The sequence below is a fragment of the Squalius cephalus genome, assembly GCF_949319135.1.
Source record: "Squalius cephalus genome assembly, chromosome: 5".
Classification (NCBI taxonomy): Eukaryota; Metazoa; Chordata; class Actinopteri; order Cypriniformes; family Leuciscidae; genus Squalius; species Squalius cephalus.
In genome coordinates, this window is record NC_137126.1 from 47,905,355 (window position 1) to 48,049,533 (window position 144,179).

General features: G+C 38.5%; 7 protein-coding genes and 2 long non-coding RNA genes across 11 annotated transcripts in view; 5 read left to right on the forward strand and 4 right to left on the reverse strand.

Moving 5' to 3' along the window:
* The first annotated feature begins 1,220 nt into the window (after positions 1-1,220).
* On the forward strand, positions 1,221-18,120 carry LOC307159166 (cytosolic phospholipase A2 gamma-like). Its single transcript, XM_079872378.1, has 15 exons — positions 1,221-1,309; positions 2,439-2,464; positions 2,701-2,812; positions 7,690-7,832; positions 7,916-8,117; positions 9,610-9,721; positions 9,802-9,942; positions 10,167-10,232; positions 10,337-10,381; positions 11,002-11,238; positions 14,809-14,925; positions 17,217-17,294; positions 17,366-17,520; positions 17,625-17,790; positions 17,876-18,120. The coding sequence occupies exons 2-15, from the start codon at positions 2,439-2,441 to the stop codon at positions 18,040-18,042; spliced, it is 1,767 nt and encodes a 588-aa protein (XP_079728504.1). The 5' UTR covers positions 1,221-1,309; the 3' UTR covers positions 18,043-18,120.
* Positions 18,121-22,654: 4,534 nt separating this feature from the next.
* Positions 22,655-38,854, forward strand: LOC307158885 (cytosolic phospholipase A2 gamma-like). The gene is made up of 15 exons (XM_079871860.1): positions 22,655-22,749; positions 25,137-25,162; positions 25,325-25,436; positions 26,990-27,132; positions 27,220-27,421; positions 30,097-30,199; positions 30,278-30,418; positions 30,643-30,708; positions 30,799-30,843; positions 31,533-31,661; positions 32,873-32,977; positions 36,246-36,323; positions 37,640-37,821; positions 37,924-38,089; positions 38,171-38,854. Exons 2-15 carry the CDS (start codon positions 25,137-25,139, stop codon positions 38,335-38,337), a joined length of 1,665 nt encoding a protein of 554 aa, XP_079727986.1. The 5' UTR covers positions 22,655-22,749; the 3' UTR covers positions 38,338-38,854.
* Positions 38,855-39,367: 513 nt separating this feature from the next.
* rplp0 (ribosomal protein, large, P0) lies at positions 39,368-46,994 on the reverse strand. Its single transcript, XM_079871875.1, has 8 exons — positions 46,818-46,994; positions 46,042-46,152; positions 45,646-45,821; positions 43,883-43,970; positions 43,654-43,800; positions 41,945-42,130; positions 41,557-41,697; positions 39,368-39,581 (listed from the first exon to the last, which is right to left on the reverse strand). Exons 2-8 carry the CDS (start codon positions 46,093-46,095, stop codon positions 39,423-39,425), a joined length of 951 nt encoding a protein of 316 aa, XP_079728001.1. The 5' UTR covers positions 46,096-46,152; positions 46,818-46,994; the 3' UTR covers positions 39,368-39,422.
* Positions 46,995-47,260: 266 nt separating this feature from the next.
* On the forward strand, positions 47,261-66,662 carry dhx33 (DEAH (Asp-Glu-Ala-His) box polypeptide 33). Its single transcript, XM_079871848.1, has 12 exons — positions 47,261-47,633; positions 49,122-49,282; positions 51,424-51,651; positions 53,094-53,264; positions 54,080-54,265; positions 54,352-54,463; positions 58,138-58,297; positions 59,645-59,733; positions 60,563-60,690; positions 62,513-62,716; positions 64,231-64,317; positions 64,855-66,662. The coding sequence occupies exons 1-12, from the start codon at positions 47,426-47,428 to the stop codon at positions 65,161-65,163; spliced, it is 2,043 nt and encodes a 680-aa protein (XP_079727974.1). The 5' UTR covers positions 47,261-47,425; the 3' UTR covers positions 65,164-66,662.
* Positions 66,663-69,870: 3,208 nt separating this feature from the next.
* Positions 69,871-72,531, reverse strand: LOC307159587. Of its 2 annotated transcripts, none has more exons than XR_013821410.1 (3): positions 71,436-72,531; positions 70,801-70,895; positions 69,871-70,336 (listed from the first exon to the last, which is right to left on the reverse strand). It is a non-coding gene; the product is annotated as an uncharacterized lncRNA (long non-coding RNA). The 2 variants fall into 2 exon arrangements; XR_013821411.1 differs by lacking the exon at positions 69,871-70,336 and adding an exon at positions 70,534-70,625 and having other exon boundaries at positions 71,436-71,605.
* A 3,666-nt stretch (positions 72,532-76,197) lies between these two features.
* On the forward strand, positions 76,198-90,139 carry LOC307159167 (uncharacterized protein; the record flags this gene model as incomplete). The annotated part of the gene is made up of 7 exons (XM_079872379.1): positions 76,198-76,663; positions 83,375-83,590; positions 83,690-83,986; positions 88,112-88,474; positions 89,135-89,629; positions 89,927-90,027; positions 90,125-90,139. The coding sequence occupies 7 exons, from the start codon at positions 76,198-76,200 to the stop codon at positions 90,137-90,139; spliced, it is 1,953 nt and encodes a 650-aa protein (XP_079728505.1).
* Positions 90,140-98,295: 8,156 nt separating this feature from the next.
* LOC307158905 lies at positions 98,296-99,460 on the reverse strand. Its single transcript, XR_013821290.1, has 2 exons — positions 99,113-99,460; positions 98,296-98,631 (listed from the first exon to the last, which is right to left on the reverse strand). It is a non-coding gene; the product is annotated as an uncharacterized lncRNA (long non-coding RNA).
* Positions 99,461-102,045: 2,585 nt separating this feature from the next.
* Positions 102,046-123,260, forward strand: vkorc1l1 (vitamin K epoxide reductase complex, subunit 1-like 1). 2 transcript variants are annotated; one of them, XM_079872839.1, is made up of 5 exons: positions 102,046-102,313; positions 108,602-108,711; positions 118,949-119,346; positions 119,411-123,123; positions 123,165-123,260. In XM_079872839.1, exons 1-3 carry the CDS (start codon positions 102,123-102,125, stop codon positions 119,173-119,175), a joined length of 528 nt encoding a protein of 175 aa, XP_079728965.1. In that variant the 5' UTR covers positions 102,046-102,122; the 3' UTR covers positions 119,176-119,346; positions 119,411-123,123; positions 123,165-123,260. The 2 variants fall into 2 exon arrangements, with proteins under 2 accessions (XP_079728965.1, XP_079728966.1); XM_079872840.1 differs by having other exon boundaries at positions 118,949-119,342.
* Positions 123,261-130,738: 7,478 nt separating this feature from the next.
* Positions 130,739-144,179, reverse strand: part of gusb (glucuronidase, beta) — a 19,529-nt gene continuing 6,088 nt past the window's right edge. Inside the window, exons 6-12 of the mRNA XM_079871851.1 lie at positions 142,923-143,066; positions 141,332-141,510; positions 140,209-140,355; positions 135,888-135,972; positions 134,871-135,047; positions 133,119-133,254; positions 130,739-131,122 (exon numbers count right to left, since the gene is read on the reverse strand). Coding sequence (XP_079727977.1) covers positions 130,974-131,122; positions 133,119-133,254; positions 134,871-135,047; positions 135,888-135,972; positions 140,209-140,355; positions 141,332-141,510; positions 142,923-143,066 — 1,017 coding nt within the window. The 3' untranslated portion in view covers positions 130,739-130,973. The remainder of the gene's footprint in view (positions 131,123-133,118; positions 133,255-134,870; positions 135,048-135,887; positions 135,973-140,208; positions 140,356-141,331; positions 141,511-142,922; positions 143,067-144,179) is intronic.

Here is a 144,179-nt window from a genome sequence, read left to right on the forward strand (position 1 = left end):
CCGGTCAAACACCCTCTTCATCTCCTCCGAGAGTGCCGCGAACGAGTCACAACAGGATCGATGGTTCTCCCACACCGCCGTCCCCCATAGCGCCGCACGCCCGGACAGCAGTGTAAGCACGAAGGCCACCTTCGAATCTTCAGTGCAAAATGTCTGGGGTTGGAGAGCAAAAAACATAGAGCACTTGGTCAAGAAAGCTCTCCAATAACTTGGCTCACCAGAATAACTCTCCGGCGTCGGCAGACGCGGCTCATGTTGACGGACGGGTGCGGGCGGTGCAGGGGGGATCGGCGGTGGGTTGGGCGCAATGGGCTGTGTCAGTTGTTGAATCTGTTGTGTGAGCCCGGACACCTGCGCTACCAATGCCTGCACCGCTCTTCCAGTTGCGGCGAGATTCTCCTCCTGCCGCTCCATACGGGCTGTGTTGTGTGCAAAGTAATCTGTGACTTCAGATCCGCTTTCTGCCCCCTGCATGGTCAGATTGTTCTGTAACGAATGGATAGAGGGGACAATAGCAAGTAAAACAGATCTTTATTAGAATGTATAGCACCAGTCTCAGAGTGAATAGGGAAGCAGACAAAGTTCTCAGTAGTGTTGGAGAATCGCAGATGCAGTTCACAAGAGAGGTGTGTAGATCACAAGATCCTTCTCAGTGCGATGGTAATCTCCGATGATGATGATGATGACAAGGCAGTGCAGGCTTGCGTGGACAACTCGATCCGATGGTCAGACGTGAAGTGATGAACCCAGTGTTGGTGAAGAGTGAAGACATAAACTGCAACGGCGAACTTCCAGACGAAGACAAGGCAGGAAACACAAGGAGCCGAAGAAACAGGAACACAACAGGCAACATCCACAAAACAACAATCTGACAAACACAAGACGCATGAGGTGAGTATAAATAGGCAGTGGTAATGCACAACACCTGTCGCTGATAACCCCGGAGGATAATCAGCGACCACGCCCACACACACACATTCATTCACAAATACACACACACAGCGCAAGGGAGCGTCAATGAATTCCTCAACCGTGACACTTATATAAACATGTTCAATCAGATCAACCTGTCGTCTGCCACCAAAAAAAAATTAAAGGTGAGGCTGCATAACTGCAAGGAAATGTTGCATTTTCCTGGCCCCTGTGAATGATTGTATAATTTATCATTCATAACCTCACCCTTATGATTATGTCTGGACTTGCAGTGTATTTTCAGAGCCATATAAAGAGCATCTTCTGTCCGCTTGTCAAGATAACAGCAGCTGTGTTGATACGGTATCGTTGGTGAAGACTCGGATTTACAGGAATAGTAAGTATATATTTTAAAGCTTAAATTAAATAATGCCTTTTCAACGATAGAAAGGCAATTAAAAGGTTTCATGGCATTATAAATTACATGTGATAATTGTAGTATGAATGAATCCAGCGTTTATAATCTGCTCTTAAACCATTTCAAACATGCTCAATAGCACACTATCAAAACTGCATATACAATCATGGTTAAAAATGATTTGAGGTATTCCTATTTCAGTGGTAAAGTTTTCAATTTTTTATGCATCACAATTTGTATAATGTTAAATATACTATAAATAATTTTATATTATACATTATATATTAAGTTGAGAGGACTTATACAGCCAAATTGACTGTACGTAAAAATTTAAGGCAGCGACTTTTTTTTACAGTTCTGCTATTCTGATCCATACATTTTATTTATTTATTTATTTATTTATCTGACTCTATTAGAGTAAAAACTATGAGGATTTAAGTTACTACTTTTTGTTGATTGCGTTGAAAGAAAAGAAGCGATAACTGTGTTTAAAAAATGAAGTGACTTCATACTTTACAGTGTTTTACTGTACTAGAAGATGCAAGGATGGGATGTGCTGGAGGAGACTTTACAAAGTGCTTGACTCATGCATTGTCAATACAAAATCTTGACCAAAAATTGATGCACCTCTTGATGGAAATAAATGTTACTCCAGCATATCCCAAAGACTTTTAATGAATTTAAGGTCTGGACTCAGAGGAGCCAATTCATGTGTGAGAATGATTCTTCATACTCCTCCCAACCATTCTTTCACAATCTGAGCCGGATTAATCTTGGCTTTGTCACCCTGGAATAAGGCCATGATGTTCTTCCTACATGGTTGTTTAAGAAATGAAAAGCTACACACTCCATCAGTTAGGGTTAGAATAGCTGTTGCCAAACATATAACATGCTAAAAACATAATAATCACTGCAAAATATGATCCAATCATAGACTCTTAAGCATTTGCCTTTTTAAATCCAAACAGCAACCTTTTTTTTTTTGGCCGGGCAGTGTGTGTGTGTGTGTGTGTGTGTGTGTGTGTGTGTGTGTGTGTGTGTGTGTGTATATATATATATATATCAAATAACAGAAACTGACTTGCATGTGGACTCTATTGTTTTACAGATGAGTGCATCCAAACCCCTGGAAAGGTATGTAATCCTGCTCAGATTCATGGAAGCATTCAAATAAGTTTTGTACTAACACAAATTACTTACGAAATAATTACTTGTACAAAGTCTACAACAAACTGGACAACTATGAGAATAACGGTTTAAAATAAATACAGACTTAAATGCATTCTCTCATAAATGCATGAAATCTAGAATATTCAATATCTAAATATATCAAATAAGTTCAGCACTGTTCTGTCTGTCTGTTGCTGCAGTGGTAAGGTGCGAATCGAACCGTCTCTGAATAAGAACGAGGAGGAGTTTGTAGCCAGAAGGAGAAACTCGGTTCAACAAAGCCTGAAGAAGCTTCAGATAAAGTGCAGTAAGGTAAAGCTTCTTATTGTATACTTCATATATCTGAGATGATCTGTGAATGCTGCATCAATTTCACTTTCTTGAACTATGCCATTCAAGTCAATGTTAATAGCATTGATTAAAAGTACAAAGTGACGTTAGTTCATCATCACTTTCGCACTCAGATAACAATGAAACGTACTAAGTTCTCTTACGAGAGGTTCTCTCGTATTGCGTAAGTAGCTTACGCTGCGGGAAAGTAATCTTTTCTCGAGATATGAAGCCAAAAAATTATCCTTTAATTTTTCATAATCTTGTCAACGCAGTGCAGCAGCAAGCAGACCTAGAGCGGGCATTCTAGCGCGCTCATTGGCTGCCCTGCGGCAACTGCAGCAGCCTATAGCTGAGCCCTTGGCGTGACGTCACGTCAAATGAGCACGCTTGGCGCGCTACACGCGTCACAGCCCGTCAGAAGGGGTGTGGCTTAGCGTATATAGGCAAAGCTCAGCGGCTGCTTCACTGATTTCTGTCTCTTCAGCGAAGCTCTCCGCATCGCTGGACTCTGAGTAAGCCGCCGCCATCGAATCAAGCGACTTGCACGGCGAGGATAAGCCTGAGGAAGCCGGCCGTCTTCGCCGCCTTCAGCCATCCCTGCCTGCTTTGCTATCCGGCGATTATATCCTTTTACTGCTCTGTATTTATGTGTTTGTGTGCTCGCACCGCGACACACTTTGTCTAAAAGAGCGCGAGGCGTTTGTTGCAAAATGCCTTGCAATTCCTGTGGCTCGTCCAGAGCCCCGCTCAGCGACAGGGACCGCCATGTGATCTGCGCTCTCTGCCTGGGTCGTGACCACGCAGCCCTCGCCCTGCGGGCTCGACTCACCACGTTCGACGCTCCCGCTGTCTCTCCGTCCGCTTCCACCGGGCCGCGTAAGATGAAACGCCGCTCCCAGAGGCCACCGGAGCCGGATGCAGCAGCTAAGCGCTCGCCGGAGCCCCTCCCGCGGCTCCAGCTACTCCCCCCCCCCCGGTCCCTGGCGAAAGGAGAGAAGAGTGTTTAGCCCCACCCAGGTCGGACTAACCTCCATTTCTCACATATTTCTCAGTCCCCTCCTAAGCTCAGGCGACTGGAAATACATATATTGCAGTAAACGAGTCTGTTTTTATACACGCACGCCTGCAAACAAACGCTGACGCAAAACATGACGCTCGCCCCTTCCCGCGCTCTCCCCCTCTGTTCGAGCCGCGCAAACGGCGCCGCTCACAAGGGATGTCAGAAGTGGACGGTCACGGGCTAGCTTCCTTTACGTTATAAGAAAGCTACCCCGCGTCTCGTTCGCGCGCGTCACTCAAGGAGAAAAGAGTGTCTAGTCCCGCGAGACCGGACCCACCTCCATTTCTCACACATTTCTCAGTCCCCTCCTAAGCTCAGGCGACTGGAAATGTCAATATTGCAGTAAACAAGCCTGTTTTAATGCACGCACGCCTGCAAACAAACGATGTCACAGCACATGATGACATCTTCCCGCTCTCTCTCCCTTTGTTCGAATGGTATCACACGGGAGTGACGAGGGGAGTTGTCTCGCACCGGAAAGTGGTCTCGACAGACGCTTCTAACCGAGGTTGGGGAGCGCTCTTCGAAGGCAGACCGGTCTATGGCCTCTGGTCAGACCAGGAGAGTCTCCTTCACATAAACTGTCTAGAGATGCTCGCGGTCGAGAACGCGCTCAAGCACTTCCTCCCATACCTACAAGGTCACCATGTTCTAGTCCGCACAGACAATATATCAGTAGTGGCCTATGTGAACCGCCAGGGCGGTGTCAGATCCAAAATGCTCTGCACCCTGGCAGAACACCTCCTCGTGTGGGCTCAGCACTCACTGCGCTCGCTGAGAGCCGCGCATGTGCCTGGTCACCTGAACGAGTGCCCGGACAGACTGTCCAGGGACAATGTTTCCCCTGGGGAGTGGTCTTTGCATCCCCAAACAGTCCAGTTACTGTGGCGCCGTTTCGGCAAAGCGAAAGTCGACCTCCTTGCGTCAAAAGACAACGCTCACTGCCCAAAGTTCTTTTCGAAGAACGAGGATGCGCTGGCCCAAACCTGGCCCAGCGGCCCGCTATATGCTTTTCCCCCGGTCTCTCTGCTGCCACAAGTCATCGAGAGAATCAGGGAAGTGCGCCACACAGTGCTCCTCATAGCCCCGTACTGGGAGAACCAGACGTGGTTCCCGGAACTAATACGGCTGGCAGACACAGCCCCCTGGCCGATACCGGCGAGAAGAGACCTTCTCTCTCAAGCCCGCGGCTCGATCTGGCATCCTCATCCAGAGCGCTGGTCTCTGCATGCATGGAGACTCAACGGATACCCGTTGACCTGCCAAGAGGGGTTGTGAACACGATCACACAGTCTAGAGCCCCCTCCACGAGACGGCTCTACACGTCTAAATGGTCTGTGTTTAATGAATGGTGCACTGCCAAAGGGCTGGATCCACAAGCATGTGGGGTACCGCAGGTGTTTTGTTTCCTTCAAGAGCTGCTGGACACGGGCAGGTCCCCTTTCAAAGTATATGTTGCGGCCATCTCAGCTTTCGCCGATTCGGCGCTGGGTCGCGCATTAGGAAGGAACGAGTTCGTCATCCGCTTCCTTAGAGGAGCTAGGAGGATGAACCCCCCGCGACCCCCCTTCGGTTCCTATTTGGGATCCTTCCTTGGTCCTAGAGGCCATGAAAGCGCATCCCTTTGAACCCATGGAAACTGTGGATATGAAATACCTGTCTCTAAACCGTTTATCTGATAGCGCTGTCTTCAGTCAAACGTGTGGGAGATCTTCACGCGTTATCTGTTAACGCCGCGTGCCTCGAGTTCGGACCTAATGACTCGAAAGTTATTCTCAAACCAAGGCACGGTTATGTCCCCAAAGTATTGGGCACTCCCTTCAGAGCACAGGTCATTTCTCTCTCAGCCCTGCCGACAACCAGCAGCGAGGTCGATGGTAATCTCCTCTGCCCTGTTAGAGCGCTGAGAATTTACATCACTCGCTCCGCCGCTGTCAGGCGCTCCGAGCAGTTTTTCGTTTCGTTTGGTGGGCCCACCAAAGGTCTTGCCGCCTCGAAGCACAGCCTGTCCAGATGGATAGTGGACGCTTTCGCAGCTGCTTATGCGTCTAAAAACCTGCAATGCCCACTGGGCATCAGAGCTCACTCCACTAGAGGCATTGCCTCGTCGTGGGCTTGGTCCAGCGGAATTTCCATTCATGACATTTGTGCGGCGGGCTGGGCCTCCCCCTCTACATTTGTTAGGTTTTACAACCTGGAAGTTCCCGCCTTGCAGGCGAAAGTTTTATCAGTCTAAGTCACGCGTAGACCGGCCCACTATCTGTGCGCGAGCTACTGCTGCTTGATTTAGCTCTCCTGGTTGAGCTGCACTATACAGGGATTTGTCAGCTCAGACCGGCCGTGCCGCTCTGAGCGCCCTAATGTGTGCTTATGTACTGCGCTAGCCATTCTATTGGCCGCCCGGCTCCCACTCATCGTGTTCCCCGGGCTTTCCCTGGGACTCATTCAGTGGATGCTGGGCGCGCACGGCGTTGACAAGGGAGTTCCCGCAGCGTAAGCTACTTACGCAATACGAGAGAACCTCTCGTAAGAGAACGTATCAGTTACCTAACGTAACCTCTGTTCTCTCTAGAAGAGGGAACGAGTATTGCGTAACCCGCCGTGCTCGCGCCACGAGCTCACTCGCTTCAGCGACAGAAACCAGTGAAGCAGCCGCTGAGCTTTGCCTATATACGCTAAGCCACACCCCTTCTGACGGGCTGTGACGTGTGTAGCGCGGCAAGCGTGCTCAATGGACGTGACGTCACGCCAAGGGCTCAGCTATAGGCTGCTGCAGTTGCCGCAGGGCAGCCAATGAGCGCGCTAGAATGCCCGCTCTAGGTCTGCTTGCTGCTGCACTGCGTTGACAAGATTATGAAAAATTAAAGGATATTTTTTGGCTTCATATCTCGAGAAAAGATGACTTTCCCCCAGCGTAAGCTACTTACACAATACTCGTTCCCTCTTCTAGAGAGAACAGAGGTTACGTTAGGTAACCGATACGTTTTAAACTACACTTCAATGCTACGTCAACAAATTCCTGACCATTACAAATTTTCTATTACTACAGTAAAACACTGTAAAGTATGATGAAAACCCCTTTTTAAAAATGTTCAATTTACTTCATTTTTTTAAACAGTTATCACTTCTTTTCTTTCAACACAATCAATAAAAAGTAGTGCATATCATGTGATTGCAAAACACTTTTTGTTATTCTGGTTAAAACGCTCTTCACATCCTGATAGCAATCAATAATAAAAGTGTTGTAAATATTTTAAAAAGTACATATATCTTCTGTGGAAGTCTCAGGACCAAAATATGTTTGGTCTACACTTTTCACAACTCTCAGCAAAAAAATATATGTTCTAAGAAAGTTGTGCTAACGTTCCCATTAAGTTATGAAAACATTATTTCTGAATGTTCTCTGATTGTCTAAAACGTCCATTTAAAAAAAAAAAAAGATGTTTCAAAACCATTTTATATCGGTTATGCAAACGTTAAGGAAACAAATTTTGCAAACATTATTGAAACGTTACTTTTGAAAGTTCTCGGTAACATTTAAAAATGTAAGATGAACGTCCACTTAAACATTTTAGAGAAAAAAAAACACTCCACGAATGATGTATGAATATATATTTGTATGCTAACGTTTTAAGAGCATTACTAAAGATTAGATAACACTGAATGAACATTCTATTAAAGTTACTTGAAGAATGTTTGTTCAGAACTTTAAGAGAACCTTCCCAGAATGTTACCTAAAGTTCTTTACATTGAAAATAAGGTGGATATAATGCTTTGAGTTGTGTGTGTGTTTCAGGATGAAGTGCCAAACATTGCATTACTGGGTTCTGGAGGAGGAGAAAGAGCCATGGTGGGTTTGCTGGGATCCCTGGTTCAGCTCCAGAAAATCAGTCTTCTGGACTGTGTCCTTTATCTGAGCGGAGTCTCTGGATCCACCTGGTATGAATCCTGAGAAACAACAAACAAATACACACAGATGGGTTTAATGTCAAAAATGACAGCAGTATGTTGTTCTTCTGAAGGTGTATGGCCTCCTTATATCAGGAGCCAGACTGGTCCACCAAACTAGAGGCTGTGAAAGACAAGATCATCCAGAGACTCAGCGGTCCTGGAGTCAGCTGGGGAGATTCATTAGCCAAACTGAAGAAATATTACTATAGGAAAGACTTCTTCAGCATGACTGACATCTGGGCAGTGATGGTCATTCCGGCATATGTGAAAGAGGTTTGTAAATAGCCAATTCATGACCAGGGACAGATATAGCAATGTTTTATAGTTTGGCATGAGGACTATGAGGAGTGACAAAACCAAAGCAAGCAATAATGCATAGTTCTTGTGAACTTATGGCCTGACATAGACAATTTGTGTCCACTCTCACGTAATTTGCTGAAGGCACCTTTAGTCACGCCAGAAAGGCCAGTAAAGTGCCCTGCCCCTCTCCCGAATACAGAAAATAGTGATCAGTTCTAGATGTGATCACTGCTAGAGCATTGAGCACTATATCCTTGCTGCAAACGTACCAGGCTAGGGGGAGCTGAATGAGGTCATGTGATGGCCAGTTAGGTGATGGCTTAACGTCATCTTTGGTTGACCCTGACGAACCTGCCCGTGGGGGATCGGAATGCTTTCCTTGGTGCGCTGATCTTCCCAGCCAGTTTGTTTGGTGAGGGTTTTGATGCATTTCAGGCGCAGTTTGAAGACTCTAAGAAACAAGCGAAATCTCTGAGGGGTTCAGTGCCGAGGAAGCTTAGCAGACCAGAGCAGTCGGCTGCACAACCAACGGTTTAGGCTGTCAGCCAAGAGACCGACCCCAGCAACAGCGTTGAGGCCCTGTGCTTGGAGAGCTAGCCAACACACACACAGCCTAAACAGCAGGCATGGTCAGGATAGAAGGGCCCGTCCCTGGCTACAGGGTAATATTTCTCTGCAGGAAAGAATAGGCAGTCGGATCCCTAGACCGCAGAAGGGAGTGCAATGTCGGTCCAGAAGCAGCCGTGTTCTTCTCTCGGCACAGAAAAGACCTTGCAAGATAGCGCGTTCAGTTTTGAGTTTATTGTCAATAAAGAAATTTTGTGATCAGCATACAATGCCTCATGTGTTGATTTGTCAAAACAAGTAAAATGCATTAGAACCACTAACCTCACATTCGGGCCATGTGCCGACAGAGGAGGAAAATGCAGAGATAGAAATATCCAGCAGTGTTCGTAAAAGGACGCGGGGTTTCCACAGGTGATGCCGGGGATCATCGCTGCCTGACTAGAGCGGTGGCACGCATGCATACTAATACTGTGGGTTATTTGCACGACTTAGTGGGGCTATCAGCTGCAGTTCCTCTCGCGCCCTTTCCATTGAGTAATTGCGACTTCAGTGAAGAGGAGAGGTCCCCAGTGTTGAGGGAGGAAATCCACAAGTGGGGGCTTGTGCCCTATCCTGGATTTGAAACTGAAAAGTCAGAAAACAAATCTCCAAAAATGCACTTCAAAGTCCGTTTCATTCTCATGAAGTCAAACAGTCATATTTCTTTGTCTCAAGCATGAATGAAATGGTGATGAAATTTACTCAACATTTTCTCAGTAAACTTCTCTTTATAAAGTCTCTCACTGCAGAAATGTAAAGATACTTGAGGCTCCATTTGTTCTGCAGATCTTTATAAAGAGATCTTTATTGCTGAGAAAATTAAGCTTTATAACTTGAACTTGAAATGTGTTCTCTATAGATCAACGAACAAACTCTCACAGAGCAGTGGGACCAGCAGGGTAAAGACGGTAAAGACCCGTTTCCCATCTACACAGTGATCGACAAGCAAAGCAAACAGCGCAATAACGCAGGTCTGTGTTTGTGTGAAAGAAAGAGACAGAGAGTTGATGTGTTTGTGTCAGCTGTTATATGGACGTGTTTCTGTCTGCAGACCCCTGGTTCGAGATCACTCCACATGAAGCAGGTTATTCTCTCACTGGAGCGTTTGTGGACGCCTCCAACTTTGGCAGTCAGTTTCACAAAGGCTCTAAGAAAAATAAGCAGGATGAATTTGACATGCTGTACCTGCAAGGTAACAAACTCTGTTAAAGGGGAGTTTAATATTTGTAATATCAGCCTATATTCTACACTGTACGTCATTGACCTAATTCTCAATCTGTGTGATCAGGCCTGCATTACAAGCGTATTGCGTTAAAGTATGTGGTATTTATGTTATATGTTAGGGTGTTATAGTACCTGTGTCCATTGTTATATTGTAAACTTGAAATCTTTACTGATATTGTGTGTTTTCTGCAGCTCTATGCGGCAGCGCTTTAGCTGATGAAGACGAGATTAAGAAACTCCTCTGGCAAAAGATAAAAGGTGCAGTTGCAATTATTCTGAGGACTGAATTCTGCTTAAATTTAAATGGTTAAAATCCTTACCATCCATTTGATTTTTGTTTGTTTGTTTGATTTGTTTTTCAGATTTCTTTCAAAAAAAGGAAAAAGTACTTGAGGAAATGAGGAAAGGTAAAGGCTTTATTTACTTGAATGTTTAACAGCCCTGATTTGAAGTTTTTAAAGACTCTTATGCTCACGAAAGCTGCTTTTATTTGATCAAAAATACAGCAAAAACAGTAATATTGTAAAATATTATTACAATTAAAAACAACTGTTTTCTGTGTGAATATATATTGTAAAATGTAATTTATACCTGTGATCAAAGCTGAATTTTCAGCATCATTACTCCAGTCTTCAGTGTCACATGATCCTTCAGAAATCATTCTAATATGATGATTTGCTGCTCAAGAAACATTTATGATTATTATCAATGTTAAAAACAGCTGAGCTGGTTTATATTTTTATATAATCTTTTCTTTGATGAATAGAAAGTTCAAAAGAACAGCATAGAAATATGTATGTCATGTAAGATTTTTTTTTTATCTTACTTACCCCAAACTTCTGAAGAGCATCATGGTTTCCACAAAAATATTAAGCAGCACAACTGTTTTCAACATTGATAATAATAATCAGAAATGTTTCTTGAGCATCAAATCATCATATTAGAGTGATTTCTGAAGGATCATGTGACACTGAAGACTGGAGTAATGATGCTGAAAAGGTAATTAGGTCTGTATAATTATATATAGAACAGGACAAGAGGAGACAGGAAGAATTGAGAAGAGAGAAGGAAACAGGTTCGGGAAAAGAGGCGGGATTCAAACTCGGGCCTCCAGAAGCGTTACTACACCATTTATCAGAGCGAAGTCAACCAGATCCAAACTCTCCAGCTATAGACGAATGTTACCAGATGCTCATGAAAACCGTGGACATGAATCTCTCTGTTTCGACTGCTCTAGATGAACCCATCAGAACAACACTGAACGGTAACAAGAAACCATTGAATGGTCTGTATGTCCAACACGATCTCATGAAAGAAAAACGAATTTTATTTCTCGTGCCATTTATATGCTAAAAATAGTTTTTGCGTGCAAATGGTACGAGAAATAAAATTTGTGCTATAGATATGTTCACGTCTTCATTAAATACACCACGTGACGCGACAACATATTGTCGGCTTTTATGTGCTATAAGTCATCACAGCGAGAACCTGCTGTCAAGGCCCGTTCACACCAAGGACGATCACTATAACGATAAAGATATAAGCTAGTTCTAAATATCGTTCTAAATGTAAAATAATAGCAGAGTCCACACCACAACTATAACGATAAGTAAAGGAGAAGAATCACTTTCTGAATTCAACTGATGATTAATAAAAACATCGACAGCCAATCAGAATTCATTCTGCTTTAAAGAGCTCGACAAAACTGCAGCACGCGCTTGAAGAATTAGGATAGTTCATCCAAAATTATATATATTTTTTGTCATTAATTACTCACCCTTATGTCGTTCCAAACCTGTAATACTTTCGTTCATCTTCAGAACACAAATGAAGATATTTTTGATTAAATCCGAGAGCTTTCCATTGACAGCTACGCAACATTAGGCTGCACTTTCAAGCCCTAGAAAGGTAGTAAAGACATCATTAAAGTAATCCATGTGACTCCAGTGGTTTAACCTCTATATTAAGTTACACTAGTGCAGCCATTCCCAAACTGTGGTCCGCGGACCACTAGTGGTCCGTGAGGGTACTGCAGGTGGTCCGTGGAAAGGCAAAATAAAATATAAAATAATATTTTTTCTACCTTCATTTTACCAGGAAATTCCCATTTAAAAAAAAAAAGAAAAGTAAAAAGAATATGTAGGCCTATATTGATATAACATTTTAATTAAATTGTCAAGTTATTGTGTGATTACTAAAATAGCCTAGTGGTGTTCGGCCGTGACATTCAAGTCCAGTGCCGTTAGAACCACAACATGGATCGGTGGATAGCAACAGGTACTCTGAAGAGAAAAGGGCAGAGGCAAATATTATCTCATTATCACATCACACGCATAGCCTTTAATGGTGCGTTCACACCGGACGAAATTTCGCTTCAAACTTTTGTTTTGACTCGCGAATTGATACAAAGTGGTCAAGCGTATCACTAGACGCGGTGTCGTGCCGAATTTTGACTCCTGCCAAATTATTACCCCCCTAGTATTGGTAGGTTTAGGATTAGTTGTGGGGGAGGGGTTAGAATTAGGGGTGGGGTTAGGATTAGGCAATCAGGTACTGACTTCAACGAGGGGGGTAATAATTTGGCAGGAGTCAAAATTCGGCACAACAGCGGCAGGCGCGAATTTGACATAATCCCTTTTTGAATTTGACGCGCTATTCGCGTCCGGTGTGTGAACGCACAGTTAGGCATAGGCAGTTTATATGAAACGAAATGTTTATAAATGGAATGAATAAGGCCTGTTATTATTTTAATTTCCAGTTAGTTTCTTGATCTCGCGTTTCTGAAATGTTTTGCAGATGTGCTGTTAAGTGGACAAACTTTTTGAGGACTTGTAAAACTCTGAAGATTAATAATCCCCTAAAATCGCCAAAGGTTTTGAAATGTTGACTATATTCCAGTGTTCTTATTACTGTATAGATTTCATACTAAATTGCTATGGAAATAAGCCTGTTGTTCAAATGAACCTGATTATGCCCTTGGGCGCTTGAGTAGCCTAAATAAATAAATTAAATATGTGGCAGCCGTTGTGTGCAGTAAACTTTCCTTTAACAAGCCTGTTGTTCTGATGTGATGACCAATGATAGCTTTATAGCTAGTAAGCCTATTTAGAGGTGCAGATTAATTCAGGTAGGACTGTGTGTAGACGACATAGGCTATTTTATTATGTGTATTATGAGGTGGTCCGCGAAAATTCTTGATTACAAATAGTGGTCCACACACTCAAAAAGTTTGAGAACCCCTGCACTAGTGCCTTGTTTACATAAAAAAAACACAATTTAGCACTTTATTTTCATAATATTAATCTCCAACGTGCGTTCACACATCACTGTCTGCTGTCAGGTCAACACAGCATGCATTTCTGGGGCTTGAAAGTGAAAGTTGTGTAGCCGTCAACGGAGGGACAGAAATCTCTCAGATTTCATCAAAAAGATCTACATTTGTGTTCTGAAGATGAAAAAAAGTCTTACGGGTTTGGAACAACATTTTTGTGTGAACTATCCCTTTAATAAACAGAACGATATTGTGCGTTGGTGCGGACAATGTGAACGCTAAAATAGTTATCGTCCTTGGTGTGAATGGGCCTTTATTGACAGATTTGAGAAGAAAACTTTTTTTTATATGAAATACTGTATAAAATACAAAAGGCCCTATTTCACATATCTGCATTTACCCATTTGGGTAACACTTTATAATAACTGCACGCTATTAATCATTAGTTAAGCATTAGTAAACAGTTAATTCGTCATTTATAAAGCATTAATAGACATTAATAAGCAGTTTATAAATACAGTTATAAATGCTTTGTTCTTGATTTATAAGCCTATCTATAATGTGTTTAATAATTGTATTTTCATACTTTATTAATGATCAATTTATCATTTCTAAATGAAGTATTGCATTATTTACTAACCGGTTATTTAGGAGTTGTCAGTGGTTCATAAGATCACTTAGAAAGTGTAAGTAAATGATTAATAAACTGTTTAAATACATATTATTATTCAGACATATAGTAATAGTTACTTAGTGTGTTAATAAATGCTTTATTAACATGTATTTCTACTGTAATTCAGGGTTAATTCAGGTAGTTATAATGCATTTAGTAGCGGTCAGTTAACTATTTTTGTGAGCTCATCTAAAGTAAGGACTAGTTATGCCTTGTATAAAGCATTTATAAAGGAGATTTAAAGGCTGTTAATATTTATATGTTCTGTATCACTGTGTTGTGTTTGTTTCTTTTTTCTATTTAGAAGATAAATGAGATTCTCTTTTATAAATGCTTTGCAAGGCATAACTAGTCTTCACTTTAGATGAGCTCACAAATATAGTTAACTGACCACTACTTCGTAAATAATGCTATACTTAATTTAGAAATTATAAATTGATCATTAATAAAGTATGAAAATACAATTATTAAACACATTATAGATATGCTTATAAATCAAGAATAAAGCATTTATAACTGTATTTATAAACGGCTCATTAATGTCTATTAATGCTTTATAAATGATGAATTAACTGTTTAGTAATGCTTAACTAATGATTAATAGCGTGCTGTTATTATAAAGTGTTACCAAAATGGGTTATTATTAGTCGCTTTGGATAAAAGCATCTGTTAATGATTAAATGTAGTTTTAAAATGTAATTTTTGTATTACAGTCTATTTTTGATTTTTTGGCAAAATTTATAAAAACAATTATGAAAATCAAACCATGTAACAGAAAGAAAAAAAACACTTTTGGCTAAAAATGATTTAATTATAAGTAAATTATTATTGTAAATACACAAACTACAATAAGAAGAACTCAATAACATACGTGTCCCGTCTTTCTACAGAGCTCTCTGGAGGAAGACTGAAAGCTGCTGATAAAAAAGCAGAAAAACTGAATGTGAAGCTTCACACCATGGATGTATGCAAAGATTTGAGTGAACGGATTAATATCTGGCCATTTGGTAGGTTAAACTGTTTCTAATATCATCCCTTCATTCTCCACACCACTTTTCTAGAGTCGTGAGGATGCTGATGTACACTTTAAGATTTATGTGTTTGAATTTCATATAAAATGTCCATCCATTGTTTTAACATAAACGAATAAACGTAATGTGATGCATATTTGTCAGTCATACATAAATAAAAACAGGTCAGATTTCTGCACTCAAAAAAAGTCATGGCCTAGTTTATTATTAACGATTTGATTTGATTTAAATCATAATATAAATCATATTTTAATTTATATAAATTATATTTTCAAAAAGCCTTTATTCAACTAGCTTTAGAATCAGCATAAGTTCTATGGACAGTCAAAGCATGGCTAGCTGTGGAAAAAGCGATATTCAATTAGTTCTAATGTATGAGATTTATCAATATTTATACTACAGGGCCGTTGAATGCTTGTATCTGATTGGTTGATGAACGTTCTAAGGTGTGCATTATTTTCAGGGAAACGCACGGCTAAAGTAGTTCCAGGCAGGTCTTGACCGCATTACAGTTCCATATCACTTCGCGTAGTTAACGGTAATAACGGAAAATAGGATACAATTCATAACAAGAAAAAAACATTTAGCCCCATGCGCTCGATCTGCAATTTTCAATGTCTAGCTTCACAATCAATGGAAACATGCAGTTTAATTTGAATAAATAAAGTATATAGTCCTATCTATAATCAATAGAAAATTAAACTGAATATAGGCTAAATAAATGGATAGTCCTGCAGCACGGATTATTATTGCAGATAATATAACAAATAAATAATTATTGATAGGCCTGCTTGTTAAAAGGGATTTGTGTTTCATTTATTTAGTTTGTCATCTGTCAATGATAGAGAAAAAAAAAATGAATTCGAATTAATTAAAAGGAATTGAATTAATAAATAAATAATAATATTGACGCACATGCTTTTCGGTCTCATTGCAACATCGCTCTCTCTAATAACTGCATTAATAACTGGGGACACACTTTAAGGCCGGTTATGAATGTAATTTGATACGTATGACTGATCATGCCCAAACGCGTGTTCAGCGCGTTCAATCTGTGTTCAAAGTCAGTGTTTAAAATCTGCTGCGATGAAAACAGTCAGAGAATGTGTCAGCTAGTCGTGTGCCCCAGCATTAGTCTGCTATCAGTGGCTCAAACCTCCGTTACTAACTCTAAAATGACGTTTTGGAATTAGCAACGGAGGCATTGGATTAGATGCGTAAGAAATTAGTCCTACATACAAGAGCGTTTTAATGACAAAAACTTTACAAACGTCTTGAAATACATAATCTGAACAATGTTTCGAGGTGTGGTAACTGTAGTATAAGCGGAATAATTGACTTCAGGCCGTTGAATTATTAGAAAAATAATGCACACCCGAGGTGAACGGCCACTCCGCTTCGCGTCGTGACCGCATTACCACCTCGGGTGTGCATTATTTTTCTAATAATTCAACGGCCTGTCGTCAATTATTCCTTACATAAACCTGGTTATTGTGAATTAAAAAACACACGTTAACAGTATTATAGAAATCTGAACCATTTCAATTATGTATGATGGAAAAATATGCATCACATGAAGTTTATTAGTAAGTGTTAAAACTGTGTAATTCAAATGGATTGATATTTTATAGCCTATGCAATTCAAATACATTTAGGCCTAATTTTTTGTTGTTGTTAGTAAGTTAGTTAGTTAGTTTCCACTGTTATCTGATAGCAATCGTTAATTACGTCAGCATTGCCAAACTTTTGTAACGTTATTTTAAAACGATTGATTTCAACAAGTCAAAACAACAGCTACATAAATACTTACTCATAATAGGCCTACATATTTTTCAGATATCCGCGTTTCTTTCATTATTGGGGGAGTTCAGTTTTGATGCCGTTACTCGTAAGTGACTTTAGCAGAATTTCCCAGTAGCACCTCAATGCAGTACACAAGATCCAGGGGGCGGAGTTGGATCTTATAGAAGGGGTGGAGATTGGTAGGTTTAGGTATATGATCTGTATCCGACTCCTCCCCCCGGATTTCGTGTTCTGCAGTGAGGACCATCTCGAATTTCGCACTAAAGATTCTTCCGCGCAGGAGCCGAAGCACAACTCACGAAAACGATCAAAACAATGTTCCTCCGCAAGTAACTTGTAGTTTTATGCGTCAACCGCTAGAGGGCGTTTAGTTTAAATCTAGTTTAGCTTTAAGAACTATTTACTGAGCCTTAGAACTGAAGAACTGAAGAAAATTAATTTTGATGAGTGTATTTGTTTTACAGATGCTTGGATGAGCATTATTAAATGTATGGATCTGTGGGTCTGGGGCAGGAATTATAACTTCCTCCATAACATGACAGGTAAGAAGCAAGAACAGACCTGCTGACTGGAAATTCCCTGTGAATAATATAATAATGCTGTGATCCCTCAGGTGAAGCAGTGCACTCCACTCTTCTGGAAAGTGAGACGAGAGACTTAATAGACGCTGGACTGTTGCTCAACTCACCCTATTTCTCAGTGCTGAGAAAAGAGAGAAACATTGACCTCATCATTTCCCTGGATTTCAGTGGTGGGGATCCTTTCATGGTATTATACGTGTATTTAATTCTCTACAGCTTCACTCATATGTTTCAGAATCTGGAAAATGTTAGTAATTAAATAAGAGCACTTGTGATGCTTTTCCTCTGCAGACAGTGAAGGACGCTGCCAAGACGTGCAGGGAACGAAACATCCCTTTCCCTGAGGTCAACATTCCCAATGGACACTCAGATAAACCGAAGGACTTCTATGTGTTCAAAGGCCAAAACGCTCCAACCGTGATACACATCCCTCTCTTTAATGTGGTCAACTGTGGAGGCAAGTTAAAATCTTACAATATCCTGAATAAAATGTAATATAATATCAACTGTGTTCTGATTTAAGTGTGTTATTGTTCCAGCAGATAAAATTGAGGCCTGGAGGAACAAATATGGCACGTTTCAAGGATCTTACAGCGCTGAGATGATCACTGATCTAATGGAGGTCGCTGGAAAAAACATCTTGAACAACAGAGAGAAACTGGTGAAAGAGATTCGTGCGATCATTGGGCAAAAAAGATCCAGGCACTAACGTGAACACATTTAACACTACGACTAAAATCTGATAAGTGATTTTACAATAAATGTTTCATTTCTTTTTCTGTCATAGGGGCCATTTAAACAGTGGTGTAAAATACTTGAGTAATTTTACTTGATTACTGTACTTAAGTATTATTTTTGGGGATTTTTACTTTACTTGAGTACAATTAAAAATCAATACTTTTACTTTTACTTAATTACATTTTTTAAGAAAAAAAAGTGCTTTTTACTCCTTACAATTTTATTTATAGTCAAAAAGTACTTCTTTTTTGGAGATCACTTCATTCTATTTTCCCTTGCTATTACCAAACCAATTGAATTGCGCTGATGCCCAGTTTAATTTAAATGTTATTTATTCTGCCAATGAGATTCGTTTTCACATTCCATGAAATTGTTCAGACATGTTCATTGGTCCTTTGGAAGTGACGTCATGTCCAAGGCCGCATTAATGCACGGGCTTACCTGGGCTGAAGCCCAGGGGCCTCCCGTGTTCAGGTTCATGATGAGCTGAAAAGGTCATATTGTTTTGTAACTTGTCAAGTTTTCTGTCAATCACTCTAATCGCACGTTACATGTCTGCTGATTGAGTTACCCACGTGGCCCCATAATCCCTGTTCACACAACCAGCGATTTTGTCACTGTATGTCGCTAGTCTCTGTACTGTGAAGTCGCTTGTGGGCGTTGGTAGTGCTGTCGCTCTAATGTTATTGGTAGACTGCTCGTCTGGCCACATCTATACAAAACACCATCACAAGTGATATATACAACTATATCATTTTAATTTGACTAGGAATTAGGCTCAAAAGAAACAGTATGCTGTTGGGAGAGTGTTTTTATATTACCACACAGCAGTGTTCAGTGGATTAAATCATTTACTAGATTAACGATCGATCAATCTACAAATCAAACTCACTCATACTGTCATAAATTACTAAAACGTCATCCGAATTTGACAAATAATAAATTTTCTTGTCCCTAATAGTCAACATAATGCAGGGGAAACTGTAAAATGAACTGCAGCAGTGCTAAACTTGCATCATAAAACTACAACACTCGAACTATAAATGTATGAATTAAACTCACTGTCGACAGTTTCTTTTCCATGCATCATTTTATTATATCCATGTCTGTGGTTAGTTACAGTCAAATCATATAAAACAGTGAAATCGCCCTCGAACTCTTCTGTCTTGCCTGCACTCGAGACGGTGACGTGAGCTGAGCTCCACTGAAAGGCTTCTTTCCTATTGGTTGTCGCTCGCGAAAATCACTTCTCATTGGCATAAACTTGAAATTCTCAACTGTGATGTAGATTACCTAGATAATATTACACTTTTTTAAAATGAGACTCTATAAATCGAGGGGATGGGGGGCCTACAAAACCTCTCAGCCCCGGGTAGGGGTGTGACGGTTAGTATATAACCGTGAGACTGACTGATATTTGACAGCAAAAAGTCAGCAATCCCCAGAATCTTTTTGTGCTAGTTTCCCCTATGTGTCAGGATACACCATGCAAAATTTTAGGGTTATATGACCATGTATGTAGCTGCAGTACCGTAATATTCACAATTACATCATTCCGCCAAAAGCTTTTCCCAAAAAGGGTGTTTTTTGGCCCCTAAGACCAAACGGGGCCGAGTTGGGGGTGGTCATTATCAACTTGTGATGGCCCAAGGTATAAGATAATAGGAAATAATAGTGAAAAAAAGGTAGCAAAAAACATCCTGAGGAATGGACCTGGCTCCCGACCTAAATCAATCAGCGGATGGCGGGCGGGTGCGGCTTTGAAATATAGTCAAAAAACGTTGGTGCGGATGATGAGTTTTGTGATGCGGTTGCGGATGAAATAATACCCCATCCGCGTGTCTCTATTGATAACAACATTGAACACTACACAAATATTAATTTTATTCAAACTAAGTTGTCCTATAACAGACGAACGTCGCCAACTCTGAAGGAATCACTCACATGACCTGGGCACTTGTAATGACACATCAAGGATGTTAAGAGGCTAAAAGCAGGTTTAAAACTTGCCCCATTGAAGTCAACAGGGTGCAAATTTTAAAAAGAGGATAACACGGTGTAGGCAACACCGATTTTTGTCGTTGTTCTCTGTATTGACAGCACTCCAAATTTACAAAAAAATGAGCTCAATGTTAAAATTGACCGGAGTTCTCCTTTAAGGCAGCTCTGGTCATGTCGCATCTATTACCACAATGCACAGCACCTTGACCTGGAAATTAGAGAAATTATAACCGTCAATCAGTGGAAGAAAATGGAGGAAGAACGTGATTCAGCTGCGAACACAGTCCAAAATCAGCCACAGGATCAAGAGCACCCGTGGCTGTACCGTAGCGAATTCTTTTCTTTTAGTGGTAAACGCATGTTTAGTGGATTGTTTAAAGCATATTGCATACTGCAGATAGTAGTCTTATAGTTTGATAATTAAATACAATTAAATACAAACAGTTCTAAAGCAGGATAAAACTTTGTATGTGGTTCATTCACTTCATGTTTTTAGAGATTAAAAGCTTAAACAAGAATATCTAGTTTTCATTCTTGCTGTTACTTTTACTCATTTAATACTCAAGTACAATTTTAATGTGGTACTTGTTTACTTTTACTCAAGTACGATTCTGGCCAGATACTTGTACTTTCACTTGAGTAACATTTTTGAGTAGCCTACTTTTTACACCTCTGCATTTAAATGACACTATTTTTAAACAGAAAACTTTTTATGTGTTTTGGCCGTTCGTTTACACAACGACGGTGTTTTGAGGGCCTGAAGGCGCCAACTTTTGAAAACGATGTCGTTATAGTCTTTACGTAAACTACAAAAGCGTGAATTTGTGAAACAGTGACATGTGCATGCGTATTATGTTCAGTCTTTAGGCGCGTAGTGTTTCTTTACAGTGACATCGCCATCTACTGGCCTGGCGTGAATAATAGCGTTTTTAGTTGTTTTCGCGGATCCGAGTGAACAGGGCGAACAGGTGAACAGTTTGACAACGTTGTCTTCTTTACAGCGAAAAACGCAAAAGAAAAAAAAAAAATCAGTTTTTAGTACATTGAGTACCTTGAATCAACGTCCTTGATCATCACTTATGATAAATCAGCATTTTTACTTTTTCCATCAAAATGTGATTTGTGTGGCATTAGAAGAGCATCAAATGTTAGTTATGTTTCCTTTTTAAAATGTTTCTGCTTTTTCTTCATGTTTGACCTTTTTTTTTAAGCAATAAATGGCTGATCATCAACAGTAAAATCAGTGGACTGAATTATTACTTATTAAAATATTGTATTACTTTGCTTCTGTTTTTTTTAATGAATGAACTGTTCTTTAAAATAATTGATTTTATCCTAAAAATGCTGATTATAAGTGATTTCTCCCCCAAAGCCATTAAAAAAAATGCTTAACGTGACAATGTGTAAAGATGATATTAAAAGAAGGTTATTATTGATATGCATACACATTATTGATATTCATATTCAAATTTATACACTTTGCATTAAAGCAAGCACTGCAGATTAGCCTAGCATATGAAAGCAATGCGCAAAATTTCATGTTAAGCGCTTTATTTGTATATCTGCCATCTCCTCATTTAGTAGGCTATCCCAGATAATGTTAATGTTTGTTAAAGAATCAATTATAAATGAAATTGCATTATTATTACATCCATATTTATTACATCCATATGCAATAAATGTTAAAAGTTCTTCATGGAACCATCGATGCCAATAAAGAACCTTTTTGTTTAAGAGTGTCAACGTGACTTAATATATTAAGACAGTGATGATATGAAAAGATCAAATTCATACACCTTAATGATAATGCATGAAGGCAAGCAGATGAGCCCAGTATATGAAGGCAATGCGCTAAATTTAACGTTAAGCGCTTTATTTATAATGGTTTTCCATGGGAAAAGGCTTAGCGTGAAACTTTGAACGTTGCCTTGGTGTTCTGGGTTTATCTGCTTGCCTTTACAAACATGTTTCAGTAAGTTCTACTGAATTTGGTTTCTTTAAAATCATGGTCAATGCATTAAGCGGCATTTTCTTTATAATGGTTTTCTATAGGAAACTCTTATATTCTATATATATTATACTCTAGGCATATGTGCTTGCCTGTATATATGCATAATCATACTGAATTATATGTATGAATTTCCTTCTAGAATATCTAGAATTCTGTAAAATAAGAAAAAGCATTGCCACCCCATCTGCTAACTCAGCATTTGGTAGGCTATCCCAGTGTAAAAAAGATTTTAATTAAAAGATAATGTTAATGTTTGTTAAAGAAACAATCATAAATTAAATAAATATCGCAACATTATTAATTTAAAATATGCAAGCATCCTTATGCAATAATTTTTCACATGTTTTACTGGTAATGTGTCTGAAGACTTTCCCCTTTTCTCAGTAAAAAGAGCCTTATATAAACATGTTCAATCAGATCAACCTGTCGTCTGCCACAAAAAATTAAATTAAAGGTGAGGCTGCATAATTGCAAGGAAATGTTGCATTTTCCTGGTCCCTGTGAATGATTGTGTAATTTATCATTCATAACCTCACCCTTATGATTATGTCTGGACTTGCAGTGTATTTTCAGAGCCATATAAAGAGTATCTTCTGTCCGCATGTCAAGATAACAGCAGCTGTGTTGATACGGTATTGTTGGTGAAGACTCAGATTTACAGGAATAGTAAGTATATATTTTTAAAGCTTTAGGTAAATAAAGTATTTTCAGCAATAGCAAGGCAGTTAAAAGGTTTCATGGCATTATAAATTACATGTGACAATCATAGTATGAACGAATCCAGCATTTTTCAGCCATTTGCTTTAAACCCCAATTTAAACAGTCAATAGCAGTGACCGGCACACTATCAAAACTGCATGAATATACAATCATGGTGAAAAATGATTTAGGTGATTTTGTTTCAGTGACAAGTTTTCTATACATCAAAATCTGTGTAATTTTATTTAAATATACTATAAATAATTGTACATTTGGAACACACTTTTTTAAAATCCCTTTAATATAATTTAAGTTGAAAGGACTTATACAGCCAAGTTGATCGTACTTAAATTTATGGCAGCAACTTTTTTTTTCAGTGTGCTGCTATTTTGATCCATATATTTTATTTATTTATCTGACTCTATTTGAGTAAAAACTATAAGGATGCAAGTAATCAGCTGTTTTATGGCCATCTAATATTTTATTTTAAAGTGACCTTAATTATAGTTGAATCTTTGTGTTTATCATGTTATTTAAATATTCAATTGTTTATCTTTTGACACATACTTTATTCATATTTTCCTTAGACGATAGGTTTCTAGTTACTATGACACTATATTTCTCTCCATTTATTTCTATGCCGATTTGCTATTTGTATGTGTATTGATACTTTGCACGTGACGTCAGTTGTACTGGCTGGCGGGCAAGAACGTCATTCTCTAGCAACGAAAACCAGTAAACTAATCAAGGATCTTGCCAGGACGTTGCCAGTTTTAATATACAAAAGTTGGTGTTTTGAGGTGCACGCGACATGCCAGATAGTTGTTGTGCGATTGGATGCACTAACCGCGTTTGTTGCCCGCCAGATATCACGTGACTGCAAAGTATCAATATTTACATACTCACCGGCCACTTTATTAGGTACAAGTTGCTAGTACCGGGTTGGACCCTTTTGCCTTCAGAACTGCCTTAATTATTCGTGGCACAGATTCAACAAGGTGCTGGAAACATTTCTCTGAGATTTTGGTCCATATTGTCATGATAGCATCACACAGTTGCTGTAGATTTGTCGGATCTGCATCCATGATGTGAATCTTCTGTTCCTCCACATCCCAAAGTTGCTCTACTAGATTGAGATCTGGTGACTAGAGGCCGGTTGAGTTTAGTGAACTCACTGTCATAAGATGATTTGAGCTTTGTGACGTGTGTTATCCTGCTGGAAGAATCCACCAGAAGATGATACGCTGTGGACATAAAGGGATGGACAGGGTCAGCAACAATACTAAGGTCAATACTATAACAGGGAAAACTGCAGTGTGTGGAAGCAAGATGGATTTATTGAAGTATCAGAAAACCCTAGGAGAAAACGTCATGCCGTCAGTGAGGAATCTGAAGCTTGGGCATCATTGGACCTTCCAACAGGACTATGATCCCAAGCATTCCTCAAATTCCACCAAGGCTTGGTTGCAGAAGAAGTCCTGGAAGATTGTACAGTGGCCATCACAGTCTCCTGACTTGAACCCCTTGGGATTTGAAGAAGGCGGTTGCAGCACGCAAACCCAAGAATATCACTGAACTGATGTCATTACTCATGAAGAACAGGCTCAGATTCCTCAGAAACGCTGCCAGAAGTTGTGTCCGGTTATACATCTCGTCTGCAGCAAGTCTGCAAAAGGGTCTTCTACTAAGTAGCCTACTAAAGATACTTGCCATGAAGGGGTTGAATAATTTTGAACTTCAGAAGTCATTAAAAGTTGCATTTTCAGTAGAAATTGGGGAAACCACATGAAACATTTGTTGTGTTGAGCTATTTCAATTACTTTTGTTTGATTTGTTCATTGCAAACAGTTGAAACTCTGTAAGTTTTGCCAATAAACCTGATTTGCAATGGGTGTTGAATAACTTCGTTAGCAACTGAACATACAGTACTGTGCAAAAGTCTTAGGCATGTTAATACCCAGTACTGTAGCTTTGCAGGAAGGTTTCTTCAAGCGTCTCGGAGACGTTCCCGCAGTTCTTCTGGATTTAGTCTGTCTCAGTTTCTTCTGTTTCTTCATGTAATCACAGACGGACTCGATGATGGTGAGATCAGATCATACCGGCTGTTGTCAGACTCCTTGTGCATACACAAATCTCACTGGATTATAACAATTAATGGAAAAAGAATGTTTGGAAATGTAAACTGATATTTCCTACTGACACACTACAGCAAAAGATATAAATAACTGACATAAAACCTTTTTTTTGGGGGGGGGGGGGGGGGGTATTAACATGCCTAGGACTTTTTTGCACAGTACTGTATATATAATTTCAAATAACAAAAACTGACTTGCATGTGGACTCTTGTTTTATAGATGAGTGCATCCAAACCCCAGGAAAGGTTTGTAATCCTGCTCAGATTCATGGAAGCATTAAAACAAGTGTAACAGTTATATAACTGTTCAAAATAAACTGCAGACTTAAATGCATTGAAATCTAGAATATTCAATATCAAAATATATCAAATAAGTTAAATTCAGGACTGTTCTGTCTGTCGCTGCAGTGGTAAGGTGCGAATCCAACCGTCTCTGAATAAGAACGAGGAGGAGTTTGTAGCCAGAAGGAGAAACTCGGTTCTACAAAGCCTGACGAAGCTTCAGATAGAGTGCAGTAAGGTAAAGCTTCTTATTGTATACTTCATATATCTGAGATGATCTGTGAATGGTGCCAATGAACATCAGATGTCACATCAATTTCACTTTCTTGAACTATGCCATTAATAGCAAGCAACCGTTGAAATAATGCTAAGTCAACATTGATGCATCATCATTAATAGCATTGATTAAAAGTACAAGGTGACGTTAGTTCATCATCACTTTCGCACACTCAGATAACGATGAAACGTATTAAGTTTTCAACTACACTTCAATGCTAAATATTAAAAAAATGCACATACTGTATATCTTCTGTGGAAGTCTCAGGACCAAAAGATATTTGGTCTACACTTTTTGTCACTCCCAGCAAACAAAAATATGTTCTAAGAATGTTTTGCTAACATTCCCATTAAGTTATAAAAAAGTTATTTCTGAATGTTCTCTGAACGTTTAAAATGTCCAGTTTTTTTAAATGTTTCATAAACATTTATCTTGGTTATGCGAAATACAGTAGTCAACATTTGAAGTGGATCAGAAAAGTTCATCAAAGTTGTCCTAAGACAAGACCGGGTATTGTTCAACATTCATGTATAACTTTGATGAAAGGTTTTGATCCACTTCAAATGTCGACTACTGTATTACATTTTGCCAACATTATTGAAAAGTTACTTTTGAATGTTTTCTGAAGATTGATTTAAAAAAGTTACACAAACGTCCAACCAAACATTTTAGAAAAAAGAACTCTCCATGAACGATGGATGGATATCATTTTGAGAGCATTTTTAAAGACCAGATAACATTGAATGAATGTTATATTAACGTTACTTGAAGAATGTTCGTTCAGAACTTTAAGAGAACTTTCCCAGAATGTTAACTAAAGTTCTTTACATTAAAGGTATAGCGGAGGATCTTTCCGAATTTTAGGTAAGAACCGCCCTCTCCACTTTTTGAAAAAATGCACATGCGCAACACACTACCTGCTCCCGAGAGGGAACGCCTATTAAACGTGTGCGAGGTTCTCCTCGTGCTCGCTCTGTTTACAAGTTGCTGTCGGCATCGCTCATACAAGATTACTTTCCAAAAGAAGATTTGCACTTTTTCTCCAAATAGCATGCCAAACTTTACCTGTCGAGTAGAAACTTCGCGACTGAGGCATCAGTGGGAAGCCCAACCTGTGTTTTCAGCGCACGCCATCGTGTGAAACAATCTCCCAAAAACACTCTGATCTTGTTTCTCTCTTCTGAGGCCTTTCTCTTTTTCTCATACAGTTCGTACAAACTTTTTCTCTTGCGACCCTCAGACATTTTCAAAGGACCCGGTGAAACGGCGAGCTTCAATGAATGGCTTAAACCGTAGCTCTAGCCCACCACACATAAACACCTGAAAGTGCGCATGCGCAGAAAGCGAAAACTAAGGGACGAGCACGTACGACGGCCTTACGTAAACATATCACCAGAATGATTGACACTTAGGTGGACCAATAGTTTACACTACCCACCCGGAAAAAGAAAATCCTCCGCTATACCTTTAAAAATAAGGTGGATATAATGCTTTGAGTTGTGTGTGTGTTTCAGGATGAAGTGCCAAACATTGCATTACTGGGTTCTGGAGGAGGACAAAGAGCCATGGTGGGTTTGCTGGGATCCCTGGTTCAGCTCCAGAAAACCAGTCTTCTGGACTGTGTCCTTTATCTGAGCGGAGTCTCTGGATCCACCTGGTATGAACCCTGAGAAACAACAAACAAATACACACACACAGATGGGTTGAATGTCATAAATGACAGCAGTATGTTGTTCTTCTGAAGGTGTATGGCCTCCTTATATCAGGAGCCAGACTGGTCCACCAAACTAGAAGCTGTGAAAGACAAGATCATCCAGAGACTCAGCGGTCCTGGAGTCAGCTGGGGAGATGCATTAGCCAAACTGAAGAAATATTACTATGGGAAAGACTTCTTTAGCTTGACTGACATCTGGGCAGTGATGGTCGTCACAACATTTGTGAAAGAGGTTTGTAACTATCCAATTCATGACCAGGGACAGATCTAGAAAATTATGTATAGTGTGGCATGAGGACTATGAGGAGCGAAAACTCCAAAGCAAGCAATAATGCAGTCTTTGTTGATTTATAGCCTGACAGACATTGAAGATGCAAAACATTTGCATAATCATCTTACTGCTTAAAAATAATTAATTAATAAATAACAAATAGACATTGTCTATTAAGCGCATCAACTGATTCTAAATTATCTCTGAGCTTAAGGCCAATTCACACCGCACAGAAACACGTTTGTTGGTTTTTTTTTTCCCAGGATCAGTTTGTTACCCTTGTCAGTGTCTGTTTGTTTTCACTTGACTTACCAGGGGTTTGTTTTCACCTGACTTAACATGTTTAAGTGTCTGTTGGGGCAGAGTTATTTTTCATAAAAATCTAACTAGTTTGTGAGCGTTTGTTTGTGCAGTGTGAATTGGTTTGTGACCACTACATCGAGAAGACAAGTTAAAGCATTAATATGTTAATAATATATAACACAAAATGAATACATATATAGCCTAGGTGTGAACATTAGCCTACATGATATGAATATTAAACCCATTGAAATAAGAATTGTGTGACTAATTAACAAATGTAGCCTACAATAAAAATAAAAATAATATTGTATGCCATATTAAGTCAAAATAAGTCAAATTTGTGCTTTTAACAATACACATACCACTTTAAAGCAGTGCATCTGTCGTTATTATCGAGTTTTTGATTAAACATTACAACACTGAACAAAATTAGAAGCGCAACACTTTTGTTTTTGCACTTTTGTTTTTGGTGTGCCTTAGGCTGGCCACAATAAAAGGCCACTCTAAAATGTGCAGTTTTATCACACAGCACAATGCCACAGATGTCGCAAGTTTTGAGGGAGCGTGCAATTGGCATGCTGACTGCAGGAATGTCCACCAGAGATGTTTCACATGAATTGAATGTTCATTTCTCAACCATAAGCCGTCTCCAAAGGCGTTTCAGAGAATTTGGCAGTACATCCAACCGGCCTCACAACCGCAGACCACGTGTAACCACACCAGCCCAGGACCTCCACATCCAGCATCTTCACCTCCAAGATCAGACAGCTGCTGCAACAGTCGGTTTGCAGAACCAAAGAATATCTGCACAAACTGTCAGAAACCGTCTCAGGGAAGCTCATCTGCATGCTCGTCGTCCTCATCGGGGTCTCGATCTGACTGTAGTTCGTCGTCGTAACTGACTTGAGTGGGTAAATGCTCACATTCGATGGCATCTGGCACTTTGGAGAGGTGTTCTCTTCACGGATGAATCCCGGTTTTCACTGTACAGGGCACATGGCAGACAGCGTGTATGGTGTTGTGTGGGTGAGCGGGTTACTGATGTCAACGTTGTGGATCGAGTGGCCCATGGTGGCGGTGGGGTTATGATATGGACAGGCGTATGTTATGGACAACGAACACAGGTGCATTTTATTGATGGCATTTTGAATGAGATCCTGAGGCCCATTGTTGTGCCATACATCACGACCATCACCTCATGCTGCAGCATGATAATGCACGGCCCCATGTTGCAAGGATCTGCTCTGGATCGGCGTATACGACAGCGTGTTGCTGGTCCTGCCAATATCCAGCAACTTCGCACAGCCATTGAAGAGGAGTGGACCAAAATTCCACAGGCCACAATCAACAACCTGATCAACTATGCGAAGGAGAAGTGTTGCACTGCGTGAGGCAAATGGTGGTCACACCAGATACTGACTGATACTGAAAGGAGAAGTGCTCACTAACACAGATTTAGACAGATTTGTGAGCAATATTTGAGAGAAATAGGCCTTTTGTGTACATAGAAAAAGTCTTAGATCTTTGAGTTCAGCTCATGAAAAATGGCGGCAAAAACAAAAGTGTTGCGTTTATAATTTTGTTCAGTGTAATAGATTCTTACCTTACTCTGCTATAATTTCCATGATCGGAATCTTCTTGATTTCACTACACGACGACACGAGAAAATGCTTACGGTACTCTACAAAGGTCAAAATAAACGAGGAGAAACGTTGTGAAAAATAATAGGCCAATACCACAATCACAAGAAAGATATGAGAGACGGCGTTAAACTACCTCATGTCTCAAAGGACAAAAAATTACAATAATAATGAACGTTAACAACTTACATGCAGAGCTCTTGTACCACCTGACTGCTGCAGATTCATTTCGCCATTGATAGTGTTGACATATAAACGCATAAATCCGAGTCTGAGGACGAACATTTTTTGGTCCTGAGACTTCCATAGAAGATATATGAACATGTTTTAATATTTAGACCACTTCTATTATTGATTGCTATCAGGATGTGAAGAGTTCCAACCAGTATAACAAAAAGTGTTTATAAAACAAATTGCCTACCCTTCATGTAATCATGAATTGGGCAATACACGTGTGTGTACAAGCTGTGTTTTTGGTTTTGGTTTCATAAGAGTGATTTGTTCGTAAATCAGGATAGACAGGTTACTGTGTGTTTCTGCCTCAATAAAAATAACCGATTCATGAGAGGATTATATCTGAAAATATAAATGACAGTCTAAAGCATTGTCATTTATATTCACTTTTAACCAACATCATAGAGATAAAACTGAAAACTGAAAAAAAAAAACTGGCAAAAACTGTGTTCTCTATAGATCGATGAACACACTCTCACAGAGCAATGGAACCAGCAGAGTAAAGACCCGCTTCCCATCTACACAGTGATCGACAAGCAAGGCAAACAGTTAAATGAAGCAGGTCTGTGTTTGTCTGAAAGAAAGACAGAGAGTTGATGTGTTTGTGTCAGCTGTTATATGGACGTGTTTCTGTCTGCAGACCCCTGGTTCGAGATCACTCCACATGAAGCAGGTTATTCTCTCACTGGAGCGTTTGTGGACGCCTCCAACTTTGGCAGTCAGTTTCACAAAGGCTCTAAGAAAAATAAGCAGGATGAATTTGACATGCTGTACCTGCAAGGTAACAAACTCTGTTAAAGGGGAGTTTAATATTTGTAATATCAGCCTATATTCTACACTGTACGTCATTGACCTAATACTCAATCTGTGTGATCAGGCCTGCATTACTAGCATATTGCATTAAACTATGTGGTATTTATGTTATATGTTAGGGTGTTATAGTATCTATGTCCATTGTTTTATTGTAAACTTTAAATCTTTACTGATATTGTGTGTTTTCTGCAGCTCTATGCGGCAGCGCTTTAGCTGATGAAGACGAGATTAAGAAACTCCTCTGGCAAAAGATAAAAGGTGCAGTTGCAATTATTCTGAGGACTGAATTCTGCTTCAATTTAAATGGTTTAAATCATTACCATCCATTTTTTTTCATTTGTTTTTCAGATTTATTTCAACCAAAGGAAAAAATAGTTGAGGAAATGAAGAAGGGTAAAGCATTTTTTAAGCTTTATTTACTTGAATGTTTAACAGTCACGATTTATTTTAGTTTTTTTTAGTTTTTAAAGACTCACGTTTTGACACGAAAGCTGCATTTATTTGATCAGAAATACAGCAAAAACAGTGATATTGTGTAATATTATTCAAATTTAAAATAGCTGTTTTGATTATATAGTCAAATGTAATGTATTCCTGTGATTCAATGCTGAATTTTCAGCATCATTACTCCAGTCTTCAGTGTCACATGATCCTTTTGAAATCATTCTAATATGATGATTTGATGCTCAAGAAACTTTTAGGATTATTATCAATGTTGAAAACAGCTGAGCTGCTTCGTATTTCTGTGGAAACCATGATACATTTAATTTTTTTAGGATTCTATGATGAATAGAAAGTTGAAAAGAACTGCAAATCTTTTAAATATTTGATTTAATGCATCTTTGCTGAATAAAAGTAAAAAAAAAAAAAAAAGTAATCTTAAACCAAACTTTTGAATAGTAGTATATTAGCCCATGGTTTCCACAAAAAATTGAAACAGCGCAGCTGTTTTTAACATTGATTATAATCATAAATGTTTCTTGAGCAACAAATCATCATATTAGAATGATTTCTGAAGGTTCATGTGACACTGAAGACTGGAGTAATGATGCTGAAAATGTAAATTTTATATATATATATAGAACCGCATGAGAGCAGTGAGGATGTATTGGCAGGACAGTGGAGTCAACCAGATCTAAACTCTACAGATACAGACCAATGTTACCAGGAGCTCATGGAAATAGTGGATATGAATCTCTCTGATTTGAATGGTAATGATTCTTCTGCTCTCAATGACCCCTTTAAATGGTCTGTATGTCCATCACAGTGAGAACCTGCTGCTAAAAAGATAGTTATTAGTTAGTTAAAGATAGTTACAATTATTCCAATATTTTCCCTCAAGCCATCCTAGGTTTAATTCAGCCAAACACAATCAGAGTTATATTAAAAAATATCCTGGCTCTTCCAAGCTTTATAATGGGAATGAATGGAGGATGAGATTTGGAAGCCCAAAAAAGTGCATCCATCCATCATAAAAGTAATCCATACGGCTCCAGGGGGTTAAAAAAGGCCTTCTGAAGCTAAGCGTTTCTGAATTAAAAAAATACATATTTATAACTTTATAAACTATAATCACTGGCTTCCGGTAACGGCCGTACGCGAGTCTAGTTCCGGCGGAAGAGTGACATCTGACCCGACGCATGACATTCACTCCCATTATAAAGCTTGGAAGAGCCAGGATATTTTTTAATATAACTTTGATTGTGTTTGGCTGAATGAAGAAAGTCATGTACACCGAGGATGACTTGAGGATGAGTAAATTATGGGATAATTTTCATTTTTGGGTGAACTATCCCTTTAAGTCCCGTTCAGGGACCAGGGACGATAACCATAACGATAAAGATACAGTTCCAAAAATCGTTCTAAATATAAAAGAACATCATAGTCCACACCACAACTATAATGACATGGAACAATATAATGGCATTGGAATCACTTTCAGAATGATTTTTTCCAGCAACGTTGACAGCCAATCAGAATCCATCCCACTTTAAAAAGAGCTCGAGCATTTAAAATGGCAGACAACAAAACTGCAGCATGAACGATATCGTCCGCTGGTGTGGACGCTCATAGATATGTCTATGTGAACGCTAAAATAGTTATCGTTATAGTTATCGTCCTTGGTGTGAACGGGCCTTTATTGACACAGATTTGAGAAGAAAACCTATGAAAACCAAAGAAATTGTAGTTTGTAAGTCATTTTGGATAAAAGCATCTGTTAATGATTAAATGTAAACATTAAATGTATTACAGTCTATTTTACGGCTTTTTGGCACAACTTAAAAACAATTATGAAAATCAAACCATGAAACATGCAAAAATATCAACCCAGTTTTAGCTAAAAATTTATTAATTATAAGTAAATTATGCTTGTAGATACAGAAAATACAAAAAGACAACATGCATGTCCCGTCTTTTACAGACTTCTATGGAGGAAGACCGAAAACTGCTGAAGAAAAACTGAATGTGAAGCGTCACACCATGGATGTAATCAAAAAATGGGAACGGATTAATATCTGGCCATTTAGTAGGTTAAACTGTTACTAATATCATCCTTCATTCTCCACACCACTTTTTTAGAGTCTTGAGAGTGCTGATCTACACTTTAAGATTTATGTGTTTGAATTTCATATAAAATCCATTGTTTTAACATAAACTAATAAACGTAATGTCATGCATATTTGTCAGTCATACATAAATAATACAGATCAGATTTCTGCACTCAAAAAAAAGGCATGGCCTAGTTTATTTTTAACGATTTAAATCATAACATAAATCATATTTTCAAAAACCTTGATTCAAATTGCTTAGAATCAGCATAAATATGTTCATTGTAAAAAACTATGAGATTTATCAATATATAAACCTGGTTATTGGGAATTAAAAAACACTTCAGCAATATTACAGAAATAAGAACTGTTTCACTTATGTATGCACTGCAGTATGTATTAAAGGGGGGGTGAAATGCTCATTTTCACTCAATCTCCTGTTAATCTTGAGTACCTATAGAGTAATATTGCATCCTTCATATCTCCAAAAAGTCTTTTGTTTTATTATATTAATCAAAGAAAGATAGGGTGTACCGAGTCTTTCCGGAAAAAACCGAGCGGCTGGGGGCGGGCCGTGTGGGCGAAGCTTAGCTGTGCTAACACACCGAGCTAGTGACAACACACAGAGACATTATTTGTTCAACAGTTACTCACCGTCCGGTTCCAACGCACGACCGCGAACTTTTATCATTGCGACTGCTCGATCCTTAAGCATTAGACGATCTGGGCTTTGTTTATAAAACAATCATCGTCGAAATGCAGGGAACAAACAGCTACACAACTCCGTTTATGCTCAGGAAAACAAACTCCATCCACGGGTTCCTTAACGCTGGGTTCTTTGGGAATCTGTGCAGGGTTGTCTTGCCCTGGCAACCAAAAACACACTTCTTTGGTGACATTGACTTCCCAAAAGCCGGGCAGGGCGCTTTGATGGCGAACTGCTTTCACTCTCTTGCTCTGGTCTACGAGTGCGCGCGCGGCCGCGATCTTACCGGAGAAGTGCCCTTAGGACCCATATAAGGAAATTCCGCCCTATCTTACGTAAGACAGAGCCATACTCGAAAAAAAACTTTCCGAAACTTGTGACAAACCGGAAGGAGTATTTTTGGAACAAAAATACTCCTTCAAACGTACAACTTAGTTTTTGAAACTTTGTCCATGTTTAGCATGGGAATCCAACTCTTTACCAGTGTAAAAAACTCAGTATGCATGAAATAGCATTTCACCCCCCCTTTAATGTATTTATGAATGATGAATAATTATGCATCACATTAAGTTTGTTAGTTTGTATTAAAACTGTGTAGATCAAATGGATGGAAATTATTATATGACATTCAAACACATTTAGGCCTAAATATTTTGTTGTCCAGTCCATCGGTGTGTCTAATATTCAAATAACTTTTTATTCTCTAGTTCTTTTGAAAACCAGTTGCATAGTTCTAATAAAATAAAATAAAGAACTAAATACTGGTCTGAAGATCCTGCAATGAAACTTGTAGTCAAGAAGTAAAGAAGTCTATACAGCTAACATTGCTCTTGATAAGAACTCAAAATGTAACTGTTTTTGTTCAAAATTAACAAAATTTAAATGATAAGCGACTAGCCTACATTACAAATCCGTCTTCCAAACCGTGTTTTTGCCTTACCTTAAATCACTAAGTCCCAATGTCCCCCTTAATGGCAGAGGCTATTTACACTATCTCCGCCATGGACGTCTGGTTGATCCAGGCAAAATTACGGAGGACACTGACAGCAGCAATATTGTAGAGTTAAAGGGGTGCTATAATGCCCTTTTCACAAGATGTAAAATAAGTCTCTGATGTCTCCAGAGTGTGTATGTGAAGTTTTAGCTCAAAATACCCCACAGATATTTTTATATAGCATGTTAAAATTGTCACTTTTTGAGGGTGAACAAAAACACACCGTTTTGTGTCTGTCCCTTTAAATGCAAATGAGCTGCTGCTCCCGGCACAGAGGGCGGAGCTTCAACAGCTTGTGTCCTTTTACCTCACACACACATGCACTGAAAATTTCAAAAACTTTTAGCCTTTTATGTTCAAACCGGAGTCAGACAATGATGGAGAGACTCAAGAAGAAGTGACAACATGTAGAAGCAACAGGACATTTCTGAATGGTTAGTTGATGAATTTATGTGTAGTTATCTTCTAGTCATTGATTAGCATATTCTGTCTTGATAATCTATAAATGGTGTTCATGGGGCGGGGTTTATGTAAATTCTAGGGTTGGTGATGTCACTAACCCGGGAGGAATGTGGTGTAGTCTCTACCAGCCGTTTGTTGTAGTCCTTAAAAAGCGATTTCTTTAAAAGCAAATATCTCCCTTTGCTTTGAACTTTGAGCGTTGTAACTTTGCAGATGTTGTTTATGCTCAAACATCAACATTACACACTAACGTACAGTAAGTTAGAAAAGTGAAATCATAATCAACCACCCCTTTAAGGCGCGTGGCAGAACATTTTGATGCAAATTGATCCGAATTCGAATCCGCCTTTTGCCCAATGTGCACAACTCCCTTTTCCCATCACATATCAGATTGGAAAGGCATTTATTTTCAATAAATAGGGGGGGGGGGGGGGGAGTGTTCAACGTGTGTTTATTAATAGTTTTTATCAGTTAGGTGTAGGTGTAGGAGGTCTTTATTGTCCCAATAAAGCAGCATCCATTTAATAATTTTAATAAATATAATCATTTAGACTATGTTATTATTGCATACCATTTAATGTAAAACAACACTGAGGTACAAATAGAAGGCTATATGCCACTATTTCTAAGTATAAATAGCCTCTAACTACTATTTACACTTATTGCAAAGAAAATACTGTTATTTTTAGTGTAAATAGAATTTCACTTAGTGTAAATAGCATATATTGCTATTTTGCCATTTATAGCCTATTGAGAGCTGTCGGGACGGATTTTGCGTGAAACTGCACTCTCTCGGCATTCTGTGCATGTTTAGGCTATGTCATATCCACAAATAGCTAAATGAAATAAGTTCAGGCTACTATAGGCAGTGACAAAGTAGGCTAATTCTTTCTTTAATGGGGAGTTGTTGTTACTTGTGATCAGATTGCACTGATCAGAATGTTCCTCCACAAGTAACTAGTTGTTTTATGCTTCAGCCGCTAGAGGGCCAAAAGTCACATACGGCTTTAAAAACTATTTACTAAGCCCAAGAGAACCAAAGAACTTTAGAAAATAAATTTTGAAGAGTGTATTTGTTTTACAGATGCTTTAAGGAGCATTATAGTATGCATCTTTAATTGGATCTGGGGCAGGAATTATAACTTCCTCCACAACATGACAGGTAAGAACAGACCTGCTAACTGTGATCGCTGTAATCAGAAGTGCAGTTTTTACAATGAAGGGCCAAAAATCAAACTTAATTGAGGTCCATGGGCCGAAAGTAAAAGTTGTATTTTATAAAAATTGTATATTAAATTTAATGTGGTTAAGGTGCTGTATGTAACTTTTCTACTAAAATGAATCCTTTTTTATTGCCTGTGTGTGAAGGGGTTGTAATCTCACATTAAAATGATCCACTTTGTGGGTTTTGCTATTACCTCTGAAAGCAAGTATTCTTATTTTTATGTGAAGGTGCCGGGTCGGATTTACCGCAAAATCCAGTGACGTGACCTGCATGCGCGCTCCCGAGCCTCTCGCCTCGTCTAGCCTACTGACTTTATACTCAACAGCGACGACACTGCAACTTATGACATGGACTTATGACTTATGCAACTTATGACATGTTTGATTACACTAAGAAACGACCTGCTCCCAGCACAACACAGACTCCAGCACAAACTCCACATATTGATAAAAAACAAAACAAGGTTTTTTCCGCTGAAGCTCGTAAGGCCAGACATGAATCGGACGAACTTCGGGTGAAAAAACACGGCTCAACATCGGCAGGGCATTTGAATCATAGAGAAACCTTATCTACAAACCTAGAATGTACATTTCCTGAAGAAAATGTGAAGTGGTGCTTGCAGGGGCAAAATTCGGCATGGTTGATAGGGGTCCATACTTATCATCATGGTAGAGCATGTAGTTCAACGTCAAGCTGATAAAAGTAGCCTATTATTGTAACGTTGCAGTGTGGGAGTTTACCTGAGTTTTCCAGCATGTTGTGTGATGCTTTCTCCGGTGTGTTGCGTCTCAGTCTGGAAGGTACCCACAGTGCTTGCTCATAAATTCGAGCACGCGCTTGTAAACTTATTGGTTGCAATCTGAAACATCACCGCTAGAGGCCGCTGAAACCTACATACAGCACCTTTAACCTTGGTTCCCCTGATTTATTTCATTATTTTAAAACATTAAGTTTTCATAGAGGTTCATTCTCATGTTACGCAACACGTTTGAGCTTCTGTAAGAGGTTTTCTCACGTGTCAAGCAGTTTCAGTTGAGCTTCTGTTTATGTTCGCTGGTCAATGTTCATATGTGAATAAAAGCCTGTTCATCATAAAGCGATCGAGTCTCCTCAGAAAATATTGACTAAACCGCTCAATTCATATGGATTACTTTTACGATTTATGACATTTTTGAAGCATCAAAATGGTAGGCTATAGATTGAACAGAAAGCTCTCAGATTTCATTAAAATGATCTTCATTTGTGTTTTGAAGATGAACGAAAGATTAACACAGGCTTAGAAAAAGCAGTGCCCGCCACTCTACTGAAAAGTGAAATGAGAGACTATATAGACGCTGGACTGTTGCTCAACTCACCCTACTTCTCAGTGCTGAGAAAAGAGAGAAACATTGACCTCATCATTTCCCTTGATTTCAGTGATGGGGATCCTTTCACGGTATTACGCGTATTTAATTCTCTACAGCTTCACTCATATGTTTCAGAATCTGGAAAATTATAGTTATTAAATAAGAGCTGTTGTGATGCTTTTCCTCTGCAGACAGTGAAGGACGCTGCCAAGACGTGCAGGGAACGAAACATCCCTTTCCCTGAGGTCAACATTCCCAGTGGACACTCAGAGAAACCGAAGGACTTCTATGTGTTCAAAGGCCAAAACGTTCCAACCGTGATCCACATCCCTCTCTTTAATGTGGTCAACTGTGGAGGCAAGTTATGATCTTACAATATCCTGAATAAAACTGAAATATCGACTGTGTTCTGATTTAAGTGTGTCAATGTTTCTTCAGGTGATATTGAGGCCTGGAAGAACAAATATGGCACGTTTCAAGGTGCTTACAGCGCTGAGATGATCACTGATCTAATGGAGGTCGCTGGAAAAAACATCACAAGCAATAAAGCAAAAGTGGTGGAAGAGATTCATGCGATCATTGGGCAAAAAAGATCCAAACACTAATGTGAATAAACTTAACACTACGACTAAAATCTGAATATAGATTAAAATGATCTGCATATCAGTCATTTTACAACAAAGTGTTAAATTTCTTATTCTGTCAGCATTATTTTTGTCTGAATGACATTTATTTCGGTTGAATATGTTCAAAATGTTTCTGCATGTTTTAATGTTTCTTCATGCATGCTGATTATAATAAAACAGTGTGGTCCTGGATGCTGATTGGTCAATTCAAAGTTTCATTCGCAAAGTTTTTTTTTTTCTTAGTGTAATTTCGCACAAATTCCTTACATGCCCTTAACAGTTAAATACACACACAAAAAAATTAATGAACAGCATAGTTTAAAGTTATCTATTGGATTTTAGTTTAGTAATCATTTTCAAAAATGTGTCTGATTCCTTAGAATCAGTATAAACATCATGAATTGAATCATGAACATGGTTTAAATGTATGTGAATGCAAATGTCAATTAGGTCAAATGTATGAGACTGATGTAATAAAAATAGATATGCAAACCTGGTTATTGTGCATTTAAATCTATACTGCTAATACTTAAAAGATACAAGAATGAGACTTATGTACAACTGACAAATTATGTTTGTCATATCGAATCCAAATGGATGTAAATTTATGAAATTACAATGCACAAATATTAAACACTAATAGGCCTAAATACAGCGTTCTTCTATTTTGAGATTAGAAACTACAGAAAGGAGTAAAGGAACAAACAGAAATTACATTAAAAATCCTGTGTAAATGGGGTAATATTTTGTATCGTTCAACTTCTTTCTGAGCCAAATTAAACAGATCCTGAAATGCTGGAACTATGAAAAATTAAGTTAAATGATATTTGTAATGTGCAACAGTATTGTGAACTATTCCTCAAGGACCTATTAATAAAGCTTCCTGTGCATTTAAAGACTAAAAGCTCTTTACAAATTTTTTTTTATTTAAAGGACTTTATCAATAGCAAGATTGTATTTCTACATAAAACCTGTGAACAACCCAACCCAAACACACAAGAGTCAAAACGGCTGTTTCCAGATGTTTTATTGGTGTTAAACTGACATGATGTTGATTCAGGAGTTTAATCGAAGAGGCCGAAGCCCATGTCCTCGTCAGACTCCTCGGACTCCTCCTTGGGCGCCTCCACTTTAGCAGCCGGAGCGGCGGCTTTCTCCACGGCAGCGGAAGCGGCAGGAGCTGCAACAGCGAAAGCGGTGGGATCAGCCAAGAAGGCCTTCACCTGCGAGAGAGAAACACACATTACAAGTCATCCCTTACGAGGAGTACTTGAACTCTAGAGCCTGATTTCTCAAATTCAAACCAAAATAGCCGACTTCCTGTTGGTTGGAGCAAATGACTGAATACATGATGCATCGATATCATGTGCGCATCCACGGTAGTAACACAGTATAGGGTTCGTAGTGGATCCGTATGGACCAGCACGGTGGACAACACAATGTTCCGTGCACATGTCCATATACGCACAAATTAAAGGTGAACTAAGTAACTTTTACCTTAACTGAACAGCTTCGGAGTCATTGGAATGGTTATATTACTTATTTCGGGTTGGATGGTGGTCGTTTCGCACCCCCCTGGTGCCCGTGAGCGGAAAATACGCACTTGCAACTTTGAGCCGGCGGGCCGCCGCGTCAGGAAGTCTCGCGTGATATCAGGTCTCGCGATGTAAACAATTGCTTTACGGCCAAAAGAAATCTGCTAAAATGCTGTCATTGCGCTCCCTCACGCTGTTTGAACCCGAATGAAGAAGACGTTTTAAAGATTGTCACATCTGCTTTGATGTCGTTGATCTATAGCCTCTGGTGTCTGAGAATCACCAACGAGTTTTTACAACAGGTGTTGTCAAATATCTATTCCGAAGCTGTTGGGGGAGCTCTATAGAGAAACCTGCGAGCAAAAAGCGAGAATACAGCGAAGAAATCCCGAAGTTACTGAGCCCCGCTTTAAGTAAAAATGCCCGTCTTGATTCGGTTAGGAGTTATAAACAGAAAATGGATGTTTCCGGCATTGGATGGTGCATTCGTCTTAAAGTGACAGCAGCCCAATATACCCCCAGCTGTTTGTGTCAAAGTTAATCAAACAAAAAGAGCTAAAGGGAAGCAGCCTGCAAAAACAGTAGTAATTAACTCAAAACCCCCTTTAAAACCCCAAATACTACATGCAGCGAATACAGAATGTCTGAAACCAAGCGTCCCTGTGAGCCGTGGGATGCAGACACTCAGGGATAGTAGGAAACATGTTGATTTGTGCAGGGGGAACGACAAACAGGCACTGACACAGCCGGTCCGTAACTTATCCTGCACACCCGTATTCATCAGTGCTGTATTAATCACGCTGCTCAAACCACTGTTCAAAATCTGCTTATTCACATCAATATTAAAGGTGATTTAATAGAGATTGCAGATTAGAAACAGCAACTTCTAGTGAATAAAATGTTTGTGACTAGATTTTATACAGACTTCAGAAACTCTGAAAACCTGGAGCCTCGTTTATAAAGACGTGCATAAGATGATCCGAAATGTGAATGTATGACAAAGCACTCCTAAAATGTCCCTATGAATGATTTATAAAATATTGGCATGTACAAAAAGGTTCCTGAATGCATCTCTTTATAAATTTGTGATTGATTTGTATTGCTTTGAATTTTATTTGACCTTATGCTGCAAGGTGACCTTGAGAAGTTGTTCAGACCTTGTAGAAGTTAATCAAACAAAAAGAGAAAGAGAAAACCACTTTTGTAGCTTTAACAAAGATAACCATATTAATTATGAATCAATTTATACAGCAAAGACTGTATACATTTGATTGAATGTCTGTAATAGTATAGTTAAATTTACCCGAACAACAAAGAACTGATTATTTCATCTTTGTTCTATCGTATTCGTTGATGCTTGTAATTTGTTTATTTTCTATGCAGATGCACTACCCTACAAAATCACCACAATCATCCTAGAAAGACTCATTCTTTACAAATAGAGCCATTCAAATCATCAGCTAAAATGTTTGTCGCAATATCAAATCGCAGAAAAACAATGTCAGTTTTTCCAATATCGTGCAGCCCTACTTCGGATCGTCCCGAAAAGACCCGACGCAGACAGACTCGGGACTGACGGATGGACAGAACGACACTGATCAGCCGTTCTGTAGCCTAGCCTGCAGGAGGAGCACATGTGTGGGAATCACAGCAGAAGTCGTACCTTCTCGGCCAAGGGGAAGGAGTAGTCAGTCTCCACAGCGACAGCCAGGACCCTCTTGTAAGCATTGATGATGGAGTGAGGGATGGAGGCGAGCGTGGGGTAGCCGATCTGCAGACACACACTGGCGATGTTCCTCACACCCTGAGAGGAAAACAGTGAACAGGTTATAGGCAGTGTTTTCCAAGCCTGAAGGTTAGGGGGCAACCGCAACCCTATTAAAATAATGTCTGAAACCAAGCGTCCCTGTGAGCCGTGGGATGCAGACACTCAGGGATAGTAGGAAACATGTTGATTTGTGCAGGGGGAACGACAAACAGGCACTGACACAGCCGGTCCGTAACTTATCCTGCATTTATACACTCAAACTACTACTATTAAGTGCACAAACCTCCAGGAACCTCTGGTGCAGAGCATCTTCAGTGATGTCCAGCACCTCTGGGCTGTAGACGCTGCCGTTATCATACACCTGCTGGATGATCAGCCCGTAAGAGAAGGGCGAGATGTTCAGCATGTTGAGCAGCGTGGCCTCGCTGGCGCCCACCTTGTCTCCAGGTTTGATCAGTTGAACGTCGCTCTGCAGGCGGAACAGGTCCGTTAGTTCATGTGCAGAATTAAGAGAAGGAAATCAGCCTAATATACCAGCTATAGTCTGTTAACGATAAACAAATGAATGAAAATAAAATAAACTCACTGATCTTGACTGAATAACTTTAAGGATTAACCAAATATTTAATGTGCACAAGACTATACAGTGTTATTTTACATTCAATTAATTTTTGTTGTTGTAGACTGTTAGTACATCTTCCTGAAAAACATGTTGATTTAATTTGCTTATTTATTCTGTTTTTGTCCATTTTGTTTGACTCGCAGATTAATTGAAAAGTTTAACATCATAGACTGACAGTTTATCATTTGCATGCAAGTCCTGGTGCTTTAATTGCAAGACGACAAACTTGCTGTGTAGTTGTGCACTGAACCATGTGAAGTTTGTGAACACCGAATTAACACAATGTTCCGTGCACATGTGCATTCACGCATAAATTAAGTAAAAATGCCCGTTTTGATTGAGTTTTGAGTTTCCTCGTAAACCCATTCGGTTAGGAGTTCTAAACAGAAAATGGATGTTTCTGGCATTGGATAGTGCATTCGTCTTAAAGTGACAACAGCTTAATATACCCCCAGCTGTTTGTGTCACCAAAGTTAATCAAAAAGAGCTAAAGGGAAGCAGCCTGCAAAAACACGAATAAATCAAACTAAGTTTCTTTAAAACTGAAGAAAATAAATGCAGTGAATGGAGAATGTCTGAAACCAAGCGTCCCTGTGAGCCGTGGGATGCGGACACTCAGGGATAGTAGGAAACATGTTGATTTGTGCAGGGGGAACGACAAACAGGCACTGACACAGCCGGTCCGTAACTTATCCTGCACACCCGTATTCATCAGTGCTGTATTAATCACGCTGCTCGAACGACTAAATATTTAAAATCTACTTATTCACATCAATATTTCAGGTGATTCATCACTAAATAGAGACTGCAGATTAGAACCAGCAATTTCTAGTGAATAAAATGTTTGTGACTAGTTTCTTTGTTCCCATTGCATTGCTGACAGTTTACTAGTCTTGTGTAATTGAGGACCTTTTCCTTATATTAGTCAAGCTAGTTTTGGCTGAAGTATCGATAATTGTGAAATTTCACTGATATTTAAAATTTCTCCCATCGTGAAATAAGACTGATCATGTCGCTCATCAACAATGGTGTTAAATGATCAATTAAAATATTGAACAAATAATCTGGAATATGATTTGCCATAATCAAGCAGCACTACCACACACACACCTAATTACAGGAAATTAAGTTAAATTATTTAAAATTAATGCTCAGAATATTTGGAAACATCATGCATTTATTGAACTTTTGTGTGGGGAAAAAAGGCTTTTTAATAGTAGATTTCTTGTGGATTTGCTTTAAATACACAAATAATGTGTATATATAAAATATACACAAAATATATAAGAGAACCACCATGTTAGTGCACTTACACAAGCAACTGGAAACTAGTTTAAAAAAAAAAAAGCTTATTAATAAATCATACTCACCAAGATTTCAATGGTTCCTCTGGAGATCTTGGTGGTGATTCCCAAAGCCTGGAAGAAGGAGGTCTTCTCAGGGCCGAGACCGGTGTTCTGCGCCGGGACGGTGACCTCACAGGGGGCGATGGCACCGGCACGGGCAGCGGCGGGCACCTAAGACCAGAGATCACGAGAGTTACACCAGAAGAGGCGCAGTCAAGCCCTGAACGCTCAGCCGCTCAACAGTCATACTCACTTTGTTTGCCAGCAGCAGATCCCTGACCTCAGGCAGATCCTCCTTAGTGAAGACGAAGCCGACATTCCCACGGATGTGGGGAAGCAGCCTGCAAAAACACAGGAGTTATTAATTAAAACCCCCTTTAAAACCCCAAAGATACATGCAGTGAATACAGAATGTCTGAGACCAAGCGTCCCTGTGAGCCGTGGGATGCAGACACTCAGGGATAGTAGGAAACATGTTGATTTGTGCAGGGGGAACGACAAACAGGCACTGACACAGCCGGTCCGTAACTTATCCTGCACACCCGTATTCATCAGTGCTGTATTAATCACGCTGCTCAAACGACTGATTAAAATCTGATTAAATTCACAGCAATATTAAAGGTGATTTATCATTAGAGATTGCAGATTATAAATAGCAATTTCTAGTGAATAAAATGTGACTATTTTACAGACTTCAGAAACTCTGAAAACCTGCAGCCTCATTTATAAAGACGTGCATAAGATGATCCAAAATGTGAACGTACGACAAAATGTTCCTATGAATGATTTATAAAATGTTGCATGTACAAAAGTGTTCCTGAATGAATCTCTTCATAAATGGCAGTTTGTTTAGAATAGCTTTTAGTGATATTGTTTGATTTGTATTGTTTTGATCTTGACCTTGAGTGCCTTGAAAAGCACCTATAAATAAAAGGTATTATTATTATTATTATTATTATTATTATTATTATTTGTTCATCTTATGGTTCAGACTCAACGGGCAAGGAAATCCAAGCACGCTCTCAGTACACATGGCTCGGTTTAATTCCTCAAAAGAACAGGAAAGCAAACCCCTTACAAGGTGCTATTAAAGGGAAAAACAAAACTTGATGCAAAGAAAAAAAAATAACTGCACTCTTAAACATTTATAACCAACATTTTGTGCCGAAACAATGGCAATAAATGTGCTTAAAGGCCTGTTCACACCGGGACGAATTTCGCGCGCGATATTTGCCGACGTTTAACGCCTCGTGACTAAGCAAAGGGCGCCAATGTGAGTGTGCACACCGACGCGAAAAACGCCACGCGTAAAAGCGTAATTTTTTAAAAACGCCTCGGGTTCGTTTTTTTGGTTTGACGCGCTGCGTCAAAAACTATCCAACCAATGAGATTGGCGCTTTTGCTCACGTGTCTGGAGCTTCTGAAGTTACAGTAAAACACAACTTGGGGGCGCTCAAACACAAAACAGTCTTGCCGAGCACACATACGTAACGGCGAAGAAGATATACACCAAGTAGCGTCTACACTGCCGGGAAGAAATAAGACGAGGAAGATGCAAGGCAAGATGAATGTAGAGCTGCTGGTTTCGTTGGTGTCGGAACATAAAGAACTATATGACAAACGCGACTAGAAAAATCTTGATAAAAGAAAAAAATCTGTTTTACATTAAGCGCCATCTAATGTCAGGGAATGAATTTGCATGTTCACTCGGCTCATCGTCAGCGAAAAACGCTGGCGAATAACACGTGCCGATATTCGTCCCGGTGTGTACGGCCCTTAAGAGTGTGTGCAGTTATTTTTTCTTTGCATCAGTTTGTTTAATCATCAGGAAAGGTCAGTTGGCTTGTGCATAACATTATAAAACTAAATTTGTTCCTCACTTTTGATGGAGGATAAAATCCATGGGATTTAGAGTCGAATCCTGTCCTACGGGTGTTTTATAAATAAGGCCCCACAACTTTAAAAGCCCTTAATTTTTCTACCGTGGATCATCCTTGTGCCCAGACTGACACGCACCTCTCCAGAGCCGGGTTGTTCTCCAGGTGGCCACGGATGGCCTTGCGCATCATGGTGTTTTTGCCCATGAGCACGACGGCCTTGCCCCGCAGGGACAGACGGATGGTCTGCATCTGCTTGGAGCCGACATTGTCTGCGCCCACGATGAAGCACTTCGGGAAGTCATCCAGCAGTTGCTGCACACATGGAGAAAGACCATCAGAAACGACTCAACCCGACGGGGGTCACGATTAAAACATGTCTGAGACCAAGCGTCCCTGTGAGCTGTGGGATGCAAACACTCAGGGATAGTAGGAAACAGTTTCATTTCAGCAGGGGGAACGACCAATCAGCACTGACACAGCTGATCTGTAGATGACCTGCTGTACTTCGTGCCATAAAGCACTGACAACTTACGATGATTTTCAGAAAATAGTTGGACTTCCACGTGGCCCTGTCTTCCCTGGGCATCTTTGCAGTGCTTCCAAGGATCGGTGAACAGCCGGTTTAAAGACAAGGTTGAAAAATCTGAGAAAAAGAGATTGAAAGACATTTAGACAACCTTGTTTTTGTATAAAGCTTAAGTGCTAAAATACAGCTGATTAAATCTCAAAACCAAATCAACCCAAAATCAAAGGTGTTCAACACTTAGAAGCATTAACCTTAAAACATTTTCACAACAATTAAAGCACTATTATTTGATTAATTGGCCTTAATTTACTATAAGAATGTCTGAAACCAAGCGTCCCTGTGAGCTGTGGGATGCAAACACTCAGGGATAGTAGGAAACAGTTTTATTTCAGCAGGGGGAACGACCAATCAGCACTGACACAGCTGATCTGTAGATGACCTGCTGTAACGTTACTTCATTTTGTGTGTGTATAATACATACACACACTAAATACATTATATATGCATATATATGTATTATCCACCTCTATAATCGAAACAAGAAACAATCTACAACGAGAAAATAAGTATAAAAACGCTTCACGTCTCATCTCACGTGGTGCAAAGGCCTAAGCTAACAGGCTAATGCTAACCTTTTCCTCAAACAATTATTATTATACACATATCGAGTAAGAATTACATCTCCTCACGATACTTAAAACAGTTATGATATATTTGCAACTCGTATAGTCACGGGTATGTTTAAAATTAGGAAAGCAGCAGAGGACCGCACTACACCTCACCTCACTGTAGGGACGCGTGAAAGAAAGAGACCGTTGCGGGAAGCGGAACAATATTAGTACCAGTCGGACATCCAATCAGAATGTCGCAGGAGAGCGTATCTGTGCGCTGATTGGTCAATACACATGTCTTTCACTCTGTAGCAGCGATGGGCGTTGTCCAAAGCCCATTTAAGTGAGCTATGAATAAAGAGATTACAGTTTAAAGAAAATAATTTGACATAAAGTCCAACTCGTTCAAACATAAAAAATATTTACCTATTTTTCCCCATTTAATTTTATTAGCCTATGTGTTGGAACTGAACAGCCTATAAAATGCGGCTTTTTTTTCTTCAAATAAAGTCATAAAGTATCTTATCTGAATCCTTAACCACATAAGGAGGCACATATCATGATAAAGAAAAATAAACATGAAAACAATTGTGAGAGATGCGCCATGAGGCGCAGCGACGTCATCAGTGCGCGCCTCCAGCAGAGCCACATGAACACACGGATGATGTAAACAACTGCAGCGCGAGACTCCTCTGTTGTCCGTCTTTCTTCTTTCTTTCTTTATCAGCCCTTCTCGGTGAGTGAGACGGATTCACAGTGCTGCGCGTCTCCTGCAGATCATGCCCCACGACCCCGACCCTCCTCCGGCGAAGAGATTTAAGCCGGGCTCTCCCTTCTTCCGCCTGGATAAGAAGCCCGGCATGCTGTTGCCCAGAGCGGGACACGCGCCCGTCAGCGTGGACGCGCAGCGGAGACAGTTGCCCATCTACCCGAGCAGAACACAAGTCATCAACCAACTCCGACAACTGCACAATGCTGTGTTCATCGGTAAGACTTCATATGGGTCTGTAAGCTGACAGTATTCTCAAAGTATAGCATGGTAATACCTTGGTACCGTGGTAACGCTATGCATGTTTTACGTGTGTTGTGACAATACACTACTTCTTGGACATTGGGCTGGTTATTTCAAATGGTGAATTTTCACAATTATCGATGCTTGCGCAAAAACTAATAGTAGGTTAAGCAATGTAAGGAAAAGGTCCTCAAAATTACACAAACACTCAGCAATACAATAGGAACAAAGACTAATTACAAACAAAATCGTCAAATAAATACAACAGAACAAATATACAATGTTTTTGTATATGTACCATTGTAATATCATGCATTTTGGATATTTACCAATGTAAAAGCATGCATTTTGGACATGCACCATGGTAATACCATGCATTTTGTACACGTACCATTGTAATATCATGCATTTTGTACACGTACCATTGTAATATCATGCATTTTGGATATTTACCAATTTAAAAGCATGCATTTTGGATATTTACCAATGTAAAAGCATGCATTTTGGACATGCACCATGGTAATACCATGCATTTTGGAGATGTACCATGGTAATACCATGCATTTTGTACACGTACCATTGTAATATCATGCATTTTGGATATTTACCAATGTAAAAGCATGCATTTTGGACATGCACCATGGTAATACCATGCATTTTGGACATGTACCATAGTAATACCATGCATTTTGTACACGTACCATTGTAATATCATGCATTTTGGATATTTACCAATTTAAAAGCATGCATTTTGGAGATGTACCATGGTAATACCATGCATTATACACATCTACCGTGGTATTACTATGAATTTTGTACATGTACCATGGTAATACCATGCATTATACAAGTACCATGGTAATACCATATATTATTTGACGTGTGTTGCATCAGCTGTAATTATTCTATCAAAGTACAATGGTATCACTAAAGTTCCACCACAATATATTTTGAAAGGGACATTTCCTATGAAGTTGCAGTTTATCGTAGCATTCTTAATGTTGAAAACCACATTTATTAACGTGTTCTGCAGGTTTTTCATATGAAACAAACTTTATCTGTACATAATGCACATGTTTATGAGATGAGGGACTTCTATTATTTCCATCTCCTGTAGCTTAAACAGTAGAGCAACACCATAGTCATGGGTTCGATTCTCAGGGAATGCGTGCAGCGTGAACAATAAAATAAGTTTAATTTTTATTTCATTTTTCATACATATTACAGTATAAAATGTAAACCTTCAATGCAGGGTATGTTGCTTTGGATAGAAGCATCTGCCAAATGCAGAAATGTAAACTTCCTAAACCTTACAGGAGCATTTTGGCATTTTTTTTTAGTCTCTTCATGAGTTTTTATTTACTAAAGACCACACTCAAGTTGCCATTTTTCTGTATTTGTGAGGATATTTTTTCCAAAATGTGATCCTCACTATTTTAGCACATGATGCTTTCCTGTTGCAGGAGAGACGGGCTCAGGTAAAACCACGCAGATACCGCAGTACCTGTATGAGGCGGGCATCGGGCGGCAGGGCGTCATCGCCATCACTCAACCCCGCCGGGTGGCTGCCATATCACTGGCTGGACGAGTGGCCGAGGAGAAGAGAGTTCAGCTGGGAAAACTGGTGCGTTAAGTAAAGCCCACGTTCTCTATTTGCATCATCCTAAATGAATATGATTGTCATTACACAATTTACTATTGAATAATGTCACTATTACACTGGTTTTAATAATTAAGATTTTTTTTTATTAAGTTCTGCTCACCAAGGCTGCTTTTTGATTAATGAAAAATACAGTAAAAACGGTAAAATTGTGAAATATTATTACAATTCAAATCAGCTGTTTTCTATGTGAATATATAGTAAAGCGAAATTTATTCCTGTGATCAAAGCTGAATTTTCAGCATTATTACTCCAGTCTTCAGTGTCACATGATCCTTCAGAAATCATAATTATTATTTCTGCTTAAAGGAGCATTTCACCCATGGGAACATTGATCTTTATTGAAAGTGGGTCATATATGTAGTCGAAATGTCAAATAAATTTTGAATTTGGTGCCTTCTTGACCGAGGAAAGAAAGAAAGTAACTTCAGGACGCATTTGTATGAAAGACAACAACTCCCACAATGCACCACATTGCACAGCTGCGCAAGCCACTCCCACTAATCCAGAACAGCATATGAATCACTCATCCGTCTATAAGGCTAGCTACCACCGGAGCTTGAAATTCATTTCACACAAAATGTCTAACGTTAGTTATTTGGCGAACTCATTAGTGAATTACTCCTCATATGTATTTCTTTCGAAGTGGTGAATTATTGCATGGTAACGTTACCGGGATGTTCAGTCAGATGCGGTGCGAAACTAGGATGGTTCACAACACAAACGTCCTTGTCCTCGTCTGATTCAGAGATTTCGTCCAGGAGAAATTGGCATCTTTTAAATTCTTTGCAGCAGACGGACTCTATCTCTGTGTTCGTAGTTGCATCTTACAGTCTATGAGTTGCATAGTGAGATCACCGGCGCCATCAGTCCGCCCCCAGCTCGAGCCAGTCCGGGCTTCTCGTCCGCGGCAGGCAGGTCTTCTGCCTCGGCTGCTCTTCGCTATGCGGCTCGTAAAGGTAGCCACAAACACCTGATTCAAGCATCAGACTTCCGAAATCCTCTTCTTCTACATCATATTGAGTAACGTTACCCTCCACTATTGTCATATCTTCACAGCTGGCTCCACAGTGCCTGTTAGCTTAGCTTCCAAACAAGATGGAGGATATTGCTTTTAGTTTCAGAAAGTGAAGTCCCACCCACTGATCTGTAATAGGCCTGTAGCGTGAGCGGGTCCCACCCCCTGGAATAATGAGGAGCTAGTGTTTGTAGTCTCTACACTTTTCAATGAAATGTGACTTCCTGCTTATTATGACGCAAAATGATGATTTTTACGTCATAATAAGCAGGAAGTAAAACACTTAAATCCTTATTTCTCCCATCTCAGGGAAAAATTTATGAAAAATCCACGTTTATTATAATATATGACTGGGTTTCTAACAATACAAAGCTTAATGCAAATGGGTGAAGTGTCCCTTTAAGAAACATTTTTGATTATCATCAATGTTGAAAACAGTTGTGCTGCTCCATATTTCTGTGGAAACCATGATACATTTTATTTTATAAAAAAGATGTATAATTTATTACTTTTATTCAAAAAGGATGCATTAAATTGATTAAAGTGATAGTAAAGACATTTATAATATTTAAAAGAATTATATGAAAATAAATGCTTTCTATTCATCAAAGAAACCCGGACAAAAAAATGTATCACAGTTTCCACAAAGATATAAACATATATATGTTACCTGAGCATCAAATCATCATATTAGAATGATTTCTGAAGGATCATGTGACACTGAAGACTGGAGTAATGATGCTGAACATTCAGCTTTGATCACAGGAATAAATTACATTTTAATATATTACAATTGATAAAACACAATTTTACAGTCCAAACCAGAACGCCAGTGTATGTTCTGTAAAGCTGCTTAAAGCTGAAGTGAACTTGTTTCAATTTTGATGAGTTTTACAGTTATTGAACACTGAACTAAATCAACACTGAACTGAATAACGGCACGGTTGTATTTCTAGAGCTGCTTTATTTGATGAAGCATGTGTTATTCTCCTGTTCATTACTGTAAAGCTGCTGTAGAAATAAAGGTGACTTGACTATTGGACGTTTGGTCACGATGCGTGTCCTCTTCATCACGGTTGTTCCTCAGGTCGGCTACACGGTGCGCTTTGAAGACGTCACGTCGTCGGAGACCAAGCTGAAGTTCATGACGGACGGGATGTTGTTGCGAGAGGCGATCGGGGATCCGCTATTACTGCGCTACACTGTGGTGATCCTGGACGAGGCTCACGAGCGCACCGTACACACGGATGTCCTGTTCGGCGTGGTGAAGGCCGCCCAGCGCAAACGCACAGAACAGAACAAAATACCTCTGAAGGTACGAGGCAATCGGACCGATTCTTAAAGGGATGGTTTGGAGTGAAATCAACCTAGGGTCCTTTGCACCATGACCTCGAGCCAAACACCCCCCAGAAGCCTTTTTCCCTTGGTTGAACATTATTAAAGTTAGAGCTTATCTAGAGATATCAGCCGGATGGTTTAGTGCAGGCGCTAATGGATCCAAGGCTGTATCTGGTAAATTACCCCACTAATAATGCCCAGAATGGCACCAAACTTCTACAGTAGTACAAATAGGTTCTGTACTTATAAAACGAGGCATTGGAAAGTTTGTAAGTACATCAGGAGTTTATTTAAATAACACTTGCCTGACGGCTCATGCTAGCGCTAACGCGGACGCCGACGTCACTTCCGTGATTTGGGAAAAGCCCGTAAAAGTCCTGTAAATCAGTGAAACGCTCACCCTATGAATGCAATGCGTTAAAAAAGTGTCACAATGAGATGACATTAACCTACTCTCCTTTCAACCGTCGAACATTAAAAGGAAATTTAAAAGTGTAAAAGCATCAACAAGGTATTTCAACAAACCAAAAAAAACCCAAAAGCGCGAGTCTTTCACGCACGGGTTAAATATCACTGTAGTCTGTTTAATGTAACTTATTTTGTCTTATGTAACTTATTTTGCCTTCATCAAAAATTTTCATTAACTTCAGCATTACGTGATACTATTTCAAAGTGATTTCCGTCATTTTGACTGATAATAAATTGCATTTACCTGTGAAAACAAACCTGGAAATAACGAGAGATTTTTCGTGCGTTCCAGTGAATTATTAATGGAATATATCGGAAATTAAATTCGGGAGAACAGACCACAGATGTGTAGTACATGTTGTCCTTTTTCATACTTTTACAGCAGATTGCATAGGGAAAAAAGAAAACAATCACAAGGAAAAGAAAGCAGCGACTGAAAAGAGCTCTTGCCATAGATATTGTTATAATATGTCACGTTAAAATACTAAGTATAATGTTATTCTTATGATCTCTGAAAATACATTATGAAGGAAAATTGACGGCACATCCAGTCAAACTGACGGATCAGCTTTATTTGTAGGGCAAACTTATGATTTGAAATGATTAGTTTCAGCCTTTTTGCATGGAAGTTCCCCAAACCGGAAGTGTAAGATCAGTAAGATCGTCAGGAATAAGGTTGATAAACACTTCTCAGACTTTCTAATTCCCGAAAACAAGCTAGACACAAATAGACTAGTTGCAACACTGATCCGACAAAACCAGACGAAGTGTGTGTTGCTGTCTGTCGATGTGGTGTGAATTGTCCTTAATTGTTTGTGTGTAGCATCTTTATTCAGCTTTACACTGCAGATATGCTGTTAGGTTGTGTGTTGACTCTCATACTCGGCTGAGAGAAAACCAGCTCTGTTGTTCTGCTGCGTCAGTGAATGGATGCTGTGTGTGTGTCTGCAGGTGTTTGTGATGTCCGCCACCATGGACGTGGATCTGTTCTCTCAGTACTTCAATAAATCACCCGTTCTGTATCTGGAGGGCCGACAGCATCCCATTCAGATCTACTACACCAAACAGCCTCAGTCCGACTATCTCCAGGCAGCGCTGGTCTCGATCTTTCAGATTCACCAGGTCAGTTCACACACACACACACACACACACACACACACACACACACACAAACAGATACAGAGAAATGGCAAATGTATGATTTGTCTCTTATCATCTTGTCCCTGAATTGTTTGCGTTCACAGCAGGTTTTTTAGCTTCTTCAAATGGTTAGTGAGTAAAATACTGTTCTGGATTCAAAAAAGGATATTTATTTTCTTGAAAAATTTTGCTTTTGTTTAAAATTAAAATAAAACAATACTTATTTTATACAAGACAAAAAAAAAAAAAAAAAAAAAAAATATATATATATATATATATTATTAATATTATTATTATTATTATTATTTATTTATTTATTTTACTTTAGAAAATGTTAAAACTGTATTTATTTTCTAAAAAACTAAGAATAAAATTAAGAAAAGAAAAAAAATCTATAAAAAGTATTTATTAAAAAAATATATACCTTTAAAAAAAACTACTTAAAATAGTAAAACTTTATTTTCTATAAAGAAACTACTTATTTAAAAAATGATCAAATATTTATTTCTTTACAAAATGTATACATATTTTCTTTACAAATTTGTTTTCTTTGTTTTCTTAACTTTACTTGTTTTCATTAACAAATAATACTTTTCTATGATAAAACAATATTTATTTTCTTAAGAAAACTATAATTATTATTTTTTTAAATAACACAATATTTATGTCTTTAAAGATTTTTATTCAAATTTTTATCTAAAGTATTTAAAACATTTTTTTTTTAAATGATAAACTACTTATTTCTTAAAAAAAGAACAAAATTTGTATGTCTTTTAATGTTACTTCTTTTCTTAAAGGAAGCTCCTCCGTCTCATGATATCCTGGTGTTCATGACGGGCCAGGAGGAGATTGAGGCGCTGGCGCGCACCTGTCGGGACATATCGAAACACCTTCCTGAGACCTGTGCACCAATGACAGTCGTCCCCCTGTACGCCTCGCTGCCGCCCACCCAACAGCTCCGGGTCTTTCAGCCCGCGCCAAAGGTCACGACCCCAAATGCCACAACACACCTGATGCTGAACCTGCACTTCCACTCACTCACACACACTCCTTTCTGTGACCGTTACAGGGATCCAGGAAAGTGATTCTCTCCACAAACATCGCCGAAACGTCCATCACCATCTCCGGCATCAAATACGTCATAGACACGGGGATGGTGAAGGCCAAGCGCTACAATCCAGGTGAAACTCTCAAGCCTCCTCTCTGAAGTCCTTGCACACTGAGTCTGAAATTTTCGCACGTTAAATAATAAATAAAATTCAGATCGATTTTCTGCATTTTCCGCATCCGTAGCAAGCATGAGAGAGGTGTTTTGACAATTCAGAGCCACTGAATAACGAATACGAAAAAACGCACATGAAAATTTCGGACTCAGTGTTTAAAAAAAGATTTATTTTCTCTAAAAAAAATGATTATGTTTTAAAAAATATATTTATTTCTTTAAAAAATATATACTTATTTTCTTTACAAATTATACCTGTTTTCATTAAAAAATAATATGTATTTTTTAAATGATAAAACAATATTTATTTTCTTAAGCAAACTATACTTGTTTCTTAATAAATAACACAATATTTATGTCTTTAAAAAATTATACTTATTTTTTTTTTAAAAACTAAACTAAACTTTTTTTTTTTTTAAATGATATGTCCCATGATATTTTCGTTCGTTTTGGTTCGTTCACCCAAAAATGAAGATTCTGTCAGTAATCATTCACTCTCATGTTGTTCAACCCCGTAAGACTCTCGTTCATCTTCAGAACACAGATGAAGATATTTCTGATTAAATCTGAGAGCTGGATCACTCCTCCATAGGCTTCTTTGTTATTGAAACTTGCTGGCCCAGAAAGTTAGTAAAGACATTGTTAAAATAGTCCAAGTGACTACAGTGACTCAACCTTAAGTTTATAAAGCGACGACAATACTTTTTGTAAGCAAAAAAACTAAAATAATGACTTTATTCAACTATTCATGTTCTTCTGTGTGTTTCTCTGAGTGAGTTCATGTAGTGTAAGGCCGCGTGTCCACCAAAGCGTTTTTAGCCAGCTGAAAACGCTAGACAGAGCTGGAAACGCCTAGCTGTGGGCGCTTGAGAGCGTTTTGGCAGCGCAGCGTTTTTTCAGTTGAGACCAAGCTAGGCACACGCCTTAAAAAGTGAAGCCAAAACGTCTCGATCGCCACCCGGTGACTGGTCCTAGTATAGGTCATAAGCCCCGCCTCGCCGTGTTATTCAATGGGACGCGAGACCAACTAAACAATTAAATTACACTTCAAATATCTTTTTCCAAAGGTGGTTTCTTTCATTTGCTGTCGTTTTCATCACGCTGATGTAAGTTCAAGTGTCTGTTTCAAAAATAAGTTGGTTTTTAGTTAGTTACGTGATGCGGTGGTGTAACGTCATGATTGACAGCTGTGATTGACAGGTTCTCCGAGCGAAGTAGTCAATGAAGCACCAACGGACATTTTTTTCGGGATCTTCGGAGGACTGAGGAGATTGTATTTACTTTATTTTAACAAGCCTCTTGTCGTACTGCAATCAATTTTCAAAAAAGTGTGCAGAATGCACTCTCCCGACGAGAGTGAGGGCGGAGCGTTGACTTCGCGGCTTTACTTCCTGCTCACGACTGCGCAGGTCTGGTCCCGAGATCGCTACTGCACAGACTCAAGTTCCAATATGTCAGCACCATATCGGGACGCTGGCGGCTTCAGTTCTCGTCAATGGAAGAGAGCGAAGGGGCGTCGTCCATCTTTTTTTACAGTCTATGGTTGAGACGCTTCGTTGCTATGATAGAGAATATCCGCAGTTTACTTGTAACTGAGTTCGCAGATAATTTGTTTCATACTAAAAATTCATTTTTCATCCATTTTGTTGTGTTAGCTCTGCTGGTTGATGTCGTTGTACTACAGAAAGAATGTTGTGACAGTTGGTCGGTGTGGTATTAGTCCCGCCCCTCCTTCGCTGTGATTGGACGGCTGGGTAAAAAGTGACAGTGATGAGCGCTGCGTTTTACCCAAAGTTGAAATTTCTTCAACTCTCGGCGACCTGTAAAAAAAAAACGGCGGGTGCTCAGCGATTCAGTGTGAAAAAAACGCTCAGCGCCTCGTTACGCTCATGCCGTTTTAAAAACGCGGCGCTCCCATTGAAAACAATTGAAAAAATACGTCAGCCGCGTGAAAAAATGCTTTGGTGGACACACAGCCGCAACATCAGAACGGAGGCTCACTATTGGCCGACTCTGGTCATGTGTGTGATGCTGGCCAATAGTGAGCCTCCGTTCTGACGTACAACCCAGAAGCGCTACACTGTTACACTACATGAATTCACTCAGAGACACACAGAAGAAAATTAAGAGTTATATAAAGTCGTTATTTTTGTTTGTTTTTGCTTACAAAAAGTATTCTCGCCGCTTGATAAACTTAAGGTTGAGCCACTGTACTATTGGACTATTTTAACGACATCTTTACTAACTTTTCTGTGCCGGCAAGTTTCAATAACAGAGAAGCCTATGGAGGAGTGAGACAGCTCTCAGATTTAATCAGAAATATCTTAATTTGTGTTCTGAAGATTAACGAAAGTCTTACGGGGTTGGAATAACATGAGGGAGAGTAATTACTGACAGAATCTTCATGTTTGGCTGAACGAACCCTTTAAAGGGGTATTCCACCCATTTGAACATTGTTTTTTATTTAAAGTGGGTCATATATGTAGTCGAAATGTAAAATAAATTTTGAATTTGGTGCCTTCGTGACCGAGGAAAGACAAAAAATAACTTCTGGACGCATTTGTATGAAAGACAACAACTCCCACAATGCACCACATTGCACAGCTCTGCAAGCCACTCCCACTAATCCAGAAAGCGCATATCTGCCTATAAGAGAAATCACTATTCCGTCTACAAGGCTAGCTACCACCAGAGCTTGAAATTCATTTCACATTCACACAAAATGTCTAGTTAGTTGTCGAACTCATTAGTGCATTACTCCTCGTTTGTATTTCTTTCGAAAAGGTGAATTATTGCATGGTACCTGGATGTTCAGTCAGAACATATGCGGTGCGAAACTAGGATAGTTCTCAACACAAACGTCCGTGTCCTCGTCTGATTCAGAGATTTCGTCCAGGAGAAATTGTCATCGTTGAAATTCTTTGCCGCAGACGGACTCTATCTCTGTGTTCGTAGCGGTTCGTAGCTGCATAGTGAGATCACCGGCGCCACCAGTCCGCCCTAACTCGAGCCAGTCCGGGCTCCTCGTCCGCGGCAGGCAGGTCTTCTGCCTCGGCTGCTCTTCGCTATAATGCGGCTTGTAAAGGTAGCCACAAACACCTGATTCAAGCATCAGACTTCCGAAATCCTCTTCTTCTATATCATATTGAGCACTCTCCTCCGCTATTGTCATAACTGTACATCTGTCTCCACAGCGCCTGTTAGCTTAGCTTCAAACAAGATGGAGGATATTGCTTTCAGTTTCAGAGAGTAAAGTCCCACCCACTGATCTGTAATAGGTCTGTAGCGTGAGCGGGTCCCGCCCCCTGGGAAAGATGAGGAACTAGTGCTTGTAGTCTCAACAGAAATCCCCCCCTCTTACACTTCCTCCTACAATGACGCAAAATGACAATTTTTGCGTCATTGTAGGAGGAAGTGTAAAAGGCAAATAACGGATTTCTCCCATCTCAGGGGAAAATGAGAGAGTGTTGCACGACCATTCAATAGTATGACTGGGTTTCTAACAATGCAAAGCTTAGTGCAAATGGGTGGAGTGTCCCTTTAAGTCCAAGGCTTTCCTGTTGAGGAGTGATGCTGATGTCCTGGTGTTTGTGTGATCAGATGTTAAATGAAACATTAACTGTGCTGAATCAGAGAGTGGTCTGGAGGTGCTGGCGGTGCAGCGAGTGTCTAAAGCCCAGGCGTGGCAGCGGGCCGGTCGAGCCGGGAGAGAAGAGGCCGGGTCGTGTTACCGTCTCTACACTGAAGACGAGTTCGACAACCTCGCCAACATGACCGTGCCTGAGATACAGAGGTACAGCGCCCTGGCATCACGTGCTGATTCCTAAAGCTGGAGTTGTGTTGTGGTGATAAACAGACATTATCTGACAGTATTTATTGCCGTTTACACAGGACATGTTCTTGCATTTCATTCGCAAATTTCTTTTTTGAAAAAAGGTTGAAGCCTTTGGGTACTGAGCTGCATTTCCCTGTTGGTCAGAATCAATGATGCTTATTTTTCTAAAAACTTTTTTTTTATTTTTTTTATTATTATACTTATTTTCTTAGAACAATTTTCCTTCTTTTTTTAAAAAAAACGTATTTTCTTTGAAGATGCTTATTTTCTGAAATAATACTTATTTTCCTAAAAACCAAAAAACTAATTTTTTTTTTAAAATTATACTTATTTTCTTAGAAAAATTTACTTTTCTTTTAAAAAAACGTATTTTCTTTGAAGATGCTTATTTTCTGAAATAATACTTATTTTCCTAAAAACTAAAAACTTTTGTTTTTAAATTTTTTACTTATTTTTTTTTAACAATTTACTTGTTTTCTTTTTTTTAAATGCTTATTTTCTTTGAAGATGCTTATTTTCTGAAATAATACTTATTTTCCCAAAAAATCTATACGTTTACTTTTTAAATGATACTTTTTATTTAGAAAAAAAAAACTTATTTTCATTCAAAATAATTATTTATTTAAAAATTATACTTTTTTCTTAGAAAAAAATATTATTTTCTTTAAAGAAGATCCTTAATTTCTTAAATGTAACTCATTTAGATTAAAATACTACACTTATTGTTTTTTAAATAAAATTTACTTATTTTCTTTAAAAAAATACTTATTTTCTTTGAAGATGCTTATTTTCTGAAATACTTATTTTCCTAAAAACAAAAACTTTTATTTTAAATTATACTTATTTTCTTAGAACAATTTACTTATTTTCTTTTAAAAAATACTTATTTTCTCTGAAGATGCTTATTTTCTGAAATGATACTTATTTTCCTAAAAACTAAAAACTTTTTTTTTTACATTTTTTACTTTGAAAAATGTACTTATTTTCTTTTTTTAAAATGCTTATTTTCTGAAATAATACTTATTATCCAAAAAAAATCTATACGTTTACTTTAGTTTATGCAATACTGTTTTTAAGGTTCAAGAACGCCGCGTCCGGTGTGAATGTAGCTGCATGCTAAAACAAGCTGTACTTTCATATATTCTGCCTGTGTTCAGTAATGATTATTAATGACTCTGTAGTGTTCAGTAATGATTATTAATGACTCTGTAGTGTTCAGTAATGATTATTAATGACTCTGTAGTGTTCAGTAATGATTATTAATGACTCTGTAGTGTTCAGTAATGATTATTAATGACTCTGCAGGTGTAATCTGGCCAGTGTGGTTCTGCAGCTGCTCGCTCTGGGAGTTCCTGATGTGCTCAACTTTGACTTCATGTCTAAACCGTCACCTGGTATGAACCCTCCAACATATTATACCAGACACTGCAATAATGATTTTCTTTATCTTGTTTCCGGAAGAAATATCGAAACATTCTTGAATCAAGATACATTTACTTGAGAAGTAAAATTACTTCAGATATTAAGTCTTGTTTTCTGAAACATTGATCAGAATGAAGTGAGTTTGAGTTTAAAATAGGAAAAAGAAAATCTGCCAAATGAAGTAAAAACAAATAATAATCTTGTTTTCCATTTGAATTAAGATTATTTTTCTGACCCCGCTGGCAGATATTTGTTCTTGTTTTAAGCATAAACTCACTTCATTTTGATCAGTGCCTTACAAAACAAGACTTAATATCTCAAGTCATTTGCTTCTCAAGTAAACATCTTATTCTTAATGTAATGTCATGTATTGGGAAAACAAAACAAAAATAAATTTTAAGTTAATATTTCAATAATTTATCAAAACATTCAAATGTTTATAGTTCTCTGATTATGACTTTCAGGTAAACAAATAAAATATTTAATTTTTTAGTAATTGCTTGATTTTAGATTTGTTTTATTTACAATTATTTATATTAATTTTACTTTTTTAAGCTTTTCCTCAACTCACAAACCCTAATTTGCTGTAATATATGACCTTCACCAGGTTGTTGCTATTATAAAAACCGCAACAACAAAAAAAAAAACGACACAAATGTTCAAAAAGTAATAGTTATGTTCACTAATGACGATGATAATCACTATAAAAAAAAAATTTCAATGGTTGCTTCAATAATACAGTCAGCTTTCATGTGCAGTTGTTTATGTTAAAGATATGTTCCCTGTGCATGGTGTGTGCAGAGTCGATGCGGACGGCTGTGGATCAGCTCAGTATCCTCGGGGCCGTCGAGAGGAAAGATGACCAGGTGTCATTAACGCCTCTGGGCAAGAAAATGGCCTGTTTCCCTCTAGAGCCTCGCTTCTCCAAAGTAAGAAATACTCATTTGCTTGTTGTTAGATAATGCAATGTGATTTGTTGTTTTTTTGTGCAAAAAAATCGAAACATTGAGAAAATCTCCTTTAAAGTTGTTCATTTATGTTGGCGATTGTGCTGCATTCACTCACATAAATACATGTTTTATATATTTACGGTAGGAAATTTACTAAATATCTTCATGGAACATGATCTTTACTTAATATCCTAATGATTTTTGGCATAAAAGAAAAATCTATAATTTTGACCCATACAATGTATTGTTGGTTATTGCCACAAATATACCCGTGCGACTCGTGACTGGTTTTGTGATCCAGGGTCACATTAGTATTTTAATGCATTATCAAATCAATTTTTTTAAACTATAGACAAAAAAACAAAAAAGAGACTCAGATTCCAGATTTTCTAATAGTTGTATCTCAGCCGACAAACCAAACATCAATAGAAAGCTTATTTATTCATATTTATGATGTATAAATCTCAATTTCAAAACATTGACCCATGTGACTATTATTTATTTATTTATTTTTTGTCTATATAGTTTTAAATATTTTTTTATTTGATTTGATAATGCATTAAAATACAAATGGCTTCACTTGAAATTGAAAGATGCTTTATGTAGAATTAAGAAATCCTTCTTATTATTGACACCAGTGGCTGTTAAGTGAAACTGCAGCATCACTTAATGCTCGTTCTCGCACTCGTGCTCACGTAACACACAAGAGACTGAACGTGATTCAAGACCCCGATACTCTCACGGCCAAGTTTATTTTCATTCTTCGCTTAAAAGTAAAAAGCAGTTGGAAATACCTTTGCAGTGATTTACTGTTAACGATTTACTGTTACTGTTTACTGCTCATTGTTAGTTCATACATTACCTAATGTTAACTAATTAACCTTATTGTAAAGTGTTACCAGAATTCTTACATTTTTTAACACTTTTATGTAACCGAGTTTGCATTTATCTGCATTTATTTTTTATGCATGTATTTAATTTTATGCATGTATTAAGTTTATTATTCTATTGAACCGTGGCGGGTAACGCTGTCAAATCACGAGCCAATTTGGCGTGTTACATATTATGTTTACTCACTTTGCTGGGAAGTTAGTGTAAGACAAATCTGCACAGATTTAGCACAAACACTCATGAGTCATCATGATATATTAAATACAGCGTATTGCACAGAGTCTGCTCATATCTGGCTTACTTGAACACACACGTCACTGCGCAACAAATAATGGTGTGCTTGTTCACTTGTATTGAAGCAATAGTGAAGATTAAAAAGCATTTGGTCAACAGAAAATACATTGCTATTTTCCAACATCCTACATGTTCTTTGTCCTGTATTGATCTGTCCACCTAAACACATTTTTGTTAAAAAAAAGAGGAGGATGAAAGAGGAAGGGAGGAGATGCTGGATGGATTTTGTTTGAATAAGAAATGAATGTATGAAATCCAAATTTTAATATCTAGGACAGTGTAACATCCATCCATCCATCCATCCATCCATCCATCCATCCATCCATCCATCCATCCATCCATCCATCCATCCATCCATCCATCCATCCATCCATCCATCCATCCATCCATCCATCCATCCATCCATCCATCCATCCATCCATCCATCCATCCATCCATCCATCCATCCATCCATCCATCCATCCATCCATCCATCCATCCATCCATCCTCTTTTTTTGGCTAGTAGAAGTTCTGAATTGCCGGTAACTTAAAGATGTAGCCGCCAAATTGGCCGGTGATTGAAAAAGTTGCTTTGAAACCCTGGAGATAATTCTCTGTTGTCCTCCATGTGCACAGACTCTCCTGATCTCGCCTGAGTTCTGCTGCACTGAGGAGGTCCTGACCATCATCTCGCTCCTCTCCGTCGACTCGGTCCTCTACAACCCCCCCGCTCGCAGAGACGACGTCCTCGCCGCACGCAAGAAGTTCATCTCCAGCGAGGGTGATCACATGACGCTCCTCAACATCTACAGGGCCTTTAGGAAAGTCAGCGGTAACAAGGTACAGACATGAAAGTCCCAAAAGTCACTTTCTGACCAATCATTTCACTTAGTAATGTCCTCAGGATCTGTTTCCTTCATACTAATGATACCCACGTCACGATTCGATACATATCATAATACTGAACTCACGATACGATATTATTGCGACACTCCAAGACATATGATAAAAGAAAAAAGAACTGTTAATTAAAATGCTAAATTTGGTTTTACTTTGTGTGTGTAAATGAATATATGGAAGCTTGTTTCCGCCACAGAGTGAAAAATAAAAAAGGTAATTGCGACTTTTTAATCTCACAATTCTGACTTTTTATCTCAGAATTACGTGATATAAAGTCGCAATTGCGTGTTATAAAGTCAGAATTATGAGATATAAACTCGCAATAGCGAGAAATATACTTGAAATTCGGACTTTTTTTCTCAGAATTGAATGTTAAATCTCGCAATTCTGACTTTATAATATGCAATTGGGAGATATAAAGTCAGAATTGCATGATATAAAGTCGCAATTGCGTGTTATAAAGTCAGAATTGTGAGACATAAACTATTCTGAGGTATAAAAAAAAGTCCGTCTTTTTTTTCCTTAGAATTGGACGTTATATCTCACAATTGTGAGTTTATATCTCACAATTCTGAGAAAAGATGTCAGAATTGCGAGATATAAACTCGCAATTATGTGTTATAAAGTCAGAATTGCGTGATATAAAGTCACAATCGTAAGAAAAAAAGTCAGAATTCTGACTTTATAACACGCAATTGCGACTTTATTTCACGGAATTCTGACTATATCTCGCAATTCTGAGATTAAAAAGTCGCAATTATCTTTTAAAATGTTTTATTTTGTGGCGGAAACCATAGTCTTGGACTTGGTGCTGAAACCCAAAGCACAGGACAATAGAGACACCAGAATAACAATATTCATGATTCTGAAGCTGAAAACTGAGTTATTTTAGACGAATATGCTTGATCTCTGTCACTGACTAGATATATTTAAAAACAATTACTGGTAACATCAGACATTTGGCATTATCAGGACCCACAAATATTCCCCCACTGCATTATTACACATTATATTCAACATTATATATATATATAGTAGTTTAATGTAGTACTGACACTAGAACTCTGAAAACTTGCATTTTTTTCCTCACACAGTAATTTTTATTTTGGGTGAACTATACACAATATACATTGTTGCATGTTTGTATTGCGATAAATTGTGATACAATATATTGTTGCACCCCTACTTAAAACAGATATACTTTATACACGTCATTTGATAGAACAAAAACACAATGCATTAAGAGCCAATGTTTAGGGTATAAAGTTTACTCAAAGGTTATATAAATGTATAAACGGGATAATATTTGTAAATTTAGGTGTTATTATGTCTTGAATTTGTATTGATCTTAATAAAGTGCACTGCATTTGAGTTAGCATGTGAATGTCCATGATGCTCTGTCTCTGCGTCAGGAAATGTCTTGATGTTGTGTTTATGCTCATGCTTCACTACAGGAGTGGTGTCGAGAGAACTTCGTGAACAGCAGGAACATGGGGCTGGTGCTGGAGGTTCGCTCGCAGCTGAGAGACATCTGCATCAAGGTAGATCTATCGTTCTATCTATCTTGTTCTATCTATCTATCTATCTATCTATCTTGTTCTATCTATCTATCTTGTTCTATCTATCTATCGTTTTATCTATCTATCTGTCTATCTATCTAGTTCTATCTATCTATCTATCTCGTTTTATCTATCTATATGTCTATCTATCTATCTATCTAACTATCTATCTATCTATCTAGTTCTATCTATATATCTCATTCTATCTATCTATCTATTTCGTTTTATCTATCTATCTATCTATCTATCTATCTATCTATCTATCTATCTAGTTCTATCTCGTTCTATCTATCTATCTATCTTGTTCTATCTGTATATCTATCTATCTATCTATCTGTCTATCTATCTATCTATCTATCTATCTATCTATCTATCTATCTATCTATCTACCTGTCTCGTTCTCTCTCTCTCTCTCTCTCTCTCTCTCTCTCTCTCTCTCTCTCTCTCTCTCTCTCTCTCTCTCTCTCTCTCTCAGATGTGTGTCCATGGAATAAGTCCCTGTGATCTTCTGTTCTCCAGTTGAACATGAAGCTGGAATCGTCTCTCTCAGACCTGGCTAACGTGCGGCGCTGCCTAGCTCACGGTTTGTTCATGAACGCTGCAGAACTGCACCTGGACGGCAGCTACGTGGCTCTCGACACCCATCAGACGGTGTCCATCCATCCCTCATCGGTCCTGTTCCAGGCCAAACCGGCCTACGTGGTGTTCAACGAGCTCCTGCACACGTCTCGCTGCTACATGCGGGATCTGTGCCTGGTGGATGCTGATTGGCTGCATGAAGCCGCGCCCGAGTATTTCCGCCGCAAGCTGCGCGCAACAAAGAGTTAGCGTCCGCTAAACGTCCAGTTCGTTGTTCCTGAACACTGCATGGTAGGAAGAACACAGAGAAGAGTTTTTTTCACAATATGCATTTTGTCGACACGTCAACTCTAGTGCCGTTGCAGTACATGAACTGTTTGGATGCTACGCTTATTTCTGGGATTTGAACTGCTATGCTGATATGCAACTGCTATGCTGATAGGCAGTTTTTTCCAAAGAGTTTGATTAATCGAGTGCTTTGTTAACTGGAGTTTTTCTAGAAGTGAATGAATGAGTCCTTTATACTTGCTCTAAAGACATCTAAAGATGTCATGCCTGTTTCTACAGTTCTTTTACAAACTGCTGAAGAGCTCTGATTGTATGAAATTCAGGTTTGCTTCATCTGGAATGTTTGCATGTGTCTTTTGTCCTCACTCGTTAGTCAAGGTCACACAACTTGATTTTAGATCGATAAGGGGTTATTTAAAGGTTTTAAAAAGAGAGACTAAAAAGCATATTTGGGAATGAAGCTGAAAATCGATTGAAGATTCACATTCTGATCTTCCGTGTCATATTTCACCTCAAAATTCAGAAGTGATAAAAAAAAATTATATTTTGCAAAAGGCTGGGTTATTATAGTTAACTAAAATTAAAACCATAAAAAAATGATTACTTGAAATAAAATGAACGTTAACTAAAATAAAATAAATATCTAATTTCATCTTGGCTAGTTGTCAAAGAAATATTTCTCATTTTTATTTAGTTTACCTTGATGTACTTATAAAAATATATAAAAAATATATAGTCATATTTTGAAAACAAACAAAAACACAACAAAATTACTAAAACATTAACTGAAATTAAAATGGAAACATGAAAATGCTAACATAATTAATTCAAAATATTAAAAGCTATAATAGCAGCTAAAAAAGGATTGTTATGATTTGTCATATTGTGACATTATTACCATGACAATTAAACAATTTTCCTCCAGATTCTGATTTTTTTTAAAGCAATAAAGTGCTTTATCGGGGTGTGTGTGTGTGTGTGTGTATATTGTCATTAAAATAATCTTAAACTGGTACAAAATAAATAAATAAAATAAATAAATAAATATATATATATATATATATATATATATATATAGATAGATAGATATTCTGACTGTACTCAATTGAGGTTTTTGTTAGGTAGAATTGAATGCACAAGTCACTGAATATTTGAATTCACATAAACCCTGAAATATAAGTTCCGGTGCCAATTTTAGAACCAGTTCTGGATGAAATGGAATTCTGGATCGGATCAATTTGGAAATTGGTGATAGAAAAACATTAGCTGATTATCATTATATTACCCATATTAATGTAATGCATGCCACTTTGTAATATGGGGAATAAAAGGCATATCACATGCCATCAATTTAACAAATACTTCATTGTTTGCTTCACTTTGCAACTCAAATCGAACCCACGTGTATTGTTAGATAAATGTATATGACCATGTATGTATGCTGTGCATGAAATCAGATGGATAAAATGTGATCACTCAGGTTTTTATGGCACACACGATGTACCAGTGCACATGATTAGTATTAGTATACAAGAATTTTTCTTCAGACTTTCACTTACAGCATGGGCAGAGAAAGCTTCCGAACTTTTGTTTGTGAATGCAACGGATTTCCACAATCTTAATAATAAAAAAAAGGTTAAGTCAAAAGGAATGTTTTATCTCATCTCATCTTTATTGAATTCTCATCAAGATGAATGAAAATGTAAATGTTTACTCTTTTGCATGTGTATCTTTAATTAGATGCTCTGACAAAATGTTGGGGTTTGAAACAAGGTATTCATTTGTAAGAAAGAGAGTAATCCCTGACACTTTGTTTATACATTGTATAGACTAAACGGTTTCAACTAAGAAAAGCAAGAGTATCTCAGTGAAAAATGATCAGGACTTTCAAACAGGATCATGGTCACGTGAGCGTTATTTACACACTTGAAAATATAGGTCACTGGTCTCATGGTTTGGGTGGGTAGAGATAAATAGTTATGACTAATTTTAGTTATGGCTGTTCATAGAAGCCACAGAACTCAAAGTAACTCGAGTAAGTTAAACGTATCTTCTCTGTTTTATCAGATGTTGTAGCTCAAATAAAATTGGAGTTGTGTGTTGATTTCCCACATTAAAGGGGTGGTATAATGCCCTTTTCACAAGATGTAAAATAAGTCTCTGATGTCCCCAGAGTGTGTATGTGAAGTTTTAGCTCAAAATACCCCCCAGATATTTTTATATAGCATGTTAAAATTGTCACTTTTTGAGGGTGAGCAAAAACGCACCGTTTTTGTGTCTGTCCCTTTAAATGCAAATGAGCTGCTGCTCCCGGCACAGGGGGCGGAGCTTCAACAGCTGCACTCACACACACATGCACTGAAAATTTCGAAAACTTTTTTAGCCTTTTATGTTCAAACCGGAGTCAGACAATGATGGAGAGACTCAAGAAGAAGTGACAACATGTAGAAGCAACAGGACATTTCTGAATGGTTAGTTGATGAATTTATGAAGCTGATGTGTAGTTATCTTCTAGTCATTGATTAGCATATTCTGTCTTGATAATCTATAAATCGTGTTCAGGAGGCGGGGTTTATGTAAATTCTAGGGTTGGTGATGTCACTAACCCGGGAGGAATGTGGTGTAGTCTCTACCAGCCATTTGTTGTAGTCCTTAAAAAGCGATTTCTTTAAAAGCAAATATCTCCCTTTGCTTTGAACTTTGAGCGTTGTAACTTTGCAGATGTTGTTTATGCTCAAACAGCAACATTACACACTAACTAAAGTTAGAAAAGTGAAATCATAATCAACCACCCCTTTAAACTTTTTTTTGTTTTTCAAAATTTAAGTAATGAAACAATACTATTAACTACAAGTTACTATTAAATACAATTAACTAATGAGACACAAATAGATGCAGTGTCTCTATGTAAAGTCAAATCTTTAGTTTGAAGTAAGTCATGTTGTATGTGCAGTCAATTCTTTGTGGAATCATCCTAAGGCCTAGATGATGCAGTCAGCGGAGATGTGCCGAGGAGGACCATTTCCCCTTGGCATGGTGGGGTCGTCGTTTGTTATTTTTTTAAAGCGTTTTCTTTTAACACTCAAGGTGTCTGAGTGTTTCGTTCTTCATTATATTATAATTACTATTAAGTTAATTTGCTTCTTTTTGATGTCTTGTGGTGCTGTTTTCCAATTTGAACAACTTGTTTCAAAGTAATAAAAGAGAAAGAAACAAGAAGTCAGTTGTATCGGAAGTTATTTATGTTATTCTCCTGGACCCTAGACCTGGGACGTAACCATATATTTAACTTTTGTAGCCGACTACGCCACCTAGAGTGAAAACTGAGACCCCAGGAACTCAATATTAGAAACAGGTTCAGGGAACAGTGGAAAACAACACCCAGAAATAGCAGTAGAAAAACTATTTTATTACAATAAAATTGTTGGCAAGAAAGATGAATCAAATGAATAAAAAACAAAGGGAAGCAAGTCTAAAGTCCAGATCTTGTTCAACTCAGTCTCTGCTAGGCATCTGTATTACAGCTGACGGCCATTTATGCTCAGTCCCACATAGAGGCCAGTATCAGCCCGATGCTGGAACGGACGAGAGCGAGCCTGCTTTGCACAATTTTAGGCTACTTGAGTGACTTTTGAATCGGCCGATATTTTAAGGAGGTTCTAGTTTTACTTTATAAATGTATAAACTGTGTAGATATGAAGTGATGTGAGTTGGACGTCGTATGGCAGTTTTTTCTCTTCTCTGTGTTCCAGCATCGGGCTGACACTGGCCTCTATGTGGGACTGAGCATAAATGGACGTCAGCTGTAGTGATGGGGACGAGACCGCCTATGCCAAGTCCGAGTCAAGACCGAGTCTTTGAAGGGTCGAGACCGAGTTGAGAACGAGTCCATTGGTTTTCAAATACAGTCGAGTCCGAGTCGAGACCGAGTCTTTGAGGAAGCAAGTCCGAGTCGAGACCGAGTCTTTAGGAGTCGAGACCAAGACCATAAAAACATGTCAGTTTTCATATTCATGATTTAATATCACCCCAGTTAATAATCAACAGTTAGGCCTACAGACTAAGCTAGATTGGGAATTGTTTAGAGGAGCAGTTTTAACGTCTTAATATGGACTATGCTTTCATTAAAAAAATCCCTACCACATGCATCATCTTCTGCCTATTTTTCTAAACTGCTTCAACAGTGCTGCTCTGTCACCAACATGTTAAGCCCACTCTGACTTTTTTAATCATAGTTAGGACATGCAGAGCAAATTAAAATTTTCTAGTGGTATGTATTCTAGTGGACTAGTGATGGACGAGACTGCCTATGCCGAGTCCGAGTCAAGACCGAGTCTTTGAAGGGTCGAGTCCGAGTCAAGTCCGAGTCTTTGAAGGAACAAGTCCGAGACGAGTCTCGAGACCGGTCATCACTAGTCAGCTGTAATACAGGATACTTGGCAGGATTGGACTCTACAGCCACCTGCTACGAGTCCACAATAGATGAGCTATGCAAAGTATCGTCATCATCGTTATCGATGGACTACCAAGATAGATAGTCATCTGCTTCCTTCCTGTTATTTTATTTCCCTGATTTACAATCCTCTCAATATAATTCTTATTTTTCACATTCAGAGAATTAAACCAGCACAACAATGAAAAGGATTATAGTGACTCAATACAGGATCTGTAGAACATTCACATCAATGTTTTATTCACATTAAGTCAAGTCAGCTTTATTAATATAGCGCTTTTTACAATACAGATTGTATCAAAGCAGCTTCACATTGATAACATGAAAATAATACAACAAAGTTTGTTTCTAGAAGAAAATTGCATCATCGTCCACCCTAAATAAGGCAGATCAATAATATTGTTGAATATTAAATGTCCCCAACTAAGCAAGCCAAAAGCCAAGGCGACAGCGGCAAGGAACCAAAACTTCATCAGGTGACAGAATGGAGAAATAAACCTTGGGAGAACCCAGGCTCAGTCGGGCCCCAGTTCTCCTCTGGCCAACGAGCGAACAGTGTATGATTATGATCCAGGCAGCGTTACAGGTCAGAAGTCAGATTGGTCGTGTTGATGAGGCCTTCACAGGGCTGATGAAAAAGTGACTGAAACCTTCCGTTCATCTCAGTATTATAAGGCTGATCTGAACAACAAAAGATTTAAAAAAAAAAAGTAATTACTCAACGAGTTAGTAATTCGGTTGCCCGTTCCTGATTTTAATGTACAAAGCAGCAGTCAGTACACTATATTATATACACTTTGAAGTATTATATATATTGCAGTACATCATATTAGCTAAGAACTGAACAAAAAAAGCTAAATTTGTCTAAATTTGCTTCATATCCTTCAATTCTGGCCCAGTTCTTGCTGGGTCCTCGGCCCAAAACTGGCCCACACACTGAAAACGGACCGGCCCAGATGTGGCTTACACCCTGTAAAATGACTCTTACTTAATGATATGTCCCAATAGTGTTTACATGATAATATATAATCTTTTTTAAAACATGTTTTGATCGAAACTGTAATCACTGATGTTTATGTCAGAACTCGAAAGACAGAAGGAAACAAGAGGCAAAAAGTTTGGTGTATCCAGAAAGAGCTACATACTTGTTTGTCATCTGATTTTCGCATTCCTTCATGGACAATGCCATGGGAGCCCGATGCCAGTTTCTATCCCACTTCATGAAGAGAGTAAAAGGATCCTTAAAAACACACAACAGCATGAGACTGAACTGCTTATGACTAAACACACCTGTGTAGATCAGGCGAGGAACCAACCAGTGTGAAGATTACAAATAAAATCAGGAAACAGGCTGAAATTGACACATATGAATAATTAGCAGGTTTTGCATTTAAGTTCATGTTCCTGCACAGCCAATTTCCAAGAACACTAGAGAGATTACAAGCACAGTCTTGATATACTTTGTTACATAGAAGTCACAGTTATTATCTTCTATTTAATATCTGTATTTATGTCCATTTATATTCTTCCTTTTTTAGCTTTTTCTAAAATGAAGAAAAATGAATAGCAAATTATTAGAAACATCTCTGTGAATGACTATTAGAGCAGCAACAACTAATCAATACAATTAAAGATGAAAATAGTACAACAAATATCATGTTCAGATTTTTAAGCAGTTAATGCCAAATCATATTTATAACTGAAAGTAATAACAAAAAGAATAGAACATAGAAAATAACAGATGGCAGAAATAACATGAACCAACGAAATAATGACTCACTGTCGTCTAAACTGGAGAGATCTGGCACAGGCGGCAACTCTTGATCCTGGAGGAACCTGGGACACACAGAGACTCATCTTCTAGGCCTGGCCTGGCACACACACCAACTCAGGATCTGCAGGATCTGCATCCAGTGTTTGCTTGATCCTGGAGGGACCTGGAACACACAGAGACTCCCGCGGGCCGGGTCGGGCCGATATTTCCCGCCACTATCCTCGGGCCGGGGCGGGCCAGGCCCTTGATCAAGCATTTGAGTTTTTCTAATCATTACTTTATTAGCCTAATTGGCTGGGGACAAGGCTATGCCATAATCAGAAATATTATATATATATATTAGGGGTGGAACGGTATTCATATTGAACCGAAACGGTACGGCGTCATGGTTCGGTGCATATTTACACGGAGAATACACGGTATAAAAATAAATAAAACTCGCGTGCAAATTAATTAATGTAATGCGGAACTGCTGTTAGATACACGGGTTCTTTAGGGACAACTAATCTGTAGCCCCGCCTTAGCTCTGAAGCTCTGTGGCTATAATGAACAGGCTGCAATGTAAAGATTGCAATGCTGGAACATGTCAAAAAGTCGCAAAGTGTTTACTTATATTTGTGTGCGTGTGTGTGTGTGTGTGTGAGGTGCGGGCGCGATCGAACAGTGGAAACATAAAAACATATTCCGTCAATTTTGTTTATACAGGACAGCGTTCAAACTGCAAAGTGTTTAAGTTACTGTTAATTAAAATGAAGGAAAATAAACATATTAATCTGAAATGTAGCAAATTAATTTTCAATTCATTCAGGTACAATTACCAAACATATCTCAAGGTCTTTTTGTTTGTAAGAGTGCAAGGGCTTTAGATACTGCTTTGGATGCGACTAGCTTAGTGAACTCTGTACATTGTTCGGTTCCGGCTGAAGTAGAGCCCGTGCAGCAGGGCAATTGGGTGATGGTGAAGCGCTGTAGTCGCAGGACAAAACACCACTCTTCTATTCTGATAACAACATTAAACAGGTTCTCCCCACTCAGTGAAGCACCCACTGAGAATCCTGTTGATTGTGCCCTAGTTATTGGCGATTCTATTACACGGAACGTGAAAATAGAGACACCAGCCACCATAGTCACATGTTTGCCGGGAGCCAGAGCGCCTGACATCAAAGCAAATTTAAAAGTGCTGGCAAAAAGGTCGGTCAGAAATCTTGGAGTAACGTTTGATGACCAGCTGACCTTCACAGATCACATTTCAAAGACAGCTCGATCATGTAGGTTTGCACTGCACAACATCAAGAAGATCAGGCCTTTCCTAACTGAGCATGCAACACAACTTCTCGTCCAGGCCCTGGTCATTTCTAGGCTTGACTACTGCAATGCTCTTCTGGCTGGACTTCCATCATGTGCAACTAAACCTCTGCAAATGATCCAGAACGCTGCAGCTCGTCTTGTCTTCAACGAGCCCAAGAGGGCCCACGTCACTCCTCTGTTCATCTCTCTGCACTGGCTACCTCTCGCTGCTCGCATCAAGTTCAAGGCATTGACGCTTGCTTACAGATCTATCACAGGCTCAGCTCCCTCCTACTTTCACTCACTCCTACGAGTCTACATCCCTACCAGAAGCCTACGATCGGTCAAAGAGCGACGTCTCGTGGTTCCATCACAGAGAGCCACAAAATCACTTTCCAGAACATTCTCATTCACAGTTCCATGCTGGTGGAATGCGCTCCCGACCCTCATCCGGAATTCAGAATCCCTGACAACATTCAAAAGACAGCTGAAAACCCATCTCTTCCGTGAGCACTTAACCTCATAAAAAAAAATAAAAAAAACCTTTCCCTTTAAAACCTCACTTATCAGGCACTGTAATTTGCTCTGGCCCCCTTCCTGTTCGCAGGAGTGATGAGAGAGTCAGTAGATTGTGTTCACTCAATGGCTGGCTGTTGAAGTGGTGTCCGCAAAATAATATAGAATTCATAGACAATTGGAAAAGTTTTTGGGGCAGACCTGACCTGTTGAAAAGAGATGGTATTCATCCCTCCTGGGATGGTGCTGCTCTTCTCTCTAGTAATATGGCACATAGTCTTAGAGCTCAAACATGACAATCTGGGGCTCAGGTCAGGAAGCAGACAGACTGGCTTAACCGACCGTCTGCTAGCTGTCTCACGTCACCAAGGTCTGATAAATCCAATCACATAGAGACTCTTTCACCAAGCTATCATCACATAGAGACTGTGTCTGTTCCCCGAATTTGGAAATCCAAAAAACGTTTCAACCCATCTAAGGTTAAAAATGTAATTGATGTTCAACAAATAAAAAACAGCTATAATACAGATGAGCAAATGATCAAGTTGGGTTGCTGAATATTCGATCCCTTCAAAAGCATTTATTAATGTCACATTCACCGTCTGTCTTCCTCATCTGTCTCTGCACTACACTCCCCAGAATCCTCCTTGGCGCACACCTGCACTCACACTCTCCACTAAGTAGTAATCACCGTCACCTGGATCCCATTACCAGCTCACCTTTATATGCAGCACTCAGTCACTCACTCTTTGTCTGGTCTCGTCTATACACGTCGATTCATGACACACAGACCCTCTACATTACCTACCTGCATACTCACCGTCGATCCCGATCTTCTTCAGCGAAACTTCATCATCTTCATCTGCAAGAGAGAGATAGACTTGGTTATCATTCAGTTAAGCTTCATCTGATTATTTACTTCCTGTTTACTCACCTTTCACGCTGTGTCCAATCCATTCTGCTATTAAAATATCAAACCTACCAGCTTGTCTGCTTCGTGTGTGCAAACCTGACAGAAGACCAGACCAAAGATGCAGAATCCTTTGGATTACAGAGCCAACCTGTTGTCCCTATTCGACGCAGTCCCGTTCATCATCCGGTTGGTTCCTGCCGAGCCGGCATTCCAGTTCGGGTTCAGAACGCCACCATCTCCAGCCATCTTCGCCACGCCATCCATCCTCATCCACAGTCCAGCCGAGCCCGCACTTCACGCCAGAGCTGCCGAGACCAAGGCAGTATGCGTCGTGCCGCCGCCGCCCCTGAGACTGTGAGCATCATGCCCGCCGCGCCTGTGACTGACAGCGTCATGCCCGTCAAGCCAGAGACTGTCAGCCCAGTATCTCCTGTTCCTATCCTCAGCCAGAGTCCGAACGAGAAGGACTTAATTGACCTTTTTTCAGAGCTTCCTTCGCCGCTGGTCCCATCCAGCTCAAAGCCCTCTTCATCGCTGGTCCCGTCCAGCTCAGAGCCCTCTTCATCGCTGGTCCCGTCCAGCACAAAGCCCTCATTGCTGGTTCCGTCCAGCTCAAATCCCTCTTCGCCGCTGGTCCCGTCCAGCACTGAGCCCTCTTCGCCGCTGCTCCCGTCCAGCACTGAGCCCTCTTCGCCGCTGGTCCCGTCCAGCACTGAGCCCTCTTCGCCGCTGGTCCCGTCCAGCACTGAGCCCTCTTCGCCTCTGGTCCCATCCAGCACTGAGCCCTCTTCGCCGCTGGTCCCGTCCAGCACTGAGCCCTCTTCGCCGCTGGTCCCGTCCAGCACTGAGCCCTCTTCGCCGCTGGTCCCGTCCAGCACTGAGCCCTCTTCGCCTCTGGTCCCGTCCAGCACAGAGCCCTCTTCGCCGCTGGTCCCGTCCAGCACTGAGCCCTCTTCGCCGCTGGTCCCGTCCAGCACAGAGCCTTCACCGCTGGTTCCGTCCAGCTCAGAGTCTTCTTCGCCGCTGGTCCCGCCCAGCTTAAAACCCTCTTCGTCGCTGGTCCCGTCCAGCACAGAGCCTTCACCGCTGGTTCCATCCAGCTCAGAGTCTTCTTCGCCGCTGGTCCCGCCCAGCTTAAAACCCTCTTCGTCGCTGGTCCTGCCCAGCACAGATCGCTGGTCCTGCCAGCACAGATCCCTCATCGCTGGCCAGCACAGATCCCTCATCGCTGACCAGCGGTGAAGGCTCTGTGCTGGACGGGACCAGCGGCGAAGAGGGCTCAGTGCTGGACGGGACCAGCGGCGAAGAGGGCTCTGTGCTGGACGGGACCAGAGGCGAAGAGGGCTCAGTGCTGGATGGGACCAGAGGCGAAGAGGGCTCAGTGCTGCACAGATCCCTCATCGCTGGCCAGCACAGATCCCTCATCGCTGGCCAGCACAGATCCCTCATCGCCGCTGGTCCCGCCCAGCTCAGAGCCCTCTTCGCCGCTGGTCCCGCCCAGCCCAGAGCTGCCTTCGCCCCCGGTCCCGCCCAGCCCAGAGCTGCCTTCGCCCCCTGTCTCATCCAGCTTAGAACCAGAGCCTGATAATTTCCCCAAGAAAATTTTGGGGGGGGGCTATAAGTCCTCTGGGGGGACCGTGGAGGCCTCACCGACACGGTTCCCAATGCCGTCCTGGCCACCCGAAGGGTCCTCTCCGCCATGGCCACCCGAAGGGTCATCGCCGCTGGTTCCGCCCAGCTCAGAGCCCTCTTCGCCGCTGGTCCCGCCCAGCTCAGAGCCCTCTTCGCCCCTGGTCCTGTCCAGCCCAGAGCTGCCTTCGCCCCCTGTCTCATCCAGCTTAGAACCAGAGCCTGATATGGGCCATGGCCACCCGAAGGGTCCTCTCCGCCATGGCCACCCGAAGGGTCCTCTCCGCCATGGCCGCCCGAAGGGTCCTCTCCGCCATGGCCGCCCGAAGGGTCCTCTCCGCCGTGGTCGCCCGAAGGGTCTTCACCGCCGTGGCCGCCCGAAGGGTCTTCTTCGCCATGGCCACCTCCTCAGCCTGCTCCGCCATGGCCACCTCCTCAGCCTGCACCGCCATGGTCTCCCCCTCGTCCTGCACCGCCGTGGTCCCCTGCTCAGCCTGCATAGCCGTGGTCTCCTCCTCAGTCTGCTCTACCACCATCCTGGAGTCCGTCCATCTGCACCCGGTCAACCTCCCCGTCACGGACTCCAGGATGCCCCCCCCCCCCCTCCCGTGTTCTGCCTTCTGCGCGGGTCGCGCCTTGCGGGAGGGGGGAGTAATGTCACATTCACCGTCTGTCTTCCTCATCTGTCTCTGCACTACACTCCCCAGAATCCTCCTTGGCGGTTCCCAATGCCGTCCTGGCCACCCGAAGGGTCCTCTCCGCCACGGCCGCCCTCCGGGTTCGAGCCGACAGGAGTTCCTCATTCACTGCTCCTCCCCATCAAGTGGACGGCAGCAGGCTCTGGCCCACGGCGAACGGTGGAGACTCCTACGCTCCGTCCTCCCTGTCTGTAGATTCCTGTAGCTCAAACAGTAGAGCGTTGGTGCTTGCAACGTGAAGGTCATGGGTTCGATTCCCAGGGAAAGCAAGAACTGATAAGAATGTAAATGTGTAACTTGAAATGTAATGTAAGTTGCTTTGGATAAAAGCATATGTCAAATGCACAAATGTAAATGTGTCCTGATTCACTGTAATGTAAATGTCCAGGCCTGGTCCTCTCCTGTTCTTCACTGTCGTCGCTCCTCCATGAGACACTCGAGACAAGTGCTCATCTCGGCCTCATCCTGCTTGCCTCAGTAACTCAATTAAATAATGTTTAAAATATTAAGAATCATTAAAACTGCTCGACTGAAAAACTGGCTGTTGTGTGACAGTAATTTCATCTATTAAATTAATCTAGTTATTTATTAGTCTGCAGACCTGCCAACCTTGAAATTATTTTTGAGTACCATCAGTGGTACATTATGAACAGGACACGCATTAGCTGAATAAACGTTAGCCAATACAAGCATATTTATAGAAAACTGTTGACAATGAATAGACAGGACCAATAGTAGCAAAACGAATAACTTTTTCTAAAAAGAATATCCAGTAGGCCTATATAATAAGGGGTTTTGTTAACAGTATTTTAACGATTTTTAAAAATGGATAATGATGGATAATACAAAATGCTTTCTATTATTTTGACAGAAAAAAAACACAAGCAAGAACAAAATTTAGAGTATTTTAGAGAAGAAAAAATGTAGAGAAGAATTTTGCAAACTCGTTAAATCATCTAAATCGACAACGTGTATGTTAGACCCTAAACCAACTAAGCTACTGAAAGAGATGCTTCAAAATTAGTCAATTACAGGTCGATCTCGAATCTGCCTTTTCTGTCAAAGATACTAGAAAAGGCAGTATCTTCACAACTGTGTTCCTTTCTTGAAAGAAATGATATCTGCGAGGATTTTCAGTCAGGATTTAGACCGTACCATAGTACTGAGACAGCTCTCGTTAGAGTCACAAATGATCTGCTCTTATCATCCGATCGTGGTTGTATCTCTCTATTGGTGTTACTCGATCTTAGTGCTGCATTTGACACTATTGACCACAACATTCTTTTATAATAGACTAGAACATTATGTTGGCATTAGTGGAATTGCATTAGCATGGTTTAAATCATACTTATCTGACCGTTATCAGTTTGTAGCAGAAAATGAAGAGATGTCTTATCGATCACAAGTTCAGTATGGCGTACCACAAGGCTCAGTACTAGGACCGCTGCTGTTCACACTGTACATGCTACCATTAGGAGATATCATTAGGAAGCATGGCATTAGCTTTCACTGTTATGCCGACATACTCATCTATATATTTTTTCACGCCGTGACGAAACTTACCAATTCACAAAATTAACGGAATGCATAGCTGATATAAAAAACTGGATGACAAGTAATTTCCTACTGCTAAATTCTGAAAAAACAGAGATTCTAATTATTGGACAAAAACGTCCACATGTAATAACCTCGAATACTGTCTAACATTTGATGGCTACTCTGTCAAGTCTTCGTCGTCGGTTAGGAACCTGGGTGTGCTCTTTAATACCAATCTTTCATTTGAAAGTCACGTGTCTAGTATCTGTAAAACCACATTTTTCCATCTTAAATATATATCTAAATTACGTCATATGCTCTCATTGACAAATGCGGAACAATTAGTTCATGCGTTCATGACCTCAAGGCTAGATTATTGTAATGCTCTACTGGGTGGTTGCCAGGCCGGATCCAGATCTGACGAAAGACCTTCGCCTGGACCCGATGACAACGCAGTGCTGAAGTGCCAACTAGTCTCTCCCCTGTGAAGGATCGTTTCCCACTCTACAGATAAACCGCTGTCGGAATAATTTCGGTTTCGCGTATCTACCCCGAAGTGATAAAATTCTGTATCAAAATATTAAGGCCAGACAAGTAGTTTAAGGCTTGGTTTGTAGGGAATTACAAACCTGCGCACATATATTCAAATGCGCATAACTATAGAATTGATTCTTGATGCGCACGTGAGCGCCATCAGCGTTTCTCACAGGTTCGCGTTTAAAGTCTGTGTAGAGAGAATGATGTCGTCTCAGCGGCCTCTGATTTAATAACTAATGATCCTTGCGACGGAAGTGAATCAATCACTAACCGAATCAATCACTAACTAATTAGATTAGTCACTTATCAACTAACTTTAGCTGGAAAATAACTTTAATAAAGAACCGCTATAAAGCCAAAACAATCTGTTACCTTAAATTATCCGTTTGTTACTGTAAAGCCGCTTTGAAACAATCTACATTGTTAAAAGCGCTATATAAATGAAGATGACTTGACTTGACTCGCAGTTGTCAGTCATCCACAAGTCAGAGCACTTTCATAAAGCCATAGCAATTTCAAGTTTATTTAGATTATATTGTTCAGAGTGACTATGAATGACAGAGCGTATTTTTTGAGTCAATCCATGATGCGATCAAGCAGAGGATTAAGTAAACTCAAATTCAATATTTCAACAAACCTCCCCCAGCCTGTTTACCGTAAGGAGTCAGAAGCACAGAGACTGTCCTGTCCTCACTTCAGAAATCCGTCAGACGCCGGGAGTGGAAGGGGGATCGAGCGGGATTCTGTATTGCTGTCTCTTTTCAATCATGAGCCTTAGCATTTGTCAATCATCCTGGCTTGCTATTTGAGGAATGAAGCAGCGCTATGATCGGTCGAACTGATTTGAGTACAGCGCGTGCACCAGGTTTTTGCGTAGTTTAGAGTGACAAATCGTACCAGCGCACTTTGAGGTCAAAATACATACAGGTTGGCAGGTCTGAGTCTGTTCTATCTAAAATATGAAAAAGTAAATTTGAGTAAACAAGAAAAACCAATTATCACAAATATTCTGGGCAAAGCCTTAAGCCAGGGATGATCTGTCATGTTCTCTGAAGTCAAGTAGTCTTTTTCCTCAAGCCGACGTTCTGTGAAAGTTTTCAGAAGAGAGCGGATTAATCACGTTTGACCTTTCTGTAGAAGGCTACACGTAAGGTGAATGTCACCATGAAATACAAAGCATTTGTTGCTGTTACTATGACATGAACATTTAATCACTGCTAACATTCATTATCAGTCCCCCGTGTTTTACACTTTGCTCATTCGTCAACAAGGTTTGACACTTTATATAATTTTACTGTCACTTTATGTGTCAGAGCTTTATATGTTTTCCAAGCAATGTTATTTCCACTTCGTTCTTGTTATCGAACTTACCTTTTCTCCGACTTGCCAGTACAGATAGAGCGCTGTTTTCGTAGGCCCAATCCATCTCCTCCATGTTTTCAATTCCTGCAAGCAATACATTTCCAGTGTTTAGTAAAACATCACCAGTCATCAGTGATCTGTGTTCAAAAAGCCAACTCACTTTTAAGGTTTTTTTCGCCAATGTATGCATATTTTATATGCAGGGTTTCTGGGTTGATCAGTATCATTCTCTTGAGTAATGGGTAAAAAAGATCATTATCTGAGCAGTGATTCAGTGCAACTAAGATTTGGCTCATGATGCGGTCCGCTGTCTCTTCAGTCAGGCTCCCTCCGTTTCTTCTGATGAACTCACTCCAGGTCACATAGGCAGGAAGATGTTCCATTATCAGGATGCTTTGGTCTTTCAAGAAGAAACGCTCATATAACCGTATGAAATGGTCGCAAGTTGGAGCCTTTTGCATTTTCAGCAACGTAGTTCCCTCTTCAACAAACTCAGGCTGAAGAAAAGAGATTGACAAAACATTCACTAATTTCAAATCTCCTAATTAAAGAATGAGGGAAATGAAAGATGAAAGCATTAGCTATGTTTCCATCAGCCTGTTTTTATGCACTTTTTGAAGTCTCGTATCAGAAACGCGATGGAAACGGCAAAAGAGAAAAAAATCCCTAATGTCGCAAAAAAGTTCACACACTCGCTTGAGGTGGTTTGTGACTTGTGCGAAAAAGGATTAATGCGAATATTGGGAGATGGAAACGCATTTGCCAAATTAATTTGATTTATATTGAACTATTGAAAATAAAACCAATGTAAGCACATCACACTTAAAATAGATCACATTTATAGGGTTGTTAAAGGTCGTCCCTGCTAGATATGACAGTTTCACTTTACAAACTTTCTTTAAGATGTCTGTTAATAAAATGCATTCAAATGCTACTTCGTTTGCTTGTGTTACTGCTCTTGTTTTCTGACCTGATATTAAGGATGAAAACACATCAAAATAACATTAAGCGAGTGACTACTTGTCGTGTGGCTGAGCAGTGTAGCGAAAGGATAATCATATTATCCTTACTTGTATTAACATACAAATATACAAAAAGAGAAAACAGCTCTCAGGCGGGAACTGACTCTCACCGTTCTCTTAAAGCAGTCGCTCATTGAGTCGAACGAAACACATCACTTCTGTTTTGCTGACGGTGTTTCATTTACTGTTGGTTACTAGGTTACCCAACACCACGTTGTCCGCTCAAACAACCTGATGGAAACCCACCTAATTCACATTTGTTTTATTTGAAAAAAATGTGCTCCACGTTTGGATGGAAACCCAGCTACTGGGAAAACTTTACATGAACTCTATAACAGATGCTTCTAGGCTTTGGTTGTGTAATTCAGTTATATCTCATACTATCTCCATACCGAATTTAACATACCAATTCTTACTAGAGAATTTCATGAAGAATAAAGTCTTGTCAACTTACCGATCTTTCCCAAAGTCTGCAACTCTCAACAAATTTGATGTCAACCTAAAAAAAAAGACAATTTTGTGCACATGATCATCAAGTCTTTACATTTTTTAAACACTTTTTGATCAAAACTGTCAACACTGATGTTTATGGCAAGACTCAAAGTTCACAGAAGGACACAAGAGATGAAACGTTTGGTTATGGAGAAAGAGCAACATACTTTCTGGCCGTCCGATCTTCTAATTGCTTCATAGACACGATCATCATATCCCTGTTTCTTTCCCACTTTATAAAGAGACCGAAAGTGTTGATATAGTAGTGGTGGTTCAGGAAACATGAAGCTCACTGAAAAACAAACAGCAACAACGTGTTAACATACAGCATGAGACTGAACCAGTGCAGATCAGGTGAGGAGCCAGTATGAGTGGAGATTACAAACAAAACCAGAACAACAGATTGAAATGGACATGAATCCAGTGGTACGTGAAACCTCTACTGTAAGTAAAAGTAGCATATATGTTCTCATTAGCGTAACCGGAGCAGCAGGGGGCTGTTGCTATATTGAATTGTCTCTAGAACTAAGGGTGCAGAAATCTCTTACTCGCTACAAAAAACTAAACTACAGCACTGCATGATAACTGGACACTCACGCTCTGCTGGCTCTTCTTCGGGCGATAACTCAGCGACGCTGATCGATGCCTCAGGTGTTTGTGGATTAGCGCTGATCGATGGTCCAGGTGTTTGTGGATTAGCGCTGATGGGCGGTTCAGGTGTTTGTGGATTAGCGCTGATCGATGCCTCAGGTGTTTGTGGATTAGCGCTGGTCGATGCCTCAGGTGTTTGTGGATTAGCGCTGATCGATGCCTCAGGTGTTTGTGGATTAGCGCTGATCGATGCCTCAGGTGTTTGTGAATTAGCGCTGGTCGGTGGTTCAGGTGTTTGTGGATTAGCGCTGGTCGATGCCTCAGGTGTTTGTGGATTAGCGCTGATCGATGCCTCAGGTGTTTGTGGATTAGCGCTGGTCGATGCCTCAGGTGTTTGTGGATTAGCGCTGGTCGGTGGTTCAGGTGTTTGTGGATTAGCGCTGATCGATGCCTCAGGTGTTTGTGGATTAGCGCTGATCGATGCCTCAGGTGTTTGTGGATTAGCGCTGATCGATGCCTCAGGTGTTTGTGGATTAGCGCTGGTCGATGGTTCAGGTGTTTGTGGATTAGCGCTGATCGACGGTTCAGGTGTTTGTGGATTAGCGCTGGTCGATGCCTCAGGTGTTTGTGGATTAGCGCTGGTCGGTGGTTCAGGTGTTTGACGATTAGCGCTGATCGATGGTTCAGGTGTTTGAGGATTAGCGCTGGTCGGTGGTTCAGGTGTTTGTGGATTAGCGCTGATCGACGGTTCAGGTGTTTGTGGATTAGCGCTGGTCGATGCCTCAGGTGTTTGTGGATTAGCGCTGGTCGGTGGTTCAGGTGTTTGAGGATTAGCGCTGATCGATGGTTCAGGTGTTTGAGGATTAGCGCTGGTCGATGGTTCAGGTGTTTGTGGATTAGCGCTGATCGACGGTTCAGGTGTTTGTGGATTAGCGCTGGTCGATGCCTCAGGTGTTTGTGGATTAGCGCTGATCGACGGTTCAGGTGTTTGAGGATTAGCGCTGATCGATGGTTCAGGTGTTTGAGGATTAGCGCTGGTCGGTGGTTCAGGTGTTTGTGGATTAGCGCTGATCGACGGTTCAGGTGTTTGTGGATTAGCGCTGGTCGATGCCTCAGGTGTTTGTGGATTAGCGCTGGTCGGTGGTTCAGGTGTTTGAGGATTAGCGCTGATCGATGGTTCAGGTGTTTGTGGATTAGCGCTGGTCGATGGTTCAGGTGTTTGTGGATTAGCGCTGATCGACGGTTCAGGTGTTTGTGGATTAGCGCTGGTCGATGCCTCAGGTGTTTGAGGATTAGCGCTGGTCGGTGGTTCAGGTGTTTGTGGATTAGCGCTGATCGATGCCTCAGGTGTTTGTGGATTAGCGCTGGTCGGTGGTTCAGGTGTTTGTGGATTAGCGCTGATCGGTGGTTCGGGTGTTTGTGGATTAGCGCTGGTCGATGGTCCAGGTGTTTGTGGATTAGCGCTGATCGATGCCTCAGGTGTTTGTGGATTAGCGCTGGTCGACGGTTCAGGTGTTTGTGGATTAGCGCTGATCGATGGTTCAGGTGTTTGTGGATTAGCGCTGATCGATGGTTCAGGTGTTTGTGGATTAGCGCTGGTCGGTGGTTCAGGTGTTTGTGGATTAGCGCTGGTCGGTGGTCCAGGTGTTTGTGGATTAGCGCTGGTCGGTGGTCCAGGTGTTTGTGGATTAGCGCTGATTGATGCCTCAGGTGTTTGTGGATTAGTGCTGGTCGGTGGTTCAGGTGTTTGTGGATTAGCGCTGATCGATGGTCCAGGTGTTTGTGGATTAGCGCTGGTCGGTGGTCCAGGTGTTTGTGGATTAGCGCTGGTCGACGGTTCAGGTGTTTGTGGATTAGCGCTGGTCGATGGTTCAGGTGTTTGTGGATTAGCGCTGGTCGGTGGTTCAGGTGTTTGTGGATTAGCGCTGGTCGATGGTTCAGGTGTTTGTGGATTAGCGCTGGTCGATGGTTCAGGTGTTTGTGGATTAGCACTGGTCGGTGGTTCAGGTGTTTGTGGATTAGCGCTGATCGATGCCTCAGGTGTTTGTGGATTAGCGCTGGTCGACGGTTCAGGTGTTTGTGGATTAGCGCTGGTCGACGGTTCAGGTGTTTGTGGATTAGCGCTGGTCGACGGTTCAGGTGTTTGTGGATTAGCGCTGATCGACGGTTCAGGTGTTTGTGGATTAGCGCTGGTCGGTGGCTCAGGTGTTTGTGGATTAGCGCTGGTCGACGGTTCAGGTGTTTGTGGATTAGCGCTGGTCGACGGTTCACTGCTGCTAGTCATTCCTTCAGACTGCATGTTGCCTAAAGAAAAATTAAAACTAACATCAGAAACATCAGGCTGAAACGGACATGAATCAGAGTGGTAATAACCAGACTCACAAACAATAAGTGTAGGCTATTGATTGACAGAACATTTGGTAGCCTAACTAAACACTATTTTATTTAGTTTATAGAGTTTAGTGACAGCATAGTGCAATAATTGGTATAGGCTACTGCTTTTACTATTGCTAGATACAAATTTTACAATTTCTTTAATTCTTTTAATTTTTTAATTTCAATTTCAGTTTAATTCTTGTGGTTTTATTCCGATCTTGATTCAGTTTGGATAAATCTCAAACCTATGATATTCTCTGATTTAGATATCTGCACCTGATCATTACAATTATTCAAATTCTCTGTGTTAAGCATGATGGTATAGCATATCACACTGAAGTAGGCTGCTTTAAAATCAAAATGTATTTCAAATAAAAGTTTTTCTTTTGGCAAAATTACATTTCTTTAATACACTCTTATCAGAATAATTTTTTTCTACCTTTATAAAGGGCATTTATTAAATGTATGCTTCATCTTTCATTTCAAATTCTTAAATCTGATAAATAAATTCAATTAGAATAATAAATTAAATAGTAACTTGTCTTTCTGTTTTTATTTTGTAGATGTTTGTTACAACTAGGCTTAAATGTAATTCAAGATACATACGTTAGTAAAACCATGGTTAAACTGTGGTAATACAACCATTTTGTGGTAAGGTTACATGAACCATGGTTTAAAAAAAAAATCATTAGGAATATACATTTTCATTTGGAACCCATATTCGGGCCAGATTTTGGACGAAATTCGGCATAACACATGATTTTGGGCCATCGTTGTCCCATCCACATCTTTTTGGCTACCTGGGACTGTTATTTCTGCATATATGTGAGTTTTGATTTGTATTAAAGTTAGCGCAATATGGCGCATGCGTTTTCAACCGCATTTCCTGTTTACCAATGAGAAGCCCCAGGTGCGGCCCCGCCTCGATCGACGTCATTACTTTGCCCCTAACCAATGAGAAGCGTTATGGCCGATCTGCAGGCTTCAGCCAGGTGTACTTGGACAAGCGTTAATGTCGAGCCCGTCAGGTCCTGTTGTTAGCACCATATATATTTTTAAATTATGCTCCATGAAGTTAAAATATGGAGACACAAATATTAAGCAAAAAAATGGAAACTCATATATTAAGGTGGTGATGAAAAATTTACTACCAAGTCAAATTGCGTTTGTTACCTTTTACTACCTTTCAAGGGCCTTAATTTTGCTAGATTCTTTTTACCTTTTACTACCGCGCGGATACCCTGAATAGTTTCCATAGATTCGATGAGCAAATCCACAAGCCAGGCATGATCTGTCATGTTCTCTGAAGTCAAGTAGTCTTTTGCAGCAGCAAGCCGACGTTCTGTGAAAACTTTCAGAAGAGAGCGGATTAATTACGTTTGACCTTTCTGTAGAAGGCTACACGTAAGGTGAATGTTACCATGAAATACAAAGCATTTGTTGCTGTTACTATGACATGAAAATTTAATCACTGCTAACATTCATTATCCGTCCCCCGTGTTTTACACTTTGCTCATTCGTCAACAAGGTTTGACACTTTATATCATTTTACTGTCACTTTATGTGTCAGAGCTTTATATGTTTTCCAAGCAATGTTATTTCCTCTTCGTTCTTGTTATTGAACTTACCATTTCTCCGACTTGCCAGTACAGATAGAGCGCTGTTTTCGTAGAGTATATTCTCCATGTTTTCAATTCCTGCAAGCAATACATTTCCAGTGTTTAGTAAAATATCACCAGTCATCAGTGATCTGTGTTCAAAAAGCCAACTCACTTTTAAGGTTTTTTTCGCCAATGTATGCATATTTTATATGCAGGGTTTCTGGGTTGATCAGTATCATTCTCTTGAGTAATGGGTAAAAAAGATCATTATCCGAGCAGTGACGCACTGCAACCAAGATTTGGCTCATGATGCGGTTCACTGTCTCTTCAGTCAGGCTCCCTCCGTTTCTTCTGATGAACTCACTCCAGGTCACATAGGCAGGAAGATGTTCCATTATCAGGATGCTTTGGTCTTTCAAGATGAAATGCTCATATAACCGTATGAAATGGTCGCAAGTTGGAGCCTTTTGCATTTTCCGCAATGTAGTTCCCTCTTCAACAAACTTAGGCTGAAGAAAAGAGATTGACAAAACATTCACTAATTTCAAATCTCCTAATTAAAGAATGAGGGAAATGAAAGATGAAAGCATTAGCTATGTTTCCATCAGCCTGTTTTTATGCACTTTTTGAAGTCTCGCATCAGAAACGCGATGGAAACGGCAAATGAGAAAAAAATACTTAATGTTGCAAAAAAGTTCACACACTCGCTTGAGGTGGTTTGTGACTTGTGCGAAAAAGGATTAATGCGAATATTGGGAGATGGAAACGCATTTGCCAAATTAATTTGATTTATATTGAACTATTAAAAATAAAACCACTGTAAGCACATCACACTTAAAACAGATCACATTTATAGGGTTGTTAAAGGTCGTCCCTGCTCGATATGACAGTTTCACTTTACAAACTCTCTTTAAGTTGTCTGTTAATAAAATGCATTCAAATGCTACTTCGTTTGCTTGTGTTACTGCTCTTGTTTTCTGACCTGATATTAAGGATGAAAACACATCAAAGTAACATTAAGCGAGTGACTACTTGTCGTGTGGCTGAGCAGTGTAGCGAAAGGATAATCATATTATCCTTGCTTGTATTAACATACAAAAATACAAAAAGAGAAAACAGCTCTCAGGCGGGAACCGACTCTCACCGTTCTCTTAAAGCAGTCGCTCATTGAGTCGAACGAAACACATCACTTCTGTTTTGCTGACGGTGTTTCATTTACTGTTGGTTACTAGGTTACCCAACACCACGTTGTCCGCTCAAACAACCTGATGGAAACCCACCTAATTCACATTTGTTTTATTTGAAAAAAATGTGCTCCACGTTTGGATGGAAACCCAGCTACTGGGAAAACTTTACATGCACTCTATAACAGATGCTTCTAGGCTTTGGTTGTGTAATTCAGTTATATCTCATACTATCTCCATACCGAATTTAATAAACCAATTCTTACTAGAGAATTTCATGAAGAATAAAGTCTTGTCAACTTACCGATCTTTCCCAAACTCTGCACCTCTCAACAAATTTGATGTCAACCTAAAAAATAAAGACAATTTTATGCACATGATCATCAAGTCTCAAAGTTCACAGAAGGAAACAAGAGACGAAACGTTTGGTTATGGAGAAAGAGCAACATACTTTCTGGCCGTCCGATCTTCTAATTCCTTCAAAGACACGATCATGATATCCCTGTTTCTTTCCCACTTTATAAAGAGACCGAAAGTATTCATATAGTAGTGGTGGTTCAGGAAACATGAAGCTCACTGAAAAACAAACAGCAACAACGTGTTAACATACAGCATGAGACTGAACCAGTGCAGATCAGGTGAGGAGCCAGTATGAGTGGAGATTACAAACAAAACCAGAACAACAGATTGAAACGGACATGAATCCAGTGGTACGTGAAACCTCTACTGTAAGTAAAAGTAGCATATATGTTCTCATTAGCGTAACCGGAGCAGCAGGGGGCTGTTGCTATATTGAATTGTCTCTAGAACTAATGGTGTAGAAATCTCTGTTTACTCGCTATAAAAAACTAAACTACAGCACTGCATGATAACTGGACACTCACGGTCTGCTGGCTCTTCTTCGGGCGATAACTCAGCGACGCTGATCGATGGTCCAGGTGTTTGTGGATTAGCGCTGGTCGATGGTTCAGGTGTTTGTGGATTAGCGCTGGTCGATGGTTCAGGTGTTTGTGGATTAGCGCTGATCGATGCCTCAGGTGTTTGTGGATTAGCGCTGATCGATGGTTCAGGTGTTTGTGGATTAGCGCTGGTCGATGGTTCAGGTGTTTGTGGATTAGCGCTGGTCGACGGTTCAGGTGTTTGTGGATTAGCGCTGGTCGGTGGTTCAGGTGTTTGTGGATTAGCGCTGGTCGGTGGTCCAGGTGTTTGTGGATTAGCGCTGGTCGATGGTTCAGGTGTTTGTGGATTAGCGCTGGTCGATGGTTCAGGTGTTTGTGGATTAGCGCTGATCGATGGTTCAGGTGTTTGTGGATTAGCGCTGGTCGGTGGTTCAGGTGTTTGTGGATTAGCGCTGGTCGATGGTTCAGGTGTTTGTGGATTAGCGCTGATCGACGGTTCAGGTGTTTGTGGATTAGCGCTGATCGATGCCTCAGGTGTTTGTGGATTAGCGCTGGTCGATGGTTCAGGTGTTTGTGGATTAGCGCTGATCGACGGTTCAGGTGTTTGTGGATTAGCGCTGGTCGACGGTTCAGGTGTTTGTGGATTAGCGCTGATCGATGCCTCAGGTGTTTGTGGATTAGCGCTGGTCGATGGTTCAGGTGTTTGTGGATTAGCGCTGGTCGACGGTTCAGGTGTTTGTGGATTAGCGCTGATCGACGGTCCAGGTGTTTGTGGATTAGCGCTGGTCGACGGTTCAGGTGTTTGTGGATTAGCGCTGGTCGACGGTTCAGGTGTTTGTGGATTAGCGCTGGTCGACGGTTCAGGTGTTTGTGGATTAGCGCTGGTCGATGGTTCAGGTGTTTGTGGATTAGCGCTGGTCGACGGTTCAGGTGTTTGTGGATTAGCGCTGGTCGATGGTTCAGGTGTTTGTGGATTAGCGCTGGTCGACGGGTCAGGTGTTTGTGGATTAGCGCTGGTCGATGGTTCAGGTGTTTGTGGATTAGCGCTGATCGATGCCTCAGGTGTTTGTGGATTAGCGCTGATCGATGCCTCAGGTGTTTGTGGATTAGCGCTGATCGATGGTCCAGGTGTTTGTGGATTAGCGCTGATCGATGCCTCAGGTGTTTGTGGATTAGCGCTGATCGATGGTCCAGGTGTTTGTGGATTAGCGCTGATCGATGGTCCAGGTGTTTGTGGATTAGCGCTGATCGATGGTTCAGGTGTTTGTGGATTAGCGCTGATCGATGGTTCAGGTGTTTGTGGATTAGCGCTGATCGATGGTTCAGGTGTTTGTGGATTAGCGCTGATCGATGGTTCAGGTGTTTGTGGATTAGCGCTGGTCGATGGTTCAGGTGTTTGTGGATTAGCGCTGATCGATGGTTCAGGTGTTTGTGGATTAGCGCTGATCGATGGTTCAGGTGTTTGTGGATTAGCGCTGGTCGATGGTTCAGGTGTTTGTGGATTAGCGCTGGTCGACGGTTCAGGTGTTTGTGGATTAGCGCTGATCGATGCCTCAGGTGTTTGTGGATTAGCGCTGATCGATGCCTCAGGTGTTTGTGGATTAGCGCTGATCGATGCCTCAGGTGTTTGTGGATTAGCGCTGATCGATGCCTCAGGTGTTTGTGGATTAGCGCCGATTGATGCCTCAGGTGTTTGTGGATTAGCGCTGATCGATGCCTCAGGTGTTTGTGGATTAGCGCCGATTGATGCCTCAGGTGTTTGTGGATTAGCGCTGATCGATGCCTCAGGTGTTTGTGGATTAGCGCTGATCGATGCCTCAGGTGTTTGTGGATTAGCGCTGATCGATGCCTCAGGTGTTTGTGGATTAGCGCTGGTCGACGGTTCAGGTGTTTGTGGATTAGCGCTGGTCGACGGTTCAGGTGTTTGTGGATTAGCGCTGGTCGACGGTTCAGGTGTTTGTGGATTAGCGCTGATCGACGGTTCAGGTGTTTGTGGATTAGCGCTGGTCGACGGTTCAGGTGTTTGTGGATTTGCGCTGATCGATGCCTCAGGTGTTTGTGGATTAGCGATGGTCGATGGTTCAGGTGTTTGTGGATTAGCGCTGGTCGACGGTTCAGGTGTTTGTGGATTAACGCTGGTCGACGGTTCAGGTGTTTGTGGATTAGCGCTGATCGACGGTTCAGGTGTTTGTGGATTAGCGCTGATCGACGGTTCAGGTGTTTGTGGATTAGCGCCGATTGATGCCTCAGGTGTTTGTGGATTAGCGCTGATCGATGCCTCAGGTGTTTGTGGATTAGCGCTGATCGATGCCTCAGGTGTTTGTGGATTAGCGCTGATCGATGCCTCAGGTGTTTGTGGATTAGCGCCGATTGATGCCTCAGGTGTTTGTGGATTAGCGCTGGTCGACGGTTCAGGTGTTTGTGGATTAGCGCTGGTCGACGGTTCAGGTGTTTGTGGATTAGCGCTGGTCGACGGTTCAGGTGTTTGTGGATTAGCGCTGGTCGACGGTTCAGGTGTTTGTGGATTAGCGCTGATCGACGGTTCAGGTGTTTGTGGATTAGCGCTGATCGACGGTTCAGGTGTTTGTGGATTAGCGCTGATCGATGCCTCAGGTGTTTGTGGATTAGCGATGGTCGATGGTTCAGGTGTTTGTGGATTAGCGCTGATCGACGGTTCAGGTGTTTGTGGATTAGCGCTGATCGACGGTTCAGGTGTTTGTGGATTAGCGCTGATCGACGGTTCAGGTGTTTGTGGATTAGCGCTGGTCGACGGTTCAGGTGTTTGTGGATTAGCGATGGTCGATGGTTCAGGTGTTTGTGGATTAGCGCTGATCGACGGTTCAGGTGTTTGTGGATTAGCGCTGGTCGACGGTTCAGGTGTTTGTGGATTAGCGCTGATCGACGGTTCAGGTGTTTGTGGATTAGCGCTGGTCGACGGTTCAGGTGTTTGTGGATTAGCGCTGATCGACGGTTCAGGTGTTTGTGGATTAGCGCTGGTCGATGCCTCAGGTGTTTGTGGATTAGCGCTGGTCGATGGTTCAGGTGTTTGTGGATTAGCGCCGATTGATGCCTCAGGTGTTTGTGGATTAGCGCTGGTCGACGGTTCAGGTGTTTGTGGATTAGCGCCGATTGATGCCTCAGGTGTTTGTGGATTAGCGCTGGTCGACGGTTCAGGTGTTTGTGGATTAGCGCTGGTCGACGGTTCAGGTGTTTGTGGATTAGCGCTGATCGACGGTTCAGGTGTTTGTGGATTAGCGCTGGTCGACGGTTCAGGTGTTTGTGGATTAGCGCTGGTCGATGCCTCAGGTGTTTGTGGATTAGCGCTGGTCGATGGTCCAGGTGTTTGTGGATTAGCGCTGGTCGACGGTTCACTGCTGCTAGTCATTCCTTCAGACTGCATGTTGCCTAAGGAAAAATTAAAACTAACATCAGAAACATCAGGCTGAAACGGACATGAATCAGAGTGGTAATAACCAGACTCACAAACAATAAGTGTAGGCTATTGATTGACAGAACATTTGGTAGCCTAACTAAACACTATTTTATTGAGTTTAGTGACAGCATAGTGCAATAATTGGTATAGGCTACTGCTTTTACTATTGCTAGATACAAATTTTACAATTTCTTTCATTCTTTTAATTTCTTAATTTCAATTTCTTTTCATTCTTGTGGTTTTATTCCGATCTTGATTCAGTTTGGATAAATCTCAAACCTATGATATTCTCTGATTTAGATATCTGCACCTGATCATTACAATTATTCAAATTCTCTGTGTTAAGCATGATGGTATAGCATATCACACTGAAGTAGGCTGCTTTAAAATTAAAATGTATTTCAAATAAAAGTTTTTCTTTTGGCAAAATTACATTTCTTTAATACACTCTTATCAGAATAATTTTTTCTACCTTTATAAAGGGCATTTATTAAATGTATGCTTCATCTTTCATTTCAAATTCTTAAATCTGATAAATAAATTCAATTAGAATAATAGGACACTATTTGGCTGTATCATTAAATAGTAACTTGTCTTTCTGTTGTTATTTTGTAGATGTTTGTTACAACTAGGCTTAAATGTAATTCAAGATACATACGTTAGTAAAACCATGGTTAAACTGTGGTAATACAACCAATTTGTGGTAACGTTACATGAACCATGGTTTAAAAAAAAATCATTAGGAATATACATTTTCATTTGGAACACAGATTCGGGCCAGATTTTGGACGAAATTCGGCATAACACATGATTTTGGGCCATCGTTGTCCCATCCACATCTTTTTGGCTACCTGGGACTGTTATTTCTGCATATATGTGAGTTTTGATTTGTATTAAAGTTAACGTTACCTGTCGTTGCTACGCAGGTCACATGATTTGTGACGTAACGCAGACCAAGAGAATACAGACACACAGACATACAGACACACATACACACAGACATACAGACATACAGACACACAGACAGACAGACAGACAGACACACAGACAGACAGACAGACAGACAGACACACAGACATACAGACACACAGATAGACAGACAGACAGACACACAGACAGACAGACAGACACACACACAGACATACAGACACACAGACAGACAGACAGACACACAGACACACAGACATACAGACATACAGACACACAGACAGACAGACAGACAGACAGACAGACAGACACACAGACATACAGACACACACACAGACAGACAGACAGACAGACAGACAGACATACAGACACACAGACAGACAGACAGACACACAGACACACAGACATACAGACACACAGACAGACACACAGACATACAGACACACACACATACAGACACACAGACAGACATACAGACACACACACAGACAGACACACACACAGACATACAGACACACAGACAGACAGACAGACAGACAGACAGACAGACACACACACAGACATACAGACACACAGACATACAGACACACACACAGACAGACAGACAGACACACAGACATACAGACACACAGACAGACACACAGACAGACACACAGACATACAGACACACAGACAGACAGACACACAGACAGACACACAGACACACAGACAGACACACAGACATACAGACACACAGACAGACAGACACACAGACAGACAGACAGACAGACAGACAGACACACACACAGACATACAGACACACAGACAGACACGGTAACGTTAGGATAAAAAGATACGGTAGTAAAGCCATGGTTAAACTGTGGTAATACAACCATGGTTTAAAAAAAATCATTAGGAATAACGTTATACATTTTCATTTGGAACACAGATTCGGGCCAGATTTTGGACGAAATTCGGCATAACACATGATTTTGGGCCATCGTTGTCCCATCCACATCTTTTTGGCTACCTGGGACTGTTATTTCTGCATATATGTGAGTTTTGATTTGTATTAAAGTTACCTGTCGTGTTCTCCGCGTCTGTGGAGCTCGTGCGGGCGTTTATCACAGATATCATACCGGTGATAAAATGGTGAAGGTAAAATAAGGTAAACATGTTGCCTTTTATTTGTATCTCGATACTGCTGTATTTCACTGACTGCTGTCCGTGTTTGTTGCTCTATGTGTTGCTTAGCAACCTAAACTTGGAACTATTCGGCTAAGTCGTGACGTAACCACATGCAGCCTGTAGCACGATGACGTAGCTGGATACATACATTTTTGTTTCAATTGGCCTACCCTTTATTAATATAGTCGAGATGCTCTATAAAGATATTAATAGCTCTATTATAGTTAATCATAACACAACTCAACGATTTAGTATCGAACGAGGCATAAGGCAAGGATGTCCTACCCTTCCTTTTTTTATTGGTAACAGAACTACTAGCTTTGGGTAAGTTATAAAACATGATCTTGACTTAAAAGGATTAACAATTTTTGACAAGGAAATCACAATTGGCAGACGACACTATCTTGTTTTTGCACGATAAAAACCAACTAGCTCGTGGCCTAAATATTATTGAGCAATTTTCTAATGCCTCGGGTCTGAGATTAAATGTAGCCAAATGTGAATTATTACCCTTAAAAAAGTGTAGTGACACCATAAACAATATACCAGTAAAACATACAGTTAAATATTTGGGTATTCAAATGACTAAAGATTATAAAAATAGACAACAATTAAATTTTACAGAGAAAATAATTAAAACTGAAAGTATTCTGAATTCATGGTTACAACGTGACCTCAGTATGTTTGGCAGAATTTTGTTATCTAAAGCTGATGGAATTTCTTATTTTGTTTACCCATCACTTTCATTATTTATTAATGATAAAACAATAAAACAGATCAACAAAATATTTCTAGACTTTATTTGGAAAAACAAACCTCATAAGCTCAAAAAGGAAGTGCTTACAGGATGTAGGGCGAATGGTGGTTTAGATTTTCTGGATTTCACTGATACCATTAACACATTTAGGATTAGTTGGATTAAAAGATGTATTAGTATGTGCAACTCCCTATGGTTCTTCATTTCCTAATCACATATTTAACCAAATAGGAGGCCTTTCCTTTGTGCTTAAGTGTCAAATTGCTCCAAATAGACTGCCTGTTGTATTATCTAATTTTCATCAGCAATGTTTGCTTGCCTGGAAACTCTGTTTCATCCACAATTTTTCACCTCATAAAATGATTATTTAGAATAATGAATTGATCACAATTAATAAGAAATCTATATTTTACCCTAGATGGTTTGAAAAAGGTATTCATAATATTATTTCCTTATTTGACTGTTCTGGTTCAATTTTGACTTATGACCAATTTCTGTCCCGCTATTGCTTCCCAGTGCCCTTCAAGGAATTCAATTTACTGATTAAGGCTATACCTAAAGGACTAACACAAACATTTAAATGCCATCTCTCTTATGGTTTACCAACCAGTAGTCCGACACAACTTTTACTTAATGGAATTAATATACTTGATAAAAAATGTGACAACAAACATATCCGTCAAATATTTGAACTTAAACACAGAATTTCACCGAGGGGCAAGTTCTACTGGGCATCTCTACTTAATGATATCCAGTGGAGGGAAGCATGGCTTTTACCTTATAAGTACTGCATCACAAACAAGGTAAAGGAGGTACATTTCAAGATTCTTCATAAGATTTACCCTACCAACACGAGTATAGCTAAATATATAGATATAAGCCCCAAGTGTTCCTTTTGTGAGAGTGTGGATGAAACATTGTTGCATCTTTTCGTTGAATGTGGAAAAACCAAATTGTTTCTCTATGGTCTGAATAATTTTCTTTTTGAAAAATTAAAAAATCCTTATTCCCTCACAGCCAAAGATATCATCATTGGTTATGAGAACTCGGATAAATCATTTGAATACATGGTTAACTTTTTTATTTTACAAGCAAAATTCTTTATTCACAAACAAAAATGGCAAAAAAAAGCTGCCTTGCTTCAAAAGCTTTAAGTTAGAGATTCACTTCTTCAGTCACTTAGGAATGTACGAAATAACAAGAAGAATGACAGACTTTTATGTTTAATCAGCAACATTATGACAGATTGATATATTCCTCTCTAAATGTGTGGGGTTTTTTTAAGTTTTTTTTTAGTTTTTGATAAAAATATCTGCAATGTCCCTGGGTATTTTTTTATATTTTTATTGTGTTTTCTCAACCTCGGTTTGTATACAGCAATCTATATACTATATGTACTGTGATTTTTTTTGTATCTGTGCATCTGTTAAATAAAAAAATTTAAAAAAATTTAAAAAAAAAAGTAGCTGGATGATCCAATACGTACTGGATGGGGAAGTTCAGATCATTTTGCTTGACTCTCTTGTTCGAACTCGTTCATCAAAATGAATGAATCTTTTTTCGAGTAATTTCGTTCATTTAAGGGGCTTTAAATGTTATACTTTTAACTGGCAAATTCCCTGAACACATCCACCTACGCAATCTTGATAATATTCTGAATTGAGAAATCATTATTATGCAGTCAAAAAATAATTTACAGGGAACATAAATAATACTTTACCTTCCGAGTCTTGTTTAAATGTTTAAATGTCATCCGAGGAAATGGACTCTTGGACATATACCTAACATAATAAACACGTTTGGAGAAACTGTATTTTTGTAACATTTAATATTTAGATTTAAAATATCTCTAAATATCTCTAATATATATTTTATTTAAAATATCTCTAAGTTGACAAATATTGTTGGAAATGTGCTAAAAAGTGACCGTAAAAAAATCCATACCAGTTTTTAAACATTGTTTGAAGCTAAATGTGACAAAACGTTGCTGTTATTTTCAGCGTGAGCCGCTTTACAAACGGCGCCCCATATAATAGGGGAGAGCGGGGCACAACCTAACGCTTTTTGACTTTCTCAGTTTGTGCAAATCTACTTATGGTTCAGAGTATTTATTTTTTCCCCACATTAATTTCCCACATGTCTAGTACAATTATGTGTTTTTATTTTATTAATACAGTATATACTTTTTTCTTGATATAGCCCGAAAGAATGGAAGTGAAATGTGACAACATGCCCCATAGGTGGGGTACATTGTAACATGTGTGGGGCACATTGTAACATGACATATGGCAGCTTAAAATGTTATCTGATCTAATAAAAAAAATATACAAAACAAACTAAAATATTTTCTAAATAAAATACAATTAAAAAACTTTTTCATATAAAATAATGGCAATTTTTAATAATTAAATAGAAACTCATTTTTGAGTTTTGACTACGAACACATGAAAACACAGCTATACAACATAGTTCAAAACAAATAAATAATTAGTCATTTCTGGACATTGACTCTCAGTCTTTATTCACCTTTTCCTCACGTTTTCTCAATAAAATTAATAAAAGTATAGAATATAATAGCATATTTCTAATAGGGGCACATTGTAACGCAGTGTTACAACATGCCCCCGCCTGCACAACTGGGATTTAAACCCTGCTAGTGTCTTCTGCTAGTTAGCGAAGCATTAAAGAACTATCTCAACTGTTAAATAACATCTTGGAGATTAAAATAATATCAGATTTGTCTTATTTTAAATAAATACAAAAAATAGAGATGAAAAATTAACTTAAGTAAGAAATTTACTTTTGCTATGGTTTAATAAATGTCTATGGATATCTTCCAAAAATAAAATAATTTTGGCGGATTTTTTTTTTCTATATAGTGTTGATATGGCAAATAAAGTAAATAAATATAGTAAATAAACAAAGTTCCGTCATCCAAGCATGTGCGGAAGTATTTAAAACAAGCGTGTTACAACTAACCCCGCGTTAGGTTGTGCCCCGCGCTCCCCTACTAATAGCAAATATAAAAATATCAATTTCATAATAAGTAGTAGAGAAGCTCATTGCATGATTGCATTTTAGCGTCTTGTTTCTATATCGACGGAGTCGCCAGAGTTTTATGTATGTACATCATGCCATGTAGGCTACATACATAAAAAAATAAAAATAAAAAAAAACCTGAATTTAAGTTTAATATGCAAACTAATCACAGCAGTCAGATCACGCAGTTGTCACTCGAGTGATCATTTATATTTATCTTAAATTCAGGTTTTTATTTTTATTTTTGTACAGACCAAAACACACCACCGCGCATGCGTGTCCAGTACGTGTCGGATCCATAGCAGAGGTAACGTCTTCAGCTGGTCAGCTTGAGATCCTTTCCATCTAACCTGGTTATATCTCTTAAGCCTAGTACTGAATGTTTTATGAGCAGTATGATAATCTCTTCTTTTTAGTTATGAGAAAGAACCATATTAATCCACACAACCATAAAGAACGTAAGCAATTTTTGTATTTAAAAATTTGTAGCCGCTAGAGGGCCAAAAGTTATACATAGTGTACCTTGATTGTATGATAAACAATCACATCTGATTATTTAAAACCATTAACCTTCCCATATTATCAAAAAGATGTGAAAAAGTTACATACAGTGGCCCAAAATGTATTTGGACACTTAAACCCACAGACAAATATGCCTTTTATTATCTAATATAAAATGATTTTGAGAATGTCTGCATATCTCTCGTTTAGTTGTGAGGCTGCATGAGGAAAACCTGAAGGTCATGTTAAATATATTTACTCATTTGACACCTTTTCTTTTCTTTTAAACTTTGGAAATCCCCAAAACTTTAAGCTAATTTTCCAAACTATAATGAAAAGGATGGATATTCAGATGCTGCATATAGCCTACAAAATATAAACAATGCAAAAACCACATAAGAGAATTATGAAAATTTATTTAAGTCTCACATTATAGAAATTTACAGCGTCTTTAAGTACACATAATTTCCTTTAGCTGAACACGTTTTATTTTCAAAGTCAGTGAACGTTTAAGACGTGACACCATGTGACACCATGAAACACCCAAACACATGTCAGAACTGCTGCGGCAGACACCCGCGTATCACGTGACAGCAGCAGAATGTGGAACAGATGCGCATGCGCGCGCCTCGAACTGAACGACATCAACATTCAGTGGGTCGGGGAAAAGGCAAAACAGACATTTGGACCACGATCCGGTTTCACTCATCAATTTCCAGTATGTGCGGCCTGATTCTGTAAAGCATTACAAAACAGAGCATTAGGAATATTTGCAATAATAAAAAAAAATGCATTCGATGTGTTATTACATAATTACAAACAGGAGTATTGGTGCATGTAATTAGTGGAAATTTGATCCCTAGTGGTTACATAAAATAGCAGTTGGAGCACAAAGAGGGTGGAGGATTTGCCTAGACATGTCGTTAAACACATTTTACATTTGACTGATCATACTTTGTTTGTTTTTTTACATATATAAAGGCAAATACATACAGTTACAACTCAAAACAGAATTAAACAACAATAATAGCATTATAAACAGTTGATAAAAAATAAACAGTAAAATAAACAGACAAAAAAAAAAACAACAACATTGAGCCGGGGATAATATTAATTTAAAATCAATAAAATTCAAGAGAGAGAGAGAGAGAGATAAATGCCTTGAGTCCCATTTTTCCATTATAAAAAAGCATAAATATGATCTGATCATACTTACCTCGATGCTTTTTCCTCAGGATGTCGCGCTCTTGGTTCTCTTGCGTTTTATTTCACTGTTTTGCAGTTTTTCTGCTATTTTTCTCTCGTGTCCAGCCGGGGAATGGCGATTAGTGTTCAGCCCGATCTCCTTCTTACTTCTGCCTTTTCCTCCGGCATGGCAGGGATATTCCTCCAGGTTATAATAATCATATTGATCATAATGGGCTTCTTCAAATGACACTAATCTGTCGATGTCCGCGGCGGCCATGTTTATTTATTAGAATATAATCTTGCTAAAAGACTATAGAAATGGCTTGCTGCACGAGCTCTTCTCTTCTGTGAGTAAACAACACTGATGTCACACAGTTTTCTGAAACCCCAATGTCACGTGGGTATTAGAGCTCGTCGGTGATTGGCGGAGAGTTCTTGCTGCCGTGTGAGTGGCTGCATTTTTAATACAATTCGTCTGATTGGTTCATTTAAAGCTATTGTGATTGGCTGAACGCTAGGTTGTTTTTATCCATGAATCCATGCAAAAAGAAAGCGCACTTCCGTATTTTTCTTCTTTTTTTATTGACAAAGCAAAATATAGGACTATATATGGTTATATTTTCATAAATACAAATTTTTAATAAATGCTCATATATTACAAAATGCACACAACATTCCTGTGCAGTTATGCAGTTCTGTGTGATATAAATCATTGGTTTTGTTTTGTTTTCCAACCATTTCAAATGAAAAATCCTCCATAAAAATGTATTACAAAAGAAACATTTACATTATTGCCTTCCTGAGTTTCCTTCATACTTATGCACAGTATAATCCCTATCCTAATAATGCTAACAACATGTTAAAACATGCTAGCAAAAGCTACTCATGCTAGCGACATGTTAACATGTCCTAACAGTGTATTAACAATGCATTAAACCATGTTAATGTAACAAAGATTTGTTTCAGGTAGTGTAACTGTAGGTTTGCTTGAACAGTTATTTTAAACAGTAAATCTGTCAATGCATGGTTGTGAAATCGTGAAAACATCGTGATGTTAAGGGCATTATATTCCCTATTTGTTACTTCTCATTTTAGAACACCAAGGCAGTGGAATATATATATAAAATGCAAGCATGTGGTGCAGCAGAAAGAAGCCACAATGTGGCAGTGTGGCTTCACTACGTGGTGTAATTTAATTTATGCCAATGTCATTATGGCTTGACAGAGTGTCTGGCTTCTGGTGTCATTCGCGCCTGATATTGCAGACTGGTATTTCTTACCATATTATTTTAATGCATTGTCTTAACTATATACAGGCTAGTTTGTAGCGCAGACAGTTTTACAGTTTACTGCACCTTGATATATTCTTCTCACTATTTCTCTATAGCGGCTAATAAATCTGAAGTCTCGCACATTCACAAAAAACATCTTAATTCCATGTTGAAAAATAAGGTGGATAGAGTATTTAAAGCTGTCTACCACTAGTAAAGCTTGCCGACTATCCAAGGGCAACATGCAAAAAAAAAAATGCTATAACAACATGCTAACAATGTGTTAAAATATGCCAGCAACATGCTAAATCATGTTAACAACATGCTACCAACATGCTAATCATGTTAGCAACATGTTTTTACTTTTTCTGAGTAAAACCTCCAAACTTTAAGCTTTCATGTTATTTTGAACTTTCATCAAAGTTTGTCATCAAACTTTACTCTAGTTTTAACTAAAGTAGCACTTCAAACTCTGTTTGCAAAAGCAAATCATCAATACAAAACACACAATATATGACACATTTTAAGATACAGTCATTTCTTTATGCATGTATAAATGTAATTTGTGTTACCTTTTTGTTACCTTACCTTTTACCTTCATGTTACATTGGTAACATGGTAATTTGGTATATAAATGGTATATATATATATATATTAGGGCTGTCAAAAGATTAATCGCGATTAATCACATCCAAAATAAAAGTTCGTTTTTAATAATATATGTGTGTGTACTGTGTATAATTAAATTTGTATATATAAATACACATGCATGTATATATTTAAGAAAAATTTGTTATTTATATATAAAAAAATTATATTTATATATAATATAAACTATATAAATATATATACAGTATATGTATGCAAATATTTCTTAAATATATACATGCATGTGTGTGTATTTATATATACAAAATAATTATACACAGTACACACACATATATGTAAACACAAACTTTTATTTTGGATGCGATTAATCACGATTAATCTTTTGACAGCCCTAATATATATATATATATATATATATATATATATATATATATGTGTGTGTGTGTGTGTGTGTGTGTGTGTATAAAGTTTCCCTACTCTCCACCACAGTGACCCTCAGTAATGTGTGTATTTGTGTGTTAAAACTATCAAATGTTCACACGTTCTAATTTGTTACACTGTTTATAGAAATTTAAGTTATGTTATAATATTTTCTTCTATTATTTTTATGTTTTAATTATCATTCTATGTATTCCAAGCTTTGGCAATATTGTGTTATTTACAGTCATGCAGGGGCGTAGTTTGTGGGGGGGTTAGGGGGGAGATAACCCCCCCAATATTTAAATCTATGCATTACAACCCCCCCAATATTTATACCATGATCACATGAAAAATATGCAGAATAATTTTTCAACCCCCCCAATGTTCAAACCAAATCTACGCCCTCATGCCAATAAAGCAATTTTGAATTTAATATTTTGTAAGTTAATCAAAAGTTCTCTCTCTCTGTATACCCGCCTTTACAACATGCGGGTGTGTAATCAGAGTGCAAAGGGCCACACAAAGACGCCCTGCATTTTATTCTATTATAAAAGCCCCCACTAACACAAGAATGGCGAGACGCTTGATAGACACAAGCACTGCCGAACAGACCACGCCCATATTCAACTAAAGCCACGCCTCCATGGTCTGATGACACGTCCCGACGCTTTTCCACGTCGCGCGCCCAACGGTTGAGGCAGGGGAGGCTGCGCGCGTTCGTGCTTAGGCCGGGAAAAAATGGCGGCGCCCGTCTTGCGAGTGTCCACCCCTCGCTGGGAGCGGATAGTCCGGCTTCTCGTGTGTCTCTCAGGAATCCTGATATCCCTGTACGCTTTCCATGTGGAGAGGGAAAAGACTCGCGACGCCAGTTACCGCGCCATGTGCGACCTGAGCAGCTCCATCAGCTGCTCCAAAGTCTTCACGTCCAGGTGAGAGAGAGAGGGACAGTGTGTCAAAACCTAGCGAGTTCCCTACATAGACAACGTGTGTGTCTGTCATAGGTGCGTTTGAGCGCTCGAAAACAACATTTCGACCCCTTTTGTTTCTTTTTAGTTAATTTTAGGGGCGTTTCACAGTTTAAATTCGCGTTTGAAGAGCTGAAAGTACTGTCTAGATAGGGGGTTTCGGTTGGTTTTGAGACACAGCCGGAGAGTCGCTCCGGGCCGCCTTACTGAATGAGAATTTTATCAAATAGAAATATTAGTCTTATATTTAAGGTGTTTTCTTGAAAAGCTTATTGGTGTAGGCCATACATCTAGATATAAATGAAACGACTTTCTTTTAAAGCTGTATTTGAATGTGGCTTTTGTCTTGTGAAACACAAACACAGTGCGATAGCAGCTAATGCTAACCGCGCTAGTGAGTGAATGAGTTCAATATCAGTGCGGTGAATGTTGTAATAATACGCACATTATTTCATATGCGTTTATTTATGAGAATAAATATAAGTAAATTGTGGTCTCGGGGTGAAATCAAAGACACTCATTTATTTATAAGCATCTTCAGCTAACTTGACAGCACATCCCTTATATGAGTACAACAGGCTGTTTCATACCTGTCATCAGTTTCATAACATATTTGTTTCTCTTCATGTTTTGAGTGTGACGTTTAAATGTGTTATTGGTGTATATGGCTGAAGAAGTGGATTGGTTTGATGATGATCTGTGTTCAACTTTGTTTTAGTAACCTTTGAAATCAGTGTGGTTTATTTATGAGGAGTCAGTTCCTGATTTTACTACTGAAGGATACACCCTCACACATGATCTGACCATTAATGGTGTGGTTTAGCAATTATTTTTAGTGCTTACTTTATTTGTATGGTATAAACTATGATAATATCATAGTTTATTCCGATAAGAATAAAGGAATAAAGTAATAATGATAATGTAATGATAACGTGTGAGGGTGCATCCTTCATTTGAGATATATATATATATATATATATATATATATATATATATATATATGATAATCAATTTAAATAAAAGCATAGTTTTTCCCATTTATTCAGCGATAACAAGCCCACTTTTTTTTGAGCAACTTGTTGAGGGAAAAAAAGATGCTGATATGGTTGTCAGGAGTCATGTGAAGTTCACACACACACACACACTTTCAGGAAAACAACATTTGTTTTGTGAAAACAAACCACCACATGCTTACCAAAATCATATCAGCATAGATCAGCTGTCATAAGGGATGATTTTTTTGTTGATAATTCAGTGTGGTTCTTTCGCTCATCGAGATGATGACAGCTTTGGATGTGCTTCATGTGTCTTGCAGGGATCTGGTATTAATAGAGTCTCCGGCTTTATCTGTGGATCTGTAGATGTGCCCACTCATCACCGAGATAAATAGGACATCATTATATATCATAGTCACCTTTTTAATTACCATCAAGTTAAAGAGTTAAAGAGATACAAAAGCTGTGTATTAGCATATCTAAGTTTATGAAATCGCCTATGGGTATTTGCTCACAGAGGGACGTTCCTGGTGTTCAACAGGGAAAACAACCAAACAAAACTCCCAGCTGGGTGAAGGTTTTCAGGAACGTTACATAATCAGGCTTAAGGTCTCGCTCTTAAAGGGAACCAGCATTTATAAGACTTTAATGTGCAGCAGAACTCACTGGCTTTACATGATAGAGATCTTTTGCTAGGTGTATATGTCTCGCCACTCTGTTGGGAATCCACACAGCGTTGATCATTGAGTCTTCACTGCGCTCCTGTCTAAAGGTTTGTGGAAGGATTTCTAAGTGTTTCTGCAGGAGAAAGATGTAATTTTATGCTGTAAGAGGAGTATATATTATATCTAATCTCGATTGGAGTTGCCAGACGAACCAAAGATAGTCTAATGACTCAATGCACGTAGCTTGTTTGCAGTTTCAGACCAGTGAACTCTTGTATTTAAAGTTCATAGTATAGTGGAATTGTGCAGCAAACCTGAAATACAGACACTAGAACAGCATTATTTTGATGCATGTATTGGTTTCAGAAATTGAATTGACTAGGTCATTAAAGAGAGCAAAAATTGTGCTCTGGAAGTAAAAATCCAATTTATTTTCTCCATAAGGAAATTGATTTTTAACAGTAATGTACAAAGCTTTTCTCGTGTAGCTTGATCTTCAGGCTGATGACAGAAGGTCTGGACTCCATCGCATCTTTCATTGGCCAATAACTTCGAAGAGGCCGTCTGACTGACATGTAAAGCAACCAATCACAGTTCGTTTTGTTCAGTGTCGTGTTTACGGGCGTGAAAATGTCAATTTGATGTCCCTACAAACAATAAAAGGCCGGCGTTTAAAACTCTTGGATGTATTTTGCAGAGTTTATGGTGTTAAAGAAACACCAAAGATTCTTTTGTACCTTAAAATAATGTTTCCAAAATGGTTTCAGTGGTTCATCAACTCGTAACAGGGTGAACGGCACTTCTGCGTTCGCTTTGCGACCCTCTATCGGCTATAACCGCACTATGCCAGATCGGGTAGCGGATCTGTAGTTCAAATGAGGCATAAGAAAACTACAAATTTGACTTGCTTTACGGCAAGCGTTACTATAGCCGATAGGTGGAGCCTATATACAAAATATCCGTTTCTGATGTCGCAATACATCATACTTTCATAAAATCATGCAACATACTCTACCTTCTCTGTGGACATCGTTATTTCCAAAGCCAGTGCTGGATAAACAAATAGCATGTGTGCGACGGTAGGCTAAATTATTTACGACAGCGGTAATGGACAATTCCGCTTCCAACCTGTAGGGGGACCGAAGAGGTAAAGTGCTTTGGTGTTGCTTTAACTTCACATGCTTCACATAATTGAAAATCCAGTGTTTAGTTGATCCTGATAAATGCTCATTACCGCAGTTATAAACAACAACTTTCTTTTTCCATGAGGGGGTTTGGCATTAGCCTGACTACGTCAGACTTCCTACTTCCGCTAATTTCATTTCGCTCCTGTAGTCAGTCTGAGATAGCAGCGTATCTTTCAGTTTTCCACCGGCCTGAAAACAGCCGGGCCAATCAACGAACAGAGGGCGGGCTGAGAGCCGTGACGTAGACGCTGATTGTACCGTGGTGGATGCGTACTTGCGTAGATTTACTTCACATAATCTGCAAAAGTCGTTCACAGCCATGTTCACTCCGGTATTTCGCTCGATGGTTTAGTTTTTGCATCATACATGTGTTTACAGTGGAAGTTAGATGCGGCTGAGCCTGCGCATAACACACGCCATAACCAAACGTTATGTGATTGGCTTACGGGTAACCAATGATTTTAAACTTCAGACAAGCGCCCCCCCGCGAGAGAGAAAACACTTCTCTATTATGCTATTCCAGACTCTCTCTACGAAGCAAAGTGAAGTAGCAGAGTCTGGTATTACCAGGCTAGTTTGGCATCACAACGGCTTTGTTTCCAGGCAGAACGTTAACGAAAGCGACACACACACGTCTCCCGGAAATCCTGTTGAATTCAACCAATCAGATAATGACTTTGAAACTCCTGAAGTGTTTCCAATTTTGTGTGCCTTATGCATCAGATGTTCAACGGTTTGTGTGCGTGACGTCTGAGACTGGGACCTGATGATGTACAAGCCACAAGTCCTAGTGATCTTAACTTCAAGAAATCATTTTTATTAAAAGGCAAAATCCCAGTGAGGAACTAGACTACCCCATAATCCTGCAGAGATCCACCAATCAGAGAAATCACTGTTACCTTGGCAATGAACGTCATTTTAAAAGAGCTTTTCAGAGAACGCCCAATCCCATGAAGCATTGTGGGTGATCAAGCTTATGTAATTGCTATGTATAGGCCAACTAATTATATGCTACATATTTCTTGTTTGATTGTTTTATATTGTTAGATTGTCATTGTTTATTTCCTATTGTTTTATGCTGTTACATTGTTTATTGTTTCATAATCAATAACTACATATATTTTTATTTTGTACAGTTGTTTGTGATTCCATTGTGGCTCATTCACTCATCAAATAATTCAACCTTTTTTCTTATTTTGCACTTTTTCTTATTCTAATCAACATTGTAACATTGCAATGCTGTAATTTATTAATCTTTGAGCTGGTTGGTTTGGTTGAAGGCTTAGACTTAATTATTGAGGAATCTTTTAAAATGCCTATGGACAGTGAAGTGGAAAACATGCTTCTTGTTCCAGTTATTCTTCCACAATCCTTCAGTTGTCTTTGCATGTTTTGAGAGTAGAGTCGGTGGGTGAGCATTAGACGTCTCGAAAAAGTGAAAAATGTATTACGCATGTCTGGTATGCAGACTTTGCCTGCTAATAATCGTGATATTTTTTGTTGTGTTGGAGACACTGAAGCTTTGATGCAATATTGCTAGAAACAGATTGATGATTGTACTGCATTATTACTCATGTGTGATCATGACATATGGAAGAGATTGGGCAAGACCTCTGGTGTTTGGCACGGTTGGCTCTTTGATGAACACATTGGAAGGAAGTTATGAAGCTGAAGTGCTGTTATACGCCTTTTTCAGGGTTATTTTCCAACACTTCAGAGTCAGACCCATATGAATCAGTTGCTACGTTCAAGTTTACTCTTAAAGTGTAACTTAGTCAATTTTCAACCCGCTTTGCATTGTGTTGGTAGTATATGTAAATGAACAATGTTTACTCGTTCTACGTGATACCTTGACCGAGAAATTCACATTTATTTGTCAACAAAAGTCCGCCGGGTGGTGATGCGTTTTACCTGACTTTTGACAGCTTCGACAGACAGAAGCTTTCCTGAAGCTCAAACAGTAGAGCACTGGCGCTTGCAAACGCCAAGGTCATGGGTTCGATTCCCAGGGAAAGAACTGATAAGAATGTAAATACTTTGAAATGCAATGTAAGTCGCTTTGGATAAAGCATCTGCCAAATGCATAAATGTAAATGTACAGATTATACTTCTGCATTTTTGCATCCCTGCCCACGGACAGTCGGATCATCAGAGGGTTATTAACAGAAGAGTTATTGTAAGTATAGGTTGAAAATGATATCATACTTTGTCTACTTTTTAAACAACATTATGGTAAAAATTTAACACTACAACAACAGCTTTCTTACCTGAACGCAATTTTGCTCGGGCAGAACAACCACATTTTTGTGAGTGAATGCAACACAATTGTGAACATAAATGAACAACTTTAAAGCCGATTTTCAATGTTGAATTTTTTTTTTGCACCCTCAGATTCCAGATTTACAATAGTTGTATCTCGACCAAATATTGTCCTATCATAACAAACCATAACATCAATGGAAAGATTATTTATTCAGCTTTCAAAAAATGTACCCATGTGATTGGTTTTGTGGTCCAGGGTCACATATTGTGTAGGCAATAAGCTTACTTCACTGTAAATAGAAAAGTCTGATAATATCACTGCTAAATACCTTTAAGTATTGTGGTATTCCTCCATGTTTCTCACTGACACGCCCTCAACTCGTAAAGATCGGGACTTAAAGAAAATCCCGAGCTTCCCACTTGTATTCATGACATGGTGGTGGCGTACATGTGCGTTTAACCCGTAAATACGATCTCGAATTCTTGCATCTGGGAACAAGTCGACAGCATTAAGACTAAAAGTTTGCTAAGAAGTGTTTCCTACTAAAGCAAGGCGGTATTTGAGTCCGTTAAGCGTATCAATAGCAGACTGGTGGGCGTGGCCTTGGACGGCAACATGCCCAGTGCATTATGGGTGTTGAAGTTTTCTATCTATTTGACAAAAGGGAAGAAATCAGCCTTTTTCAAATTAGAAAACACCTTGCGATGAGCCTGGTGGAAAAAATAAATCCAAGAGAAATGTTTTTACATACTTGATGTCACTTGCATACTTAAAAGTAGCAAATATAATGAATGCAGTTAAAATTGGCTATTTTACCCAATGTTTATGTTTGCTGTGTTTGGACTGCAAATGCTGGAATTGGATGTGACTGGAAACCACCACATTTCTCCTTTGTTGGTGTAATTTCAAACAATTTGGGTCAGAAATCTCTGTTCGCACCAATAAACGGAAACTGCTGCCTTGATCATTGTATAGTTTTGATTTAGGCCAAATATTCTGTCTTAATGTTCTTGTGTTCCCAAGAGGAGCCCAGAGCGCTAAGATATCATTATATATTTTTAGTTCTTCTCTCTCATGTTGTCTGCTTTCAACTTCTGCTTTTTTTACGGTTTCTTTCTGTTGTGTTTTCATCTTCTCTCTAGATGGGGTCGAGGATTTGGACTGTTGGGATCCATTTTTGGGAACGACAGTGCAGTAAACCAGCCAAACAGTGTCTATGGAATTTTCTTTTATGTCTTTCAGCTGTTACTAGGTAAGAACATCATAAACCGCACTGATCTGCAGATAATGCCACTGTTTCACATGAACAGGTACTTTATAGGGATCATGCACTAGAGATGGCTATTATTTCATCCGCAACCGCATCACAAAACTCATCATCCGTCCGTACCAACGTTTTTTGACCAATTTTCAAAGCCACACCTTATTGTTTTAAGGTCTATGGGCGATGTAAGGCGCTGCTGACACGAGCCGCGAGGCTAGAAAGCTTTTGCCTGTTCTAGAAATGATACTGATCCAATGCAGCAAAGATATTTAAAGGTCCCATATTGTCAAAACGGACTGGCTTTTTTCAAGGTAGCCGTGCCTTTTCACGAGCCGTTGTGACTTCCGTATGTCAGAACTACTCAGTCACCACCCCCACCAATGGTGGGTCACTCAGAAAACAACAGGTCAATCAGAAGAGAGGCTCATGAATATTAATTAGTTCTATTCTTGGCAGAGCTCCTGAGAAAGGAGCTGTAAAAATATATTGAGATGGTTTTTTGGTACTTAAACCGCAAATATATATTCTTAAAGTTCCAATATGTAACAATTTTGTAATAAAATTTCTGAAAATAACTTGCACAGTGTGATATATTTCCTCCAGTTGTGTACTTACAATATCTCAAAAGTCTCCAAAGATTTTTTATTTGAACTTGAGATCTCAGACCCAACAGATCTCCAACTTGAACTTGACATAAAATAATACGATCAGACATACAGGTAATACAAAAACGAATAAATTACCTCATCCGTGATCATGATTCATTAATTCCATTTAGATACATCGCTAGATGGTGAAAACGCATTAAAAACGTCATCTCCCATCGTCACCTCCTTCATAGCGTCATCAAGCTTCGCCTTTGTTATTGTTGGAAACTGCGCCCTCTTGTGGTGAAAAATATTACATATTGGAGCTTTAAGGACATCAAAACCTAAAATAAAACTTCAGAAAGGTGTACAATATGGGACATTTAAAGGCTAAAGTCCCTACTAGTATAATCTATTGGCTATGTTGTATCCCCAGAATATCAGCAGTGAACTCCGTCTCCGATCGGCACACAGGGAACAGAAATAAATAAATAGCCTAAATAAAACGCACATCGGCAGACTTGACCTTACCTGACTAGGCTACTGTACAATTTCATCATTGTAATAAATAAACGCAATTTGGCACATCATTTCAACATGCTGCTATTTAGCCTACTACTAATTAATGCCTATTGCACTTAAGTTTTTTTGCAAAAAGAAAGAAAGAAAGCTCGAATAAAATAAGTCATTCACATTATAGGCTTATGAACTCTACACTCTGTCAGGGTGACGACCAGGACGAGCCTGTTCTGAAGACTCACGTTAAGTTTGACTGCATGGGAAGAGACAGTGCAATTCATTTTATACCAGAAGGCCTAGCAATCATTTGATTTGTTCAACCGCCACCCGCCCGAATTTAATTAAAGTATTATTTTTCGTCAACCCGATCCGCGAGTTATCTGCGGCTGTAACCGCCAACCGCGCATCTCTAGGATGCACCAGTTTAGAAAGTATATGTCATAATAAATGTTACTTTATGGCCAGAATCTTGATATTTCAAACTAACGTGTCTATTGGTCTCTGATGAATGTCTTTGGTCATTGCGTGCACTTTTTTTACTCAGTGTAGCTGTATTTAAACTAGGGCTATTTTCACTCACAATTTCTCAACCGCTTGTTTATATCGTTGCAAAATGTATTATCGCCCGCCCTTTGTATATTGATACATAAGGTATCACGTAGAGCGTATATAAACTGCTTGTATCGTCGCAAAATATAAACCATATTATCGCCCAAATCTGATAAATGCAACTGAGGCATGAAGATATTATAAACATTAACATCATGCTTTGAAACAGTGTGTATGTGAAAACACTATACAAATAAAAGTACTTGACTTGATTTTGACTTTTGACAATTATGAAAACAAGATAATTGAGATAAAACTATTGTGGTGTTTAGTAGTTTTCAGTAGGTTGTGGAAGTGCAACATAGGTGATCTTATTTAATTTGATATCATAAATGTTATGTTTTTCAGTTGAATTATATATTCAAAGATCAATGCAATCCACTGATAAAAAGATAATAAAAAAAAACCTAAAAAAAAAAAAAACTAAATAAAATAAAAAACAGGTGCTGTTTCCAAAGTCAGTGGTGTTGAATTACGATTTTTTAAAACGTTTTTATGTTTTTCAGTTGAATTATATATTCAAATATCAATGAAATCCACTGATAAAAAGACAATAAAAAATAAAATAAAAAATAAAATGGGTGGCTTCCAAAGTCAATGGTTCATTATTACGGTGTCGAATTGGTCAATTACGAATTTATTTTTTTATTTTTTTAAACGTTTTTGTTTTTCAATTGAATTATACATTCAAATATCAATGACATCCACTGATAAAAAGACAAATAAATAAATAAATAATCAAATAAAAAAATAGGTGAAGTATCCAATGGTGTTAAATTACGATTTTTCCCATAATCTATCAGCCATAATTTAAACACAAGAACACGCATGATGTTTTCCAGCCCCTTAAACTACATTTACTAGTGTGGGAATTATGTTGAAACTCGTAGGTGATAACATTCCTGTCTCCGTCTAGGTGTTTTTGTGAAACACCTGATAGTTCACATCAGTTTGTGCAGTGTTACAGCGTCTGGTATTAGCCAGAGATGAAAGTTTACTCGTATCGTTTCCTGAAACAGGATTGAGACTGATACTGTAAGGGACGTTCCAGCGTCTCAGGTTATAGTATATGTAGCAATGTTCAATTTGAAATGTAATATGCAAATGACAATGCAATATGTAAAATGGCAATGCATTTCTGTATTTAAATTTACATTTTCCATTACGTCTGTGCAATGTTGGTGCAAAATGAAAAATTAAATATATAATTTACATTTGCCATTTCATACACTAGTTTTAATATGTAAATTAAATACATATTTTAACGCTTTATAAGTTGCAAAGTTGACATTCATTGCGGGACATTTAATGAAAAATGCAATCGCAAGTGTCTTAACTGAGTGTAAATGCAATTAAGAAAAATAACATTTAAATGATCATTTTGCTGCAGTTTTTGCTTGAACATATTAAATATATCACATTTTCATTTTAAGTTTGCAACTTATAAAGCGTTAAAATATGTATTCAATTTACATATTAAAACTATTTTATGAAATAGCAAATGTAAATTATATAATTGAATTATTTTAATTTTGCACCAAACGTTGCACAAATGTAATGGAAAATGTAAATTTAAATACAGAAATGCATTGCCATTTTACATATTACATTTCAAATTGAATATTGCTACCCATATGCTTCCATAATAGTAGGAACTTTAATGTGTGTAATCTAAAGCGGCCTCACAGAATTAACGCCCACACTTGTGCATGCCTGTAAATCTCCAGGCGTTTCAATGATAAAGCACATGTCAAACATTCACAACCTTAGTTTAACCCCACGACTCTTACGCGCCAATCTCCTCTCTTGACAGATTGTTAGGCAAACGTCTCAGACTATGTGTTTGAGTTACTCAGCTTCTCTTATGTTTCTTATTCCCCTCGTCTGGGTATATAATTATCATAAGTGAAACTATTAAAACATTGTTGTTAACAGAGTGCAAAAAGTCAAAGTAAAAACTGCATTCAGTTTCTCCATAGGGATGTCTAACTTTGCCACGGTTGTCTAATAGGGATGTCATAATTTTGGCATGAAAAATTATGTTGCCATTTCAAAAACCGTATGATCCTAAAATAATCTTTTTGCTTCTGGGATGAAATATGACCTAGACATGTTTTGGTTTTTTTTGGTGAGATTCAATGAAATTACCACGACCTGAATTTGCGCTAAACAATCAGTCGTTGTAATCCATGATAATGGGAATGTGAAATATATTTTCTGTAAAGACATCCCCCTTTAAAAACCACCACAAACATTTAAAGCTAAACAAATCTAGAGACACTAGTTGACTAATCGGCTACTGGATAGGGCTGCACCATACTGAAGAAAAGTGCGATATGTGATGATAACTCATTAAATAATGCGATATTCGATACGATAATGATTAAAGCGTGTATAATAAACTTTAATATCTAAAATATCTATAAAATTTCACGTTTCACATTCTTTTTGTGACGAGAAATCATCCCTACAACTTCTGAAAGTGAACATCAGTGTTTTACTGAAACATAAGTGTTATTTTAACATCAGTGGGGTTCAGGTTATCCTACATTAGGGTTATTTAACAACACAAACTGAATAATCAAATGTAAAAATAAAACGCTGCTTAGTTTTCACTGAATGAGTTAAATATATACTGATTCTTATTAAAGCTTAAAGGAGAACTCCGGTCAATTTTAACATTGAGCTCATTTTTTTGTACATTTGGAGTGCTGTCAATACAGAGAACAACGACAAAAATCGGTGTTGCCTACACCGAGTTATTCTATTTTTAAAATTTGCACCCTGTTGACTTCAATGGGGCAAGTACTAAACCTGCTTTTAGCCTCTTAACATCCTTGATGTGTCATTACAAGTGCACAGAAAATGTGAGTGATTCCTTCAGAGTGAACACGAGTGAGTCTGACTGCAGTAGATGTGAAAGATAAGTATAAAAATTATGTTATTTAAGCCAGCGCAAATACCTGTTTACATCCTGTTTTTCGGGTGAAGTCCAAAGTAGTCGATTGCAGAGTTCACACGCATAGGTTTAATACCTATGATCACGCGCGTGAACTCGGCAATCGACTACTTTGGACTTCAACCGAAAAACAGGATGTAAACAAAGGTATTTGCGCTGGCTTAAATAACATAATTTTTATACTTATCTTTCACATCTACTGCAGTCAGACTCACTCGTGTTCACTCTGAAGGAATCACTCACATTTTCTGTGCACTTGTAATGACACATCAAGGATGTTAAGAGCCTAAAAGCAGGTTTAGTACTTGCCCCATTGAAGTCAACAGGGTGCAAATTTTAAAAATAGAATAACTCGGTGTAGGCAACACCGATTTTTGTCGTTGTTCTCTGTACTGACAGCACTCCAAATGTACAAAAAAATGAGCTCAATGTTAAAATTGACCGGAGTTCTCCTTTAAAGTTATTCAGCCGAGAGCAGCGAGTGATTTTCTCTTTGTCTTTAGTTCATGACCCGTTATTGCAAGCCGTTGCGATATGCATATCACGATATATACAGGGTTCGTACGGGTGCTTGAAATCCTTGAAAATGCTTGAATTTTGATGTTGTGTTTTCAAGGTTTGAAAAGTAACTAGTAAGAAATTGTAACTAGTTCTTTCACAACAAATACCTATCTGACTGAATAGTTTGTTTATTAAATGGAGAAATAAAATGTAGCCCTTCAGATACAGAGCGATTTGTGCTACGCTGGCCAGAGCAAAAGTAGGCGGAGTTTTCATTTTGATTTCCGCGCTTGTTTGGATGCCCCGTTTTTATTGGCCGCGCGGTTAATTGTCACAGAGCGCAGCGGGAAAAGTTGAACTATTTTTAAAGAGGTGGTTGATTATGATTTGATTTTTCTAACTTTAGTTAGTGTGTAATGTTGCTGTTTGAGCATAAACAACATCTGCAAAGTTAAAACGCTCAAAGTTCAAAGCAAAGGGAGATATTTGCTTTTAAAGAAATCACTTTTTAAGGACTACAACAAACGGCTGGTAGAGACTACACCACATTCCTCCCGGGTTAGTGACATCACTAACCCTAAAATTTACATAAACCCCGCCCCCGGAACACGATTTATAGATTATCATGTCAGAATTTGCTAATCAATGACTAGAAGATAGTTAACTCTACATCAGCTACATAAACTTAAACAAAAAAAAGTTTTTGAAATTTTCAGGACACAAGCTGTTGTAGCTCCGCCCCCCTGCGCCGGGAGCAGCAGCTCATTTGCATTTAAAGGGACAGACACAAAAACGGTGCATTTTTGCTCACCCTTAAAAAGTGACAATTTTAACATGCTATATAAAAATATCTGTGGGGTATTTTGAGCTGAAACTTAACATACACACTCTGGGGACATCAGAGACTTATTTTACATCTAGTGAAAAGAGCATTATAGCACCCCTTTAACTTTGACCACGACGTCAAGTCAAGTATATTTGTATAGTGCTTTTCACAATACAGATTGTATCAAAGCAGCTTCACAGTATTAAATTAAAATAATACAACAAGGTTTTTTTCTAGTGAAATTTATTGATTAATAAAATAAAATTAAATATTCCCAAAATATCCCTAACTGAGCAAGCCAAAGGCAACAGTGGCAAGGAACCGAAAAAACTCCATCAGGTGACCTAATGGTGAGACGTGCGCACAAGCTCGCCAATGCTTTGGTCGACGCAGCAACAAAACGTCCTCGCGCGGCGCAAGCCATTGAAATAACTTCAGTTTTACAGCCTGAAAATCACATTATCTGGTTAGCAATATTTGGACATTAATATAATGAAAAGTATTATTCATAGGCATTATCTACTTAGTGATATATTTTGAAAAATAAAACTTGTGATTTGCTTAAATATCTGATCCTTCTGCTATTATGAAGCAATTTTGGCTGTTTATAGCATCATCTCTTTTAATGTGATAAAAACACTAAATAATCATTTTGACTATGTATTGGTATGTAATTTACGGTGGTTTAAGGTGCTGGAAAAGCTTTAAAATGGACCCTGAAAGTGCTTGAATTTGACCTTGGAATAGGTGTACGAACCCTGTATATACATCTGTGATATTTGGATATATTGTGCAGCCCTAGGACTGGGTTGTTGGATGTCTAGTCCTGACTGATTCCTACACGCACGCCTGCCTCATAATGTGCCGTTCTTCATTCCTCAGCGGTCATGTGGGCTTTGCTGACTCAAGGTCTTCTGCGTGTTTGGCTCTGCTGATCTGTCCTCAGGTTCATTGTGCTTCTGTAACTGGACACACTGAAGTCTTTCTTCACACTTCACACATTTGCATAATGCCAGTGTGCAGTCGGCTCTCTGAGTGATGGACGGTTGCAAGCGAGGAATCGTTTTGCACTTCCTTTAAACTGTTTTACATTTACTGTGCAGTTTCTCTTCTTATTTTCTTATCGGCACGTGAATGAATGGAGAGGCTGTTAGTTCAGTGACTCAAACGAACGGCCAAACCTTCTAAAGTGGCAATTAAAGACTGTATTGTGGCAAATACCAAGTCAGTTTTAATTTTTACACCCAAATTTTAATGAAAGAAACCACAGGCAAAAACTTTTTTTGCCTGTGGCAAACAAAAACAAAAAGTTTTGCTTTCATGACATGTCCAAAGATTTAAGTGTTTATTTTATTGGACTATCTATTTGTGTCTGTAGATTTTAAATTTCAATCCATATCATCATTAAAGTCAGAAATCTCCACTTCAGCATCTTAACACACATTTTTATTCCTTCCTATATATTCTGAAGATGTTCATATCATTTGCTTGGTATTCCTAAAAACATAATTTACTCACCCCCATGTCATCCAAGATGTCCATGTCTTTCTTTCTTCAGTCAAAAAGAAATGAAGGTTTTTGATGAAAACATTCCAGGATTTTCCCCCATATAATGGACTCCAATGGGACCCAAACGGTTCAAGGTCCAAATGACAGTTTCAGTGCAGCTTCAAAGGGCTTTAAACGATACCAGGCGATGAATAAGGGTCTTATCTAGCGAAACGATCGTCATTTCAAAAATAAATAAAAAAGTTTAAGTTTTATAAGCACAAATGCTCGCCTTGCTCTGTTCTGTGATGCGCGTTCGTGACGTCACGTAATACGCAATTACATTGAAAAGGTCAAGTTGACGTGCTTACAAATGTGCGGAAGGAGGACCATATACACATTTTAAAATGTATTTGTGTCAGTTTATCGTTTAAAATGCCCATTTCGTGTGCGGATCCTGGGTGCTTTAATATTAAAAAGCCTAAACGAAAATTTTCTTCAGGACAGAAATTTTTCAAGCGTGACCTTTTCAACGTAATTGCGTATTACGTGACGTCACGAACGCGCATCACAGAACAGAGCAAGGCGAGTATTTGTGCTTATAAAACTTGAACTTTATTTATTTTTGAAACGACCGATCGTTTCGCTAGATAAGACCCTTATTCATCGTCTGGTATCGTTTAAAGCCCTTTGAAGCTGCACTGAAACTGTCATTTGGACCTTGAACCGTTTGGGTCCCATTGAAGTCCATTATATGGGGGGAAATCCTGGAATGTTTTCATCAAAAACCTTCATTTCTTTTCGACTGAAGAAAGAAAGACATGGACATCTTGGATGACATGGGGGTGAGTAAATTATCAGCAAAAGTTTTTTTTAAAGTGAACCAACAAAATGAAATGCATTTTGAACCTGGGTTTATCCAGTGTTCAGATTGCTATTCTGGAAATGTATGTCAATTAGTTTTATATTTAATTGACAAAATGCTTCATTTTTAAACAAGAATTCAGAAAATTTGTAATACAATTTTTCAAAAGATAAATTAGATCCTAGATTCGCATGTGGTGTCTTGCTTTAATTGTTTAATTAAAGTTTAATAAAAAAACTTTAACAATTTAATCAGAAAACTTTAACAATTTAATCATTTAATACTTTAACAATAATAGGTCCCTATAAAATCTGTTGTATTTCTTTCCCAAACTCCATGTTATTTCTGTGTTTTATGCTTTATTACAAATTTATCATCAACTCAATCAATGAATCAAGTGAAAATAGAACAATTCCTTTTCACAAACGTATTGCATTTTTTGGTCAGATAAGGTTTAATGTATGAGTTAAAACATGGATGGAAAAAAATGACATTTAATTTCTGTTATAAAGTGTCCCTTTAAAGGCTGCCGTCTCTGTAGAGCTCACTGGGTTTTGCAACAGATCCCTCGTGTTGTGTGTAGCCTTGAACCAACAGACACTTGAACATGTTTTTCATTTCTGAAATCTTGATCTCCACTATGACCCGAATCTCAGACGCGTGTCTGAAGCTCTTCCCCTCTCCTGTCCTTGTCTGCTGCGTCAATGTGTGTGTGTGTGTGTGTGTGTGTGTGTGTGTGTGTGTGTGTGTGTGTGATCTTTTTGTCCTGCTCTGCCCTAATGAAATTTCATGACTATGAATAGCCAGACTGTGTGTGTGTGTGTGTGTGTGTGTGTGTGTGTGTGTTGAATGCCCTCTGTTCAGGAGAAACGTTCCCTTTTCCGAAGGGGTCAAGCGATGATTAGTGGAGGAAAGGTCAAGCCAGACAATGCCCCGCCCCCTCATCATAAGCCACGCCCACTCTTTTAGCTGCATGTCTATGAAGGCACTCACCTTTTAAAGCATCATCCTAACTGCAATGCAAGCTCATGAGTGTGTGATTTGAAACACTGTGCATAGGCAGAATCTCAGTGCGTTACAGAAATAGAAACACAGCCTGAGTGACAATACGTGTCATTCGTTCAGTATTCATTGTTTTGGCATGTGAAGTGACAAGTGAAGGAGTTGAGTACATTTGGCTTGGGCTTTTCTTCTAACACACCAGCAAGATCTGGATTTCAGTGTGATATAGAGAAATTATTAGTGTTTAAAGAAACTCGAAATCTGAAATTTGTTTATTTTACGGTGATTCAACTGATAACATTTTAAAAAAAATTTGTTGTAAGAAGAATATTGTTTATTATTATTCCCATATTTTATTGTATATTTACACATATATGCATGTGTGTACTAAATAAGTCTTTATATTATATGTCTTTGCTAATACGGCATTAAAATAACTATACAAATGAAGAAATTACGTTTTTTATATAGTGGATTTTCTATAAGAATTACATTGTTTATTACTATTATTATTTCAATATTTTGTGTATATGCATGTATATATGTATATATTTATACTAATAATATATATCTAATATATATATACTAATAACTAAAAAAATGAAGAAATAACAAAATAGTAATCTTTTTTTTATGAAATGATTTTTGCAGTTGATTTTATAATGCAAACAGTTTATTTGTATATTGCATTCTTTTAGTTATTACATAGTTTCTGTGAATGTAGCTTTTAAATGCTGAAGGACATTTAATGATGAATTTGCTGCATCATTTTTATCTTCATATTCTTACCATCATGTGTGAAGGTTATTATATTGAATGCAGTGGCAGTGCTTCAGTGCATTAACTGCTGTGTGTGTGTGTGTGTGTAGGTTTGACGGCCAGTGCGATGGCCGCTCTGATTCTCATGACCACCTCCATCGCGTCAGTGATGGGCTCCCTGTACCTGGGCTACATCCTCTACTTCGTCCTTAAGGACTTCTGCTTCATCTGCGTCACCACGTACCTACTGAACTTCATCTTGTTTGTGCTCAACTACAAGCGACTGGTTTACTTGAACGAGGCCTGGAAGCAGCAGCTCCAAGACAAGCGGGACTAGACACACACAACCACAGCAACAACAACCACCACAACACAAGTATAGAAGGAGAACAAATCATCCAACACGTGGGGAAAATGTGACCTCTGAAAATTTGTGACTTGCCACCAGGAGACCTTGCTTCCAAACAAATGTTCATTCTGTTGTGTGTGTGTGTGTGTGTGTGTGTGTGTGTGTGTGTGTGTGTGTGTGTGTGTGTGTGTGTGTGTGTGTGTGTGTGTGTGTGTGTGTTAAGCGAAACAAAAAATTAAACAAGGAAAAGAAAACGTGTAAGTTTAGGGGCCACAGATCACAGGTTTATTGGAAGGATTGGAAAACAGAAACACAAATCTTTGTCCGTTTTGATTTTTTGTTGGTTTTCTTTGTTCCCTGAGATGAAAATGAGGTTTTCTTTTCTTTGATCGCGAGAGAGAGAGAGAGAGAGCGCAGTCAGAAAGCTCTTAGGAAACTTCCACTCAGTACAAACGGAAGAAGGCGTGCTTTCCCTGAGGAGTAAAATAACGGAGAAAACAATGTGAGACTTAGAAATTCTGTTTACTTGAATCCACTGGGAAAACCCGTTGCTCTTTGGGAGCAGCTGATTCCAGCGGGACTGAATTTAAAGGTTTATAAAGGGTAAACACGAGTGATCATGAGGCTAATGTACTGCTCGCAGAGATGATTCCACGAAAACGACAAATAAAGTGTAATTTTTTATGTTTACAGTTTTTTTTTTTTTATTGTTTATTATTGTTTTGGAAGAGGACCACTCAAAACACGCAAGAATGTGAGCTGTGTGTGTGTAGATCAGATTAATCTGTGACTACTTTACTTTTTTTTTTTATTTGTTTGTTTTCGCAGTTCTGTAAATAGCTGCCGCAAAGCAATATTCCAGACTAGTTTGTGTTTTACCGTCGAAAAACATTAAAAAGTCCCAATCCACGGCATGTCCGTCACTTCCAGTGAGTGTTTCAACAGCGACTGTGAGAGTTATTCTTCATGCGTTTGTGCTCATTATGTTGGGGGTCTTGATCCAGATTAAATGCTGCATTCATGTCCAGTTGGAATTACTGTAATTATGAGATGAATGACCGCAATCTTTCCAGCGGTCGTCTTCAGACTCGAGGATTTATTTATTTCTTCGCCAGCTCTCGTACGACCAAATCGACGCAGTCACTTCTGAATGTCTGAATGACATCTGTAAAATGTGTAGTTCACCCAAAAATGACAATTCTGTCGTCATTTACTCGCCCTCACGTCGCTCCAAACCCGCAAGACTTTCATTCATCGAGACATCGGAGAGATTTCAGATGCGGTGAACGAAAGCTCAAGCATGCGAGAACCAATGAGGTTCATTCTCACGCATCAAGCAAGTACAGGTGAAACTCGGAAAAATGTTTATATCGTGCAAAAAGTTCATTTATTTCAGTAATTCAACTTAAAAGGTGAAACTAATATGTTATATAGACTCATTTACATGCAAAGTGAGATATTTTTGTTATAATTTAGATGATTATGGCTTACAGCTTATGAAAAAATCTCAGATATTTTGAAAATATTCATAAGCTGTAAGCCATAATCAAAATTATAACAAAAAAGGCTTCAAATATCTCACTTTGCATGTAATAGTCTATTTAATATATTAGTTTCACCTTTTAAGTTGAATTACTGATAAAAATGAACTTTTTGCATGATATTCTCATTTTTCCAGTTGAGCTTCTGTTTTATGATTTATATTTTCCAGTGTTTTATGTTCGCCGATCAATGTTTATATGTGAATAAAAGCCTAAATTCAATCCGTTCAGCGTATTAAGCGACCGTGTCTTTTCAGAAAATTACAAGCAAGTACAGATGAAACTGGAAAAATTATATCATCATGCAAAAAGTTCATTTTTCTCAGTAATTCAACTTAAAAGGTGAAACTAATATATTATATAGACTCATTTACATGCAAAGTGAGATATTTCAATCCTTTTTTTTTTTTTTTTTTTTTTTTTTTTTGGGGTTATAATTTTGGTGATTATGGCTAACAGCCTATGAAAACCCAAATTTTTGAAATATTCATAAGCTGTAAGCCATAATCATCAAAATTATAACAAAAAAAGGCTTGAAATATCTCACTTTGCATGTAATGAGTCTATATAATATATTAGTTTCACCTTTTAAGAAAAACTTACTTTTTGCATGATATTATAATTTTTCGAGTTTCACCTGTACAGTTGACCTTCTGTTTTATGTTCGCTGATCAATGTTTATATGTGAATAAAAGCCTAAACTCAATCCGTTCGGCGTATAAAGCGACCGTGTCTTTTCAGAAATTGAGTAAACCGAGATCTTCATTCGTGTTCTGAAGACGAACGAAACTCTTACAGGTTTGGAACGACATGAGCGTCATGTTTTTAGTTATTGGGTGAACCAGCCCTTCATCTACGCATGTATTGCTGAAGGCATTTATATAACGTCAACGACCATACAATTCAGAATTTAGAGCGTTGAAAAATTCTTCAACCTTAATGAACTCGTCAGTAACTCATAATTGTGGAAATTCTGACAAATTCCCATTGAAAAGACCAGTGTGTTCCTGGAGTTAACTACTTATACTTTCATTATTGGTTTCGTTAGTACACTAGTCAGTCTCTCCCAGGTTTCCACCCTTTGTGTTCGAGTTTAGCTCTATTTTAATTCAACTTGTCTCTATAGTTTCTTATTTTTGTGTCTCATTGAAGATTTGTTATGTTGTAGCACGAGTGACATCACATCTACTGTACTACTGTTGTGTAATTTACCCCTCTGCTGTTACCCATAAACCCCTTTCCCCGCCGTCACCCTTGACTTTCCTACAAAATTACAAGTAATTTGTTTTTTCTCACCGCTACCTCTCAGTATTTGTCTCCAGCTGTTGGGATGATGCAACATCGAATTGTCCACATGAGGCAAAAACCTGCTGGTTTTCGTCCCTCTTTTAATTTATTTCGAGTTCAAGTATGTCCAGTTTCTCCCGTCTATGTCTTGTGCTGTCATGTTGGACGCTGAAAGTCATTATTTTGTTGGTTCACAATGAAAACTTGATCTGAATTTACCAACTATCCAATCCAGTATTGGACGAGTCAAGCTACTCGTCGACGTTTTCTGGTGATGTTGAGCTAGCTTCAGTTTTCGAACGGCTATGTGACGTTAGATGAACACCCTGATGAATTAGTTTAGTGAACTTGTGAATGAAAATAAGGTTGTGATGGACATTGAAATTACTCCCTCCCTTTGTTTTCAGACAAACACCTGATTTTTGGACACACATCTGTATTTTTATCCCTCACAGTCTTGCGTTAGACTAATTCACATCAATTTAAAAACGGTATCTTCTACCCAAACTGAAGTCTAAGGCTTGATGATGATGTTATTTCCTAATTTATTGACCGTTCATTGGAAACTGTGTATTGAGCAGCACTGATGATGCTTTTGTGGTTGACGTCTCTGTCTATATGGTCCATCTTCGTTAAGTGTTACCAGCCAAGCCTGAGTGGTCAGAGCGGACGAATCGAAATGTAGTTAGTTACACAGCTCAATTCTACAAGAGTTGATCGGATTTGTAGATTAGCGCCCGAGTCGTGTGTGAGCTATGTCGGTTTTATACATTCAACGCAGAGAAGTTGATGCCAGAAACACAGTTTCTCCCATCAAAGTCGACATGAAACCTTTTGCAACCCGTTTTACTTGAGTACTGTGACGTGTTTTAGAGTGAAAAAGGACAATTCAGTGTCAAGAGATTGAGTTTATCCATTAGGGATTGGGAAAAGGACCTTTTTTTTTTATTAATCAATAGCCTGAGCGATCTAGATGGCATTATCTTCAAAGTAATTTCAAGTTATTATACACTCTTAAAAATAAAGGTTCTTTATTGGTATTAATGGTTCCATTTAGAACCTTTAACATCAATGGAATAGAATCTTTCCATTCCACAAGTGGAAAAAGGTTCTTAAAATTATTTTGCACAAAGAGCTTTTCATTGAAAGGTTCTTTGAGGAACCAAAAATGGTTCTTCTGTGGAATTGCTGTGAAAACCCTCTTTTGGAGCCTTTATTTTTAAGATGACATTGTAATAATGTGCACGGACCAATCATTAAAGAGCAGGAACGTGACGTGAATGGTCAGTTTTGAATTTATATTGACTTTAGAGATGGCTTTTTAAATTTATGTCCAATTCAAATGACAAGATCCCCCAAAAATGACTAAAAAAAGGCTTGCCTTCACAACTTTAAATTTCATTAAAAGTGCCTTCTGTATGTCCACTGGGCCTTGGAGAAACTGCAGCCTCGATTCTGAACCGCTTCGGTTTAAGTCTGTCCTTAGATTGGTGATCTATCTCGGTATTGTCTCATAACCAGTATCCTTAACTCGATATCTCACTGTTAAAAAAAAAGCAAAAACACTGTAAACCCAAGTCCAAACGGCGATTTGGTTGTTCCTTCACTCATCTTTGTATTATTTCTGATGTTTTCTGCTAAACGCACCACGTCAGTCCTGAGAATTGTACAATGTGAGTTTCAGATAGCATTGTTTTTCTCCATTCTGCTTTTTATTTCCTGATGTAATTGTTGGGGCGTCTCGTTGACGACGAGCCCCTGTAGATGTACAGACTGTTAACGTTAAAGCATATTTTAGTAGATAAACAGAAATGAGAAATGGACGGATTGGAGATTTCATGTTTGGCGTCGTTTTTTAAATTTTATTTCGAACGCACCTTTTTTGGGGTATTTCTTTTGTGGAAAATGAACTGTGTTTCGGTTTGCTTCTGTATTTGCCAAATATGAATTTAAGTTAAATGCTGTGTTTTTCCTACATGGATTACTACGTGTTATGGAGAACGCAGAAGGACATCGGATGTGAGATCTGTGTCTGGGAATCAGCGGGAGGAGACACTGCAGTGAACATTAACGCGTGTCGTTGTTGTGTGGATTTGATCTGCCATTAAAACATTCCCCCAGACGTCTTTGACCCCCTTTTGTCCTTTGACCTCTGAGAGAAATGTGTGGAGAACTGACATAAACTATGTTTGGAATAGCATACTGTGAGGCACTTAAAGGGGTGGTTGATTATGATTTGACTTGTCTAACTTTAGTTAGTGTGTAATGTTGCTGTTTGAGCATAATCAACATCTGCAAAGTTACAACGCTCAAAGTTCAAAGCAAAGGGAGATATTTGCTTTTAAAGAAATCGCTTTTTAAGGACTACAACAAACGGCTGGTAAAGACTACACCACATTCCTCCCGGGTTAGTGACATCACCAACCCTAGAATTTACATAAACCCCGCCCCCTGAACACGATTTATAGATTATCATGACAGAATATGCTAATCAGTGACTAGAAGATAACTACACATCAGCTTCATAAATTCATCTGCTTCTACATGTTGTCACTTCTTGAGTCTCTCCATCACTGTCTGACTCCGGTTTGAACATAAAAGGCTAAATGTTGTTGAAATGTTCAGTGCATGTGTGTGTGAGGTAAAAGGACACAAGCTCTTGAAGCTCCGCCCCCTGTGCCGGGAGCAGCAGCTCATTTGCATTTAAAGGAACAGACACAAAATGGTGCGTTTTTGCTCACCCTCAAAAAGTGACAATTTTAACATGTTATATAAAAATATCTGTGGGGTATTTTGAGCTAAAACTTCACACACACATATAATGTCCTTTTCACAAGATGTAAAATAAGTCTCTGATGTCCCTCTTACATCTTGTGAAAAGGACATTATACCACCCCTTTAAGAATAAAAGTTCCAAATGGGTTTGTTTTAGCAGAGATTCTATAAAATAACCATTTTTGCTTCCCCAAAGAACCTTTCAGTGAACTTGCTAGAGTGCCTTCTGTGTGAACGCAAACACGTCCCGGGATGGATGCCGGGATGGGACTTAGTAACATTGCCGGGATCAGTCCCGGAACACGCCCTGTGTGAACAAAAGCCAGGACCGATGCCGTAAGGAGTATTTTGTTGCTCTTAGAAGAAAGTCTGTGTTCGTCATCAACAAAGAAAGAACGGAAAAAATGTCTGCAAACTGGAATGAAGCCGAGAGCAGGAGCTCCTTACTGTCCGCGCTGAAGCTGAGAGCGCTCGCCAGCTTTGTGGAGCGGTACATGTACGACCGAATCCGGAAAAAAAATGCTTGAGCGTGGTTTCTCAAGATCGAAAGCGCAGATCATTAGTAAACTTAAGACACTGCGTAAAAAAATCCACCAAGTGCACGACTACAATGGAAAGAGCGGTAGCGGAAGATTCTACAACACGTCACGTGACTTTATGGGATGTGTATGAACCATAGACTGTAAAAAAATATGGACGTAGTGTCCGTGACGTCACCCGTAGGTTTCTGAAGACCGTTTCTGAAGCCTAAAGTGGGCGTGGCCGACCGTCGCCATCTTGGTAGTGCGTCACTCCCGAATTTATTTATTTTTACAGTCAGACAATGAACTGAGGTAACGTGACGGCTAACAGACAGCAGACAAACGGCTAATGATGACTAATGACCACAGCAGAGGGAATCCACCTGTCACTCAAAAGTGGACACACCCTTAATTATGCAGAAATTTAAGCCTTAATATAATTTAAACGGATGAGTTATAAAAAAATCCACCCCCCTCACGGTCCTCATGAAGGGCAAAATAAGCTATATAGACCAAAGCCACTTTTTGCTCCAGGCTGTAAACATGTTTTATTCTGCTGTAAAGTTGGGTATTTCAACATGGGGGAGATGCAGATTTGACTCACTTCTGCAGCCGGCCTCAAGCGGCCAGTTGATGAACTGCAGTTTAATTCACTTCCGTGTTGGTTTCAAGAGAGAGACAGGTTGCCGCTTGGTGTGAACGCACTCACAGAAATCAAAATCAAAACGATCCCGGGACACATTATCCGTGTATTTTCCGGAATCTCTGTGTGAAAGGGGCTAAAGATGAACAGATTTAATTTAGGCTTTTATTGACATAAAACATCAAGTCGCACATCAGTTCATTCTCGTGTTACGCAGCACATTTGAGCTTCTGCAAGAACCAAGGGACATTTTTTTTAAAGAAATTCTCCTTTTGTGGCCCATTAAAGAAAGAAGGGCTTCCTCCATTAGTACAACACCAGGGTGAGTAAATGATGACTTAATTTTCATTTTAGAGTGAACTATCCCTTTTGATTATGCATTTAAACCAGAGTGTATTTTAACATTTTTATCATGGTGTCAGACTTCCTCCGTCTACTATAATTAAACACTCTTTCCAGACTTAAAAACCAGCATGAAGTAAAGCTGTTTCCATGGCAACAATTTACAGCACTGATGCATCGCAGAACGTTATTTAATGAAGCACACGCTGCATTAACACTGGACAGTAAACAGCTGTCGGACGCAGTGTGAGTCGTGTTCAGTAGATGTAAAACCTTAAATAAGCCCAATAACAGCTGTCAAACACACATAGATGATCATTCTTGCTGTCTATATGATATCATCTTATCCACGTCTGAATTGAGGCACATGTTTGTCTGCTGAATCATGTTACTTGAGCGTTTACTCTTGAAAAGGTACAGTGTGTATTAATAAATCTGAAGTGAATCTAGGAAATGTTTCTGATGGCAATAACATGAACATCCATAAATCTCAGGAATGATCTTGTGGAATGTTGTTTATTTTGACATCATTGAGAAAATTGTCTGGAATGTCCACAAAACAAAGCACTCATTGAATTGCTTATTATTAAGTAATTAACTCTTCCCCCGCCATTGATGACATTTTCCGGCGATCCATGTTTTAACTGTTATACAGTAGGGGGCGCTATTACACGTCTTCTGAAAGAGTGCAGAATCTCCAGATCAAAACACACGAGACGAAGAAGCAGAAACAAGCGATAGAGGCATTGCTTACGCGCGATCATCAAACATTAAGCTAGTGACGGGAGAAACAAAGCTTTTCGAAACTTTGAATCAATCGCTTTGCAAAATAATTCACTGTTTTGAAGTGTTTGAAATGCCACAAGATGGTCAAACGGTGTAAATGCAACAAAAACTCATCCAAAACACCTTTTATGAAGCAATTGCAAATGTTTTATTGAAAATGGCACTATGATAGCATCAAAATCGCTATTTTTAAACACTAAGAAGGCTCGACACAACATGAAACTTTGCTGGAAGTGTCACCAGGGGCTCTACACATGAACATTGTTTGTGTACACAGAGTTTACTAAAAAGAAAGATTTTGAACAACTCACTAGCTGAGTCCCAATTCGCCTACTTATACTACGACCTAAAAGTATGTACTTTTTTTGTGATGAAAAAGTACATACTTTTGAGTGTGTAGCAAAAAGTATGCACGTTCTGGGACATACTTCGATGACGTCATGCAACGTGAACTTGAACGTGGTTGCCTAGTTACGCACACCGCGACTGTTAACAAAACATTTAACATTTCATTCATTTTTATATATCCAATATAATTTTATTTACTATTCCCATCTTTTTTTACATTTACAATGTGTTTACCAAATTGAGGAGTGAAGCAGGGCGTCGTCGTAGATCAACCAAACGCAGGTCGTTTGTGAGGCGGCTCTGACGTTCATGTGCAAATGTGTGTAACGAAAGCTAGCGCTACTTATTTTCTGAGTTAAAATATTTAAAGTTTATAGTGTAACTATTGTTTAACGTATTTTATACTTAATCTTATGTATAATACTTAAAAATACCCCGATGAAAATGAACCATGCTTTTACTATAGTAAAAGTGTAGTAACCATGTTTCTTTGGTTGGACTGATAAAGTTAACATATGTACAGCCACAGTATTACTACAAATAAGTCAAAAGAAATACATAAAAAAAGACACTTGCATGACACTGTAGAGCCTTTTTATTTATTGTTTTGTAGCCTGCAATGAGGCGCTCGGTATCTTCATCGGACCCTACAAGATAAACACGGTACTTTTTTGGCACAACATAAACCCATTAATATTACGAGACAATAAAATATAACTTTAATTAGGGTTAAACATTTGAATTCTTACACTTAAAAACTGAGGGCGCATCTCCGTTGCTGCATCCGACTGCCAGGTTTACATCACCACCATCACCGCAAAGCTCCTCCCTCCCGCACGCAATGGGTTGTGGGCAATATTAGCCGTTAGAGTGTGCATTGATCTGCACTTCGAATTCTAACCGGAAATAGTAGACCATCCGGGTATCTTTGGAATACTCATTTCAACATGCTACGATTTGGGACGTACTAATTCTAGTTTCGCATACTATTTAGGACGGATAGTATGCGAATTGGGACTCAGCAACTGTCACTGTGTCCGCCGGCATTTTGACAGTCAAAAATAGTCGATCTCCGAATGCGAATGAACTGACTCTGAATTTTAGTATTGTTTCTTAAATGAGCATCCTTTTTCAAATACAGGTCAATATTGATTTTCACTAACGACAAAACAACAAATTATCCATGAATTTATATGAAACAAACTTTAGGAGCTTTCCATCTTTACTCTCCTCCCTGTTACATTGCATTCGGAGATCGACTATTTTTGACTGTCAAAATGCCGGTGGACGGAAACAACAACAGCTACAGTGAGTTGTTCAAAATCTTTCTTTTTAGTAAACTCGGTGTACACAAACAATGTTCTCAATGCTGGAGTTCATGTGTAGAGCCCCTGGTGACACTTCCAGCACAGTTTCATGTTGTGTCGAGCCTTCTTAGTGTTTTAAAAATAGCGATTTTGATGCTATCATAGTCGTGCCCCATTCACTCCCATTCACAAGGCATTGAACCTAAAACGAAAATACGGTCAAACTTAAAAGTGGCGTTTCCATCCTAATTATGCTTTTAAACTAAAGTTTGCCTCGGGGAGATTAAAGCAGCACTCAGTAGCTTCGGGATTTCTTCGCTGTATTCTCGCTTTTTGCTCGCAGGTTTCTCTCTAGAGCTCCCCCCACAGCTTCGGAATAGATATTTGACAACACTGTTGTAAAAACTCGTTGGTGATTCTCAGACACCAGAGGCTAGTAGATCAACGACATCAAAGCAGATGGGACATTCTTTAAAACGTCTTCTTCATTCGGGTTCGAACAGCGTGAGGGAGCGCAATAATGACAGCATTTTAGCAGATTTCTTTTGGCCGTAAAGCAATTGTTTACATCGCGAGACCTGATATCACGCGAGACTTCCTGACGCGGCGGCAGCCGGCCCGCCGGCTCAAAGTTGCAAGTGCGTATTTTCCGCTCACGGGCACCAGGGGGGTGCGAAACGACCACCATTCAACCCGAAATAAGTAATATAACCATTCCAATGACTCCGAAGCTGTTCAGTTAAGGTAAAAAAAGTTACTTAGTTCGCCTTTAACAAAAAGAGCCTAGGTTGCATTTTGGCGAGAGTTACCCTTTAATGTAACAAAGCCTTGTTTTCTGAAATCACATTTTGATATCACTGGTTCGAAAACAAATGATTTGCAAAGGTTTCGAAGCTTTTCGAAAGCACCCATTACTACACTGACCAGCATATAAAATGAATTAAAAAAAAAAAAAAACACTGGCAGGGAAAGAGTTAAAGTAAAGTTCACTCTTCTATCATACAAATCAACACAACACTGGTCACACAGATGAAACTCGAAATGTGAATTATGATGGTCATGAAACACTGGAGACAATTATTACAAGCTGATTCAAATTCATAGAAAACTCATGTTTACTAAACTACTTCCAGTAAAATACCCAGAGGCCTTATGGGAAATATGAAGGTCTTATGAGTAGAAACTTTCAGTGAATCTCAGGGAAACGCGTCCAGGTCACATTTCACCTCAAAAGATTATTTTATTTATTTTTGTTTATACATTGCAATTTTATTTAGCATTTTGACATTTTTACGAAAATAATTATTTCTCACTGTATAACAATTATAGATTTTTCTTTTTGCAATTCTCATTAAATATCCATAAAAGGCAGTAGAACAAATATTACCAAAATTTATAAATACGGTAACACTTTACAGTAAGGTTTCATTTGTTAACATACACTAGTAAACATGAACTAACAATGAAAAGGCATTTATTAATCTTAGTTGATGTTAATTTCAACATTTAATAATACAATATTAAAATCTGTTATTATTTAATGGACCTGAGCTGACAAAGATTAATAAATACTGTAACATATGCATTGCTCGTTGTTAGTTAACATTAGTTAATGCATTAAATAACATTAATGCAACCTTACTGTAGTGTTACCATAAATACATTACAATTTAAATGTTTTTTCCCCTTAAATTCTCATTGCATTAAATTGATGTTTTTATTTTTCTCAATGATGATCCATATTAGATGCTCATTAGATATTGCTATTACTGCAATGCAAATATTTCTTGCATTAAAGTAATGAATTTGGTAAGAAATGTGTCTCGCAAATTCTAATGCAAATAATCTTTCCGGTCCTAAAACCGGCTTATTTTATTTCTTTCGAGGTCAAACATGAGCTGGACTCATACTTTGAGATTCACTCATTTGAATATCACTGCAAACATTCACAACATGATTTCCGGCATAAGGCACATATTAAGGAAAGACATTCCCGTTCCAGTTTAATAGTGTTGCCGCGTTTCTTAAGCGCACAAACGTTTTTGTAACATGGACGTTTGCAATAAAAAGCTGAGTGTCTTTACAAAGATCCAGCAGCGCATGGATTCATCACAGCATTACAACAGATCTGTGTGATTGTCACAGTGTAGGAAGTGTAAGGCACTGTTACTTGATAAACGGCTCATTCCCACCAGGTCTTCCAGTTACCCAGCATGCCCAGGAGCAGTGGATGGGCTCACTGGCAGGGATACCTGGTCCAGATGGGCAACACACCGGTCTCGTTGGCGATCCTCCAGTATCGCTCCCGCAGGAGAAACGCTCCGGCTTTGGGCTGCCGCTGCCGAGTGAAGATCCCTTTCTTATTCCCGACCACTCGAGTGATGGCTGGAGACAGAGAGAGATGAAACCATCAGGGCTTGTAACGCTTTATGACCCTTTTAAATCAAATGAATAGCATATGTGACCCTGGACCACAAGTCACATGGGTCAATTTTCTGAAATTGAGATTTATACATCATATGAACACTGAATAAATCATCTTTCCATTGATGTTTGGTTTGTTAGGATAGGACAATATTTGGTCGAGATACAACTATTGTAAATCTGGTATCTGAGGGTGCAAAAAAATCCAAACATTGAGAAAATCTCCTTTAAAGTTGTTCATTTATGTTGGCGATTGTGCTGCATTCACTCACACAAATACATGTTTTATATATTTACGGTAGGAAATTTACTAAATATCTTCATGGAACATGATCTTTACTTAATATCCTCATGATTTTTGGCATAAAAGAAAAATGGATAATTTTGACCCATACAATGTATTGTTGGCTATTGCCACAAATATACCCGTGCGACTCGAGACTGGTTTTGTGGTCCAGGGTCACATATACATATATATATATATATATATATATATGACGATACCAGCATTTCCCTCTAGCATTTTGAGCGCTGTTGAGTGGATTCTTAAACGCCTCTGATTGGCCATTGTGTTCACTCTCTCAAAAGATATCATATAATTTTGAATCCTTACTTTTCTTTAAAAATGGGTTAAAGGCTGAAATATTATTTTTACAGTCATTTTACACTTTAGGATGTTTCCGTAGACATTGCTCTTCCCCACACATGTGACCCTGGACCACAAAACCAGTCTCGAGTCGCACGGGTATATTTGTGGCAATAGCCAACAATACATTGTATGGGTCAAAATTATCCATTTTTCTTTTATGCCAAAAATCATCAGGATATTAAGTAAAGATCATGTTCCATGAAGATATTTAGTAAATTTCCTACCGTAAATATATGAAACATGTATTTGTGTGAGTGAATGCAGCACAATCGCCAACATAAATGAACAACTTTAAAGGAGATTTTCTCAATGTTTCGATTTTTTTGCATCCTCAGATTCCAGATTTACAATAGTTGTATCTCGACCAAATATTGTCCTATCCTAACAAACCAAACATCAATGGAAAGATTATTTATTCAGCTTTCAGATCATGTATACATCTCAGTTTCAGAAAATTGACCCATGTGACTGGTTTTGTGGCCCAGGGTCACATATACACATGATGAAGAGATGTAATTTAGGCTTTTATTCACATATAAACTGCTCTCGCGCATCAAGCAAGTACGGCTCATATTCTGTTTATGTTCGCTGATCAATGTTTATATGTGAATAAAAGCCTAAATTCAATCTTCATCATATAAAGCAATCAAAACTCTCTTCAGAACATTTGGACTAAACCGCTCAATTAATATCGATCAGTTTTACGATCTCTTTATGAATTTTTGAAGCGTTAAAGTGGCATAGACTGTCAGTGGAGGGACAGAAAGCTCTCAGATTCTACAGTAAGTGCATGTAGTTCATTATTATTACTCAGCACTTAAATGTATAATTACACTGTAATACTGACACCTTAAAATAAAGTGTAACCAGATCGTCATTTGTGTTCTGAAGATGAACGACATGAGGGTGATTAATGACAGAATTTTCATTTTTGGGTGAACTAACACTTATAATAATCAATCACATTAAGCTCTATATCATGTTTCCAATTTTTCTGTCCCCAAATTTAAGATCTCTTGAAATGATAATTAAGTTTCTTCTTATATCACTTATGATATGCAAGACTTTAATCAAACTGAATGAAGCACCTGAAGGGACCCTGTGGATGCTTTCCTTCAATTTCAAAACTACGAGTTTGAGTGAAAATGTACAGATAAAGTCTGGCGGAGCTGCTGATAACCAGCGATCCATTCTGACACGTTTTCATTCGCTTATCAAAAGCATGCGTGAGTGAACAGCAAACGCATGTTGATGTGTTCCAGAAAAACTTGTTCGGATCAAAGGGAAAAGGCTGTGGTTATTTCCTACTTTGCGTCGTCATGAAGTCGGCAAAGTTCCAGATCAGTTCTCCTATGACGAACTCCTTCCTCTTCTGGTCGAACACGTTGTGGTAGTTCTGCAGGACCGTCTTCTGATACTCCTCTGAGAACATCATAGGCGGATCCTACAGGACAATACACACACACACACACGAGAAACCAGGTTTGAGTTTTCACACACCTGTCAATGATGGATAACAACTTAAACAGCCAGCCGCAACTATGAAACTGTAAAAAAAATGATAATAATATTTTTAATATATATAATAAAAATATTTTTATAACATCATAAATGATTTGCATAAATGTATGATTCATATATATATATATATATATATATATATATATATATATATGTATATAACATTTATTGTTAGTTTAACTGCTTCTATTCTTCTCATTTGTAAGTCGCTAAATGAATAAATGTAAATGTAACATTTCATATATATATATATATATATATATATATATATATATATATATATATATATATATATATAATATATATTATATATTATATATATATATATATAATACATATTTAAATTCTCAAGACAAAAGATTTGCATAATTCCTTTATTGAATCAAAAAATACATAACCCCCCAAATTCAGTGTATAAAATATCAATAATCTTACGATAAAAAATCTGATTTGCATATTTTATGTAGATATTTATATTTGTATATATAGACCTATTTATTATAAAAGTATAAGATAGAAGTAAAAAGTAAAATTAAATAATCTAAATATCATATCTAAATATATATACAATAAATGTTTTTAAAATAAAATGTCTAATATGCATAATTCCTATATATTTATATTTATCTATATCATACCTATATATAATCTATATATTTCAGTTAAAAAGGTATATAAAATATTAATTCTTATGACAAAGGTTCTGATTTTTTTAGTGAATCAAATGTCTATAAATTATTATTTTAAATATATATAATATTCTTACGACACAAGATCTGATTTGCATAATTCCCTTTAGTAAATGCAAATACATGATGCCATCAGCAGGAGCAATTCATTCTTACCTAGTGAAGCCAGACAGGCTAGACAAGGTTCAAATGAAGCATTTATTGAAATGTGTGCTCAGATATGCTCAGATTATTGTGTTTTGTATAGACCTTATGTAGCCCCGCCCCTTTTCAGCGCTGCGCTCGTTGTCTTTTGTCTCACGGTCTGTATTTTCACAGCGATCTTGCATATTTATGAACGAACGCCTCGTTTTAAAATCTTCCCGGTCAACTGACATTTGTTAAGAAATCTGCTTTAAACACTACAATCCCCATGATGACTTTCGTTAACTTTACATTAAGTAAATCCACTTCAAAAGCTAATTACTCCTGGACAGCAATGCCATAGAGAAGAAGTTCAAAGACAATATTCTAAAGATGGCGGCGTCTATAGACCTTATTCACAGCAGCGCCATCTTTAACTTTGAATGGGAATGAAAGCGAGGCTGTGAGGGACAGACATGCATCTCTTCAATGGGCTGTACTGTTATTTAATATGTTTTTGGATTGTTCTGCTCATGAAACACTGGAAAAATATCTTTCCAGGAAATTTCAGAACTCCCGACAATATAAGCTGTGGAAAACTGTAGGAGCTTTATACAGCTTTTTACAGCGGATGCCACTGGAAACATGGCAAGTCTATCCCTCACAGCCTCACTTTCACACCTGTCCTGGCGCTGCTCTGAATAAGGTCTATTATTTGTGGACTCACGCTGTGTAGACCAGCAACAGCATCTGCTCCGTACTCGCTCTGGATTATGGGCTTCTTGTATTTCCCATACCAGTTATCAAACTGAGTGCTGAGCTGAAGACCGATGACCTCTGTGTGACCCGGGTCATGATACCACGAGAAATAGCTGTTTACACAAATAACGTCCACATACGGGGCCTGAGGATGAGAACACATCAACACAAACAGCATTTATAACACAAATATAGATATAAATACATACATATACACACATATATATATATATATATTAGGGGTGTAACAATGTATCGTGTCACAATATATCGCAATACAAAAATGCAACAATATGTATCATGGATAGTGACAATATGTATTGTGTATAGTTCACCCAAAATAACAATTACTGTGAGAAAAAATTCAAGTTTTAGTGTCAGTACTACATTAAACTGCTATATATAATGTTGAATATAATGTATAATAATGCAATGGGGGAATATTTGTGTAAAAAGTGGCCTACATTATTTTTAATATATCGAGTCAGTGACACAGATCAAGCATAATCGTCTAAAATAATATTTTAAATGATTTTATTCTGGTGTCTCTATTGTCCTGTGCTTTGGGTTTCCAGCACCAAGTCCAAGCCTATTCATTTACACACACAATATAATATAAAAATGAGCATTTTAATCAACAGCAAATGTTTTGTAAACCTTTTATCAAATGTCTTGGAGTATCACAATAATATCATATCGTGAGTTCAGTATTGTGATCGTTACACCCCTAATATATAATATAATATAAATATATAATCAGGTCTGTAAGTTTGCAGTGTTCAGGGGGAAGTAAAGTAATCTAAAGTAAACTTTAATGGTGCAGATCTACTGTAGTTCAACTCAACATGTTAGCATGAAATATAAGATAAGACTTGTTTAAACAGCTGAAATAAGAAGGTCAGAAGGTACTAGGTTGTGAAATGATTACTTTGCAACATATTAGTTACTTAAAAATAAATGTATAAATGTGTAGTTTGTGTCTCACCCCTAGATCTCTGGCGTAGTTACTGTTTGTGATGAATGTGACCGGCCGAGTGGAATCCAGAGATCTCGTATGAGACACGAGTTCCCTACGGAAAAACAACAGGAAAAAAGAAAAAACAGGATAAGACGTGTTTTCTGACACTATGAATTCAGTCCAAGTTTAGTACGAATTAAAAAATGACCTATTCTCTGTTTTAAAAACAGGATTTAAACAGTTATTTGCCATTTTTTTCATGATTACTGCATAAGGATGTCTTATTTCATTATTTAAAATAATTTATAATGATTAATGATTCACCATAAGAAATTTCGGGCTGATTAAATATAATTTTTTATTGATTTCTATGACTTTCCAGGATGTGTGATACTTTATTTAAAGTTAAATATTTAATTGTTACAATCATTTATTTTCATTTAATTTATATCATAAACTTATTGGTAACATTTAATAACATTAGATATCTATATGAGTTAACATGAACTAACAACGGAAAATACTTTTTTCAACATTTACTTATATATTAATAAAATCAAGTTGTATATATTTAATGGACATGAACTAACAATGACCAGTTGTATTTTTATTAACTGACGTTAACAAAACATTAAAGATTAATAAATACTGTAAGAAATGTATTGCTCATTGTTAGTTAATACATTAACTAATGGGACCTGATTGTAAAGTATTACGAAAGTATTTATTTATTTTATTTAATTATTTATTTATTTTAATGAATTTATTCATGTTATTTTTCACTCACTATATATATATATATATATATATATATATATATATTAGGGCTGTCAAACGATTAATCGCGATTAATCGCATCCAAAATAAAAGTTTGTTTTTACATAATATATGTGTGTGTACGGTGTATAATTATTTTCTATATATAAATACACACACATGCATGTATATATTTAAGAAATATTTGCATGTATATACTGTGTATATATATTTATATTATATATAATTTATATTATATATAAATATTTTATATATAAATAACACATTTTTCTTAAATATATATGCATGTGTGTGTATTTATATATAGAAAATAATTGTACTCCATACACACACATATATTATGTAAACACAAACTTTTATTTTGGATGCGATTAATCGCGATTAATCGTTTGACAGCCCTAATATATATATATATATATAGATTTTTTTTTTTTTTATATATAATATAACATATATATTTAATATATATTTAATTTATATATTCCCGTGGCCATGGAAAATCTAGAAATGGTAAAATTGTGATTTTCCCACCTGGAAATTATATACATACATATGTATATATATATATGGAAATCATATATATATATATATATATATATATATATATATATGATTTCCAGGTGTGAAAAGCACAATTTTACCATTTCCAGATTTTCCATGGCCACGGGAAAGGGAACAAGAAACTAGGCAAACGTCAGTGATGCAGACAGAAGGGACATTAACATCATGGCATTAAGTTTAATGTTGTACTAGCAAGCATTAATAATTCAAACGGACGTTATTTGCATCACTAGCATGCATGAAGAGCTAAAGCTGTTGAGACTCAGTGAATCGTACATTAGACCATGAGAACGTGGCGTCTTTACGATGCTCAGGTATGTTAATGAGTGTCAGAGCAGGTGTTTCTCCCTGAAGACATTCTTCACACTCGCTGAACAAGACTCGACATACAATCACACACACACACACCCTCATTATGATGCATTATCACTGTCAAAACAACAGCTTGACATGAACACAGAGAAAACTCCACCAAAACACACATATACACACCATTCACAGTAAAGAGCATTTTTGCTCTCTTAACCCCTTAAGTGTCACTTGCCCATATATATTTAGAACAATAATATCTTAGTAAAAACCTAAAGTAATATTGACAACCTATATATCATTTGAAAGCTTACAATCTCTAGTTTTCATATTTTCATATTTTTTAAATAAATTACAGAGGAGCCGTAATCTATCGATTTGCAACAAGAATATTTCATATTCATTAGGCGTGTTTAGGCCTTTATTTTGAAATAGAAATAAACATGAAAAATCATGAAAGATTGGTAGAAACCTCAGTTTGTTTTCATGCCAAGAGTTCAAAAGATAACACCAATTCAATTTTATGAGGAAAAAAGGTCTGAAAATGTTTTGAATATATAGAAAAATATTATGGATTCTCGATTTGTGATGCGGCTGCGAGCTATAATGCATATGTGCTCTTTTTATGTTTATTAGAGGTTGAAATCAAATCAAATACTCCCAAACCACCCATACTATTTCTGAATAGGATGTATACTTCATAAATTGTATGAAATTATGGAAATACATGGTTCAGATCACTCAAAACATATTTGAAAATGGAGGCGCCCTTATATGGTCAGTAAGGAAGCTTGGCTGTCCATCTAGTGAAAAGGTTTGGTACTGCACCCAAATAAAATCTTACTGAAAGCAAATTTTTTGAGATATCAACCTAAAATTTTGAACACAACTTGTTTAGATTTTTGGCTTTAATTTTCTTGCAGTTTTAGAGTAAAATATATTTTGTAATATTTTCATAAACTCAAACTTACATAACTTTTTTTCTGTTTCACTTTCATAATTTATTTCACTTCTACAATAATCTGGCAAATGTCTTCTTTAAAACAAGACCAACCATATGTCTATATTCCAAAGCATTCTTGAATTACAAAAGGGGGGGGGGGGGGGGTGACAGTTAAGGGGTTAAAGGGGTCATAACATGAGAAATCAAAATTTTCCTTGATCTTTTTGATCATATAAGAGGCCTTTGTACCATTAAAACATCCTGCAAGTTTCATATCTTAAAATGTCCTCCTCATTATAAACAAAGCATTTATGTAATCAAGCTCCAAAAACAGCTCGTTTGGATATTGTAGGATCTGTGACGTCACATGGGCAAATACATTTGCATATGCCCGCCTCCAAAGCAAAACATCGACGAATCGTTATAGATCATCACACCATAGGCTCCGCCCACTAGCGTTCAGTCACTGAACAGCTGACATTTGCCTTCACTGGACGTGTGCGTCGCATCACAAGCAAATAGAAGTCATTATAATGACTGATGCTGTCTACACTGATACAGTATACAGATGTGTGTTCAGTTTCTGACGGACTCCACACACTTTAGTCTGTCGACAACAGGACAAACGTTCGCTTTGATGCATCCAGTTTAAACAGGTCGTTTGAATCCCTGTACAGACTTCAGGAGGATCCCAGTGTCGGAAACAAGTGGATGGTTTATTATAATGGCGTGCCGGATCATGTCTGAGGATTATATGTTTGTTTGGAGCATTTGACTGAAGATGGTTTTGTAAACGAGGCGCAGTGTAATTAGTCCGCTGTATTGGATCTGACTAGCCTGGCTAACGTCTCATTGAGACGTGGTCTGGGAACCACATGTTCATTTTCTCGTATTTGAGGCGTGGTTTACGAATGCCCAGAGCCGTTTATTGGGCGCTACGAATGTCTATCAAATGCGCCTGCACGTAGCTCATAGCTAATCATTTCAATTATACCAGATGACGTATGTAGAGCGACAGAAATTCGACGAGGAAGAAGACGAAATAAACTTGCGTTCTAAACTACTTAGAACACTATCTAAGGCTGCATCGAAAGATAACTTCGCGTCTGCTGCCATGTTGGATCCATAGATATAAACAAACTGCTTCGGTGTGTCGCATAGACGTCGTCATCGTTTTGCTGCTCCCTCCCCGTTCTGTGATTGGTTCCCTTTTTGAGGGGAAAATCTGGTCCATGGTGTCCAGGCTGCCTAGCAACGGGAATAAAATCGCGCTGCGCGCAAGACAACATGGGGAAACCCAGGCTAGGATCTGACAGCAGCTGCATCACACAAAGTAAGTCAATTATTTCATAATGCTTTATATGGGTTTATATGGATAATGTTTTACTCCTGAAATAGCGAGTGTTCATTGATACCGTTTCCTATGCAATGACGTTAGCCAATCATAACAGTGGCTTTTACTGAGAAGGCCTTAAAAACTGTTCATTTCAGACAGAGGCTCAGAATGAGGGTTGAAAATAATATTTTTTCTGCATATATATATATATATATTTTTTTTTTTTTTTTTTTGTGCAAAAAACTTTTTTAACATTATAAGTGAACCCCAAGGAACATTTTAAAATATAATAAAAATCCATGTCATGACCCTTTTAAAACAAGATTTAAGACTTTACATAATTTGAATCACGCTACAACAACAGAAGGTCAGTGTTTCATCTGAAACCGTTAAATAAATCATTCATATTTAGTTCGTCTCACTTGAAATAGAGTCCCGCGGGCGGCATTTCAGACGCAGGCTCATTGGCCACAGACCACATGACCACAGAGGGATGGTTTTTATCACGTCTGACCAACTCTTCCATGACGATCAGGTGATGAGCCAGAGAAACGTTCCCGAAACTGTGTCTGAGGGCGACACACACACACACACGATCAAGATATAATAATAAAACCAGCTCATACCAAAGCACTTCAAATAGATTGAATAGATGAAAATAGATGAAATAGATGAATTAGTGTTGTTAACTAAAACTAAAATGATTAGAAATCGAACTAACTTGATAATAAAATTATTAGAAATAACTCATAATACAATAACATTTGAATAAAAACATTGAAATAAAAACATTTGAATGTTAGATTGAAATATGAAATATGAAAAAAAAAAAAATACAAATGCTGTCTTGGCAATGAACTGAAATAAGTTTAAGCACTAAAATTTAAAAAAGCTAAAATGGCACAAAAGAATAATAATAATAATAATAATAATTAAAAAATCACATAACTAAAATTAAAATTAAAACTGGAAATACATAAAATAAAGGCTAATTCAAAATATGAATAAAGACTACAATAGTATATAGTTAGTTCACTAAAACTAAATGTATTAAAAATCATTTTCAGTATTTGAAATAAAGCTGAAATTAAATAAAAATATTAGATGAAAAACTGAAATATATTTAAATTGAAATTAAGAGCTAATTCAAAATATGAATAAATACTATAATATTTCATAAATAATACTAAAATAACATTGACTGGCCAAATGATTCAGCAACATTAGTTAACTACATTAGCTACCATGAACTAACAATAAAAAAAGCATTTAATAATTTTAGTTAATGTTACTTTCAACATTTACTAATACATTATTAAAATAAAAAGCTGAGCTGACATGAACAAACAAACAGTGAACTGTTGTATTGTTATTAAACATAGATTAATAAACATTAACGTTAAGTGTTTCCAACTGAATCCTGTCCGACATGGATTCATTTCCTACAAGCTTGTGACTTTAAAATCATTCTAGACGGACGAAAAAAGGGGTAAAACACTGTTTCTGTGCCACACTTGTGTGAAAGTACTGTGTGTTTGTACTCACATCTCTTTAATGCCCACTCCAGGACACTCGTCTATAACCACGATGCCGTGACGGTCGGCCATCTGCAGGATCTCTTCGGCGTAGGGATAGTGACTGGTGCGGAACGAGTTGGACCCCATCCACTTCATCAGGTTAAAATCCTTCACGATCAGAGGCCAGTCAAAGCCTTTGCCCCGGATCTGAGACACAAACAGCATTCATCATAAACCATAAACATAAGAAAAACATAAGGTTCAATTAGTTAAACATTGGTCAATGGATTAACAAGCATTACACAGCAGTGAGCCAGTGTTATTTTATATCATTGAGACAATATTAGAGTTTTTATTAATATTTTTTTTAGTTTAGTTAACATTTATTTTATTTCAAGTAACAAATGTTTTTTAATTGTTTTAGTTAACTATAATAACCCTGCAGTCAACAATACATTTGTTATAGTATTTATTAACCTTTGCTAAAAAATTTGTCAATAAAAATACGTTCATGTTAAATAATGGAATCTTATTGTAAAGTGTTACAGAGTTTAGAGATTTATTCCGTGAATCAGTTTCAATGAATTGATACAAAATTCTGAATCGATAAATAATTTGCTTGTAGCATTATTTAGAAATGAAATGAAATGTTAGTTTATATGCAAGTAAATATTGCTGTTGATTCTTATGTCATGGAAAACATGGAGATGTTAAAATTTTGATTTCCAGGCCTGAACTTTTTTGTTTGTTTGTTTTTTTAAATAAAATTAAATAAACATAAATACATTTATTGGATAAATTAAACAAAAATAAATAAAAAATATAAAATAATACTTTTTATTAAAAAATTAGAAAATTAGAAAAACGTTATGTTAGTCAAACAAAATTGTGCCACCACTGAAATATGAAATAGGATGTGAGGATGCAGTGTTTTACAGTGTGTGTCCATCAAACATCAGTGATAATAACAGAACTACACACTCAGTGAGAGGATGCGGCGTGTGTGTGGTTGAGTTAATAGCTGGTATCAGCTGGTTTTACCAGACGCTTGGCTTACAAATACAAATGTGCTCTTAAAAGAATGTTAACACTAATTTTTATGATAAAAGATTCAACAACTCTTGATGCAGTATGTGTGAAAATGTGCAAACATTAATGAGATTTGAGAGCTTTGATTATATGATATGCTATCAAATGATTTCAGAAGAATCTGAATATAATCCATGAGCCTTATAAACTACTTTATGAAACTTAATTGTGCTTTTTTTGTCATTTGTGGAGATTGAAAGCATCCAAAGCTCATTCAGTTGGATAAGAGCATGTGCTAAACATGTTCCACTGAAGACAGAAAGTCAAAAATGACATTCATTTCAAGGAACCAGTTTCTTTAAAATGGTCAGTGTAGGTATTACAGTCATTCTCAGCATAGAAACATATGAGACAACTAATGAATTTCACCATTGTTGCATGATATTACTATAGTTTAAACGATTACTGCCAGTGTCATATGCTCATACATGTCTTTTTTGTATCTGGTTTTCTAAAGGCAGCGTAAGAGCATGTCAGTATTGTGTGTTGCATGAAAGTGTGTGTGTTTGCTGCCCTCTGCTGACACTCACGTCTGCGTCCTCGTGCTTGTTGACCCCGTGGAAGTAGAACGGCTTGTTGTTGATGAGAAACTGTGTGCTGGTGACTTTAACCGTACGAATACCCACAGAAAGAGTGTAAACATCCGTCTGTCCGTCCTCTGCTGTAGCCTGAACCTACAAAAACACCACAACATCATGAGTTATTCAATCAATTCACTGAAACGCTTTGAACTGACTCACAAAATTAATCTCTGAACTCTGTGACACTTTTCAATAAGATTCACATTAGTTAACATGAACTAACAATGAAAAAGACTCCTAAAGCATTTATTAATCTTAATGTTAATTTCAACATTTACTAGTACATTATTAAAACCAAAAGTTGTATCTGTTAAAAATATTTAATAGACTTGTGCTAACATGTACCAATTAAACGTTTTATTAACTAATGTAGCAAATGCATTCCTCATTGTTAATGTTAGTTCATGCATAAACCAGCATTAACTAAATGCGACCTTATCGTCCATGTTATTTAAAATCTAGCGACACAATATGGCCAAATAAACAGAGCATTGTAATCAGTGCAATATTTTCTCATTAATTTTACATTTTACCAGGAAAAGTTTTTTCTTTTACATTTATGCATTTGGCAGACGCTTTTATTCTAAGTTGCTTATATTGCATTTGATCAGTTTATGCATTCCCTGATAATCATTGCAAATATACTGTCAATATTAGACATGCACCCGACCCTAAGAAAGCAATCACATCTGACTTCATGTTAAAGTCACCATGAGATCAAAATGGACAATTCTTGTTTTGTTTTTTAATTGCAGTATTTATCTGTGCACATATTTGTTTATTTTATTCTTGTGCCTTGTAATATTGAATCAAAATAACTCTCCCTCTTGCAGCGACATCTCATCTCTTCTCTGATGGCGAGGGCGGAGCAACCTGTCACTCACATGCGATCAGCCAATAGCAAACCACAACCATCCAACCAATTCCCCACAGTCAAAATCAATATAAACACACACACATGCATGTATATATTTAAGAAATATTTGCATGTATATACTGTAAATATATTTATTATAATCATTTATTATAATAATATATAATTAATTTATTATATTAATTATAATATTATTATACAAATATTTTATATATAAATAACACATTTTTCTTAAATATATACACGCATGCGTGTGTATTTATATTTACAAAATAATTATACACAGTACACACATATATTATGTAAACACAAACTTTTATTTTGGAAGCGAT

Excerpts from the sequence above, each read along its gene's own strand:
- rplp0 (XM_079871875.1), bottom strand. The coding sequence starts at position 46,095 with ATGCCCAGGGAAGACAGGGCCACGTGGAAGTCCAACTATTTTCTGAAA. Across the intron at positions 45,822-46,041 it reads ACTATTTTCTGAAAATCATC|CAACTGCTGGATGACTTCCC; the intron begins GTAAGTTGTCAG and ends CCATGTGTGCAG. Across the intron at positions 42,131-43,653 it reads GAGGAACCATTGAAATCTTG|AGCGACGTTCAACTGATCAA; the intron begins GTGAGTATGATT and ends TTCCGCCTGCAG.
- LOC307159166 (XM_079872378.1), top strand. The coding sequence starts at position 2,439 with ATGAGTGCATCCAAACCCCTGGAAAG. Across the intron at positions 2,465-2,700 it reads GCATCCAAACCCCTGGAAAG|TGGTAAGGTGCGAATCGAAC; the intron begins GTATGTAATCCT and ends CTGTTGCTGCAG. Across the intron at positions 9,943-10,166 it reads TGACATGCTGTACCTGCAAG|CTCTATGCGGCAGCGCTTTA; the intron begins GTAACAAACTCT and ends TGTTTTCTGCAG.
- vkorc1l1 (XM_079872839.1), top strand. The coding sequence starts at position 102,123 with ATGGCGGCGCCCGTCTTGCGAGTGTCCACCCCTCGCTGGGAGCGGATA. Across the intron at positions 102,314-108,601 it reads TCCAAAGTCTTCACGTCCAG|ATGGGGTCGAGGATTTGGAC; the intron begins GTGAGAGAGAGA and ends TCTTCTCTCTAG. Across the intron at positions 108,712-118,948 it reads TGTCTTTCAGCTGTTACTAG|GTTTGACGGCCAGTGCGATG; the intron begins GTAAGAACATCA and ends GTGTGTGTGTAG.
- dhx33 (XM_079871848.1), top strand. The coding sequence starts at position 47,426 with ATGCCCCACGACCCCGACCCTCCTCCGGCGAAGAGATTTAAGCCGGGC. Across the intron at positions 54,266-54,351 it reads TCTTTCAGCCCGCGCCAAAG|GGATCCAGGAAAGTGATTCT; the intron begins GTCACGACCCCA and ends TGACCGTTACAG. Across the intron at positions 64,318-64,854 it reads TGAGAGACATCTGCATCAAG|TTGAACATGAAGCTGGAATC; the intron begins GTAGATCTATCG and ends TCTGTTCTCCAG.
- LOC307158885 (XM_079871860.1), top strand. The coding sequence starts at position 25,137 with ATGAGTGCATCCAAACCCCAGGAAAG. Across the intron at positions 32,978-36,245 it reads GATTAATATCTGGCCATTTA|ATGCTTTAAGGAGCATTATA; the intron begins GTAGGTTAAACT and ends TTTGTTTTACAG. Across the intron at positions 37,822-37,923 it reads GTGATGGGGATCCTTTCACG|ACAGTGAAGGACGCTGCCAA; the intron begins GTATTACGCGTA and ends TTTCCTCTGCAG.